This window comes from Caretta caretta, chromosome 5 (assembly GCF_965140235.1).
Source record: "Caretta caretta isolate rCarCar2 chromosome 5, rCarCar1.hap1, whole genome shotgun sequence".
Lineage (NCBI taxonomy): Eukaryota > Metazoa > Chordata > Testudines > Cheloniidae > Caretta > Caretta caretta.
Window position 1 is genome coordinate 36213816 of NC_134210.1, and position 139902 is coordinate 36353717.

The window sequence follows — 139902 nt, forward strand, 5'->3', positions numbered from 1 at the left end:
AAGCCATGTCGTCAGTCACCCTTCCCTCTGTCAGGGCAATGGCAGTCAATCGTTCCGCGCCTTTTTACTGCGCAGACGCCATACCACGGCAAGCATGGAGCCTGCTCAGATCACTTTGGCAATTAGGAGCACATTAAACACCACGTGCATTATCCAGCAGTATATGCAGCACCAGAACCTGGCAAAGTGATACCGGGAGAGTAGGCGAGGTCAGCGTGGTGACGTGAGTGATCAGGACATGGACACAGACTTCTCTCAAAGCATGGGCCCTGGCAACTTGGGCATCATAGTGCTAATGGGGTAGGTTCATGAGGTGGAACACCGATTCTGGGCTCGGGAAACAAACACAGACTGGTGGGACCGCATAGTGTTGCAGGTCTGGGACGATTCTCAGTGGTTGCGAAACTTTCGCATGCGTAAGGGCACTTTCATGAAACTTTGTGGCTTGCTTTCCCCTGCCCTGAAGCGCAAGAATACCAAGATGAGAGCAGCCCTCACAGTTGAGAAGCAAGTGGCAATAGCCCTGCGGAAGCTTGCAACGCCAGACAGCTACCGGTCAGTCGGGAATCAATTTGGAGTGGGCAAATCTACCGTGGGGGCTGCTGTGATGCAATCAAAGATCTGCTGATATCAAGGGTAGTGACCCTGGGAAATGTGCAGGTCATAGTGGAAGTCTTTGCTGCAATGGGATTTTCTAACTGTGGTGGGGCCATAGACGGAACCCATATCCCTATCTTGGCACCGGAGCACCAAGCCGCCGAGTACATAAACCGCAAGGGGTACTTTTCAATAGTGCTGTAAGCACTGGTGGATCACAAGGGACGTTTCACCAACATCAACGTGGGATGGCCGGGAAAGGTACATTACACTCGCATCTTCAGGAACTCTGGTCTGTTTCAAAAGCTACAAGAAGGGACTTTATTCCCAGACCAGAAAATAACCGTTGGGCATGTTGAAATGCCTATAGTTATCCTTGGGGACCCACCCTACCCCTTAATGCCATGGCTCATGAACCGTACACAGGCAGCCTGGACAGTAGTCAGGAGCTGTTCAACTAAAGGCTGAGCAAGTGCAGAATGATGGTAGAATGTGCATTTGGACATTTAAAAGCATGCTGGTGCAGTTTACTGACTCAGTTAGACTTCAGCGAAACCAATATTCCCACTGTTATTATTGCTCGCTGTGTGCTCCACAATACCTGTGAGAGTAAGGGGGAGACGTTTATGGCGGGGTGGGAGGTTGAGGCAAATTGCCTGGCTACTGGTTTCACACAGCCAGACACCAGGGCGGTTAGAAGAGCACAGGAGAGCACGGTACGCATCAGAGAAGCTTTGAAAACGAGTTTCATGACTGGCCAGGCTACGGTGTGAAAGTTCTGTTTGTTTCTCCTTGATGAAACCCCCTGCCCCTTAGTTCACTCTACTTCCCTGTAAGCTAACTACCCTCCTCTCCTCCCTTCGATCACCGCTTGCAGAGGCAATAGAGTCATTGTTGCTTCACATTCATGCATTCTTTATTAATTCATCACACAAATGGGGGATAACTGCCAAGGTAGCCCAGGAGGGGTGGTGGAGGAGGGAAGGACAAGGCTACACAGCACTTTAAAAGTTTAAAAGTTTAAAACTTATTGAATGCCAGCCTTCTGTTGCTTGGGCAATCCTCTGGGGTGGAGTGGCCGAGTGGCCGGAGGCCCCCCACCGCGTTCTTGGGCGTCTGGTGAGGAGGATATGGAACTTGGGGAGGAGGGCGGTTGGTTACACAGGGGCTGTAGCGGCGGTCTGTGCTCTTGCTGCGTTTCCTGCAGCTCAACCATACGCTGGAGCATATTGGTTTGATCCTCCAGCTGCCTCAGCATTGAATCCTGCCTCCTCTCATCACGCTGCCACCACCTTTCAGCTTCAGCCCTCTCTTCAGCCCGCCACTTACTCTCTTCAGCCCACCACCTCTCCTCCTGGTCATTTTGTGCTTTCCTGCACTCTGACATTGTCTGCCTCCACGTATTTGTCTGTGCTGTGTCAGTGTGGGAGGACAGCATGAGCTCAGAGAACATTTCATCATGAGTGCATTTTTTTCGCCTTCTAATCTTCATTAGCCTCTGGGAAGGAGAAGATCCTTGAAACAAATGCAGCTGGTGGAGAAAAAAAAAAGAGGTAGTGGTATTTAAAAAGACACATTTTATACAACAATGGGTATACTCTTTCACGGTTAACCTTGCTGTTAACATTACATACACAGCAAATGTGCTTTCGTTCCAAGGTCGCATTTTGCCTCTCCCCAGCACCTGGCTAGCCCCTCTCCCCTCCCCATAGCTAACAGTGGGGAACATTTCTGTTCAGACACAGGCAAACAGCCCAGCAGGAACGGGCACCTCTGAATGTCCCCTTAAGAAAAGCACCCTATTTCAACCAGGTGACCAGAGAGATAAAGAACGGATGTTGTTTGAATGCCAGCAAACATACACTGCAATGCTTTGTTCTACAGTGATTCCCAAGTACGTGCTACTGACCTGGTGTGGTAAAGTGTCCAACCATGGTGGACGGAATAAGGCTGCCCTCCCCAGAAACCTTTTGCAAAGGCTTTGGGAGTACATCCAGGAGAGCCGCAAATGCCAGGGCAAATTAATCATTAAACATGCTTGGTTTTAAACCATGTATAGTATTTTAAAAGGTACACTCGCCTGAAGTCCCTTCTCCGCCTGGCGGGTCTGGAAGGCAGCCTTGGGTGGGTTCGGGGGGTACTGCCTCCAGGTCCAGGGTGAGAAACAGTTCCTGGATGTCAGGAAAACCGGTTTCTCCGCTTGCTTGCTGTGAGCTATCTACAACTTCATCATCATCATCTTTCTCATCCCCCAAAACCTGCTTCCATGTTGCCTCCATCTCCATTGAAGGAGTCAAACAACATGGCTGGGGTAGTGGTGGCTGAACCCCTAAAATGGCATGCAGCTCATCATAGAAGCAGCATGTTTTGGGCTCTGACCCGGCGCGGCCGTTTGCCTCTCTGGTTTTCTGGTAGGCTTGCCTCAGCTCCTTAAGTTTCATGCGGCATTGCTTCGGGTCCCTGTTATGGCCTCTGTCCTTCATGCCCTGGGAGATTTTGACAAATGTTTTGGCATTTCGAAAACTGGAACGGAGTTCTGATAGCACGGATTCCTCTCCCCATACAGCGATCAGATCCCGTACCTCCCGTTCGGTCCATGCTGGAGCTCTTTTGCGATTCTGGGGCTCCATCATGGTCACCTCTGCTGATGAGCTCTGGCCAGTGTGACAAGCTGCAGGTGATCACGCAAACAGGAAATTGAAATTCAAAAGTTCGTGGGCCTTTTCCCGTCTACCTGGCCAGTGCATCTAAGTTGAGAGTGCTGTCCAGAGCAGTCACAATAGAGCACTCTGGGATAGCTCCCGGAGGCCAATACCATCTAATTGCGTCCACAGTACCCCATATTCGACCTGGCAAGGCCGATTTAAGCACTAATCCACTTGTCAGGGGTGGAGTAAGGAAATCGATTTTAAGAGCCCTTTAAGTTGAAAAAAAGGGCTTCATCATGTGGACGGGTGCAGGTTTACACGATTTAACACTGCTAAATTCAACCTAAACTCCTAGTGTAGACCAGAGCTTAGAGCACCAAATGGGAGCCAGAGACTCCAGGTCATTTTCTTCTTTAAGTTTCATCTCATGGAGATTCAGTCCTGCCTGAAATATCATGTGAGCTGGAGGCTTCTGCCTCAGGCTGCTCTCCCAGCCGGCAGCACCACGCAGTCGCACCTCCCCCAGCCTACCCCTTGCTCTGATGGCTCCTGAAGCCTAGACAGTAGAAAGGAACAGTTCATCTATAGGCTGAGCAAGTGCGGAATGGTGGCAGAATGTGCCTTTGGATGTTTAAAAGCTCGCTGGAGCAGTTTACTGACTAGGTCAGACCTCAGCGCAACCAACGTTCCCATTGTTATTGTTGCTTGCTGTGTGCTCCATAATATCTGTGAGAATAAGGGGGAGATGTTTATGGCGGGGTGGGAGGTTGAGACAAATCGCCTGGCTGCTGATTTTGAGCAGCCAGACACCAGGGCGATTAGAAGAGCACAGCTAGGCATGCTGCGCATCAGGGAGGCTTTGAAAACCAGTTTCGTGACTGGCCAGGCTTCAGTTTGACAGTTGTGTGTGTTTCTTCTTGATGCAAACCCACCCCCTTTGTTGATTTTAATTCCCTGTAAGCCAACCACCCTCCTCCCTTCGAAATAATGTAACTATTGTTTTGAAACCATGCATTCTTTCTTTCTTAATTAAAAAAAAATGAGATAATGGACAAGATAGCCCGGGTGGAATGGGGGAGGAGGGAAGGACAAGGCCACATTGCTTATTGTAGCCACACTAAAAATCAAACTGTTTGAATGACAGCTGTCTGTTGCTTGGGCCATCCTCTGGAGTGGAATGGCTGGGTGCCCAGAGCCCTCCCCCCTCATTCTTGGGCGTCTGGGTGAGGAGGCTACATGGGGAGAAGGGTAGGTGGTTATACAGTGGATGCAGCAGGGGGTCTGTGCTCTTATTGGCTTTTCTGCTGCCCCAACAGACGCTTCATGTCCATTTGCTCCCCCAACGGACGTTTCAACATGTCAGTTTTCTCCCCAGTTAGCCTCAGCATTGCGTCCTGCCTCCATTCTTCATGCTCACTTAATTCTTTCCTGGCCTCTGCCACTGAATGCCTCCTTGTATTAAGCTGTGCCCTATCAGTGTGGGAGGACTGCATGAACTCGGAAAACATGTCATCGCGAGTGTGGTTTTTTTCACCTTCTAATCTGCAGTAACCTCAGGGAAGGAGATGATAGGGGGAGCGTAGAAACATTCTACGCTCTAAGATTCTGGGGGGACTGCATGGTCACCTGTGATGCTGAGTTCGCCATGCTGACCAAACAGGAAATGAAATTCAAAAGTTCCCGGGGCTTTTCCTGTGTACCTGGTTAGTGCACAATGGATCACTCTGGGATAGCTCCTGGAGGCCAATACCGTTGATTTGTGTCCACACTACCCCAAATTCAACCCAACAAGGTCGCTTTTAGCGCTACTCCACTCATCAGGGAGGAGTACAGAAGTCGATTTTAAGAGCCCTTTAAGTTGACGGAATGGGATTGGTTGTGTGGGTGCAGTCATTTTTAAATCGTCCTAACGCGACTAAATTCGACCTAACCCCGTAGTGTAGACCAGGCCTAAGAGTCTCAACTGGCATGACGTTCATTGGGTGTCATTGTACCTGTCTCCTTGTTAGATCTTCTGCTTCAAGATTCAGCATCAGGAGTCACAAGTTAGTTATTGAAACAGGCGTTCAGTTCTTAACCCTTTCTGGGTATTTAATTTGGGTCATTGTGCCCTATTACACATTTTGTGAACAACAAGAGTATTTCACTTCCTGCTCATATCCATTTACCTAACATACATTACTACAAATAATCCATGAAGGAGTACAGAGGGCCCTGGCTTCTGATAAGTGTTTGAAGTATGATCCTACCTCTACATTTATATTTCAATAACAGTGAATTTTAGGTTTCTTAATGACTATCCATTGTCTAGTTCTTATTTTTCAAGTAAGAACAGTTGCAGAATCAAATGCATTCCTGTAGTAATGAGATTTGAGTATTCCCAACTTTGCTATTGTGATGTAGCCTACAGCAGGCTTCAAACTTCTTTTTCCCTGGGGACCCAATTGAAGAAAATTGTTGATGCCCACAACCCAACGGAGCTGGGGATAAGGGATTTGGGAGGGGTTCAGGGTTGGGGCAGAGGATTGGGGTGAGGGCTGCAGGGTGGGGCCAGGAATGAGGGGTTCAGGTGTGGGAGGGCGCTCTGGGCTGGGGATGAGTGATTTGGGGTGCAGGAGGGGCTCAAAGTTGAGGTGTGTGTGTGTGTGTGTGTTTGTGTAATTGCTGCACAGACATCCAGCAGCTGACACATTTTAGAGTGAGAGGGAGAGTCCTTACATTCACGCAAAAGCTGCAGAATGAAGGTTATTTAGTGATGCCACTCCCACAGGCTTGTCAAGAGAAGTATGGGGTCCTGATACATCATGTTTGCTGGGACAGTACCCATCTTTATTTACATAGATGGTGTATGTTTTGGGGAGCCCCCTGAGCTCAGGGTCTTATTACAATTGTTTCTCCTCCCCAGCTGTCCCCACCCCATCAGTCCTGGACCAGTTGTCATGAGTTCCCTATTGTTGAAGTTTTTCGATCTGAAGTCTCTACTGGTTCTAGTCATTTTCTGGCTGCAATTCAGGACACTGATTGCGATAGTGAATTTTGAGTGATGGTTGAGTTTCAGGGCATGGTGTATGGCCCATCTATTTTCTCAGCCTTATGTCTGACTTAAGTGAAGGGAAAATATGTTAACTGAACTCAGGGACTTTTTGTTCATTTATTTGTTGGTGTGTTTTGCATTGTTTTTGTAACCTGGCACATGCCCTAACAGTTCTGAGCCAGGGCAAATTTAAAATTTCATGATACATAAATAAAAGTTATTGCACAAAGAATGCAAGCTGGCCACTAGCATTAACATTTCCTTATAATTAATGGAACCACCACCACCTTACTAGCCTCTGTAACAGTCTCCATGCTTGAGCTAGGGCTTCTGCTCTCCTTTCCTCCTGTCCTGACTTTGATTTACTACTAGTTACTATCAGATCTCTACCCTTCTGTGCAATTGCAGAGGAGATTGTTTTGGCTGGAATTAGACAGGCCCAGATGGCAGTATAATGCTCAACACCTGCTGCAAATCCTTTAGTTCTTATTATCTCTGCAACAGCTTTATGTATGTCTTTTAGCAGTTTATTCAGTGGAGGATGGAAAGAGAGGAAGATTCCCTGCCCAGCTCCAAGTGAATACAAGGTTGGGCTATTTTTCCTGTGCTTCACAGACACTATATTCAGCTCAGTAAATCAGACCTGATTGGAAACCATAGGCCTGTTGTACCTCCATTGACTCCCACTGAGTTACTACTTTTATATACTCGTGTAAGCAAGATCAGAGTCGTGCCCATGGTCCCACCAGAAATATTACACTCAGCTCCTTATCTTCCAAAGTCTAAAATGTATTTAGATGAGTTATTTTTCCTTTCTTCCTCCATTGCTAAGACTAGTAGAGCTCATGTGAATAGTTATCCCTCAGTTTTCTAAAATAAAATACCACCACCCAGGTAAATTAGCTTAAATAATAAAAAATACTTCCCTGACATCCTTCCTAGAACAGTTTTTGGTTCTTAGGGCTCAGTTTGGCCTGAACTGTTCTTTTCCACTAGCTGCCATGAACACAATCGATTCTGCTATGTCTCAGACAGAGGTGAACTGAAATGTCTGCCAGGCGGCCATGTTGGGATGTCAGACACAGATCAGCTAAGTATGCCAGCTCCTCCAGGGCTGATACAGACTTATCGTCAAAACAAATAGAACTCAAAATGTCTGCTTTGCCCAAGGTCCCCAGACACAGCGGGTTTGGTGGCACTTGGAGTTTGCTGGAATGATTCTGTTTCAAGGACATAGATAAGATTCCTTCTTACCAAAAATATATATTGAGCAGGTCAGATCCTCAGCTGGTGTAAATCAGCATAGCTCCACTGAAGTCAATTGTGCAGTAAAGCAATTTACACCAAACGAAAATCTGGCCCAGCACGTCTAGACACCTAAAGTTTTATGCAAAATAATTGTGCAAGACACATCTGGACTGAATAACTAGCCCAAAAGGAACAGGCTGTCTCCCATCCATTTCAACTTCATTCTCTACACATTTGCCGATTGCTGGCCTTCTGCTAATTTAGAAACAAATTCACGTTACTAACTAGCAAAAGAAAGGGGCACAAGGTTAGGAGAGCAGGACGTGCTTTCAGGGCATCTGTTACATTTTCAGTACACACTATCTGATCCCTGGCTAGCTGATCCAAATGTCTAATTGCTGGAGACAGCACGAACAAGTTTTTAATCAATAAATACAGGAAAGCATTCACATGACCTTTGGCACAGACAGAACTCCAATTCCATCAGAAGATAGTTATTGTCTAGATTGTGCTTCCCACCACATAAAATACTGTGTGAAATGGTGGAAAACCTTGTACATTTGGAGTGATGATGATACATTGACTAAGAAACACCAAAATAAGCTGGAGGTAAGTTATTGACCATGAATTTATTATTTTTGATAAGGTTACAAATCTTTTCTGGGAAAAATGTATTCTCTCTCTCTATTGTACTTTTGATAACATCTATTACATATAACAGAATATTAATCTGAGTGTATATTTATAAATAGTGCAATGCTATCGCAGGTGCCATGTAGGTGGCGCTATTAAATATAGTCTTCCCAGTTCTCAGTGTGCAAGCAAATGTTCAGACATGCTGTGTTGTTCTTTTTCGTTATGGAAATGTCTGTGCTGAGACAGTGGTGTTGCCCTTGAAGAGGGAGCTGTGCAAGCAGCAGGACAGTATGCTGCCTGTGGTGGTCTGTGACTGGAGAACGTTCTTAAAGCAGTTCTGCTTTCTGGGAACTGGACACCAGTTAGGCTGAAATTCCCAATTGCCCTGCGTGCTCTCTGCTCCAGGATGGGTGTGTGTGTTTGTGTGTGTGTGTAAATAAAACATGTTATACTCAGAATGTACATCCCTGATTTCTCCTCCATTTAGAAGCCAACCAGCAAAGCCTCAAACATCTGCTAGTGCTTATTAGATGAGTGACACTGGTATAAGCAAGTGGGGAACCATGCTACAACACTGCCCATTTTGCTGATATTTTGATGTGATACAGTGTGCTATATTTTAAGTTAGTTTAGTTAAGGGTGCTGGAGCAATACTTTAGATAGAATTATAGCGTGACAAACAGGCACGTATTTATTTTACATGAGTCCTATGTGAAATCAAACCAGATCCTACTGCAATTTTACCATTAAAATACATACAGGACTGTAATGGTCCCTCCCTCTCGGGTCTGGAGGGAGTAGTATTGCCACCTGTCCACTTTTTAGCCAGACAGTCTGGTTTTTGGCTTCTGTGTCCAGGTGCCATTTAGGGTTTCCAGTGGTGCCTGATTTTTAGGGACCTACCAACCTTAAATGGCACCCTAACCAAAAGTCTGGTTACTGCAGGGTGGGGGAAGCGCTGGGTCATTGACCAGCACCAGCCCCTGCTCATCCAGGGCCACCTCCTACCTGCAGGCAGGCTTCTTGAGACAATCCAGCAAGCAACAGGAGGAAAAGGGAGAGAGGGGGAGTGACAGGGGCTGAGCTTTGGGGGGTAGGGGAGAGACAGAGCAGTGGCAGGGCCTCAGGGGAAGGGCCTCAGTGGTCATTACCAGCAATTAGAAAGGTGGCAACACTAGGAGGGAGGCCACTCTGCCGCACTATGGCTGGTACCAATAACCTGGGCTTGGGCTCCTCTGGGCAGGGCAGAGCAACAGTCTATAGCCCACAGCCTGCTGGCTGGGGCAGACAACAATCAAGCAAGTCCTGCCCTTCTGGCCTAGGGTGAGTGTGCAGCAAATCCCAGGTGTGGGGGTGGCAGCAGAGGGTAGGGGGACCCGGTGCCCACTCTACTGCACTGGGTCCCAGACCAGGGTCCTGTTAGTGGTGGGTGGTCCCACCACTGGGTCAGCGGGTAAATACAAAGGCACTGCCTTGCTTCCTGGCAGCGCAACTGGACCAAAGTCTGGCTCCTAGGGTCTACTTCCTACTCAAATGTACCTGCACTGCTCTTTTGGCCCCAGGCTCTGTCTCGCCACTTTGCAGTTGGGCAGCATCCTCTCCAGCAACTCCTTGGAGCCTTGCGGCTTCCCAGTCAGTAAGGCGCTGGTTTGGGATCAGCCAGAGGGGTTGGCTCCCTAAAGGAAATGTCCACCTCCTTCCCTGGTCCAGCCCCAACTGAATTACAGAGCCCTCCCTTTACCTGCTGTCCCACCTTGATATGTCCGGTAAGTGGGGCAGGGCATGTTCGGCTCTGTCGACTGGGGAGGTGTAATGGTCCCTCCCTCTCAGGTCTGCACGGAGGCCACTCTGCCTCATTACAAGGATTCCAGAAAGGGTCCATTCATTACTAATGCCAGTTATGATGTCGGAGAATGCTTACTTACTGTGGGAGTGAGCCAAAGTTACTGTGGACTTCAATGGGAGTTTGCTTGAGCCAGGACCTAGTAAAGACTGAATACATACTCATTGTGGATATTAAATTTTTACCACTCTAAAGGTGCAGTCCAGCTCTAAAGGCATGATCCAGCTCCAGTGAAGTCAATGGAAAGACCCCCATACACAGATCCAACTCATTAAATCAAAGTGATCAATAAAAAAATTGAAAAAGCAACAACCTTGGAACTGAAGCCTAAGCTCATTCTAGTGATTGTTAAATGCTCTAGTGACACTAGGGAATTCTCTCCACATTGCATCATGCTAGTGACTTTCCTCTCGTGACTGGTTGCCATTTTCAGGCACTTCTGCTTACATGCATTTTAATCTATTGGTGCTATTGTTTCAGTCTGACGAAAGGCTCCATGAGGACTTGTCTTGATGGGCTAAATCATGTTAGCTGAATGAATTTATGGCTTAACAACTGAAAACCCAGTGAACTGTTGCAGGCTGACAGCTTTGAAGCTTGTTAGTGCACCATATTAAGACAGGTTTCAGAGTAGCAGCTGTGTTAGTCTGTATCTGCAAAAAGAAAAGGAGGACTTGTGGCACCTTAGAGAATAACAAATTTATTTGAGCATAAGCTTTCATGAGCTACAGCTCACTTCGTTGGATGCATTCAGTGGAAAATACAGTGGGGAGATTTATATACATAGAGAACATGAAACAATGGGTGTTACCATACACACTGTAACGAGAGCGATCAGGTAAGGTGAGCGATTACCAACAGGAGAGCTGGGGGGGTAGGGGGTTGGGGACTTTTGTAGTGATAATCAAGATGGGTCAGTTCCAGCGGTTGACAAGAACATCTGAGGAACAGTGGTGGGGAGGGAGGGGAATAGTTTTACTTTGTGTAATGACCCATCCACTCCCAGTCTCTATTCAAGACTAAATTAATTGTATCCAGTTTGCAAATTAATTCCAATTCAGCAGTCTCTCGTTGGAGTCTGTTTTTGAAGTTTTTTTTGTGGAAGAATTGCCACTTTTAGGTCTGTAATCGAGTGACCAAAGAGATTGAAGTGTTCTCTGACTGGTTTTTGAATGTTATACTTCTTGACATCTGATTTGTGTCCATTTATTCTTTTACGTAGAGACTGTCCAGTTTGACCAATATACATGGCAGAGGGGCATTGCTGGCACATGATGGCATATATCACATTGGTAGATGTGCAGGTGAACGAGCCTCTGATAGTGTGGCTGTTGTGATTAGGCCCTATGATGGTGTCCCCTGAATAGATATGTGGACACAGTTGGCAACGGGCTTTGTTGCAAGGAGAGGTTCCTGGGTTAGTGTTTTTGTTGTGTGGTTGCTGGTGAGTATTTGCTTCAGGTTGGGGGGGCTGTCTGTAAGCAAGGACTGGCCTGTCTCCCAAGATCTGTGAGAGTGGTGGGTCATCCTTCAGGATAGGCTGTAGATCTTTGACGATACGTTGGAGAGGTTTTAGTTGGGGGCTGAAGATGATCGCTAGTGGCCTTCTGTTATTTTCTTTGTTGGGCCTGTCCTGTAGTAGGTAACTTCTGGGTACTCTTCTGGCTCTGTTAATCTGTTTCTTCACTTCAGCAGGTGGGTATTGTAGTTGTAAGAATGCTTGATAGAGATCTTGTAGGTGTTTGTCTCTGTGTGAGGGGTTGGAGCAAATGCGGTTGTACTGAAGAGCTTGGCTGTAGACAATGGATCGCGTGGTGTGGTCTGGATGAAAGCTGGAGGTATGTAGGTAGGCATAGCGGTCAGTAGGTTTCTGGTATAGGGTGGTGACAGTCCACTGGAAGGGTACTGGTGACTTTCCAGAACAGTTTGTAAAGAGTTACTTCGCATTTAGCAAGGTCCCGACCACATGGTCAAAACTAAGCCAGCCCAGACCGTATGGAGGATTGTTTTTTCTAACCACCAACACACAAACTTGTCTACACTTGCAGAGTTTTTGCACTTGCCAAGAAAACAGGAAGGGGAGTTTCAAAGTTCCCAGGGCTTTACAGGGGGAGGCGGGTGTCTGTCTACCTGGTGTCAGAGCAGCAGAGCTGCTGGCCAGAGTGGTCACCTAGGCACTGTGGGATATCGTCCGGATGCTAAAAGCTGTGTAAACAGGAAGAACGTGTCTTCACTCACCACAAAACTATCACCAGTTAGCACTGTACGCCTCTTGTGGGGGTGGTTTTCTGTTTGCGGTGAAACCTCCAGACAGACCCTGTAGCCTGACTTGTGCCTGACCCACCCTGAAAGCCAACTGTTTCTTAAGGTTCAGAAGAAAATGACATTTAGCTGCCATTGGGCTCGGCACCCCAGATTAGATTAGAAAGAGAGAAAGAAACAGTTTGCCATAGTCATTATCTTGGGCTTCTGCTTCGTGGAACTTGTATGCAGTACATACAAAGAGGGGCAGAGTTAGTTAACAGCGGATTCTTGATGTAGCCTGATGTGTTCTAGTCACTCACTATAGTACTAACATACATCAGAAATGTCTGGTTTTAATTAGTTTAAGTTGAGGTCCTTTAGGTGAAAGGACAATACAACATACATAGTCTGGTAGCTGAATAGATAAAGAAAAAAAGCCACTAAAATGTTTTTTGCGGGGGTGTGGGCGGCGAAGGAAATGTGTAGCCAGTGCGCATAGTGATTACAAATATTTCTCTCTCTCATGCAGTTGCTAAATTGGTAACACCATGAATGTGTTCTTGTAGATCACAAAAAAGCACTACCACAAGGCCATAAGCACTAAGGCTCCTACTACTACAAGCTGAAATCACTGAACACAATGTTAAGTAGTGGGGAGCCTGAAGATCTATTGCAAAGCGGAGCAGTTCGCGGGACGGCTGGACTGGCTTGTGGACTGGCTGACAGAGCAGTTCGTGGGACGGCGGGAGCTGCTTGTGGAGCGGTTTGTGGGACGGCTGGAGGAGAAGAGTAGCTCGTGGGGTGGATCGGAGTGAAGCCCTATGGAGCTGCAGGGCAGTCAGCTTCAGATTATGTAAGGTGCCCCTTACCTCTTCCCCCTGCCACACACACACACATTTTCACCCAGACTGGGGAGTAACACTCTGCAAATTAACTTTTGAACTCTGGGGCTGGACTTTTGGGTTGTTGGACTTTGGGTGATTTTTGGGTTGCTGGACTCAAGAGACGTTTGGGTTGTTGGACTCAAGAACCCAAGGGAAAGGACATGGCCCAATTTGCTGGGGTGGGTCTTTACTCATGGTTTGGTTGATGAACCCTAGCTGTGGTGTTTTCCCAATTTAATGCTGATGTCGTTTACCTCATGTTTTTAAAGAGACTCTGTGCTTGCGAGAGGGGAAGTATTGCCTCTTTTAGGCGCCCAGGGGTGTGTGTAAGATTTTCCCAGGTCACTGGGTGGGGGCTTGAGCCAGTTTTGCATTTGCTTTGATGAGAGGGAACCCCTGTATACTGAACCCAGCCCTTGCTGCTATCAACTTGACCTGGCAGAAGGGTTACATTATTATATGCACACTATTCACAGAACTTGGCTGATACTTAGGTGCTTCTTTCCAGCTCAGGATCTATCCTCTTCAGCTTAAAGAGCTATTACAACTCTGTTTGTTTAAAAAAATAGAGTAATGGTACCCCTCCTGTTTTCTCACAGACACACTTCATTCTGTCTAGTGTGAGTCATTAAAAGTGCTGGCCTAGTTGCCCTAGCTGCAAGATCAAAGATGTAAAATTATTCACGTTTGACATAAACCAGCTGCCACATTTTAGCCAAAGGTCCATTTGATATAGTTTTTTTTTTTCAGTCGACATAGCTATACTGATAAAAATACAGAATGCAGCAGATAAGAGAAAAATCAAAAGGCTGTGATTTTTGTCCAAGCACTACTCTGCTCTGGTTTGTTACAACAAGAAAACAGCAGTAGAGACACAGGAAGAAACACTGTGGTTCCCAGCTGGCTATTAGACTGCTTTTCATCTTCTGTCAATTACAGTGGATTAAATATAAGCATATCACTTATGACAGTGGTTTGTAACTTCCTTTCTGCCACCACTACACATGGAGACAGCCTCCCACCTCTGTGTGCCAAACATTCTCCTTCCCCTCCCCTTCAAATACCTACTTAAAAACACATTTCATTCAGGAAGCTCAACAATGGGCTCATTTCAGTGGGCCATTTGTCTGCTTTGCACTAGCTGGTAGTACAGAGAAAGTGCTAAGTGTGTGCATGTTGGGCTAAAACTGCCCCTTCATGGTGGGTGTGAATGAGTCCTGGGGCAGGGGTTCTCAAACTTTTTTGGCTGGGCCTCCCTTTGAAAATATTTCAGGCTGCGATCACCCCCTACCCCCTAAAAAGTGATGACCCTCCCATATCATGTCACCCTTACTTCTGCACTGCTGCTGGAGGCGGTGCTGTCTTCAGAGCTGGGTGCCTGGCCAGCAGCCACTGCTCTCCAGCCACCCAGCTCTGAGGGCAGTGCAGAGGTAAGGGTAAAAATACTGGCCCCCAGCACAATAGTCTTGTGACTCCCTTTTGGGTCAGGACCCCTAGGGAAATGGGGGCTTACAGGACAGGATTAGGGGGTTTGGACTAGATGACTTCCTGAAGTCCCTTCCAACCCTGATATTTTATGATTGAGGCCTGTTGGTTGGGCTGTGTGAGAAAGCTTGCGTTGGGCTGTCCCTCCAACCCCTTTCATCAACACCCATGTTTTTAAAAATTCAAAAGAAACCAGTTTACCAGCATGTCTACTATCAGCATTTCTTTATTCATCTGACTTTTTTTTTTTTTAAATCTACAGTACTGAACCTGCTTTTGGCATGCCTAAACTACAGGGGTAGGAACGGAACCTAAAGATTAACTCTTTTAATGTTCTCCATGTGCCTGTGGGTCATACATTGCCCTAGATCTATGTCTAACTCCCTTTGACCTGATGCAAAGGTCAAGGGTAGAGTTTAGCCAACAATGTAGACAAGCAGCACCCGCAGGCCCTGAGGTATATACTATATTAGTCTGAGTTTGTGTTCAGGTGGCCACCCTGTGCATCACAGGGGTTATGTTATTTTATCCTGTTCCACCTGCCTGAAGAAAATGCAATAGATGAGACCCTTCATATATATGAAATATATTCTAAATATGCATTTCAGAAAGAATATATATTTAATTTGAGATGGGATAGACCCTAAAGAGGATCCAAGCATTAATGGGGAAGGGGGAGGGGAATGGGTTGACATCTGTATCCAAATATTGCAGCTGCCTCTGAATTCTGTGATAAGGCAAACAGACACCCCTGCTCTTAACACTGTTAGTCTTAAAAGATATCCTAAATCCAGAACCAGTGTTTGACTCTGGGGTATTAGTTCAGGCCCTCATGTAGTACTGTACATAATGTACCTCCTAGAAGCCAAAACTCATTCTGCTGTGAGGAGTAGAGATATGGTAAAAACCACGCTGAAAGGTCGCTTTTGTTCTGCATCACTATGGGCAGGCTTGGACAGATTCGATCTTTATTGGCAAGTGTCAGTACACAATGTGTGCATATGGTGACTTCACTGCACACATACACAAACCTATGAAAAAAAATATTTCCAGATAGGGAGAGTACAAAAATTTTGCTTGAGAACTTTGATTTAAGGATATTTACTTTGTATATTTTGTCTGGTGATGTTGATAAATTTGTGTTTTAACAGTTATAGACCTTTAAATTTCTGAACCTCAACATTTACTGTCATTAAACAATTATTGTCTGACACCCATAATTTCCCTCAACTGTGAAAGTTAAAAAAAAAAACAGAAAAATTTTTAAAGGTTGAAAATAAACTGATATCTGTTGAAATTATAAAATAAAAATGGAATTTCACCAAGTCTAACTTTGGGCTAGCCAGACACTTGATTACATGCCTGTGCAAAGGAACAAGAGGGAGTGAGAATTCCCCCCACATGCAGACACCCTCTTGTATACTTTATGAGCTACCAGATCTTGCATCCAGGTGCACAGGAGTAAATGGGGCTACTTGACTGATAACTCTGCCAGGAGCAAGTAGATGGGGAATGGGTAGAGCCTGGCTCCATTTCCCTCATACTCACTTGCCAGAGTAGCTAAGGCAGCACAAAGGAGGTGGGTTGTAAGTTACTGTTAGTATCGGCAAGCTGTAATCAGGGTTGTCAATAGGTGGACTGTGGGCCAAATCCAGACCACCAGACTCTTTTGAACAGACCCTGAAATCTTTTTACTTATCATCGTTATCTTTGGAGTCTGGACCTTGACTATACCTTGACCAAGAAATTTGGACCTTGACAAAAAATAATTTACTACCATTGCAGTAAATGAATACTTTCTGTGAGCACGGAGGAAGTAGGGGAGGAAATGAGACCCAGGATGTGTTTTGTCAGACACAGTGCTTCACAATGCTGTTTATGAGGAGATGCACTTTATGTGCCACCCTTGCTCAGTGCTTTGCCTAGAATCACAATCTGCCCTCTATGATTTAAAACCATTATGATTTCCATTGCAAACATATCAGGTTCTGCACATTAACAGCATGAACCATACTGCTATAGTATGATGGGGTTGAAAATAAATTATTTCAGCAAAAGGCATGATCCAGAAGGAGACCAAGCACCTGCAGATCCTATTAAAAAGTTACATATCGGCCTTTATAGGGCAGTATCAATTAATAAAATTGGATCTTGACAGGGAAACTGGAAGAAATACAGTAAAGAAGATATACTGATCTTCATTCACTTTCTTGGGATTCCCATATGTCTGATTTTAATGTGCTGTTTTGGTGCCACAGAAGAATGTCTCTTACCTGCAAGTTGTTAGAATTTTACGGCTGTTACTCTGAAACCTCTTCTCAACCTCATCCACAGTGTGTCAGGCATATGTAAACCCCTGAAGTGAGGCTTCCTGGCAGGCACACTCCCATGGGCTATGATGATTTGCACACAAAGACTAATCTACAAGTAAGATAATCCAAGGTCTTCACAACAAGGATGTCAGAGAGACTCACCAATTCTCCTCCACTTGCTACTGGCCAACTCCTTTTTGCTCTCTATCTTTTGTTTGGATCTCTTCAATTTGGATTCAGGCCTGATTTAAGCAGTTTTTGACAGATTCCTTACATATGATGTTTTGTAGCTCTTCCACAACTGTCCCATGTGGCAAAATAATGAATGCTCCATATATTTATGGTCTCATAAAATGCTTTGCTTATTTTTAAAACATTTGAAACTATGCAATATATTTCAGATTCAGTAATTTACGACTATTTAGAATATAAGCAGGGCCAGGGGTGAAACCTCCTTGCAAGTTTGTCCCTGTTAAATACTACTTTTTAAAAAGGCCAACTGCCTTCAGTCTGTGTGAACATAATTTCTTGACACTGACAAGAGCTCTGCTATGGATCAAAGACTGTGTTGTTCATAATTTTCTTAGACAGACAGTTATTAGTTCATAGACTTCAAGGCCAGACGGGACCATCATGATCACCTAGCCTGATCTCCTGCATATCGCCCCAGACTGTGGCCACAGAACCTCACCTACTCACCCCTGTAATAGGCCCCTGAACCTCTGGCTGAATTACTGAATTCCTCAAATCATGATTTAAAGTCTTCAAGTCACAGAGAATCCACCATTTACTCTAGTTTAAACCTGCAAGTGACCTGTGCCGCAGGCTGTAGATGAAAGCAAACCCCCCTCATTGTCTCAGTCAATCTGACCAGATGGAGAATTCCTTTCCAACACCAAATATGGCAATCAGTTGGACCCTAAGCATGTTGGCAAGACCCACTAGCCAGACACCTGGGAAAGAATTCTCTGTAGTAATTCAGAGCCCTCCCTATCTAGTGTCCAGCCTCTAGCCATTGGGGATATTTGCACTATAAGGTGGGTAGAAAGCTGGCTAGATTGTCGGGCTCAACGGGTAGTGATCAATGGCTCCATGTCTAGTTGGCAGCCGGTATCAAGTGGAGTGCCCCAAGGGTCGGTCCTGGGGCCGGTTTTGTTCAATATCTTCATAAATGATCTGGAGGATGGTGTGGATTGCACTCTCAGCAAATTTGCGGATGATACTAAACTGGGAGGAGTGGTAGATACGCTGGAGGGGAGGGATAGGATACAGAAGGACCTAGACAAATTGGAGGATTGGGCCAAAAGAAATCTGATGAGGTTCAATAAGGATAAGTGCAGGGTCCTGCACTTAGGACGGAAGAACCCAATGCACCGCTACAGACTAGGGACCGAATGGCTAGGCAGCAGTTCTGCGGAAAAGGACCTAGGGGTGACAGTGGACGAGAAGCTGGATATAAGTCAGCAGTGTGCCCTTGTTGCCAAGAAGGCCAATGGCATTTTGGGATGTATAAGTAGGGGCATAGCGAGCAGATCGAGGGACGTGATCGTTCCCCTCTATTCGACATTGGTGAGGCCTCATCTGGAGTACTGTGTCCAGTTTTGGGCCCCACACTACAAGAAGGATGTGGATAAATTGGAGAGAGTCCAGCGAAGGGCAACAAAAATGATTAGGGGTCTAGAACACATGACTTATGAGGAGAGGCTGAGGGAACTGGGATTGTTTAGCCTGCAGAAGAGAAGAATGAGGGGGGATTTGATAGCTGCTTTCAACTACCTGAAAGGGGGTTCCAAAGAGGATGGCTCTAGACTGTTCTCAATGGTAGCAGATGACAGAACGAGGAGTAATGGTCTCAAGTTGCAGTGGGGGAGGTTTAGATTGGATATTAGGAAAAACTTTTTCACTAAGAGGGTGGTGAAACACTGGAATGCGTTACCTAGGGAGGTGGTAGAATCTCCTTCCTTAGAGGTTTTTAAGGTCAGGCTTGACAAAGCCCTGGCTGGGATGATTTAACTGGGAATTGGTCCTGCTTCGAGCAGGGGGTTGGACTAGATGACCTTCTGGGGTCCCTTCCAACCCTGATATTCTATGATTCTATGATTGATTTGCTACTAGCAGTCGCAGATGAGCCCCAGGCAGCTTCAACAGACCATTCCCTCTATAAACTTATCAAGCTCAGTCTTGAAGCCAGTTAGGTTTTTTTTGCCCCCACTGCTCTCCTTGAAAGGTCATTCCAGAACTTCACTCCTTAACTACTTTCTTTTTCAAAATTTGTTCCAAGACCTTGCATAAAATTGAGTTCAAACTAATAGGCCAGTAGTTTCCCAGATCACCTTTCCTCCTCCTTTTCTTAAAAATAGGTACTATATTAGCAATTCTCCAGTCATAGAGTATGACCCCAGGGTTTATGTATTCATTAAAAATCCTTGCTATGTAGCTTGCAATTTCATGTGCCAGTTCCTTTAATATGCTTGGATAGAGATTATCTAGGCCCCTGATTTAGTCCCATTAAGCTGTTTGAGTTTGACTTCCACCTCAGATGTGGTACTTTTATTTTCCAATAACCATTCTGCCACTACACCTAAGTTCTTCACTACTCTTATTAAAAAGTGAGGCAAAACATTCATTTAGGTGTAGGGCCAGACCTAGATTATCTTGAATCTCCTCTCCATCCTCAGTGTTTAGCAGTCCCTTTTTTTTTTTCTTTCCTTGGTTTTGTTTTTATTTATATGGCTATAGAACCTTTTACTCCTGGTTTTAATTTCCTTTGTAAGGTCCAACTCCGCTTGGCTTTGGGAGGCTGTCATTTTTCCCCCCTACACTTTCTGATCCTTCCCATCTTCCATTCCTTGTAGGCTTTCTTTCTCTTAATAACCTGTTTGAGATGCTTGCTCATCCAGTTTGGTTTAAAACCCTACACATTTTCTGCCCCTTTTTGGGTGGAAGCTTCAGATAGCTTCTGCAACTTTGACTTTAATTTAAAGCCTCCTCCACCTTCAAATCCTTGATTCCTCAGTCCAGCCCACTTCCCTCACTAATTCCCTTAATTTTTTAAGGTTTGCCCTTTTGAAATCAAGGGCCCTAGCTGCAGATCTATTTTTGTTTATCCTTCCATTTAGTTTAAACTGAATTAGCTCATGATAACTTGGACCAAGGTTGTCCCCTACAACCAATTCTTCTGAGGTCATCAATACTAAATCGAAAATGGCATCACCTCTTGTTGGGTTGGTAACTATTTGGTGAAGAAATCTCTCAGCTATCAAATCCAGGAAGGTCTAGGTCCTACAATTCTTAGTAACACATGTCCTCCAATCTATAGCTGGGAAATTAAAGTTTCCCATAATCTCACAATTCCCAGTAGTATTTGTTTCATTCAAAATATTAAAAAGGTCTCTATCCATACAGGGTAGCTCTGGTCTGGTCTTTCATAGCACACCCAATCTACCTGAAACAAAGCAGTACTGGGAAATCCTTACTCTGTGGAACATCCACAGAAAGAGGTTGCCAGCTCTTGAATAAGGCCTTTTTGTCTCCGTGTCAGATTGCCCTGATTGTGCCAACATTGGGTTGGTGATTAAGCCTTACCAGAAAAATTGCTTCAGAGGTGGTTAAGATCACAGCATGGAATACATATGAACTTTGCGGTATAAAATAAAAAATAGATTAGGAACACCTCCACTTTCCTCATATCCATTGGCTTAAGTGAACTTTGGATCAGACCCTGTATCTTTCATTTGCTGTCTGCATGGTGTTTTTGCTCTTTCTTAACACATACACTGTTGTATCTGTATTGTGTGTCTGTACATTTTCACTGGCTGAATCACATAATACTTTGATGATAGCTGCTACACAGTGAGAATAGTTTGATGTCAGTGGAAGAGAAATTCCAATTTGCAAACAGTACATGCTCCCCCCCTCCAATTTTTTTTAATTAAAAAGGATGGGGTTGAGTCCTAAAAACATGAATTAAATCTTCCCACAGTGCCCTTATCTCAGTCTACATTAAATAACGTATCCTCCTCCTTTCTCCAGGATGCCCAACAGGGCTCCCAAGATGCCTGTACTTGAATGTATGCAGAAGAGTAGATCAGCACAACACTTCAAAAATATCCACATGCTTCACTGGAAAATACAGACACCTAAAACAACATCAGTGAAAAGGACCATGATTTACAGTAAGATGAAGTACATCTCTCCTATCTGAGGGCTTGTCTTCATTACCGGGGAGATCAAAGTTGCTGCAGTAGATGCAGCTGGTGTCGATTTAGCGGGTCTAGTGAAGACCCGCTAAATCAGGGGTAATCAATTATTTTTTGTCAAGATCCAAATTTCTTGGTCAAGGTATAGTTAAGGTCCAGACTCCAGAGTAACATCTTTTCACACCGCAATAACAGTGATGATAAGTAAATAAAAAGATTTCACAGTCCATTCAAAAAAAGTGTCTGGCAGTCTGGATTTGGCCAGTGGTCCGCCTATTGACTAACCCTGCGCTAAATTGATGGCAGAGCGCTCTCTGGTCGACCCTGGTACTCCAGCTCCCTGAGAAGAGTAAGACAAGTTGACCGCAGAGTGTCTCCCATTGATGCAGTTGCAGTGAAGACACCGTGGTAAGTCAACCTGAGCTAAATCGACTCCAGCTACATTATTCACGGAGCTGGAGTAGCATAATTTAGGTCAACTTACCTGGGTAGCATAGACAAGGCCTGAGTCCAAGAAGGGCACTGGTAAAAGTGAAAGAAAACGCATTTACCTTAGAAATCTTCAGTTTACAGGGCAGTGGACATAGAAAAAAAAATGGGAAGGAAACTCCCAGCTGAATGTAGATCATTGGGATGAAGAAAAGTTGACTGTAAACATGCAGTTAAACTCACACCTTTAAAAGTTCAAGAGATACTAGCATGGGTGACAAGTGTTGGATGGATAGCCAGAAGAGGGCCTGAAGCCAGTGTTTATCTGCTAGAACAGAGGCGGGCAAACTATGGCCCACAGGATCGTCCTGCCCGGGGAGGTTAGCCCCCGGCCCCTCCCCCGCTGTTCCTCCTCCCCTGCAGTCACACCGCCGCGCAGGAGAGCAGCTTGCGCCCGCCCATCTCCCAGGCTTTCCAATAAGCCTGTCCTGCCGTTCTGAGTGGCCTGGTAAGGGGGTTGGATAAGGGGCAGGAGGTCCCGGGGGCAGTCAGGAGACAGGGAGCAGGGGGGATTGGATAGGGGGTGGGGTCCTGGGGGGGCAGTTAGGGATGGGGGTCTTGGGAGGGGGCAGTCAGGGGACAAGGAATGGGTGGGGGGTTGGATGGGTCGGAGGTTCCAGGGGGCCTGTCAGGGGGCAGGGGTGTGGATAGAGGTCAGGGCAGTCAGGGGACAGAGAGCATGGATAGGGGTCGGGGCAGTCAGGGGACAGGGAGGTTGGATAGGGGGTGGGGTCCCTGGGCGGCAGTTAGGGGACAAGGAACAGGGGGGGTTGGATGGGTCAGGGGTTCTGAGGGGGGCAGTCAGGGGGTGGGGGCCAGGCTGTTTGGGGAGGCACAGCCTTCCCTACCTGGCCCTCTATACTGTTTTGCAACCTTGATGTGGCCCTTGGGCCAAAAAGTTTGTCCACCCCTGTGCTAGAACGATTCTGCATTCAAGTATTCACAGGTGGTCACTGTCATAAATATAAAGGGAAGGGTAAACCCCTTTGAAATCCCTCCTGGCCAGAGGAAAGCTCCTCTCACCTGTAAAGGGTTAAGAAGCTAAAGGTAACCTCGCTGGCACCTGACCAAAATGACCAATGAGGAGACAAGATACTTTCAAAAGCTGGGAGGAGGGAGAGAAACAAAGGGTCTGTGGGTCTGTCTATAGTCGGTCTTTGTCGGGGATAGACCAGGAATGGAGTCTTAGAACTTTTAGTAAGTAATCTAGCTAGGTATGTGTTAGATTATGATTTCTTTAAATGGCTGAGAAAAGAATTGTGCTGAATAGAATAACTATTTCTGTCTGTGTATCTTTTTTGTAACTTAAGGTTTTGCCTAGAGGGGTTCTCTATGTTTTTGAATCTAATTACCCTGTAAGATATCTACCATCCTGATTTTACAGGGGGGATTTCTTTATTTCTATTTACTTCTATTTTTATTAAAAGTCTTCTTGTAAGAAAACTGAATGCTTTTTCATCGTTCTCAGATCCAAGGGTTTGGGTCTGTGGTCACCTATGCAAATTGGTGAGGCTTTTTATCCAACATTTCCCAGGAAAGGGGGTTGCAAGTGTTGGGAGGATTGTTCATTGTTCTTAAGATCCAAGGGTCTGGGTCTGTAGTCACCTAGGCAAATTGGTGAGGCTTTTTACCAAACCTTGTCCAGGAAGTAGGGTGCAAGGTTTTGGGAAGTATTTTGGGGGGAAAGATGCGTCCAAACAGCTCTTCCCCAGTAACCAGTATTAGTTTGGTGGTGGTAGCGGCCAATCCAAGGACAAAGGGTGGAATATTTTGTACCTTGGGGAAGTTTTGACCTAAGCTGGTAAAGATAAGCGTAGGAGGTTTTTCATGCAGGTCCCCACATCTGTACCCTAGAGTTCAGAGTGGGGGAGGAACCTTGACAGTCACTAAGGCTATGTCTACGCTATGAGCTAGGGATGCGATCCCCTGCTCATGCACACATACTTGCGTTAGCTCTCATCAAGCTAGTGGGAGTGTAAATAGCAGTGTGGCTCCAGTAGCATGGGTAGCAGAGTCATGGGGTTGAGCTATGCCGAGTACATACCCACTGGCGTAGGTGGGTTTGTCCTCGGCATGGCTCAGCCGAGCCTCTGCTGCCGATGGCCATGCTGTACTGTTATTTATACTTGCACTAGCTTGATGAGAGCTCGCGTGGCTGGGTGCACACAAGCAAGGGGAAAAACAAAATCACATCCTTAGCTTATAGTGTGGATATAGTGTGTTTCTGCCATTTTCTTGGTGCCGGTCTTGAGACCGTGGGATGTGATTTGCAGAAGTGCTGGGTACCCACAGCTGCAACTGAAGTCAATGGGAGCTGTGCTTTGAACGTATAAAGTGTTATAAAATATGAAGTGCTCTGAAAAAAAAATCCGGTCCTAGGTGTCTCAAATAGAGCATCCAAAATTAGTGGATACATTTGACCTTAATTTCGGTGCCTCAGTTCCCCATATGCAAACTAGGGATAACAGAAGCCCCTCACCTTACAGGGCTGTTGTGAAAAAAATCAATTCATTAGTATGTGGGAAGTACTCAGGTACTATAATGAGTTTCATAGAAAAGCCTGTGAAGAAATTAATAATTCCATCCTCAGAGCAGGGTCTGAATAGCAGGCAGTAATTAAGGCATAGGGCCACACATTGAACAATGAGGAGAAAGCAGAATATTGAATAGCTTCTCCTTAACTGAGCCCCATCCATCCTGTGCACAAAAAATGAGGGAGGGTCCTGTGGAAATAATAGCCCGTTGTCATGTAATTAAAGACTATCCTAATCCATACACACAAGGGAGTTGAATTCACGTTGCACAGGCAACCTTAATTCTGGCATTTCTTAACTTTTGCATGCTTGACTTTCCAATTTAATTGTGTTCTCTTAACATCTTTGTCTGTGTGTGAGGTATTATTCTTAGCCTGTAAAAATACCACTAGAGACTTGCACAGAAAATATGGAGGCCAAGTGTTTTTCCAAGTGGAGAAATTTTTGTGGAATGTGATCTTTATTTATCCCTGCAGAGTTAGAGGGAAATGCACATCTCTCAAAGGAAAACAAGTAAATGTAAAGAAAAATGGTCAAAAGCCCCCATAAGAATTTCTAAATGCACTTTGTTTCAACTTCTCATGAGAGTCTGTGCTCTTCCTTCTATATTGCTTCCCCAACTCTGCCTATACTGTTTGTTATAAAACATAGCTGCGATAAACGATGATGATGATGATGAAGAAGAAAGATAAAGGGGTGATTTTAAAGGGTTCTACAAAGGACTGTTTATATTTCTTGTCAGATCATTTTTCAAAAGGAAAGGGACCTACATTAAGCTATAAAATGAAGTCTTGTTCACTGCTTGGTGGGGCCTGTAAGTTCAAAAAACATCAACTTGGTTTTAACCCCTTCACTTCTGAATTTAGATTTTCTTGGGAGCTCCACATTTGCGATTATTTCAATTGGATATTAAAGCTGTACCAGGTATCAGCTATGCTAGAGAAGTTTGGTTATAAACTTGCCACATCATTTTCTGTATCACATTGTGGTGTGACTTTACTATAAATAATTTAAAAGAAAAATGAATTTTGTGTCATTCTCCTACTAATACAGCTAATCCTTTCAAATAGTCTAGTTGCTCTCCCTCTAGGCCACTGGCCAAGGAACAGGGCAACTGCCCTTCATAACCAGTTAGACCTTCCCTTGTTCTTTATGTTTAAAAATCAAACACTGGCATCTTTTAAGGGCACCAGATTTGCACAGGACAAGGGGGAGAAATTATGAAACTAAGGCTCAAAACCACTCTCTCTGCTGGAGGCAATGTAGAGGGGCCATGATGCAGAAGAACTTCTCTGATGCAGTGCGATTTACTCAGGATTCCTCCTGGAGTCCCCCAGAAGCACACATTGCAATGGAAGTTCTGCCACACTTTCAATGAGTACAGAGTGCCCCATGAGCTGGACTTATTGATATGGGACCAGGGCTGTGCCCTCTGTGCACTACTTTTTGGATATGTGACAAGTTGCTACCCTCCTTTGTGGCCAGATGTGGCATGGCAGCAGCGGTGCCTCAGTTTTCCCCTCAACCCCCAGCTTTCCTCTGGCCTACTTCACCATAGGTTGTCCTGGCTCTCCAGCCAGACCAATTTACAGAGTCCTGCCCATTCTGGGGCCACAGAGTCCTTTACCAAAAGGACAACAAAAACATACACAAAACCAGACCTTCAGCCTCCTCATCATAGGCTGACCTCTGCTGCTATAAACTGTGCCTCAATCCACCCCGTGATCAAGGGTCTGGGACCCTCCTTCCCTTACTCAGGGTTCAGGTAGGCTCCAGTTCATCAAGTCCCCCCATCTCAGTCAGGCTTCCAGCTCATCCTCTGCCAAACTCCATCTAATCCTCTTCCCTTGTACCTTCTCAGCCTGCTTCCTATCTCCTCTCTTCTAGGTCTCCTACCTCCAACAGCACTCACGCAACTCTTTATGGAAAGAAGGCTGGCTCTCCCGCAACTGGGCTTTATTTCTAATTAGGCCTGGCCCACCCTCGAGGTGTGAGTAGGCAGGTTACTTGGCTTCTCAGGCCCATATTAACCCTCTCACAGCATGTTTGTGTGAGTTAAAAACCCAATCACAGAGTAGCTAATATTCTGGTTTCTCTTCATAGTAGTGTGGCTTAGTGGATAGAGCACCAGAGTAAGTCTCAAGGGACATGGGTTCTATTCCTAGCTTTGCCAGTGACCTCAGACAAGTCACTTCACACTCTGTCCCTCAGTTTCCCCATCTGTGAAATGGCAATAGTGATTCTGATCTCCTTTCTAAACTGCTCCAAGATGTACTAATGAAAAGCGATATAGGAGAACTACATGTTATATCCATGGTGCCTGCATTCTTCATGAGGATTATGCTTCACCCCTGCACAGGGTGTATGTGGTGGTGCATAAACATCTGTGGAAAGCTCCTTGCAGCTTCCCCAGCCTTTGCACCAACCCAGAGAAGACAACACTTGTTCTAGAACAGCAACAGTTGTGCTATTTGCTACTCAGATGAAATATGCTGAAAGTAAGGAGTTTCACGTACACCTTAGGATTTTGAAGAGGTTTCATCATTTTTAAGAATTATGTCCATGATGCGATCCTTGCAGCCTGAACATCAGGCTTTCCAACAGCCGATAGTAGAGAAGAAAGCTTTCCTTCTGACTCGCATTAGGTGTCTCACATTTCTCCACCACTAAGTTAGTTATTACTGAGACTGTAATGCAACCCAGAGAGTGCTCGATTCTTTCCACACACTGGCAGCTGAAGAATCTATATATTCAAAGCAGTATATATTGGCTCCTGATCTTTAGCTACCCTCAACCCTACCTATATATTGCATGCACTAGTTAGCACTCACAATGAAACACAGGTGAAAGATTGCAAGTGTTCTTGAAAATTTGTGTCTTCATCAGTATGCTCCAAAAATGTTCTGCAAACACACACTTAAGGGTTGCAGAATGATAAAACTAGGGATAGACCCCAAAGACAAACCCTGGATCTGTACACCATTGTACTTTGACATAGCCTGGATATGTTCAAGTGTTGTGGCTCTAATGAGTAGATAGCAAGATTTGGCCCCACTAAAGGATAAAATGTATGATAGATTCTTGCTTCAGAAAGAAACTGTTGCACTAAATATTGGTTGAACTGATTTTAAGCATAAATGGCAAATAAATTGCTTGTGTCAAAGAACTTACACACAAGTCTATTTGCATGGTGGTGTTCAAAGTTCATTGAAAATATGGAGGGGTGAGTGTCTGTGTGCAAGTGATCGATTAGACGCAATTCACCTATATAGGTGCAACTGGTGCCACCAGAATTTGCTGGACACTAATCAGAAAACAATTTGCCTTTTGTGGCAAGATTCTAGAGCAACTGTAACTATGAGAAATAACCTGATACAGTATAAATCCTAGGAATAGACCTATGGAATGCAGACATCTAATTAACTTAACCCATCATCGAGAATTACTTCTGCTTTGTGCAGACAGCCCAGAAAGAGCACTTGTCCTGGCAGTAAAACCCTGAGTTTTATAGAAGCACTTCGTCAACTGCCATCTTCTAGGGTTGAAGATGCTTCCCCTCCCCCCACTGGAAAAAACCCTGTGAGCTTCCAAAGAAGAAAATAATAGCCATTTAAAATGCTGTGTTTTTATTTATAATCTTTAACCATTATTGAGGAAGCCTACAAAAGATTCTCAAAGAACAAGGGTTATTTATTGCACTTGGCAAATGCCTAGGCACATACATGGTGTTTACTGATGATTATGCAGTTGCTTTGCAATGAAGGATTCCAACATCATCACACAAGAAAGGAATGTTTAATTTTTTAGGCTGGTCATAATTTGTTTTATGATCTAAAGCTTACTTGCTTGTGGTAAGTGGGTCTAAAAATGCTTTTACTCCTTTATCAATTTTCAAAGTATTTACAAAACAAAGAAATTAGCACTCTTAGCCCTGGTCTACACTAGGACTTTAGGTCGAATTTAGCAGCATTAAATCGATGTAAACCTGCACCCGTCCACACGATGAAGCCCTTTATTTCAACTTAAAGGGCTCTTAAAATCAATTTCCTTACTCCACCCCTGACAAGTGGATTAGTGCTTAAATCGGCCTTGCCGGCTCGAATTTGGGGTACTGTGGACACAATTCGATGGTATTGGCCTCCGGGAGCTATCCCAGAGTGCTCCATTGTGACCACTCTGGACAGCACTCTCAACTCAGATGCACTGGCCAGGTAGACAGGAAAAGAACCGCAAACTTTTGAATCTCATTTCCTGTTTGGGCCAGCGTGGCAAGCTGCAGGTGACCATACAGAGCTCATCAGCAGAGGTGACCATGATGGAGTCCCAGAATCGCAAAAGAGCTCCAGCATGGACTGAACGGGAGGTACGGGATCTGATCGCTGTATGGGGAGAGGAATCCGTGCTATCAGAACTCCGTTCCAGTTTTCGAAATACCAAAACCTTTGTTAAAATCTCCCAGGGCATGAAGGACAGAGGCCATAACAGGGACCCGAACCAGTGCCGCGTGAAATTTAAGGAGCTGAGGCAAGCCTACCAGAAAACCAGAGAGGCGAACGGCCGCTCCGGGTCAGAGCCCCAAACATGCCGCTTCTATGATGAGCTGCATGCCATTTTAGGGGGTTCAGCCACCACTACCCCAGCCGTGTTGTTTGACTCCTTCAATGGAGATGGAGGCAACATGGAAGCAGGTTTTGGGGATGAAGATGATGATGATGATGATGATGAGGTTGTAGATAGTTCACAGCAAGCAAGCAGAGAAACCGGTTTTCCCGACAGCCAGGAACTGTTTCTCACCCTGGACCTGGAGCCAGTACCCCCCGAACCCACCCAAGGCTGCCTCCTGGACCCGGCAGGTGGAGAAGGGACCTCCGGTGAGTGTACCTTTTAAAATACTATACATGGTTTAAAAGCAAGCATGTGAAAGGATTACTTTGCCCTGGCATTCGCGGCTCTCCTGGATGTACTCCCAAAGCCTTTGCAAAAGGTTTCTGGGGAGGGCAGCCTTATTGCGTCCTTCATGGTAGGACACTTTACCACTCCAGGTCAGTAACACGTACTCAGGAATCATTGTACAACAAAGCATTACAGTGTATGTTTGCTGGCATTCAAACAACATCCGTTCTTTATCTCTCTGTGTTATCCTCAGGAGAGTGAGAAATAATTCATGGTCACCTGGTTGAAATAGAGTGCTTTTCTTCAGGGGATACTCAGAGGAGCCCATTCCTGCTGGGCTGTTTGCCTGTGGCTAAACAGAAATGTTCCCCGCTGTTAGCCACGGGGAGGGGGGGAGGGGTTAGCCATGCGGTGGGGGGAGGCAAAATGTGACCTTGTAACGAAAGCACATGTGCTATGTATGTAATGTTAACATCAAGGTTTACCCTGAAAGAGTGTAGCCACTGTTTTATAAAATGTGTCTTTTTAAATACTGCTGTCCCTTTTTTTTTCCTCCACCAGCTGCATGTGCTTCAATGATCACAGGATCTTCTCCTTCCCAGAGGCTAGTGAAGATTAGAAAGAAAAAAAAAAAAACACTCGAGATGAAATGTTCTCCAAGCTCATGCTGTCCTCCCACACTGACAGAGCACAGACGAATGCGTGGAGGCAAATAATGTCAGAGTGCAGGAAAGTACAAAATGACCCGGAGGAGAGGTGGCGGGCTGAAAAGAGTAAGTGGCGGGCTGAAGAGAGTAAGTGGCGGGCTGAAGAGAGGGCTGAAGCTCAAATGTGGCGGCAGCGTGATGAGGAGGCAGGATTCAATGCTGAGGCTGCTGGAGGACCAAACCAGTTTGCTCCAGTGTATGGTTGAGCTTCAGCAAAGGCAGCTGGAGCACAGACTGCCACTACAGCCCCCGTGTAACCAACCGCCCTCCTCCCCAAGTTCCATAGCCTCCACACCCAGACGCCCAAGAACGCGGTGGGGGGGCCACCGGCCAACCAGCCACTCCGCCACAGAGGATTGCCCCAAAAAAAGAAGGCTGGCATTCAATAAATTTTAAAGTTGTAAACTTTTAAAGTGCTGTATGGCATTTTCCTTCCCTCCTCCACCACCCCTCCTGGGCTACCTTGGTAGTCATCCCCCTATTTGTGTGATGAATGAATAAAGAATGCATGAATGTGAAGCAACAATGACTTTATTGCCTCTGCAAGCGGTGATCGAAGGGAGGAGGGGAGGGTGGTTAGCTTACAGGGAAGTAGAGTGAACCAAAGGGCGGGGGATTTCATCAAGAAGAAACAAAGAGAACTTTCACACCGTAGCCTGGCCAGTCATGAAACTGGTTTTCAAAGCTTCTCTGATGTGTACCGCGCCCTCCTGTGCTCTTCTAACCGCCCTGGTGTCTGGCTGCGCGTAACCAGCAGCCAGGCGATTTGCCTCACCTCCCACCCCGCCATAAACGTCTCCCCCTTACTCTCACAGATATTGTGAAGCGCACAGCAAGCAGTAATAATAGTGGGAATATTGGTTTCGCTGAGGTCCAAGCGAGTCAGTAAACTGCGCCAGCGTGCCTTTAAACATCCAAATGCACATTCTACCACCATTCTGCACTTGCTCAGCCTGTAGTTGAACAGCTCCTGACTACTGTCCAGGCTGCCTGTGTATGGCTTCATGAGCCATGGCATTAAGGGGTAGGCTGGGTCCCCAAGGATACATATAGGCATTTCAACATCCCCAACAGTTATTTTCTGGTCTGGGAATAAAGTCCCTTCCTGCAGCTTTTGAAACAGACCAGAGTTCCTGAAGATGCGAGCGTCATGTACCTTTCCCGGCCATCCCACGTTGATGTTGGTGAAACGTCCCTTGTGATCCACCAGAGCTTGCAGCACTATTGAAAAGTACCCCTTGCGGTTTATGTACTCGGCGGCTTGGTGCTTCGGTGCCAAGATAGGGATATGGGTTCCGTCTATGGTCCCACCACAGTTAGGGAATGCCATTGCAGCAAAGCCATCCACCCTTGATATCAGCAGATCTTTGATTGCGTGGGCTACTTGCATCACAGCAGACTCCACAGTAGATTTGCCCACTCCAAATTGATTCCCAACTGACCGGTAGCTGTCTGGCGTTGCAAGCTTCCACAGGGCTATCGCCACTCGCTTCTCAACTGTGAGGGCTGCTCTCATCTTGGTATTCATGCGCTTCAGGGCAGGGGAAAGCAAGTCACAAAGTTCCATGAAAGTGCCCTTATGCATGCGAAAGTTTCGCAGCCACTGGGAATCGTCCCAGACCTGCAACACTATGCGGTCCCACCAGTCTGTGCTTGTTTCCCGAGCCCAGAATCGGCGTTCCACAGCATGAACCTGCCCCATTAGCACCATGATGCATGCATTGGCAGGCCCCATGCTTTCAGAGAAATCTGTGTCCATGTCCTGATCACTCACGTGACCGCGCTGACGTCGCCTCCTCGCCCGGTATCGCTTTGCCAGGTTCTGGTGCTGCATATACTGCTGGATAATGCATGTGGTGTTTAATGTGCTCCTAATTGCCAAAATGAGCTGAGCGGCCTCCATGCTTGCCTTGGTATGGCGTCCGCACAGAAAAAAGGCGCGGAACGATTGTCTGCCGTTGCTCTGACGGAGGGAGGAGCGACTGACGACACTGCTTACAGGGTTGGCTTCAGGGAGCTAAAAATCAACAAAGGGGGTGGCTTTACATCAAGGAGTATTTCAGGCAGGACTTCATGGAGGGTTCCAATAAGAAATGGTGCACCTAAGTTATTGTTCTTATTGGAACAAGGAGGTTAGTCTGGCCTCTGATTGATACATGGCTAGATTTACCTCGCTGCACCTTCTCTGTGAGTGACTACAGTGTGACCTAGAGGAATGAGTCCCCTAGACAGGGGAGGGGGGGAAGCAAATGAGTACAAAACAAATCTGGTCTATTTCTTGTTTTGATCCACTCCATCTATCTTTTACATCTTTGGCTGGCAGCAGACGGTGCAGAAGGACTTCATGCCATCCACATCTCATGGCTGCTCGGCAGAAGATGGTACAGTATGACTGCTAGCCATCCGTATCGCCTGCCTGCTCACCATAAGACGGTTCAATAGGACTGACTGCAGGACTAAAGAGAATGACCTGGTCAAGTCACTCCAAATTTAGTCCCTGAGCCCATGTCTGCCCAGGCGCTCCTAGCCGATGTGGCCAGGAGCACCTCGGACACGACGATGACTGCTACCAGTCGTATTGCACTGTCTGCTGCCAGAAGGCAATGGGTTGCTGCTACTGTGTAGCAATGCTGTACCGCGTCTGCCAGCACCCAGGAGACATACGGTGACGGTTACCTGAGCGGGCTCCATGCTTGCCGTGGTATGGCGTCTGTACAGGTAACTCAGGAAAAAAGGTGTGAAATGATTGTCTGCCCTTGCTTTCACGGAGGGAGGGAGGGAAGGAGAGCCTGACGATATGTACCCAGAACCACCCGCGACAACGTTTTAGCCCCATCAGGCATTGGGATCTCAACCCAGAATTCCAATGGGCAGCGGATAGCTACCCACAGTGCAACGCTCCGGAAGTCGACTCTAGCCTCGGTACTGTGGAAGCGCTCCGCCCCGCCGAGTTAATGCACTTAATACACTTAGAGCATTTTCTGTGGGGACAGACACACTCAAATATATAAAACTGATTTCTAAAAAACTGACTTCTATAAATTCAACCTTATTCCATAGTGTAGACATACCCTTAATATCACAATGGCGTTTGCATTATACGCTAGAGAGACAATAACTTCCACTGAGTATTCCTTTCTGCATTCATTTAGATCACAACCCCATCTCAAAAGCAGAGCTATGAATGATTTTTTGGTTGTTTAGGAAAGAAAGTGTTGCACTGAATTGCCCTAGTGGCACCTTTTAGTGGAAGCTTAGATATTCACTAGAGACTCATCATACATTGCTTCTCTTTGATATTTGTGAGTGCTCTTTTGTATTGTTCGGAACTTTCTGATTTTTGACGTGTTTATGCACAGCCCCGAGCAATTTTTCTGGGGAAGGGCAGGGATAGTTATAGTTATTAGCAGAACCATTCAAAAAATTGTTTTGTTGAAAGGTGGAGTTTTCACAAAAAAATTTTATAAAAAAAATTACGGTTTTTGTTGGCACTCCGAAAAATGTTTGGTCTTTTGGGTTCTTGGCTTTTTGATGCAAAGCTGAAGTTTTTTGCAAAAATATTAGATTAAAATGAAAAGTTCATTTTCACTGAAATTTTTCATGGGGAAAAATTAGCCAACACAGGATGTTATAATGAGTAATAATGCTATTTGATCTTTAAGGCATAGGGGCAACCAGTGAGAAGACAAAAGCAATACAAAGAGCCACCGGACTTTAAAGGGAAACCGTATTCCTTTTGTTCAGACCGGCTGAAGTTTCAAAAGATTAGAAGCCCCGCTTGGCATGAATGAACTTAGAAACACATGTGTATGTTCAATTGGCATCACATTTTGAATTTCCAGACAGCAGTGATGAGAAAAGTGGGCCATATCAGTTCAGGTTTTTTTAGGGATCTTTACATCATTGTCATTGTTTATTCAATATCTGAGAAGAGGTCCAGCCTCAACACATACAGGATGCATCCTATTTCTTTCAGTTCACTGCCACATCTACAATGCACTACACAATGCTGCAGTCCCTGTTGCTTTCTCTTAGCACAGTGCCACTTGGAGACATTAAGGGCCAACGTGTGGCATGGGTGGGGGACGAGGGTGTTCTATGATGGACTTCGACCCTGACCCCAGCCCTTTCCCCTAGCCATGTAGTGGTACTGGAGATGTTCTAGGGAAGCTGCAGTGTCCCCTATGTGCAGAGGCAGTGAGGACTGTTGCCCAACCTATGTGGTGGAATCCTGCCTTGCTGCTTTTTCTCCCCTCTCCCCCGGCCCCCCATGAAAGATTCCACCTGCTCTACTCCCTTCTTCCCTTCTGGGGGGAAAAAACCCCCTCATGCTCCCTAACTCAACTTCTGCTTGACCAAGGATCCTCTTCCTTCCATTAAATGGTGCGCCCACAGCTGGCAGACCTGGTGGAAGGTCAGCGGATGGACCCAGGTAGTTGGGGATCCCTGGCTCACTCCCATCCTACTCACAAAAGGCATAGAATTCAATGCATCTATATAGCATTAATAGAGTTAGTTATTAGACTGCAGCATGGCCCAGATTGTGCTAGATGCTTTCCACACAGAGACAGTCCTTGCCCCAAGCTTTCATATACAGTTTGCATAGGAGCATACTGCACTGTATATGTACATTGCACCTGAGCAGTGCAAAACTCAGCAGGATCACTTCTAAAGATTCAGGTGCTGAGTTTCCAAGATAACCAGACTTTATTCAATCCTCTCTGCAGCTCCTTGGTTTATAAATGTCACAGCATGCCTTCCTGTGAGGTTTCCATGACTGTCTGGTGTTAGCAGTGCTGGTAACAGTAGGCCCCCTCTCACAATATATTGCTGAAGCCACTTTTCATTCTTGCAAGAAGGTGGAAAGCTGGGAAACTTGAACTTGCTGTAACCTCAAGAGTTCTGTTTCATTAGATTTTTGGATGAAAGTTCCCTTGTATTCCTTATTTCTCAACCCTTTTGTCCCGCCCTATTTCTTGTAGGTTTTAGTGACAAAGAAGTCCATAAAGCTTCTTAATAAAAATATGCCAGGGGAGACTATGGGCCTTTTTACAGGTAGAACACAGAGGAAAATGAGGCCCTAGGAGCTTTCTGGTCTGTTATGAATGGCCAATTCCACTTGTCTGGCTCAAGCATGGTGAGATCTCTAAGGTATCTTGGTAATTATGTTCCAGGCACTCCAAGGCTCTGTAAGAGATCTCCTAAAGTTGCAGGATGAAGATGGAGGGTGACAACTCTTTATTGTAAGGACAAAGCTCTTCTGTGCGAGAGACAGAACTATCTCAGAGGTGATCTGAGATGGAGAAATGAACTCCCACAAGAACTGAGGAGCATCACAAAGTTCACCAACTTCTGCTCTAAGTGTAAGGCATATTTCTTGGACCTTGCCTTCTCCAACATGCATACATTGCAACACGCATATTAACCACCTTCCCCCAAAACAAAAAACAAAGATCCCTACCAAAACAAGAGACTCCACTAAACACACTCTCCCACTGGGGGTGGGGGAGAGGGAGGAAAGGCGGGAGAGGATGAGAGAATAAAGAATGCGGGATAGATGTTAGCCATGTTGCTTAATGCACTACTGAAAAATGCTCAGACATGACAATGATGAGTATGCTAAAAAAGAGCCTATATAGAATAGAGGGACAAGGTAGATGAGACACTCACCAACAGAAGTTGGTCTAATAAAAAAAAATATTACCTCACCCACCTTGTCTCTAAGATCCTGGGACCAATACAGTTATAACAACACTGCATATACTTGTATGAAATAGATACTTGTGCCATCCAGTACCATAGTATCTCAGAAACTCATAATGTATTTACTCTCACAACATCCTGTGAGATAGGGGAGTGCCATTATCCTAATTTTAGAGATGGGGAATGTCCAGTCACACAGCAAGTCTGATAGAGCAGGGAATCAAACCCAGGACTACACAAGTCTCAGGTTAATACCCTAGCTTCTGGGCCACCTTCCTCTCTACACTTACTTTGCTATAATACCTTATTAGCATAGTTTAGAATTTTCTACCTGACATGAGACTCTTGTAACTGGGCAGAAAGTGTTATTTCAATCTATTTTACTTACATACTATTAATTAGTACATGCATTATGTACAACAGCAAATAAAAACCATCAGATTGGGAGTATAGCAAATACAGTTGCTAATGTGACATCATAAATGTCTGAAACAATCAGAAACAATCTTCAGTGCATATCTCTTAAACAAATTTATATCATGCAAACCAATTATGAAAGGGGAGTATAGTATATAATGAAGTGCTTATGATATTGAAGGATTCTGGTCATTTCCTTGTATCAGATTGTTGAATGTTAGTTGTTTTTATATTATAAGGTTAAAGCATTTCTACTTGAACAGTTTTCTGTTTACATTCCATCTTCCAAAATATACACCTGCATCACCCTGGCAAGTAGTACATCTTTAATGGGACTATTAGGGGGCAACCCTTTGCAAAATGTTCTCGGACATGCAAAATACTTTTAGGTTCAAATCCTGGTCTCCTGGAAGTTAATGGAAGTTTTACCAGATGGTGAATGGGTTTCCCCTTCAGCTCCTGGAAGCCCTTGGCTGGTAAGCCTTCTTGGTGAATTAAGCAGCACACAGATCCACCAAAGTACCTACACCACATGTGTTTATTGTTCATCTCCTTCTTAAGCAGCAGGTACAATACAGCCATATCGCAGCAGCTATGAGGAACCCTCTCCTGCTCCTTTGGTTAGGCTTTTGTATTGCATACTTTCCTTCCTGGTGTAAGTGCTCTCTTTCTACCTTAGAACACCCAGTTAAGTGAGCAGGCTAGCAGAACCCAATTTAAAGCCATTAACAACATCCTGTCACATACCTGCCTTCTTTATGTTCCCTGCTCAGGTAGGCCCCACCCTTTCTGCTATAGCTCAGTTTTCTCTCTGAGCAAGCTCTACCTTCCTTGTGGAGGCAGCAATCCCTCACTGCCCCTGAAGTTCCCTTAGTCTGCCTTTCCGTGGGCCACCTGTGTGGGTTTCCCATCCTCCATCCACAGAACAAGGAATTTTTAGGCAGGGGTTTACCCCACAATGCAGTTTAGTCCCACAGGTCATCACACCAGGGACAACCTACAGACTGTTTCTTGGGATCTACCCCCATCCTGTGTAAGCACACTGTGGTTTCTTCCTCAGCTAACCTCTCACAGTCCAAGGGTCTCTGATCCCGTTTAGGAGTTAGGCTTTTGGAGGTCACTCTGTCCTCCAGGCCCCTCAGCTATGGCATGGCCTGCCATCCTTTCTTCAGGTTGTCCTTGTGTGGGTCACCCCTGCTCCTTTGCCCCCTTTTCCAGCTTCTCTTCTGCTCTGGTACTCTCTATCTGGGCCTCAATTTCTTGGTATTTGTCTAGAGTTCTCATTTTCCCACTTCTCCTTTGCCTGCACCTTTCCTCCCTGGTCCCCACTTTCTTGGCTTGTTGACTTCCATTTAGGGTTCTCTCATATCTCCCCCAGGAGGCTCGGAGCCCATGCTTAACCCCAAGCCCTCTTTTCCTCCATTGAGGTTCCTTCCCTCAAGGTCCATTCTTCTCCTTAAAAGGAATGGGTTCCAATCAGTCCCCATGACCACAGGATGTAGCAAGGTTCTTATTACCCCAGCCCTTTCCCACCAACACCTCCCATGTACTTCCAATGGGACTGGTGCCACTGGATAGGTTCTCCCCCACCCCTCATGTATGCATTCTCTGCCTAGAGCATTCCACTCCTGAAACCAGCTAGCATGCTCTGCACTAATGAGCACTATGCAGCTGCAGTCTGCATTCCATATATGGGCAGTCCCACTTAAAGTGACCTGCTACCTGTGAGAGGGACAAATGGTTTTATTCTGGCTGGCTGAAGTGGCTTTCACACCGTCTCACACTCACGGGCCTTACTGCTTAAGGAATCTTGCCTTTTTTCCTCCCCTTCACCCACTAGCATAGGACAAGCCACTTTCTTTAGAAAAAAAAAAAAAAAGAGCTTCTATACACTTTTTGGCCAATTTTACTGCTACATCCAGTGTCTCTGGTTGGTGTCTCCTCACGCAGACCTTAGTGGTATCTGGGAGGCTCAGCATAAACTGTTTAAGATGACAGTACTTCAACATCTTGCCCCCTTTGTCTCAGCTGTTGTTTGGTCCAATCAGTCAACTTCTGCTCAAATGCTCTGTGCCTTACCACGTGGCTGCCTACATTTCTGCCAGTATCTTTTGGCTGACAAACCTACATGGTCTAACATAGCAGCCTTTAACATATCAAAGTTCTTAGCGTGTTCCTCATACAATGCTCTGTAAGCCCCTTGGGCTTCTCCCACCAGATAAGGGACTAACTGTACAGCCCATAACCCTTTATCCCAGCCTGCATTAGTAGCAATTCTTTCAAAAGTCAGGAAGAATGCATCAGGATGATCCCCAGGGCCCATTTCACAGAGTCCCAGCCTCCCCTCCCCCATGGCAGGACTTCTCACATTTTGTATTATATGCTGCTGTACCTGGGTCTGTTCCATCATGAATTCCTGAAACACTCACTGTTGCTCCGCCCAGCAGGGATTGTCGCTCTATCTGCTGGGTCAGCTAGAACGCCTGCCAGGTCCTCTTTATCTCCTTCTGTTGTTATTCTGGCCACCACATCAGCTCCCCATGTTTTTCCAGTTCAGCCTGTCCTCACACAGGCTACCTTTCAACCTTCCTGGCTGCCAAGTGAAACCCAGAGAAGTCCCCATTCAGTTCCTGGAAACTCTTGGCTAGTTAGCCCTCTTGGTGAATTAAGCAGCACACAGATCCACCAAGGTACATTAACCACTTGTGTTTATAGTTTGTCTCCTAAAACTCCAGACACAATATAACTTTATAACAGCAGTTATGAGGGACCATCACCTGGTCCCTGGGTTTGCAATTTATACTACCTGCTTTCCTTTCTGGCTTCTCCAGCTGGTGAGCTAATTACCTCATCAGCTCATCGAGCTACCAGCAGGTGTAAGTGCTCCTGTCTACCTTAGTCACACTCACTGTGTAATGATAACATATGCCTCTACAAATGCTTTACATCCTGGGCACTCCTCTGGATTGTCTAAGTTTTCTGTTCGAGTAAATGTTTCTGTGGTTCAAAGCCAGGGGTCACTCAGAACACACCAGAATCATTTTCAGGCTAACATGCCCTTGAGTTGCTATTTCAGAAAGTAAGCTTGAACTCCCTGAAATCCTCTGTGTGTATAGAACAGGGATCGGCAACCTTCCCACAGCCCCCATTGGCCTGCAATGGTGAATCGCGGCCAGTGGCAGCTGTGATTAGCCGAACCCGCAGACGGTGCAGGTAAACAAACTGTCCCGGCCCGCCAGCAGATTTCACTGACGGGCTGCATGCCAAAGGTTGCCGATCCCTGGTATAGAACAAAATTCTGCCATGCCCTCGCCCACATGGGCTGCATTGTGAGGAGGGGCAGAAGGTGCCAGCTTCCTACAGGTACCCTGCTAGTGGGCAGGGGTGTGTGAAGAGGGAACATGTTTTGCAGTGCACTTTACTATTACTTTGACAAGGAGAAAACTTCATCCCCTCTTTGCTGCATGGGGACTACCCAAGAGATCATAACACTTCATAGCCAGGGGCCAGTGGCTGCCTTAGTTACTCCCCCTTCAGGGTGAGAATCCTGCCCTGCCTGAGGTGAATGTTCAGGGGCAGGGTGGTTTAGAGGCTCCCTGTACTTTCTTCCACATAAACGAGGCAAGATTTAACCCACAGTTGGAATGCACTGAGAAGGAGGAGGCTATTTTATTGTGAGCTCTGACCTCCCCCTGAACTAGAAATGGGTGGTTAAGGGAAAAATAACACATTCACACACAATAAGTTTCCCAAATCTTTCCCCAGAGAAGAATAAAAATCAGATAAAATCAAGAAGCATCACCTGCCAAGGAAACTTCTCACTTCATTATTTTTGCTGCTTTTCCTGCAAATTTTGAAAACTAAAGGAAAAATTCAAACTCTCTGGCAAAGTATTATCCAAATGTTCCAGGGCATCCATAATAACTGATTTACAATGCTCTGAAGACTGCAATTGCCATTAACAAATCTGCATTTGCCAATGACTGCCACACGATCCCATCTGGGTTTCCATACTTTCTTCCTGTACTTAGAATAAGGAATAACTCTTTTGGCATCTGTTCTCAAAATGTTGACTTTTTAAATGGTGATCATTTTACATTAGGCTCTGAAATCTATGGGACCTATATATACCCCTTATAACAAATAAAATAAGCAGTACAATAAACATGAATGGTGAAAAATAAATAGTAAATTATATTCCATTCAATCAGGTCTACTAAGCAGATTGCAAAATTCATGGTAATTAATTATTCCTTCTCAAATTATTCTTATGTTAAAAATTAATGAACTCACATGACAAGGAGGGCTTGTGAAAAGCTTATCAGGAATAAATATTTAGGAAGCTTTGCTATTACAGTATCATTACTGACAAGTTTATCTTAAACGCTTTTGCTTTACATGAGCTTCCAGGCCAGTATTTGGACAAAAATGGACATTCAAAGTAGTTTCATCTACAGCATATTCATGATTTCAGTATGTGTTTCTAATGTTTCCCCAGACACAACTTAGAACTATTTAGGAAATCTCCAAGGTATTTAAGAATGGTGAACAGAATGGCACCACAGCCTGGGAACTAAATAAGTTTGAAAGAGAAATGCTCGCATCATGAAATAGTTTGTGGGTGCCTTGAATTATTCTCTATTATAGTCCACACTAGAAATAACTGTTGAGTGTTACTATTCTCAGAGCACAGCAGGAATTTTGGAACATAAGCAAATTTCCAAACTCAAAAGGTAACACCCAGAACAAGACAGGAAGGGCCCTCAATTGTTCTCCTCTGCAGAAAATATTAGTTTCCTTACGTTTTTTAAAAGTTTTTCAAAAATGCTTTTTTATTAAGTCCAAACTTTTAAAATATCAAAGATCTCAATGGTTTTTATTCAAGTAAATTAATAACTTACCAGAACTCTCAAGCATTTAATCTTTATTCCTCTTATTTCAATGGGACTGCTTATGTGAGTGAACATTTCTCATCGGTGTTAGGGATGCAGGACTGGGCTTCAAATTAATATCTTTCACCTGGAAGGGAGGCAGAATTTGTTCTATATTTGTTTTCTGTAATGGATCATTATTGGCCATTCCTGGAATCGTGCTAGTTAGAAGAACACAAACATGAATGGGCACACATGAAAAAGGAGTGCTTGTTCATAAGTCAATGCAACTACGCCTTCCATTGCGTGCAATGGCAGCAAGAACATCTGGATTCAATCCGGCTAGGGGTCCTTTTTCTTAATCCCCCTTCCTGCTACTAGCTCTGTGAAATTAAATTATAACCTGTCTGGTCACCTTCGCAGATGGTTCGTTCCCACTCACAAGCATACAGGGTCCTTTGGAAAATGGAACGACAAGTATCTTTGTATTTGGGGGAAAGGGAAACAATTAAAAGAAATATGCCAACTCTTTCTGTATTTACATATAGGAAAACAAGTCACTCAAACCAGTACATCAGGAGTGTGCTCACCTCCGCAGTTTCCAACAATAAGCATCCAACTTTTTGAGAATCTTTAGTCCTACCAGAAACCCCACAGAACTGAACCACACTTACAGGTCCAGCAAGACTCAGTGGTAGTCAGGAGGTACCTCTCTTCTGCTAGTCTGCTCTACTCCATGAAGAACTACTCTACCAGTTTTTGCTCTGACATACAGCTACTTTGTTCAGGTCTGTAATGTAAGCTCTGCTTCTGCTGGCCTAGTAAGCCAGTGTACTGCAAAGTCAGTTCTGCACTATCACTACTGCTAGTCCAGTCAGGCTTCTCTAAAAGCTCAGCTCCTATAACTCATTCTACACAAGACCCAGAATTGTAAGGTGGGAAACCTAAAGCAAAACAGGATCTCTGTTTCTTGGGATACAGTTCCTGGTATCCTTTCCCCCTTCCTTGCTGAACCTGAATTTTGTTAACCAAACCAAAATCCACTACCTATACACACGTGGTGACCCACACATTCCAGGGCATATCTTGCACATTACCTGTGCCATTTTAGGAATACAGTAATGATAATAATAATCTATCAGATATACAATCTCCCATCTCCCAGTGTCCCGTTCTTACACCAGAGTTGCCCTGCTGCTGAATAGTAGAAGATATACAGAGCCCTGCAGATCGGCTTCTTAGTAGAGAAGAAATCAGTGATGTGAAACATTCTGGGTATATTGTAAGTGTAGCTTGTCATATTCACACATATATACCAGCCCTGGCACAGGTGAGTTCAAACAGCCGGGTAATCCCTTCTTTCAGGAATCTCAGCTGAACACACTTTTCCCAGGGAGCAATTCTGTCTCAAGAATTGACTACAACCAATGACCAAGACAGAGAGCAAACTCTCCTGTTGCTCACACAGCTTCTTCTTCATGGACCATTGCCTCTTCCCAGAATGTTGCATGACGTAAATCAACAACAACACAGGATATGTCTTCTTAGGACTGAACGTTTGCTCACACACTAAGAAAAAGAATGTGGAAGACTTTGTGTAACAGGGCCCCGTGATGACACCTGCCACAGCAATAGCAAATACACAAATGCTTGCTATAGACCACACAACAGAACTCCATGGTTCTAGTTCTCAAGGGTTTGTGCAAATATTTTCTTCAGTTTATAGTCACATGGCATTCATTGAGTTTCAGGTTATGAATGAACCCAAAACACCCAAAGCAAAACTCAGTTGGAATTGTCAGCTTTCACCTGGTATTGCAGTAAAACGCTGCAAAACTATTTTGTATTTAGTTTTTTCTTTTGGTTTTTATTCCAGACAATCCTTCATGGAAGGCTATGAAACAAGTTATTTTAAAAAAGAGTGCTTACATTTTGATAAGCTGTAGTATTAAGGCTCATTGCACACTGTTACAACAGATCTAGAACTTTTAGGTGGTAGGTTGGGAGAAAATACACACTATACCCTAACGGAGCAACAAGTTGTCAAGACCATGTCATCATTAATAATATTGTTAATAAAGATATATTCCCTTCCAACTTGCCCAGTCACATTCAAATGTGTATGGCCATAAATCATCATGACAGATGAAATCAGGACTGATTGTGGTCCCTGTTATTCCAGATGCCTGTTAACAACTCAGCTGTATAAGATGTAAGGTGTTATTGGTGTATGGTTATACTCTTGTTATGTATTATAATAAATGTTCCTGCAATTCAACATGGAGTCTAAAAGTTCAAGATGGCTTATGTAGTAGGAGAGGTTTGAACTCCATCTTGGTATCCTTTCTTCATGGCATTTTCCCGCCAAAACTCTGTTTCCTGCCAGAACTTGAGAGCTGGCTGGAACCGGCTGGGGGCAGTGACTGCCAGAGTGTGCCTCAGGAATTCATGCCACAGCAAGTATATAAGGAACTGTCAGCAATGACGCAGAGGCTATCCACCATCGAGGCAGCCTCGTCCAGTTTCTTTGCGCGGGCATTGGATCAAGACTTTGGCCACTAATACCTGACAAAGCCGTTGATACTTACCTGATATCTGATTCCTGTATTCCATTAAAGGATCCAGTGAAGACTTTGCTATCAGCCTAGATCTGTTGATCTCCTGCTTTGGTGGTAGAGAGCCAGATCCTCTGATGTTTCTGAGACTCTGAGATGGTCCATCAGTTGCTGGTGACCTCCATCTGCAGTGAATGAGAGACAGTAATTGTTTTTCGGGTACTTAATAGTTTAACCAAGGGACGGTTTAAGGGTCTGGGCTCTATGCCCCTTGCTGGAATCTATTCTTGGGTATTTGTAGTGATCCCCTTAGTGGAGCCTCCTCTCCCCCACCCAGTTGTAACTATCCCTAATAAATCTTCTTTCTATTTAAGGTTATATTCTCTCTATCCTTTATTTCAATGCAACACGGGTGGGAGGCACACAGATTTCTAACTCTCCCAGTTGATAGATGCTGATAGGAGTCGGACCTCTTTATTATTCTACAACAGAGATTTTGGGGTAACATTTACTGGCAACTGCAGAAGGACTCCTCAGAGATTTAGCTCTCTGATTGTGGTCCTTAGGTTGAATAGATTCCAGCTTACAGTCCATAGACTCGGGGAGGGAAGGGTTTGAAACAGTGTTGGTGATGGCGTCGACCGGTTGGTTGGACAGGTTCCCCAGGTCACTGCCTGTTCAGACATATGTTGTCTCCCCACTTGGTTGTAGTTTATGTAGAGTGAGCTAGAGGCCCACAGGCCGAGGCTCACTGCAGTGTAGGATTCTGCTTACACCAGTAGCCTGGGAAGCGGACCCAAGCAGCCTGCAGCAAGGCAGACTGTTAAGTCCTGCGTTAAGTAGACCTGGCCAGTCTCTTAATCTAAGGCAGAGGTGGAGGGTAAGGCCTTAACCGTCCATCTCGAGGACAATTGTCTGTGATCATGACTGAGCACTGCTGGGTTGGGAAGGAGGCAGCTGTGGGGTCTCGTGAGTTACTGACCATAAGCGAATAGCCACCACAAGTCTAGGAGGTGGGCTATTCAGCTTTGACATAACTACAGTCTATTTTACCTGTGGTAAGATAGAGAAGGTCTTCAGCCTAGAAGGATGGTCCCGGCAGTCTAATAAAAATAGTTTGGCTTATGCAGTGTCTGTTTTGGGGAAATCTCAAAACCCTTGGAAGGAAGGGGCTTTTCAGGGAGATGAGGCACTACAAAAATTACAAATATTGTGGGGATGATATTTGGCAAGCAAGCCGGTTCCCAAGAAAAAAATTACAGAAGCGAGCATTGATTTATGGTCTCGCCCTGGTGTGCAGGAAACTGGATGGTAGGGTCAGACACCTAAAAGCCCTAGCCAACCAGGCAAAAGATCAGGAAAAAACAAATGGGTTGGAACTGGAGAAGGCAGTGGCACAACATCAGATGGATACTGCCCAAATGAAAAAAGCTAGGCAAACCATGCAGCTAGAAGAACAGCTGCAGGAGGCCAATTCATGCAGGGCAGAGGCAGAAAGGGAAAATCAAACCCTGTCCACAAAATTAGAAGAGGCCCCAGCTACTATCAGGCAGCTCCTGAGGGAGGCCAAGTAGGCTCAAGGGTCAGAAGTAATAAATCATTCAGACTGCTTGAACAAGATTCAGAGGCTGCAGCAGCAGCTAAAGATGTCTAGGGGTATGATTAGCATGATGGAAACTAACCTGCTAGGCGAGTTCACTTTTGGGGAAGGTTCAGACGTAGAGTCTGAGGAACACAGGAATGATCCACCATGTTACTCTACCGCAGAGAAAGGCCTTATTTCATCAGCGCCATTTAATTTGGATGAAGGCCCAAGGGTGACAGGACAAAGTAATCCACCGATTGCCCCGATCACTACTATAGTCACACAGTATGGCGCTGAACGGCCTACTGAGATGCGCTATGAAACAAAGGTGTTATCGGCAGAACAAGCAAAAGCTTTAGGAAAGCAGCTGGGCCAGCTTGATCGGAACAATGCTTTGAATTTGCTAGCATGCTTAAGCTGCTTACCTAACTTTAGCAAAGAAGATTCCCTTATGCTAGTCAGGGAATGTCTGAGTATAGAGGATTTCAATGCCTTACCAGATGGATTGTCTATGGGACATGTCACTGAATTTGTAGATATACATATATATGCGTGTGAATAAAATGTTTTTTCCATACGATAACCTTATTGGGAAAGTGTATTCAGAGAAACAGGAAGCTACAAAGTGTCCAGAGACCTATATAGCAAGGAAAAGGTTCTTGTATTGGTTAGCTGGTATAGCACCAATAGACCGTAATGGTAATGTGCAGTATAATGTGCCAGCATTTTGTGAATTCGTACTACAAGGGCTTACATCTGCCCTGAGGTTAGCTATAGGACCAGTAAATCCAGCAACCATAGGGCTCCAGCAATTGGAATCAAGAGTGAGAGAGGCCTATGAGCTAACTAAGGATGCAACCAAATTAACTGGTACAATCTGTAAAAAGAAGGTATCAGCGGTAAAAGGGTCTCTGAGTTCACAAAATGGAAATTTGGCCATAAGCCTGGTAACAATAATAATAAGCAGAGCAACGGGTTTAAGGAAGAAACAGCAACTTGGTTGCAAGGTACCACTGAAGAGCTAAAGGCTTTCAGGAATGTATTGTGGAAAAGACTTTTAAAATATGAAACCAGAAAGTAATTAGATCGAGTTCCTACCACTGAACTCTTTAAAAGACTGCTTAAATATGAGGGAGAGAAGCAGCAGGCAGAGGGAAATACACAATGGTGTTCTCCCTGCCTGGAGCCCCAGTGAAGAGGCCCAGCTTTCACTCCCCCAGATTTTCTGGCTCCCATCATAAATGATGAGTGGGGGAGACCAACGGTTAACATCATGTTGGAAGGAAAGTTTGGATCATTCTGTCATCAAAAGGTGTTGATGGATACGGGGGTGTCAGCCAGCATCTTGTGCACTGATGGTTCACCACATGCTAAATTGCTGCCTATTAAGTGTGTAAAGACTCTTGAAAGTTACAATTGTAAGACCAGTATTGTACCCTTTTCTTAGGACATAAAAAGTGCTTTAGGACATTTATCAGTATTAGTTTCTTGGGGATTACAATCCTTAGGGGGCTGTGGAATATTAGGAATTGATTTACTGAAACAGCTGAGAACTATTGTGGACATTCCTAACCAATCCCTTAGCGAATCCTTGGAACAAAACCACGGTACAGTAATATCTGTTCACAGACTATGTGCTTTAAAGGCACCTGCAGATTTTGTTCTTCCCACATGGGAGAGTGACATACAGATGGCTATAAAGAGTTATCTACTGGTTTTTGCTAAAAACAAACTCAGCTGTGGAAAGGTGGTAGCAGTGGTTAAAGTCATAGGACCTGACCCTAAGCCTATTCAGCTGAGGCCAAAGAGGGTATAAAAAAAGAAACTATAGTAGAATTACTAGATCAGGCTGTGCTAGTTGAATGCAAAAGCCCATGCAATGCACCAGTGTCGCTGGTTTTAAAGCCGACAGCAAAACGTGGCATCTCACAATAGATTATCGAGCATTGAATAAGGTAACACCAAAGCACTGGAAGTGGGGTGGCAAGGAGGCAGAAGCTATATACCAATTGAAGCAGGCATTAACTGAAGCATCTGCCTTGGCATACCCACAGCCTGACAAATATTTTTACTTACTCAGAGAGCCATTAGTGCAGTGTTACTCCAACATTAAGGCACCACTCTACAACTAGTGGCTTATGGCTCAAGAACTTTATCAGAAATAGAGTCCAGGTTTTCTAGTTGTGAAAAAGAAGTCTTAACATCGGTATGGGCCTTACAACACTGGGCTTATATTATAGGTATGTCTCATATAATACTAAAAACAGCACACACTCCTGTACAGTACATCTAGTCAGGAAAAGCGAATTCAGGGAAGGTCAGCAATCCAAGGCTGGTAATGTGGACTTTAACCCTTTTAAATATGGATATAGAACTGCAAAAGGTTCCACACTTGGCTGCTGTACCTTATGCTTTGATGACTGCGGGAGAAGCTCATGAATGCCTATTACCTGAAATGCATGCACCAGCATTTAAGACTCCCTTTTTCCTTGAAGTTAAAGATGAGGATGCTAAAGAACACTCTTGGGAAATCTGGATGGTGGATGGATCCAGTTATCACCATAATGGATCCCCTTTCACTGGTTTTGCAGTATGCAGCCTTTTTCAGGGAAGGCAGTGCAAGACACCATCTGTCATCACTCAGTGCAAGCAGCTGAAATCGCAGCAGTGATAGCTGCTTTAAGATCAGCAGATCCACAGAAGAATATCATGGTGTGTACAGATTCAGACTAGGTCCTGGGGGCATTCATCGATTAGATGGCAGTTTGGTTGGAGAGGAACATGTGCTCGGTGGATCAATGCCAATAGCTCATGCTTCGTATTTAATGTATACTTGGAAGCTGGCAAAAGAAAGACAAGGAAAAACTTTCCTATTCAAGGTCAAAACCCATAGGAAAAATCAGTCAGAGATATCCACCTTGAATAGTGCTGTGGATAAACTGGCAAAACAGGCTGCCTTATTGAGCATGGAAGCTGAATGGAACGTACCAACGGATGTTGTGAATGCTGTCCATCCCACCAAAACCCTGCAACATCAGGATTGAAAGCAACTTCAGCAGGACACCAGTAGACAGTAATTGCTTTTTAGGCACTTAACAGTTTAACCAAGGGACGGTTTAAGGGTCTGGACTCTATGCCCCTTGCTGGAATCTATTCTTGGGTATTTGTAAGTGATCCCCTTAGTGGATCCTTCACACACACCACCTCCCCCGTTATAACTTTCTGTTTAAGGTTATATTCTCTCTATCCTTTATTTAAATGCAACACGGGCAGGAGGCACACAGATTTTTATCTCTCCCAATTGATAAATGCTGGTGGGCATTGAACCTGTTATTATATGTCACCTCATTATTCTACAACAAAGATTTTGGGGTAACAAGGTGCAGTGGTGCTAAGACCAGGAGGGGAGTCAAACAGACCACAGTTGAAGCGCTAAGCTTGATATTAATATTTAACAAATAAATATTAAATGGGAAGAGCTTCTGCAGTTTTTGCTGAAACTCTAAGACCTGAAGCAATGATAATAGAAAGGAATACCTGAGGAAGGAATGTGAGCTCAGGCTGAACATGCACATATGAAAGAAGAAAAGATCAGGGCCTTGTCTAGACTAGTAAACATGTTATCTGACAGGTGTTAAATAAGTATGCAGTGTAGGTGTAGCCATGTCGGTCCCAGAAAAATAGAGAGACAAGATCTCTCTAACATATTAAGTAACAAATTTTTAAACACCACTTGGAACACAGGATACTCCCTAAGTTGACCACAATCAGCTGACAAGATTTTGAATACCACTGTTCTTGTCTGTGCTAGGGATAATATTTTCAAAAATGCCTTAGGAACATAAGTCTCCATTTGCGAAAAGCGATTTGGGCCATGTCTACACTACAAACTTACGTCACCCTAACTTACGTCAGCATGCAGCCACTGCAGTCATTAAATCGCTTGTGTATGTGGACGCTTGGCTTCTTGTGTTGGTGGTGCATGTCCTCAACAGGAGCACTTGTACTGATTGTATTGTCAGTATGGGGAATTGTGGGCTGGCTCCTGAAGGCCAGTAACAGTTGACGTAAGCAATGCAGTGTCTACACTGACACTGTCAACCTAATTACATTGACTGTGACTCTGCACCGCTTGGGGAGGTGGTGTTACTAATTGACACAAAGAGGCACTTATATCAGTTTCAGAGTAGCAGCTGTGTTAGTCTGTATTCGCAAAAAGAAAAGGAGGACTTGTGGCACCTTAGCGACAAACAAATTTATTTGAGCATAAGCTTTCGTGAGCTACAGCTCACTTCATTGGTTGCATTCAGTGGAAAATACAGTGGGGAGATTTATATACATAGAGAACATGAAACAACGGGTGTTACCATACACACTGTAACGAGAGTGATCAGATAAGGTGAGCTATTACCAGCAGGAGAGTGGGGAGGGAGGGGGCGGGAATCTTTTGTAGTGATAATCAAGGTGGGCCATTTCCAGCAGTTGACAAGAACATCTGAGGAACAGTGGCAGGGAGGGAGGGGAATAAACATGGGTAAATAGTTTTACTTTGTGTAATGATCCATCCACTCCCAGTCTCTATTCAAGCCTAAGTTAATTGTATCCAGTTTGCAAATTAATTCCAATTCAGCAGTCTCTCGTTGGAGTCTGTTTTTGAAGTTTTTTTGTTGAAGAATTGCAACTTTTAGGTCTGTAATCGAGTGACCAGTTCTCGGACTGGTTTTTGAGTGGGAGCCAAATTTAAGTGAAAACATTTTCACAGCTAGGTCGGCACAAGGCATCTTAGGTTGATCTAACCCTGTAGTGTACACCAGGCCTTAGGCACTTAGAAGCCTACGTGTTAATGAAAGTCAATGGGACTTATGCTCCTAAGGGCTAGATTCACAAATGGACTTAGGCTGCTGCTTTAGGCACTTAAGTCCAACATTTAGGCACCACTGGCATTCACAGAACCCCTGCTCAGCTGCTGCCTAACCCTGCAGGTGCATAAAATTCCTAGGTGCCTAAATTCCCACTGATAAAATCGCATAGGCAGCTAAAAATCTGTTACTGAGCATGTGCACAGTTGCTTAGTCCTGACCCCCATGCTCCTAGCTAAACACTGGTGGAATCCTCAAACAAGCTATTTCCCACCTATTGCGCCTGCAGGGCCCAAACCGGTAGGCATGCTCTGAGCACTGCAGAATCCACACAAAACAGCTGGAGCAGGCAGTGAGGCCACACTTGATAACTTTTAACCCAGTGGTTAGAGCACTCCCTCAGGAAACCCAGGTTCAACTACCTCCTCTGCCTGATGTCGAGAAGGGAGTTGAAGTTGGGTGTCCCCACTCACAGGAAGGGCCCTACCACTAAGCTATAGGGTTATCTGGAGCAGGTGTCTCTCAGTCTCTGCTGTCAAAGCTATTCCACTATGTATAAAATACTTAAATATGCATTGGAGCCGGGGAACTGGCACCTCTGTCTCCCACCTCCCAGCTGAGTGACCTAACCACTGGGCTACAGAGTCATTCACACTCTCTTTCTGGCCCAATAGATATTTAATTATTCATGCACAGTGGAATAGCTTCAACAGGAGTGACTGAGAGAGCCCTGCAAGAAATGGCTTAGATGCCCAACTCCCGCATCCCTCTCCTGGGCATTTCCTACTGGCTAACTTAGGCAGCTCCCTGCTCAGCATGCTGGCTTTTTTGGATCCCATTCTTAGGTGCCTAACTCTCCCCACACATTGTAAAAGGAGCCTGGGCACCTAACTCAGGGCTGTGAATTCCACTGGTGGGCAGGGCACCTAAAAGTTAGCTGCTGCAAAGCTCAGTGATGCTTTAGGTCACTTTAGACTCCTATGTCACTTAAGGTATGTCTACACTACAATAAAAAAACCCTGTGGCTGGCCCAGGTCAGCTGACTTCTGGTCTAGGGGCCCAGGCTGTGGGGGCCATAGAATCATAGAAGTATGGGACTGGAAGGGTCCTTGAGAGGTCATCTACTCCAGTCCCCTGCACTCAAGGCAGGACTATGTAATAACTAGATCATCTCTGACAGGTGTTTGTCTAACCTGCTCTTAAAAACCTCCAATGATGGAGATTCCACAACCTCCCTAGGCAATTTGTTCCAGTGCTTAACAACCCTGACAGGATTTTTTTTCCTAATGTCCAACCTAGCCTCCCTTGCTGCAATTTAAGCCCATTGCTTCTTGTCCTACCTCAGAGGTTAACAAGAACAATATTTCACCCTCCTCCTTGTAACAACCTTTTATGTACTTGCAAAATTGCAGTGTAGACAATTGGGTTTGGGGTGTAGCTATGATGGGAGAAGGTCTAAGACCCACGCTCCAGCCCAAGCCCAAATGTCTACAGTGCAATTTTATATCCCTGCAGCCTGAGCCTCACAAGCCTGAGTCAGCTGACTCAAGCCCGCCATGGCTGTGCCCCAGGTCTTTTATCACAGAGTAGACATACCCTTAGGCATTTCTGAAAAAGTTTCCCTAAGTGATAAGTGTTAATTAACACATTAGGCATCATGTTTGCTAAACACACTTCATTTTCCTAGGCCAGATCTACACTAGAAACATCTAGTGTAGATGCACTTATACTGGCAAAAAAATACTTTTTTGCAGGTATAATCTCACACTAAGAGGGTCTGCTGCTATAGCTATACTGGCAAAGCTTTTCTAGAGTTCACCTGGCTATAGCCTAGACAGGGCTATAGTGGCTGGGAAAAATGGTTTATTTTTGACAACCGTGCACTAAAATGCACAGCAAGAACATGAACACTTTCCAGAATATGGATAAAGTTCTAAAGACTGGACAGCATAGTGTGGGAAGATGTAGCATTTTCATCACATGCAGATACAAGGAATCAGACAACAAGGAAAGTGAGCAAACCCAGCCGAAGCACATTTTGAAGATGAGGACAAAGCTAAAGTGCTAATGTCACAAGAAACCAGTTGCTTTTGCATAACTTATTTGGTCACATTTAGCCCAAAGAAGAGACAACTGGCAGTGTCATGGGTAGGTCTTTATCTTGAATGAAATCTAGATGATGACCGAGGATAGCATAATGTAAAACACTATTGGGGTGGCAATTTAAAGAAACATTGCAGACATAAAAGAAAGGTATAAAGCAAATCAGAATGGTCAACAAAAGACTTGCACTAAGAGTCAGTAGTTACCCAGCACTTGCTGTGTTTGTATTTTAAAGGCAGTTATAATGTGCAGTTTCTCCTGTTACAATCGACAGTTATGCTCACCCAAAGCATTAGTGATGTACTGTACTGTATGTCATAGTATTCTGCTGTTGAAAAAAAGTTCTAGCAACAGCAACAGCCCATTTCTATTGTTTGTTCCAGAATAAATACTGGTCCATTTACCACTCAGTCTTTCCATTGTGGTAGAGGGGCATGCTTCCATGTGACTTCTGACCTTTGTCACCTTGACTTGTGGAAACTTTTGTAGATAAGATTTTTTTATTAAAGCACTCTGCTCACTGCTACAAAGGATATGTGTCTGGACCCATTTGCTTGTTTGTATTCCTCACTAGCGTTTGTGACTATCAGGAAGAGAGAAGGAGAGAGAGAAAAAGGGTAGTAGAAAGTGAAGAGTGATTCAGAAATGTGTCTGTTCTTTCCATTCAAGCCACTGTACAGAAACTGTGCCTCTATTGTGGGACAAAGACCTTTGAGCAGAGTGAGATGTGTTTATGCTGCTCCTATCAAAGAGCCTTTCATCTCCACAAAGCAAATTATTAACACATTCCATTGAAGATGTGGGGGTGGAGGGCAGGCCTTGGGAAAAAGCTGGCCAAAAATGAACATTTTTTTATAAACACTTTTAATGATAGTGAATGGCTCCTTGCCAAGGCTCTTATGCCCAGTGAAGCACTGCAGGCTGATTGTTTGTCTGGAGAAGTCCCGTGGGCTGAGCCTTTTGTGCCGAGGAATTTCCAATTTGAAAGCCAGTGGTGTGGGAGGTGTAGGCCTTTCCAGGTTCAGTGAGTTAAGGCATGTGTTGGCAGTTGCCTTAAACCTGTACCAGAGATGAATTTTTGTTGGATGAATGACCATCAGCCACTGTTCCAGATAGTAAATCTTTGCCTTTTGAGACAAGTTAAAAACAGGGGGAGAAACCTACACAAAATATGTAGAGTAGTGTTCTGGCTTTGTTAATGGATTACTCCTCATGGCAGACATCCTTTGCAGATGTCTGGTTACCTAGCAAGTCTTTTCTAAGCAAGAACTTAGATTTTTTTAAAAATGAGATATCTTATAAGCTTTGTTCCCAAATGGAGCTGTGCTATATTTCCTTAGAATAAGGTTGCTAAAAAAGCTGAGGTCTCAATTGAATTTATTTATAGCTGCTGTAAAAATCCAAGTTTAATAGCTCTGATATTTTGGTTTCTCTTCTGCCATGTCTTCTGTTGCCACATAATGCCAACTCAGTGGTGCCCATGTGAAAGTCACTTTTTAACATCACTCGTTTCAGAGTAGCAGCCGTGTTAGTCTGTATCCGCAAAAAGAAAAGGAAATTTATTTTGTTAGTCTCTAAGGTGCCACAAGTACTCCTTTTCTTTTAACATCACTGTGATTGACATTATAGCGAACATGTGAATGGATTCAAAAATCACCTCTCAAGTTCCTCTGCAATTCAATGGCCGGCCTTTGGAAGAAGAGGTACTCACACTGAGCGTTTAGGTGAATCCAGAAGGTGATGGCTGGTTTCCTTTTGGTCAACTTTCCACCTCCTCTTGTAAATAGGAGGAGATGTGTAAATCATTTTTTCTCCAGCAGTACAGATTTTGGAAACACGACTTTCCCACTTAGAAGTCAACAGGGCAGAGAAAAACAGCATCTCTCAACTGGTGGCTTCCAGCCTGCAAGTAGGGAAGGCAGCTGTTGCCAGGGGTGGGTCAAAGACAGGTTTACAACAAACCCCCTCTGATGGCCAGCCAAGAAAAACCCCAGGCTCAGCAGAGAGGTGAAGGAGCTGGAGAATGGGACAGAAAGCGGAGTCTACAGCCAAAGAATAGAAGTTAGGCAGGTCTGTTCCTGGACCTGCCTAACTTTACTGAAGTACTGACTTCAGAGATCATCATCATAAATGGTAGCATCACTGACAGATGTCTTCTTTGTTGTGTTTTCAGTCACAAGATAAACGAGGCACCATTTAATGAACCATAGGTGTATCCTAGCATGATGGCTTCCTGTATTTCACATTTTATTGGTTCCCCTATAAAACTTTGCAAGCTATTCTCATAGCTATGACTTTATATTAAATCTGGTTTAGCCCACGGGGTATTTTTCCTTTCCTGAGGAGCCACATTAAGATTTCTGATTCATTATTCTGAAGATCAATGTCTTGTATGTACCCTGGGAACTTCCCCAGTTGTGTTAAGCATTGCTGTCTCTATTCAGCATGTTTTCTCTTTGACCCTTAAATGCTGTTATTGTCAATCATTTGTACTTTTTTGTATGTGACCCAGGTGCTTAACTTCAGCAGACAGTTTTCAAGAATGTGTTTTCCTTTGACCCGGTGCTCCACGCAGTTGGAAACACTTAAGTGATAACACACAGGCGGGTATAAAATCCAGGATTTCCCTCCACCTTTGAGCTGTTTAAGTTTGAAAGTTCTACATGAGTAGAGTGGAAAAGACATAAACAGTTGAAATGCTGAGGTACAGTCCTTAAAATAAGAAAGGATAATAATCTTCTGACCTGGCCCTCTGTCTCAATCTGCTTTCATTCATTTTTATCATGAAACTGGTATAGGAAAGCCCAACACTTAAAAGTAGATGACTGACAATCCACCCCCAGAGCTCTGGGGACAGACAGCAAGGGTGTAATAGCAGACTGAGTAAATCCTGCAATGGGACAGTGAAGGGGTGGCAGGATACAGATCATTCCCTATTTCCAGTAACTGCATGCCCTGCTTCCTCGCACTCCCAGTCCCACTCACGCTCTCCTCTCTGCGGTCCAGGAACAGACCTGCCTAACTTCCATTCTTTGGCGGTAGACTCTGCTTTCTGTCCCATTCTCCAGCTCCTTCACCTCTCTGCTGAGCCTGGGGTTTTTCTTGGCTGGCCATCATAGGGCGTTTGTTGTAAACCTGCCTTTGACCCATCCCTGGCAGCAGCTGCCTTCCCTGCTTGCAGGCTGGAAGCCACCAGTTGAGAGATGCTGTTTTTCTCTGCCCTGTTGACTTCTCAGTGGGAAAGTAGTGTGCTGAGGCAGAGAATTGCTGAGGGAAGTGAGCATGTTGAGGGATCAGCTAGGAAAGGAGGAGAGGGAATTCCTGCTAGTCCACCAGCAGCACCAGGTCTCAGTGGTGTTGGAATAGTTTTCATAGTGGGGGTGCCAAGAGCCATTGAACAAAACTATAAACCTTGTATATGATGGAAACCATTTCAAGCCAGGGGGTGCTGCAACACCCCCAATACCCCTAGTTCCAGCACTCCTGCCAAGTCTTCTCCATCCCTTGCAGAGTTAAGATCTTGGGGAGGAGGGATAGGGAGAGGGATAGGGATGAGAAGAACGGCTGAGGGAAAAACATTAAGCAGTGGAGCAAGACCTGGAGGGGCAAAATCCTGTATGGGCGAGAGAAACTGAGGGAAAACTGGGGAGGAGTGACCTTGGTAAAGAGGGAATAGGGAGACTTAGTGAGGGAGATAGAGCAAGAAGGTTAGAACACTATGGGGAGAAGAGAGGTGGGGTGGGGAACTTCTGAGGAAAAAAGGTCTCCAGCCCCCTGGGAGAAGAGAGGTGCTGCCCTTGAGATCACTGTGGTGGGGAATGAGCTTGCTGTCTGTTCACTGAGAGCACCACCTACTGAAGGTTTGTGAGAGTTAAAAAGGCTTCATTTTCTGAAGGCTGTTCATAAATGTATGGAATTTTTATCTGCATTTATGCAAATTTTATACAAATATGGACTTTGAGCTCTTTTGATAGCCTCAACTTGGCATGTTTGCTCAGGGATGAAGAGGGAGAGTTCCAGATTTAAAGAGTTATAGTACACAGCCAGGCTGACCCTCGTTCTTCGTCTCTGGTGCTTTTCACTAACAGCATACAAAACCTACCATACCGTAACCTGAACTGCAGTTTGCAAAGGTTACAAAATTTAAACAAACTATAAAAATTGATGCTTGAAAAAAGGAGAGGCAGACAGCTTGGAGGGTGAGCCCCCAGCATCACTTCCTAGACCACATAGACTCTGTGGTTGTTTGGACAAAAAGGTCTTCTGCAGGAACAGAATCTAGGGCCTTCAGCTGTAAAAAGCATGCCCCTTCTCACATGAGGTAAAGAAGCATCTCCAATAGCTGCAGCATTAGTAGGTTATATCCTCTGGGGATTGCAGCCACTAGAGGGTGGCATGTTAACATACACTGTGAATATCTGACATTGCAACCATTAGAACAAAGTGGGGCACACACGACCAGTCTATTACAACACCGCGCATATATACTAATCTAGTTCTTACATATAACTCAGTAACACAGATCTGTAGCATTTCAACTGATCTTTAGAGAAAAGTATCAATTAGATGACAAAGGATTTTGTTGCTTATAACCATTTCAGGAATAAATTCAACTTTTGTTAAAGACGAGCAAGTGCTGGGGAAAATCTGCCAACTGAACATGCTCACTTCATTGATATTCTTTAAAAAAAAATTACTGCAGAGATAACCTCAAATAAATAGAGTCCTGAAAATCTGCGGATATCTGCTTTATATCTGCAGATATCCACGGACCATTTTTGTGGATTGGATGCGAATACAACTGCGCAGAACTCTACTCACTGGTGGTGTTGCCTGGTCAATGGCGTCCAGCTCAGGCAGCCCGGGAGACGCAGCACGGTTGAGGCCGGCAGCAGCAGCCAGTAGTTGGGGCTGGGCGGCAGGTCAGAGTCGGGGCGGTCCTGCAGCCACTTGCAGCGCTGCTTCCTGTCCAGCAGCTTGGGCCTTTTGGGCAGCGCCAGTGTCTCCACCATGGCCTGGCCCAGCAGCACTGGCCATGCTCCTAGTCCTGGGCCCAGCCCTCCAGCTCGTGGGCAGTAGGCCTGCCCCCTGGCCATCGGGCTTAGAGCAGGGGGGACCCTGGCACCCCATCCCTCCGCCCCACTGTGATGCAACACGCACTGCTGCTGCCGTGTGCCATTGCTCGTGAGCCCCCGGGAGCAGCACGCAATGCGACACTCCTTCTCCCCAGCCCCCATCCCCGTCCCCACACGGCCCCTTACCCCCATGTCCCTGCCCTTGCGCTCTGCCTCTTCCCTTCAAGACACACACACACACACTGTCGCTAGCCCTTATGAGACAGCTTGCTGCTGCGGGTGCAGATACTGGTAAAAGATGGCTAGGAGATCGCGGGTCGGATTGTGGGTTGATCCTAGTGGATGCAGATCAGATGTGGATCCACATTTTTGTATCCACGCAGGGCTCTACAAATAAAGCCAATAAATACAAAAATAGTAAGCATTAAAAGAACTCTTTTATAGCATCTGCATTTATTATTTTGGTTTATAGGTAATTTTAGATCTGTTGTATTATTCATAAGGATTCATCAGAACACGTAGTTGATAATCAGCTAAATTGTTTTTAGTCTATATTCTATGGAGTTCAGACTGAGCCAGTTAGTTACCAGGAATTGCTCAGCACTTCCCAATCTACAATGCAGCAACCCCAAGTGCTGAGAAGCCTGAGGAGTGCAAGGGACAAAAGTTCAGGGTCACAGTTTTCTTTAGGGCCTCTCTTCCTCATTGGTATCATAATGATTGCATGGAAACTGGGGCTACCAGGTAAATGGTAGAAAACTTGCTCCTGAGAGTGGGCAACAACCATGGCTCTGGGGAAGACTTTGCACTGCTTTCTCCCAATCCCAGAGTGGATACGCTAGAAAGCATTTAGATGCAAGGCACTGCACATTATTTTGCACTAACAAAACCAGCTCTTAAAAGGTACTAAAATAGTGCTACTCTCTGCAGTGACCCTGTTAACCAAGAATATTTGAAAACACAAGCTGCTTCTTCTTTGGCATTCATCCATCATGTTGTATCTGAAAACTAGGTCAGAGAAGACTGACTTTTTGACACTCACTCTCGCATCATCACTCTTCATTTTGAACTGCAAGGTCACCCTGATTCAGTGGCCTGAGGAGGGGCGTAGCTGCCAGAGCAGCTGAGAGCTCCTATTCATGGCAGATTACATGTTATGAATGAACTGTGACAAAAAAGCCTACCTGTCAGCTCTGTGGCAGGCTGATTAGGTTAATTAAATCCTTGTCTACAAGTACAATCATTAGAACTGACAATTGTTTAAATGAAAATAAAAGAAAGGTAACATTCTAGGAGCAGCAGCAGAGTTCAGAAATACTAGTCAGATAGGAAAGGAATCTGTAACAGACAGTGACTAATACTTCCCCTTAGGCAGTCTCACTTATGAATAATGTGTGGTGCGGAGGGGGGTAGGGGGTGGGGGAATCATGGTCAGTTGGGTTTGTTTTGTTTTGCACTTATAATAATGAAGATCAAAATGGACAATGAATTTTTAATCAGTTTTATGGGCTACAAACATAATGGTAGCCTCGAGGTAACCTTGGGAAAACCTAACTCTCTGTTCATGAGAAAGGTCTGCTCTACAAACATATTCGCCTTTATTTTTTGAATTCTTCTAGACAAGGTGTAAGAGTCTCTCTCATGTAATCCTGAAGGGCTCGATTCTTCAGTAAAGGCCTTGGGCCTAAGTGATCAGGAGGATGGTAGCACTGTCAACGGGAGGAAAAAATGTGGTACGAGACTATGGTTTGGGAGTAAAGAGAAGGAACTCCATTTTGGGCATATTAAATGGAAGTGACCAGGGAGGTATGCAACAGGAGATGTCAGCGAGAGCAGTTAAATGAAATACAGTGGTGGATGGAGAGAGAAAAATCACAAGCAGAAAGGCAGGTTTGTGAATCGTTAGCTTAGATAGCAGTTGCAGCCAGGAGTGGATAAAATCATTCAAAGAAAGGGTGTAGAAGTAGAAGATGAGGGGACCCAGGACTAGCCCTATGGGTTCCTCACAGAGAGTAGATGCTGTAGGAACAGATGGAGAGGGAAGGAACCTGAAGAGGACAGCTTTCCGAAAGACAAGACAGGATGAGATTTTGTAGAGTATGATTGACAGTGGCAAAAATGGCAGAGAGGTGAAGGAAGAGGGGGATGGAGTAGACACCTGGGACATTTGGTTAGGAAGAGGTCACTAGAGACCTTGCCATGTGAACCCTGATGTTCACAATTCTTCACACTATTTTTAACTGTGTGGCCTTAATAGTGCATTTGCATAGATTTTTGCATTTCATTTCCTAATATTTTTTACAAAAGAGTAAGAAAAAAGGAAAAGTCTGTGCTTAATGTTTGTAAACACACACACATCAAAAAAGAAATAACGTGAATCAAACATTAATGAAAAAACCCTTCCATAAAACATTAACTACTCTTCTCCTTATTGGTCTGTCACATAAGGACTGGTGTACTTTCTAAATCAGGGGTTCTCAAACTTCATTGCACTGCGACCCCCTTCTGACAACAAAAATTAGTACATAACCCAGGAGGGTGGACCACAGCCCAAACCCATCTGAGCCCCACTGCCCTGGGTGGGGGGCCCAAAGCCCAAGTCCCACCACCCTGGGTGAGGGGGCCAAAGCAGAAGGCCAAGGGCCTCAGTCCCAGGCTGGCAGGGTGTAACCTCAGCCCTGCTGCCCAGGGTTGAAGACCTCGGGCTTTGGCGCCAGGCCCCAGCAAGTCTAAGCCAGCCCTGGTGACCCCATTAAAATATGGTCACAATGCACTTTGGGGTTCCCCGACCCACAGTTTGAGAACCGCTGTTCTAAATCAAATTGAGTCATTCTAAATCAAATTGAGCCTCAGTTTCATCCATCTTGAGTGCCATATTCAGTTGTTGTCATTGTAATCACAACCACAAATCTCCTTAGCTCCTGTTGCTGAATACATAGTGACAATACCCCCACTTGCAGAAGCCACTGCACTATAACTAAAGATGCCCAAGTAATTAAAATATCGATGAACACAGTTGATAGCACTGAGAGTCACGCTAGTGCCTTAAACCAAGACAGAATCAGAGCATGGCTATTTACTATCTTTAAAGGACCAAACTTGATGGAGAATCTGGGCTATTGTCTTGAGAATAATAAGCATTGGAACTTTGTTTCTGTCTGTGTTTTTGTACAGCCTTATTTACTTATAATACCACAAATAAAAATATAATCTTAGTAACTCCCCTACTTACACAGAAATTTATAACCAAAATGTAGGAAGTGTTTTGCTAGTATTTATTGATGAAACAATACACACAACAAAAAATCACTGTGCAATAATTTTGTGACATTTTGTATGAACTAAATCACACCCTTCTCACCTTTATAGATTTACAGTGAAATTTTCAAAAATGCTCAGCATTGCCCTAACTCTGTTCCCACTGAAGTCCATGGTAAAATGCTCATTAAATTCAATGAGAGCAGTTAAGCCAACATTGAGTACTACTGAAAATCTCACCCTTACAGCCGAAGCTCTGGGATAGGAACCATGAATTTGAGTTCTAAACCCTCTCTGCCCTGGCCTTGCTGTGTGGCTTTGACCAAGTGGCTTAACCTCTTTGCAACTTAGTCTTAGGTCTTCTACACAAAAAAGTTGTATACCTCCCTAGTGTGGACACAGTTATAAAAGTATAAAAATTCCTGGTGTACACTTAAAAGTTATATCAGCATAGCTCCTTTGGTCAGGGGTGTGAAAAACTACAACCCTGACCGACACAGCTATGACAACAACCCCTCCCCTCACCCCACCCCAGTGTAGATGCAACTCCCATGCCGATGGAAGAGTGGTTCTGTCAACATAGCTAACATCATAAGAACATAAGAACGGCCAACTGGGTCAGATCAATGGTCCATCTAGCCCAATATCCTGTCTTCCGACAGCGGCCAATGCCAGGTGCTTCAGAGGAAATGAACAGAACAGGTAATCACCAAGTGATCCACCCCATCGCCCATTCCCAGCTTCTGGCAGTTGGAGCTTCAGGGACACCCAGAGCATGGGGTTGTGTCCCTGACCGCCTTCGCTAATAGCCATTGATGGACCTATCTTCCGTGAACTTTTCTAATTCTTTTTTGAACCCAATTATATTTTTGGCCTTCACAGCATCCCACGGCAATGAATTATACAGATTAACTGTGCACTGTGTGAAGAAGTACTTCCTTTCATTTGTTTTAAACTTGCTGACTATTAATTTCATTGAGTGACCGCTAGTTCTTGTGTTATGTGAAGAAGTAAATAACACTTCCTATTCACTTTCTCCACACCAGTCATGATTTTATAGACCTCTATCATATCCCCCCTTAGGCGTCTCTTTATTAGGCAGAATAGTCCCAGTCTTTTTAACCTCTCCATATCTCTAAACATGTTTGTTGCTCTTCTCTGCTCTGTTTTCCAATTCTAATATTATAATTTTATTTTTTTTTTAGAAGGGGCAACCAGACCTGCGCACAGTATTCAAGGTGTGGACATACCATGGATTTATACAGTGGCATTATGATATTTTCTGTTTTATTATCTATCCCTTTCCTAATGGTTCCTAAAATTCTGTTAGATTTTTTGACTACTGTTGCTGCACACCGAGCGGATAATTTCAGAGAACTGTCCACGATGACTCCATAATCTCTTTCTTGAACGGTAACAGCTAATTTAGATCCCCATCATTTTGTAAATTTAGTTGAGATTATGTTTTTCCAATGTGCATTGCTTTCCACTTATCAGCATTGAATTTCATCTGCTATTTTGTTGCCCAGTCACTCAGTTTTGTGAGATACCTTTGTAACTCCTCAAAATCTACTTTGCACTTAACTATCTTGAGTAATTTTTTTATCATCTGCTAATTTTGCCACCACTTGGTTCACTCCCATTTCCAGATAATTTATGAGTATGTTGAACAACACACGTCCAAGTACAGATCCTTGGGGGACCCCACTATTTACCTGTCTCCATTGTTAAAACTGACCATTTATTCCTTTCCTTTGTTTCCTATCTTTTAACCAGTTACTAATCCACGAGAGGACCTTCCCTTTTAAACAAAGTAAGTCACCCTTGGATAAGAGCCTTTGCTGAGGGGCCTTGTCAAAGGGTTCCTGAAAGTCCAAATACACTAAATTGATTGGCTCACCCTGAGTGAATGCTTGTTGATTCCTTCAAAAAATTCTAATAGATTGGTGAGGCATGATTTTTCTTTTCCAAAAGTTTTGTTGACTCTTCCCCAACATATTGTGCTTATCTATGTGTCTGATAATTTTGTTCTTCACTATATTTGGAACCAATTTGCCTGGTACTGAAGTTAGGCTTAACAGACTGCAGTTGCCAGGATGTCTCTGGAACCCTTTTTAAAATAGGTATTACATTAGCTATCACGCAGTCATCTGGTACCGAGGCTGATTTATGTGATAGGTTACATGCCACTGTTTAGTAGTTGTGTGTCTACATTGTTTGAGGAGGTGGTGTTCCTACACAGACAGAAAGACTCCTTTTCTCAGTGTACACTGTGTCTACACTAGGGTGCTATGCTGCCATAGCTATGCTGACATATGCTCCGTAGCGTAGACTAGCCTCAGCATACCTTATTTCTGTAGGGGAAGAGGAACAAGCTATAGCAGTTTAAGACAACTTTATACCATTTTAGGGGGATCACACTTGGGGTTGTACCAATATAACTGTGTTGGTAAAAAAAACCATACCCCTAACTGTCACAATTATATTGGTACAAAATTATGTGTTCACCAGGCCTTGTATAATGGGAAAATTTAATATTTACTCTTATTTGCAATAAGGGTAATGTGAAGATGATGGGCGGCAGGTTTGTATAATTTTTGGTGGTGCCCAGAATGGGTCCAAGTCCTGCCCCCCCACACACACACACCTGCCTAAGGCTCCGGGAGGGTGTGTGGGTGTGGGAGGAGGTTTGGGGTGCAGGCTCTGGGAGGAAGTTTGGGTGCAGGAGGAATGTGGGCTCTGGGACGGAGTTTGTGTGCAGGAGGAGGTTTGGGGTGCAGGGTCTGGGAAAGAGTTTGGGTGCAGGAGGGGTGTGGGCTCTGGGAGGGAGTTTGGGTGCTGGGTGCAGGCTCTGGACTGGGACGGAGATTGGGATGCAGGAGGGGTGGAGAGGGGGTGTTGGGGTGTTGGGTGTGGGAGGGGGTTTGGATGCTGGCTCGGGGTGGGTGGGTTGGGTGCAGGGATGAGCAGTTTGGGGTGCAGCAGGCAGGCTTCCCCAGGGCTGGGGCAGGGGATGAGAGAGGAGGACTCTCCCCAGCCCCCCTGGCATGACCTCACCCAAGCACCCCCCCCCCGAGGTCCAGCCAGGATAAGCTCCCCCACGGAGTTGCCTGCCAGGGAGGGCTGCCATGTGCCTCCTCCCCTCCTCCCTCCACAGGTGCAGCAGCTGCCTCAGCCTGCCCCTGGTGCCGCTCCCTTGTAGCCAGCTGCGGCAGTAGCTGGTGAGGGAGCGCAGCGCGGAGCTGCCGGGGACACTCGGTGAGGTGCGCGGGGGCAGCACGAGGGGCCTAAATATTAACACAAGAATATAACTTCGCACCCCCACTTTTTAAAGTTATTGCCATAAAATGTGAAGTATATTATTAATACAGTCAATTCAGATAAGCATCCAGAGTATCCAAGTATGCTTACCACTAGCTTAGCCAAATGAATCTGAGCCCACCTTCCATCCAGTGAACCCCCTTATCATGACAGATTATTGTAGGGCAATGGTTAGCTGTATCCTATGGGTATGTCCATCCCAGAACATCTCTACTATTCTCACTGAACAGTGAGTGAGTTTTGTTTCCCACTTTGTGCAAAGGAGCAACCTTCCCCTGATGAGGTTGGCCCAATGTTCAACTGGCTAACAATGATGTCTTCTAGGACATATAAGCATATGTATCCTGTTTCTCATGTAGTAAATGCTATATGCAGATTAGATGAACACCAGAGACATGGTTAGCTGCAGGCTGACTAGTATAAAAACAGAGCAAGCAAACATTAAAACAGGGATAACAGTTATAGGCTTTAGCTGCAAAATTTGTAACTGGATCCAGATTTTAACCTTTCCAAAATTAGAGGATGTTTGGATTTGGAGTTTTATTTTGAGCCCATCTCCATCTATAACTAACAAAAAAGTTCTTCATACAACGTGCCAATTTGTGCAGATGGATGAAAGGAGCTTTGGATTCTTAATCAGTGCTCCTCCGACCCCCGCAATACTACATCTGTTTTGGATAATGAAGGAACACAATTTAATAAGATCTTTAGTATGCTCTTCTAGTTTCATATGTTTCCATAATTATTTCAGATTGTTATATTAGACAAATTAAAAACTACTAAACAAAAAGAAATACATATTAATAGCGACAGGACTCGGATCTGAGCAATGATATAAACCAGAGAAGCACACGACTTGTGGGAATGTCCTGGTCAGCACACTAATAAAATTTTCTTTTCTTCCCTCTTGACAAAGGCTACATTTTACAGAGCAGTCTCCTTCTGACAGCTGTATTAATACAGTTAGATGTTGTTGCTGAGAAACTAATGAGAGAAATGTCTAGAAATAGACTAGATCCTCTCATTGATTTAAAAACAGCACAGAGTTTGAAACAAAACCATTTAAAAATAGATTCAATTTCTTAGCTGATATTGTGAATAACTCCAAACTTGGCGGTAAACTAAAATGTCACAATAACGCTACAGTTTAAAAAGATTGCAAAAAAAAATGTTGTCCATTTTGACTGATAACACAAATATCCTCATAACTGTTTTATATTTGATTTAACTTCATTGTTTGGAAAGATCTAGAGAAAAATAAATTAGGGGTAGACACTCAACTGCTGTAAATTGGTGAAGCTCCATTGGCTTTATTGGAGCAACATCAATTTATGCCTGCTGGGGATCTGGTAGTTTCTAGCCTTGCATCATTGTACATACAATATGACATATGTACATACAACTGACAATATGACAACGTGGTTATCTTCTCTGTCTTTGTAAGTGATAGAGCTAAAAGACCACGAATACATGCATTTAATCACATCTAAGGTGATCCTTCTCTCCAACCCCTCCAGGTAAGAGAGTTTAGTGTGAAGAGGGTGCTGGAAAAAAGAATAGATGGTGTAGATTATCTGTGAACGTTAGAGCAGCATTGAATGGCTAAAAATGAACTCCTATCCTGCTGTCCCAGACAGTCTTTCTGCAATTTGGCACGGAGAACATTTTGTCGTTGTGCCCATTCCTATATAATAGTGTTTTAGTGCCCATCACTATCCATTCTCTGCTTTTCACTGAATTATAGAAGCCTTTTGTAATACAAATTGCCAGAGAAGGTGACACGGAACTTGGATCCACCCTTATCAAATTTCAGATCCATACAACAAACGCTTACTGAGAAGACACAATTGTAAATAGCTTCTCCACAGGCTTTCGGAAACGAGCACTGTTTCTCACTGTGCAAAGCAAATTCTCTTTCTGATTCATTAATTTCACCGGGCAGCCTGTAATCATCGCAATCCTCCCTCCTGACCGGGTCGTTGTCAGAATTCGGGAGGCTGTGGGTGGAGTAATGAAAGGAACACTACGGAAGTGCCAAGGAAGTGTAAGGAAGTGCTGTAATTCATACAACCTTACCCTGGTGCCTTACAAACACATTTGGCACATAGCTACGGTACAGCTGCTCTTTGCATCATCGTGCAATTAAAAATACAGTGTTTGGTTTAGATATGGGTTAGATTTGGTTAGGTAAGTTCAGGTATCTCTTTAGACAAAGTTTCCACTTAACTGCTGATATCTTGCAAGCTCCCCTTCTTTAATATGACTGGGTGATTACCTTGCACTGCTTCCTTCGATTTAATAATAATAATTAAAGAACTTCTTGGAATAAGTGAGGCAATTAATACATACAAGTGTCGTGAACAAAACTAAACCTTAACAATAATGAGAAACAGAATTAACAGAATGATAGAGTTGCAAATTCAAGCACTCAAAAGTTAAGACATACCAGATTTCACACTTTGGCAGTCCTGGGCTCTCCACATCTAGTCCCAATCTCCACCAACCCATCCTGGGCACCTCTTCAGATCTCAATTCCCCCTCCCCTTAGCTCTGTCTAACCGTAGCTGGGCAAGCCCTACCCTTTCTAACCCTACCGTAGCTCAAGAACTTATCCTCTGTAACCCTAACCCTAGCCCTGGGAGTCCTAGTCACTGGAACCCTAACCTTAATGTGGGGCGCCCTGCCTCTGTAATCTTAACCCTAACACACAGAACTCTACTTCTTTTAACTCTAACCCTAGCCCAGGCAGCCCTACCCTCTTTAATTATACCCGTAGCCCACGAGCCCTACCCCCTGTATAACTAACCGTAGAAGAGAGAGCCCTACCTTCTCTAACCCTAACCCTAGCCCAGGGAATCGTACTCTCTGTATCCATAACCCGGGGAGCCGCAGTCTGTATAACCCTAACCCCAGCCTGGGGAGCCCTACCCCCTGTATAACTAACTATAGTCCAGGGAGCCCTACCCTCTGGGGCTTTAACTAACTCTAAACCTAGGCCTGGGATCACTACACTCTGTAACCCTAACACTATCTTAGACAGTCCTACCATTGTAATTCTAACCCTAGCCCAGGGAGGCCTATCCTCTGTAATCCTAACCCAAGCATGCTGAGCCCAACTCTCTGTAAACCTAACTCTAAACTGGAGTGCTCGACCCTTGTTTAACCCTAACTCTAGGTCGGGGAGTCCTAGCCTCGGTATCCCTAACACAAGCCCAGCTAGCCTACCACTGTAACACTATCCTTAGGCTGGGAGGCCTTATCCTGTGTAACTTTAACCCTAGCCCAGGGAGCCCTATGTGCCGTAACTCTAACCCTAGCCCAGGCAGCCCTACTCTTTGTATCCATAATCATAGCCCAGGTTACCCTACCCTCTGTAACCTGAACCCTAGCCCAGGGAGCCCCACCCTCTGTATAATAGGCTGGGGAGCCCTATCCTCTGTATTTCTAACCCAAGGCCAGATAGCCCTGCACAGGGAGCCTACACTCTGTAACCCTAACCATAGCCTGGCTAGTCCTACCCTCTGTAACCTTAATCCTTAATCCTTAATCTGTAACCTTGGGTGAGCCCTATCCTCCGTAACCTTAACTATACTCCAGGGAACCATATCCTCTTTAACCAGGATCCCTACCCTCTGTAACCCTAACATTCCACTGGGGAGCCCTGCTTTCTGTAACCCTAACCCTGGGCTGGGCAGCCCTACCCTCTCTGTAACACTAATCCTAGACCAGGAACCCCGACATTCTGTCTCCCCAGCCATAGCTCGGAGACCCCAACTCTTTTTAAACATAACTCTAATCTGGAGAGGCTTACCCTCTGTATCCTTAACTCTAGGCCAGGGAGCCTTACCCGCTGTAACCCTAACCCTAAACTGGAGAGCCCTACCTTCTGTAACCCTAACCCTATATGAGCAAGCGCTACCCTCTGTAACCCAAACATTATCCAGGGAGCCCTGTCCTCTAGAACCCTAACTTTGAGAGCCTTAACTTCTACTATCCTATCACTAACCCGGTGGGCCCCATCTTTTCTAACCATAACTGTAGCCTGGGGAGCTTCACCCTCTGTAACCCTAAGAATAACTCGGAGAGCCCTACTCTCTGTAACCCAAACCAAAAGAGTCTGATCCTCTGTAACCCTCTGTAACCCTAACCCTAGGCCAGGAAGCCCTATCCCTCTGTATCCCTCAACCTAGTCTGGGGAGCCCTACCCTCTAGAAACCGAACCCTAGCCCCAGCAGCTCTACCCTGTGCGTTCCTATCCCTGGGAGATCTAATCTTTGTAGCCTTAACCCTAGCCTGGGGACCCTGTCTCCTGTGACCTTAACCTGGCCCTTGTCCCCTCTGCATTCCAGTAAAGCTGCTTCCTCTTTCTCTTCTATGCTTCCTAGGCACAATGCTGGGAGGCACTGAGAGTGCAGGAGAGACTGACCTGCCTCCTTTCAATTCTGGTACCACAGCTGTCCCAGCAGCTGAGACGAGCAATTGCAAGGAAACTCCTGCTCATCCCCTGAAGCCCTGGGATGGTCCTTGCTCTGTGGCCATTGTGCATGGCGAGACTGGTTGGCATATAGGAGCTTTCGGGATAAAGTTCCATTTTTACGATTAGTCACCTCACCCTCTAAATCGCTGTTTTGTTCCTGTTGTAATTTGTTTAGCTCCTTAAAGATATGATCAGCTTCTATACACAATGAGATGTGTCATAAAATACATAACCCCCGTTTTAGTTGTAAAAATAAAGATTTTTAATTCGACACCCACCCTCCCCAAATTTATGTTGTATTTTCAACATGAATTTAACAACCACAACCCACATGAAGATCAGATGGCCTGTGTATAATGGTATCCTTTTACCATGGTTTCTTTTGGTCTTTATAGGGAAAATAGTGCAGATACTCTGGATTGGTTTAGCTGTACTTGACCCAAGCTCAGAAGTAGAAGAAAGTGGGATTCTGGTGGTGGTGTGAGATAGACCAGATTGATGGTTGCTCCATCTGATGCCAACATCCTCCAGGGGCCATTACTACAGCTTGGCACTAGGTGAATGAAACAGCATTCTGGCCAAGCCCCCTTCTGCATGTATGATGGGATAGTGGTGGAGGACCCACTGCAAGTGAATGATCCTCTCACTAGTTAAAAAGTGGCTTTAAGCCTTCATGAGGCTCAGGATCTAGCCAATAGCTTGGGAGAACTGCATGTGCAATATACAGTATGGGGAGGGAACACTTAGGGATCAATTTGGATAAGAAATAAACAAATACTGATAAGTCAGGAGGTAAAATCCTTGTTACTTGAGGCCACTAAAAAATTAGGAATGTTTACCCTAGTGCGTGTGCCTAATTCTCAGTTGGGTAAACTGTTATGCTTACTTGAAAATGCCAATTGTACTTTTAGTTGGATAAGATAGTCTTCACTTCCTATTCTTGTGCTGTTAAACAGTTGCTGTATTCCACTCCAAATGTGACTACACTTCTCCTGCATGCGATTTAGGATCCTTGGGGAAAAAGTTAGTTGCTAATATAACTATATGGGTTATCATCCATCCATCCATCCCTCTCTCTCTCACACACATACACCCTTGTATCAAAAAGAGCATGATGTAATGTTTGGTTTGGCTTACATGTGTGACCAACCAGGTAAATGTATAAATTAAAAACACAGAATAATAATAATAGGGAAGGTGCTTGTTTTAATCTAAAATGGACTCCTTTTTCAGAATCCAGGTTATGATCTGGTTTTGAATCTATTTATTTTTTTTAGCTTCTGAAAGGACAATTTGGGAACAGAAGTCATTTACGGAAACCTTGTAAGATATAGTCTTTGGAAGCTAATACACTTTCATTGCTCCAGTATCTGCTGCTGTAGAGCATTAACTGCTCAATAATGAAGTCTTTCAAATCAACCACTCCTGTCACAATGATGCACTTGAATCTACTGACTTGGCTGAGCACAAGATAGGGATAATTTCCATTAGTCTTTTGTCCAATATAGTATCTTTGCTCTCTGAATATGAGCCATTTTCATTACAGTTCAGTTATATTAGATATTAATTCAGTGCATAAGACTCATGTATTTTTGGCGGTTTGCTCAGTCTGTTGCATGTTCCTGAAGTGTAAAAGGGACTGCTTCCCTTAAAAGAGTCTTCTATGGTAAGAAAGGTTGGGACAAAGCTGTCTTTCTTCTGTTTTTCTAAACGGAAATAACCTTCATTTTTATAATTAATGCACATTTTTATAATTAATCTGATAAATCCACTAGTATAATCTACCAGAATTAAAAAACAAACAAGAAAGTATCTTGTTATGCAGCCTTAACTAAAATTCAAGGACATTTGCTTCAACGTGTCCAGTGGAGAAGGAATGTGAGGAAATTATATGCTCAAATCTAAGAAGTCTCTACTGAGCATAGACGTATAGAGTTTAAGGCCAGAAGGGACCATCAGGACCATCTAGTCTGACCTCTTGCACACTGCAGGTCATAGAACTTCACCCACCCACTCCTGCAGTAGGTCCATAATCTACCTATCTATTACACACTGTATGCCTAACCTCCAGCTCAATTAGATCTCCTGCATTTCCTTTGTCTTGATTTAAAGCTTTCAAGTTACAAAGAAGCCACCATTTACTCTAATTCAGACCAGCAAGTGACCAGACCATGCCCCATGCTGCAAAGGAAGGCGAAAAATCCACAGGATCTCTGCCAATCTGACTTGGGGGAAATTCCTTCCTGACCCCAAATACGGCAATGGGCAAGACCCAGCAGCCAGACACCTGGAAAAGAATTATGTGAAGTAACTCAGAGCCCTCCAATGGCCCTTCTCCGGTCATTGGAGATATTTGTTGATGGGGCATATGCCAGTGTAGGCAATCTCATCATACCATCTCCTCCATAAATTTATCACGATGCATCTTAAAACAAGTTAAGTTTTGTGCCCCCACTACTCCCCTGGGAAGGCTGTTCCAGAACTTCACTCCTCTGTTGGTTAGAAACTTTTCTCTCATTTCAAGCCTAAACTTGGTGGCTAGTTTGTATTATTTGTTCTTGTGCCAACATTGGCATTGGTCTGGGGTTGGGAATACAGAGTATAAGACTCCCTGGGCTACAGATAGGGAAATGGATAGTAGGGTTTCCCATGCTAGGGCTAGGGATACAGAGGGTTGGGCTCCCTGGCCTAGGGTTCTGGTTACAGAAGTTAGGGTTTCCCAGGCAACCTTTAGAGTAGGGTTAAGGTTAGTGTTACATAGTGTAGTGCTGCCCAGGCTAGGGTTAGAAATACAGTGAGTAGGGCTTCCTTGGTCTATAGTTAGGATTACAAAGGGTACGGGTCCCCAGGCAACTTTAGAATTTACAAGAGTAGGGCATCCCATGTAAGGATTAGGGATACAGAGTGGACGAAAGAAATCAAGTTAGAACAATCTACCTGTAAGCAGAGTCAGGATGAGCTCCACCCTGACATCTGGTGGTGAGGTGTGGCAAGTTGCGGAAAAGAACTTCAGGGGCTGATCTTATTTGCATAGGCACACCCATCCCACCTAGCATGAGCCCATAGCTGCCCAAATGGTCACTTTGGCTGCTGTGAGACCCCAGTTTCCCTGTTATTGGGGCAGGAGGAATAATTTATTATCCTGATTTTGTGAATCAAGGACAGTGGAACTGTACTTGGCCTTTTGTTATGATGGAGGGACTCGCCATCAACGAAGTAGCACTTGCTAGGCAAGGGACATGGGTTCCAAAACTCAGTGAATTGAGAGAGGCTGGGAATAGGTAGCAGTATTTGGGGCATGGGCCCAGGCCTTACATGCTAATTACACTGCCTTCTCTCTTCACTGTGGAATATCAGAGCTAATCTTGATTCCATTAGGAGTCTAGTTACAGGCTGTTGAGCTGAATTCACTTTGGGCCAATGGTGCACCAGTGCTGAGGCTCCCCTACTACAAGCTGAAATCACAAAAGAGCTAAACTTATTAAGAGCTGAAATCACTGAGTGTTGTGTTAAGCAGTGGGGGGCCTGAAGATATATTGCGGAGCAGTTTGTGGGGATGGCTAGCAGAGCAGAGCGGCTCATTACGGCAGCTGGCAGAGCGGAGCAATTCGTGGGATGGTTGGCGGAGCGGAGCTGAGCCCCATGGAGAGGTGGGGCAATCGGCTTAACCCCTGAACCCCCCCCCCATCTTCACCCAGGTTGGGAGGTAAAACTGCAGATAAACTTTCGAACTCTGGCACTGCACTGACCAGGGACAGAGACTTTTGGGTTGTTGGACTTTTGGGACTTTGGGTTGCTGGACTCAAGAACCAAAGGGAAAGGACACGGCCCAATTTGCTTGGGGTGGGTTTTTGCTCATGGGTTGTGTTATGAATCCTGTTGGTGGTGTTTCCCCAACATAATGCCACATTGTTTCTCTCTGTTATTAAAAGGCTTTTGCTACACTCAGACTCGGTGCTTGCGAGAGGGGAAGGCGCCCAGCGGGGGTGGCATATATTTGTCCCAGGTCACTGGGTGGGGGCTTGAGCCAGTTTTGCATTGTGTTATTGGAATAGAACCCCTAGATACTGAACCCGGCCCTTGTTGCAGCCAACTCTGATGGGCAGAAGGGTTACATACCTATTGTACAAACACATTGTATTTTTTCTCAGTTACCATTTACCTCCATGTCTTTAATTATTCTCTCTTTCAAAATTTGTTCTAAGACCTTGCATATAACTGAGGTCAAACTAATGAACCACTAGTTTCCCGGATCAGTTTTTCCCCCTTTTCTTAAATATAGGTACTATATTTACAATTTTCTGGTAATAGGGTATGAGCGCTGAGTTTTTGGATTAATTAAAAATCGTTGCTATTGGGCTTGTAAAAGTTCCTTTAATATTCTTATATGGAGATTATCTGGACCCCCCAGTTTGGTCCCATTAAGCTGTTTGAGTTTGGCTTCCACCATGGATAAGGTCATTTCTACTTCCATATCCTAGATACCCTGCTACTTCCCCCAAGCTTCTCGTTACCCTTATTAAAAACTGAGGCAAAGTATTCACTTAGGTGTTGGGCCATAACTAGATTATCTTTACACTTTACCCCATCCTCAGGGCTTAGCAGCCCCACTTCTTCTTTCCTTGTTTTTTTCTTTTTATATGGCTAAAGAATTTGTTACTATTAGTTTTCATTTCCTTTGCAAGATCAAGCTCTGCTTGGCTTTTCACGGTTCTCACATTTCCCTGTAATTTCTGATCTCCAAGAGATAGCCTGCAAGGAGTGGAAGAAGGGATGGATCAGCAAGGAAAGCTGTCTGCTTTCTCTTAAACAAACATCAAACTGCAGACCAACCCTTCCCTACAATTTTTTTCGTCCTCACTTGTGATGTAGGCTTCAGATAGTTTCTGCAACTTTGACAACGTAATTCCAAGCCTGCTCCACATTCAAATCCTTGAGTTCTTCAGTCCAGTCCCCTTCCCTAATTAATTCCCTTAATTTTCAAAGTTTGCTCTTTTGAAATCAAGGACCATAGTGTCACAGTTCTCAGGCTGCTGATGGATGACTCCCACTGTACAGACACGGAAAAGTCCTTAAGACACCCCCACCAGTCTAAGTAGGGGTCCCTATGATACAAACTTAGTTAAATAATTCTGTTTGAAGGGGATGGGGCTCTTGGTTCCTACTCCCCTAGTCCCTTTGGTATGGTCTCAAACTCCCTAACCCTGAAAGGGGTAGAGAGTAGTGGTACCAACTGCCTAATGGCATGCCTTGGAGCTTGCTGAACCTGTCCTGCCCATCCAGTTTGCCAGAGCCACTGTCTCCTTTTAGGCGGGGGGAGACAAAGGGGAGAGGGGGCTGGTAAATGGCTTCCTGAAAGCTTCCAGGGGTCTCCCTTGGGAGCTTTAGAGCTGCCATTTTCTCTCACAGAGCTGCCCAACTTCCTGTTTTTAAGCCCTTAGTCCACTCTTGACAGAGGGAAGGGGCCAGCCTTGCCCACAGCAGCTCTTTAACCCCTCCATCACTGGTATGGGGTTTATACATCCCAACACACTTACTTGTAGACCTATTTTTGTTTCTCTCTCCATTTAGTTTAAACTGACTCAACTCATGATCACTCGAACCAAGTTTGTCCTCTGCAACCAGTTCTTCTCTGAGATCCCCACTACTTACCAATGCTAAATCTAAACTGGCATCACCTCTTGTTGGTTTGGTGACTGTTCAGCTATCACATCCAGGAATATTTGGACCCTACCATTATCTTGTCCTCCAGTCTATATCTGGGAAATTAAAGTCTCCCATAATCACACAATTCCCAGTCCTATTTATTTAATTAAAAATATTAAAGAGGTCTCTATCCATATCCAAATTGGATCTGTGGGGTCTGTAGCAGACCCCAAGCACTACCTCAGTGGAGCACTTACCTTTCTTCCCCAAAGTGATTTTGACCCAAACGGTTTTATCCATTCCATCACTTCTAATTTTTACACTCTACCTCATCACTAATATACACTATCCACCATCTTTACCTTTCTTTCTGTCTTTTCTGAACAGCACATTCCTTTCAATAACTATTCCAGTTATGACGACTATTCCACCCTGTTTCTGTTATCCCTATACGTTGGGATTCCCTCCAAGACCTTTTCCACTCAGCTTATCCAGAACAACTAGTCCAGTTCTAGAAGAACACTTCATCCAGTTCTCGGGGATCCAAAACACGCAGTTCGACTCTGGATTTCCTCACTCAGATTCCTTTATTTGGCATACAGAAAAGCTACGCTGAGTTGATCAAACTCAAGTGTAAGGGGTGGGTATAAGGTGTACCACATATCCAAAGTTACATGGACAACCTCTTCCTTCATATACATGTACACATTACATTGCATTTGCTATATATCAGGGGTTTTCAACCTTTTTCTTTCTGAGCCCCCCCCCACCCCCCCGCAACATGCTATAAAAAGTCCATAGCCCACTTTTGGAACAACAACTCTTTTTCTGCATATAAAAGCCAGGCCCGGTTTTAGGGGCTAGCAAGCAGGGCAATTGCCTGGGGCCCCACACCACAGGGGTCACTGTGAAGCTAAGTTGCTCAGGCTTCGGCTTCAGCCCTAGGTGGCAGGGCTCAGGGCCCTAGCCTTCAACCCTGCACAGTGCGGTTTCGGCTTTCTTCCTTGGGCCCCAGCAAGACTAACACTAGCCCTGCTTGGCGGACCCCCTGAAACCTGCTTGCGGCCCCCCCAGGGAGCCCCAGATGCCTGGTTGAGAACCACTGCTATACGTTAAATCACATATTTTTGGATTGGCTTGGTTACTTTGCTGGAACCAATCCCTATACAGAATGCTCTGTCCGTGTACTGTTCACGTGGAACTTGATCTTTACATTCCAGGTTTATCTTGTCCATAGTCCCTAGTATTAGGGTGTTGCTGCTTATCTTAGCTAGCACAGATATCCTGACTCCAACATACTGTTTGTCAGGCCCCTATTTACAACTCAACCTTTCATTCACCTTCCCAATTATGCCCACTAAGAAATGAGGCAAGTTCCTTATGTCAAGCCAGGCCTACGTTATATCTGGTTTCACTTAGAATCATAGAATCATAGAATCATAGAATATCAGGGTTGGAAGGGACCCCAGAAGGTCATCTAGTCCAACCCCCTGCTTGAAGCAGGACCAATTCCCAGTTAAATCATCCCAGCCAGGGCTTTTTACTTCCCACACCAGTAGTTCTAGTTCCTCCATTTTGTTACCCAGGCACCTTGCACTGGTGTACAGACATCTTAGTTGTTTCTGCCTGGCTTTACCCAGACTCCTCGCCTGATTAGGTACAGTCATTTTACTGCCAGTATCACCTACATGACTTTTCCTGTAAGTAGCATTGGCACTATCTTTCCTCTTTCTATCCATTCTCCTGCCCTCTGTTGTTCCTTTCTCCATTGCTATGTCCTCTTGAGCATGCATTAATTGTGATTTTTCAAAGGCTTCTGACTTGGGTTGATCTTCATGGGGATGGTAAAAGACACACCCCTGACACAGAGGACACCTCCCTGCCAAATTTTGAGTTCTTAGTCCAAAGCATGGGAGAACTAGAGCTTTTCAGAGATTTCAGATTTTTTTTTTAACATGGGCAAAACAATGTATTTTTTCCTATTCTCATTCTCAGAAACAGAAGACTGTTTTCCCAAAATCTTCAAAAAAATTCATCCTGAGGCAGACACCTGACTTGGAAAATTTCAGCCCAAATGTTTGAGTTATAAGTAAGTGAAAACAGGCTCTTAAAATGGGAAGTGTTGGGTAACTTTAATAATAGGCAGTGCTACCAGCCCCACCTATAACAAAAGCTTACATTTATACAGGAACTATGATTCTAAAGTATTTCAGACTTAAGCTGATATACAACATATATCTCTGGGTTGCTTCATCCATCATGGAAATGTAGCCACTTCTAGAATGAATTGTAGCAACTCTTTAACAGCAACACTTCACAACAGTTTAGGACAAGAAGTGAACGAAACTTATCTGGCTGAGACAGCAGGGAGGATTTAGATAGGCAACAGGAATTTGGTCAAAACACCTTTTCTTTTCTTTTTCAGAAATGCTATGGGATTTTTATTGTCCACATAAGATCAGGGCCTCACAGTTTTACCTCTCATCTGAAAACTGGCACTGGTTGTAGCTTGCTTCCCATTTGCACCATATTGGGGTAACAGGTTCTGTAAAGACTCGGAGGAAAGCCTGGCACCTACTAAACCAATAAGGGAACTTCCCGCAACAAGATGAAAGTAGGAGATCTCAGAGCCAAAATGCTTACTTGATGCTACTTACTCTGGGAAATCACAGCACATGTGGGTATGGCTGCAGGGAACACACACAAAATCATGTTTGGGAACCTGGTTATTGTCTGAGACAGGATTATTTTTATTACTTGCATTACAATAGTGCTTAGAGACTTCAACTGAGATTGGGTCCCATTGTTCTAGACACTGTACAAACACACAATAAGAGACAATCCCATCACTTGCAGTTTTTAAATCTAGACTGGATTTCTGTCTAAAAGAGATTGTCTAGCTCAACCACAAGTTATTAAGCTTGATGCAGGAATCACTAGGTGGAGTTCCATATCCTGTATTATGCAAGAGATCAGACTGGATGATTATCATGCTCCCTTATTATCTTAAATCTGTCGATCTATACAAGATTGACATCTGTTTCTATTTGCTAGGAGTCTAGAGAGTTTCTGAACTCTACTAGGGAGCCAACAATATTTACAGAATTTTCACTGTAAATATATTTTCATGGGTCAAAGGCAGAGTATTAAAATCCCAGAATAGTTTTATTGTGAAGCTGTCCAGTCCTGCAGGTCTTCTTCAGTAATACCCTTTGCTTTAAGAAGGGTTCCGTGTACTTTCTACCTTCAGGGCCTAATTCTAAAGATGCAGAAGTCAACAGAAATTTTGCTATTGTCTTCAGTGAGAATGGGATCAGGACCTTATATTATACTAACTCTCTGAGAGGGTTTCCAGACCTCCTGGGCATCAGGACAAGCTGACCATGTATGCAGAGAAAACCTACATACCCAGAGGGACTCAGGAAAGAGAAACTGACTGACTGCCTGCCGCACCTGACCTAGTGAACTCTGGTGCAATAGTCTGCCTAGACATAGGGGGTGCTATTGCATTGATACGTCAGCCCACACACTGCAGTTATCATCTGCTTGGCACACATAGGTACTACCATGGCACACATAGGTAGGTCCCTATGAGTCATCAGATTCTTCATGCTGCTTCAGAAGTTCTGTACATTCCTCATCTGAGCAGGCAAGTCTTTTGGTAGCCATGTGGGATGGATTTAGTGGCAGCTTTGCAGATTGCTTTTGAGAAGCAAGTGTAAGTGTTTCTACTGAAATATTATGTGGTATGCATACTATATACTCATCTGTCAACTCTGAGTACTTTTTCAGTCTATTCTTCTTTAGTTCCACTGCAATCTACAGTCGTTATAACGGGGATCATCACTCCTGTCCAAGTACGAATGGAATGGAGCTGGGTGCAAGGATGGTGTCACCAGGAGGGCTTCGGCCTCCTTGACCATAGGATGATGTTCCAGGAAGAAGGACTGCTAGACAGAGATGGGGTCCAGCTACAGAGGAAGGGGAAAAGCATATTTGTCTTCAGACAGGTTAACCTAGTGAGGAGGGCTTTAAACTAGGTTCAGTGGGGGTAGGTGACCAAAGCTCACAGGTAAGTCAAAAACATGGAGACCTGGGAGAAGGGTTGGAATTTTGGGGGGGGGGCATTGACTGTTATAGCAGAAATAAGGGAGAGACAAGACAGAACTGGGAGGGGGGAAATCAAATCAGTGTCTTAGATGTCTGTATACTAATGTGAGAAGTATGGGGAATAAGCAGGAAGAACTCGAAATGCTAGTAAATAAACACAACTATGACCTAGTTGGCTTCACAGAGACTTGGGGGGATAATACGCATGACTGGAATATTGGTATAGAAGGGTACAGCTTGCTCAGGAAGGACAGGCAGGGAAAAAAGGGAGGAGATGTTGCCTTATATATTAAAAATGTATACACTTGGACTGAGGTTGAGATAGAAATAAGAGACAGACTTGTTGAAAGTCTCTGGGTAAGGATAAAAGGGGTAAAAAACAAGGATAATGTCATGGTAGGGGTCTATTAAAGACTACTAAACCAGGAAGAATAAGTAGATGAGGTTTTTTTAAACAACTAACAAAATCATCCAAAGCACAGGACTTGGTGGTGATGGGGGACTTCAACTACCCAGACATCTGTTGGGAAAATAACACAGTAGGGCACAGATTATCCAACCAGTTCTTGGAATGTACTGGAGACAATTTTTTATTTCAGAAGGTGGAGAAAGCTACTAGAGGGGAGGCTGTTCTAGATTTGATTTTGACAAATAGGGAAGAACTGGTTGAGAATTTGAAAGTGGAAGGCAACTTGGGTGAAAGTGATCATGAAATGGTAGAGTTCACAATTCTAAGGAATGGTAGGAGGGAGAACAGCACAATAAAGACAATAGATTTCAAGAAGGCAGACTTTAGCAAACTCAGGGAGTTGTAGGTAAAATCCCCTGGGAAGGATTTCTAAGGGGAAAAACAACTGAAGACAGTTGGCAGTTTTTCAAAGAGACATTATTAAGGGCACAAGAGCAAACTATCCCACTGCATAGGAAAGATAGGATGTATGGCAAGAGACCATCCTGGCTTAACCAGGAGATCTTCAATGATCTAAAATTCAAAAAAAGAGTCCTACAAAAACTGGAAACTCGGTCAAACTACAAAGGATGAATATAAACAAACAACACAAGTATGTAAGGACAAAATTAGAAAAGCCAAGGCACAACAAGAAAACATTCTACAAATACACTAGAAGCAAGAGGAAGACCAAGGACAGAGTAGGCCAGTTACTCAATGAGGGGGGAAAGACAATAACAGAAAATGTGGAAATGGCAGAGGTGCGTAATGACTTCTTTGTTTCGGTTTTCACCAAGAAGGTTGGTGACAATGGGACATCTAAAATAGTGAATGCCAGTGAAAATGAGGTAGGATCAGGAGTCTAAAATAGGGAAAGAATAAGTCAAAAATTACTTATACAAGTTAGATGTCTTTAAATCACCAGCGCCTGATGAAGTGCATCCTAGAATACTCAAGGAGCTGACTGAGGAGATATCTGAGCCATTAGCAATTATCTTTGAAAAGTCATGGAAGATGGGAGACATTCCAGAAGACTGGAAAAGGGCAAATATAGGGCCCATCTATAAAAAGAGAAATAAGGACAACCCGGGGAATTACAGATCAGTCAGCTTAACTTCTGTACCCGGAAAGATAATGAAGCAAATAATTAAGCAATCAATTTGCAAACACCTAGAAGATAATAAGGTGATAAATAATCGTCAGCATGGATTTGTCAAGAAAAACTGTGTCAGACCAACCTGATAGATTTCTTTGACAGGGTAACAAGACTTGTGGATAAGGGAGAAGTGGTAGATGTGGTATACCTTGACTTTAGTAAGGCTTTTGATACGGTCTTGCATGACCTTCTCATAAACAAACTAGGGAAATACAACCTAGATGGAGCTACTATAAGGCGGGTGCATAACTGGTTGGAAAATTGTTCCCAGAGAGTAGTTATCAGTGGTTCACAGTCATGCTGGAAGGGCATAACGAGTGGGGTCCCGCAGGGATCAGTTCTGGGTCCGGTTCTGTTCATTATCTTCATCAATGATTTAGATAATGGCATAGAGAGTACATTTATAACATTTGCAGACGATACCAAGCTGGGAGGGGTTGCAAGTGCTTTGAAAGATATGATTAATATTCAAAATGATCTGGACAACCTGGAGAAATGGTCTGAAGTAAACAGGATGGAATTCAATAAGGACAAATGCAAAGTATTCTACTTAGGAAGGAACAATCAGTTGCACACATACAAAATGGAAAATGACTGCCTAGGAAGGAGTACTGCAGAAAGGGATCTGGGGATCATAGTGGATCACAAGCTAAATATGAATCAACAGTGTAAGGCTATTGCAAAAAAGGCAAACATCATTCTGGGATGTATTAGCAGGAGTATTGTAAGCAAGATACGAGAAGTAATTCTTCCGCTCTACTCTGCACTGATTAGGCCTCAGCTGGAATATTGTGTCCAGTTCTGGGCGCCACATTTCAGGAAAGATGTGGACAAATTGAAGAAAGTCCAGAGAAGAGCAACAAAAATGACTAAAGGTCTAGAAAACATGACCTATGAGGGAAGATTGAAAAAAATTGGGTTTGTTTAGTCTGGAGAAGAGAAGACTGAGAGGGGACATGATAACAGTTTTCAAGTACATAAAAGGTTGTTACAAGGAGGAGGGAGAAAAATTGTTCTTCTTAACCTCTGAGGATAGGACAAGAAGCAATGGGCTTAAATTGCAGCAAGGGCGGTTTAGGTTGGACATTAGGAAAAACTTCCTAACTGTCAGAGTGGTTAAGCACTGGAATATATTGCCAAGGGAGGTGGTGGAATCTCCACCATTGGAGATTTTTAAGAGCAGGTTGGACAAACACCTGTCAGGGATGGTCTAGATAATACTTAGTCCTGCCTTGAGTGCAGGGGACTGCATTAGATGACCTCTCGAGGTCCCTTCCAGTTCTATGATTCTGTGAAATACTGAGCCCGACTCTGTGCTAACATATGCTGGCATATATGAAATAATTGATATCAGTGGAGTTGTTAGTGTAAAACCAGGGTGAGTGGAGAATCAGCCCATATTTTTACACTAGTACAGATGGTGAAGCCTTTTCTAACATGAAACTAATTTAAATTTGGTTTCTATGATGAATTTCCCCTTATTGCAAAACCTCTAAGAGCACACGTTATGGTTATTAATGGATACATTCTACCCTCCAGGAGTCACACAGTGCATCTGTTGACTTCAGCAGGAGCTGCACTAGTGTCTCAGAATGAAGAGCTGGCCTCACAGTATTTCAGTTGAAAATGTTGTTTTTTAATGCACCTGTTCAGTTAGAAAAAATTGCAGAGCTCAGCTTACTCAGACAAAGTAAAACCAACAGGTTTTAGAGTCAAATTTTGAATATCAGAGCCGCTGTGGTTTTGATAGGACACATCACTCTATCTAGGTCAGCCACTGCTAACTGCAGGGCACCGTGCATTTGAATTTCTTTAGATGTCACTCACTCATATATAATGATCTACATTGATTTCTTTTTGAGGAGTTGATCTGCAGTATTGGCCCTTCTCATTCTGTCCAGACTTAAAAACAATCAGTACCTGAAAACTATGGAAAGTAAAAGCATAACCATATTTAGCCAAACAGGACATTACAAAGAAATCACATGATGCTTGCCCTGTGAGACATGAGCTCTGAGCTCTGCTAAGCTGCACTTATGGATACAGCTACAAGCAAACCCTCCTGTCATGCATTTATGCACAAACATCCCACATTGCCTCTTGTAACAACAGTCACATTATGCTTCCTTGCACAAAACCAGCTTTCAGTTTAGATTTCCTTAATCCTGTCAGATTCCAACTCAGCCAGCTAACAACTATTATCTATGGGAAAACCTTCCATGAAATAAAGCAATGTCCTTACTGAAATGACATGTCATAAAAATTAGCTAATGCACCAATCTTATGAAATATTTAGTTTATATCTGTAAATTACAGACTCTTGGTTGCCCAAACTTTTGTGCTATAAATCTCAGAAGCACAGCAATATACAAACAGCACACACAAAATCCGAATCCTGATTCCCATATTCACACATCATACATTTCACTTTTAAACAATGCATTATACACATATAGATACCTACACATTATATATACACACATATAGGCACATGAGTGTTCTATTAAAAGTATGAATGTTTTGTAGGATATTCATATGTCGATATTCATTTAAATCTACGTCCTTAAGGGCAGATCCTCAGCTGCTGTTAATGTTATAGCTCCAATGAAGTCAACAGAGCTATGACAATTTATACCAGCTGAGGATCTAGCCCTTGTAGAGAAACAAAGACAGTTCTAAACATGGTGACACAGCAATCTGCCGCTAACAGTGAAAGAGCTAAAGGTAAGCCTCACTAAAGGGTTAACTTAGAAGAGTACCCTAATCATTTCCTGAAAGCTGTAGTATGAAACTGCATGGGAAAGAGAGGAGAAACCCAGTGCAAGGTGCACATCACAGAATTGGTTTCCTCCTATAATAAGGGTGTGATTCATAGGACTGTTGGTAAGAGGTTAATCTTTATGTCAAGGTCCCACTCACAGGATATGGGTCAGAGTATCTGTTAGCAAATGCCATCTTGGAATCAAGAAAGTGGGTTGAATCACCTCATGGTGGCACAAATTCAGTATTGTCGCTTCTCAGGGTGTTGATTGGGGGAAGCAGCAAAATTAGTTTTCTATTTTTTGTTTCTCACTTATATGCGTCAAATGGCAGCATTATTAAGCATTCAAAAATCATGAGTCAGTTTCCAAAATATGCCATTAGAGTATCTTAAAAATCATGAGATTTTAAAATAAATAAATAAATAAATAAATAATCAGGGGGTTGGCCCGCAGGGAGCAAAGGAAACTAAGGAGGCAGTTTATTAAAACCTGAATCTATTGAAGATAGTTCAATCCCCTTTATAAATAAAGCTGTACTATATTTGAGATACGATTGGCTGGTCTCTGGTCTTAGTGCCTTAACGTCAGTAGAATCCATGGCTCCTATGCTACAGCCATCGTGTAAGAAACACAAATCAGAATATGTACATCCTGGCCTAGGAGTGTATATTACAGCTTTTAATGTTGACCTTTTTTTTTTTTATAATAAAGGGAAAATATTAGCTGGCATTTTTTCTGGTTTATGGGTTAAAAGCTATTTTATAAGCTTGACTTCTTACAATTGACTTTTTCAAACTAAACTGGTACTTCTTTGCTAATGGCTATTTCTAACATAATTGTTTTAGTGCTGTCAAGTTCAACTAGTTGGTGGTGGTGGGAAAACATTGAGTCATCTCTACCTAAGCTTCTAAGCAATCAAGCTAATAAGAACACTGTCTCAGGGTTGGCTGGCTTTCTACAGAGCATCAGGGTTACAGCTGAGCATTTCACATCATGTGTAATGGCACTGCACATTTGATGTAAAAAGGTAAAACACATAGTGCATGAGAATTTTTTTTATAGGACCATATTTCCAATGTGATTTTATAAGTCAATATTAAATCAGTCTGAGCTTCTAATTGTATTTCTGGAAACAAAAAAAAACAAAAAACAACCCATCCCAAAATGTACCATGTCTGAAGAGAACGAAAGCAATAAAAGGATAATCTTGCAGTTAAAGGACTAGATGGGTATGGATGAGAACTGCGTGCAATTCTTGGTTGTATGACAAACTTCCTGTCTGACTGTAGGCAAGTCACTTAATCTCTCCGTGCCTCAGTTTCCTCACCTGTCAAGAGGGGTAATAATATTTCCTTTCTTTCACCCTTTGTCTATCGTGTCTATTTAGATTGTAAAAATTCTAGACAGAGACCCTCTCCCACTAAGTGTTTGTTCAGTGTCTGGCACAATGGGGCCCTGATCTCAGTTGAAGCGTATATGTGCTATTGAAATAAAATAATCACAATGATAAGAAAAACATAAAATATTTAAAACAAAACCAAAAATAAATATGGACAGGCAAGACCACTTTAGTCAACACCCAGCAAAGTGATCAATGGCTCCATGTCTAGTTGGTAGCTAGTATCAAGCGGAGTGCCCCAAGGGTCGGTCCTGGGGCCAGTTTTGTTTAATATCTTCATTAATGATCTGGAGGATGGCGTGGATTGCACCCTCAGCAAGTTTGCAGATGACGCTAAACTGGGAGGAGTGGTAGATACACTGGAGGGTAGGGATAGGATACAGAGGGACCTAGACAAATTGGAGAATTGGGCCAAAAGAAATCTGATGAGGTTCAACAAGGACAAGTGCAGAGTCCTGCACTTAGGATGGATGAATCCCATGCACTGCTACAGACTAGGGACTGAGTGGCTAGGCAGCAGTTCTGCAGAAAAGGACCTAGGGATTACAGTGGATGAGAAGCTGGATATGAGTCAACAGTGTGCCCTTGTTGCCAAGAAGGCTAACGATATTTTGGGCTGTATAAGTAGGAGCATTGCCAGCAGATCGAGGGACGTGATCATTCTCTTCTATTCAGCATTGGTGAGGCCACATCTGGAGTACTGTGTCCAGTTTTGGGCCCCACACTACAAGAAGGATGTGGAAAAATTGGAAAGAGTCCAGCAGAGGGCAACAAAAATGATTTCGGGGCTGGAGCACACAATTTATGAGGAGAGGCTGAGGGAACTGGGATTATTTAGTCTGCAGAAGAGAAGAATGAGGGGGGATTTGATAGCTGCTTTCAAATACCTGAAAGGGGGTTCCAAAGAAGATGGATCTAGACTGTTCTCAGTGGTACCAGATGACAGAACAAGGAATAATGGTCTAAAGTTGCAGTGGGGGTAGTTTAGGTTGGATATTAGGAAAAACCTTTTCACTAGGAGGGTGGTGAAACACTGGAATGCGTTACCTAGGGAGGTGGTGGAATCTCCTTCCTTAGAGGTTTTTAAGTTCAGGCTTGACAAAGCGCTGGCTGGGATGATTTAGTTGGGGATTGATCCTGCTTTGAGCAGGGTGTTGGACTAGATGACCTCCTGAGGTCCCTTCCAACCTTGATATTCTATGATTCTATGATTCCATGATTTTAAGTGATCCCAACTTTCATCCTGGCTTACTAGTGATCTCTAGGGAAAAAGCCATGTAATCTGACTGAGTTTTTCAAAGCAGTTCAGGGACATTGCGTAAATCCTGGCACTCACCAAATCAGTAGGAGTTTAGTTATTGACTTCAGTGGGGCCAGGATTTCACTCATTAGTTTCAATTGAAGATATGTATCTAAATCAGTTAGATTGTTTGGAAAATTTCAACCTACACATATATTTTACACCCCAAAAAACTACATTACAATTATTCAGGTTGCAAAGTCTGGCTCTCAAAAGTTAGGAAATGCCAGAATTAAGATTGCCTGTGCATCCTTAATTCAGCCACCTTGTGTATATGTATTAAGATACAGTATTTAATTACATGATCACATCCTATTCTTCCATAGCACCCCTCCCTTATTCTGTGCCCAGGATGTACAGTGCTCAGGGAATGAGTCAGAGCTGGGTAGTAAAAGAGACTTATAGGAGCCATGACTCATTTGTTGAAGAAGTTGAGAAGGTGTGTAGTGAACGTGGCAATGGATTGCAGCCCATTATCCACGTATAGTTCAACTCAGGATCAGCACCAGATCATAGCACTTAGATATATTTATAGAGAAGAGAAGCATACATTTATTACCAAAGATTCAAGATTCAAATGATAAGGATAATGGAAACAAAAGGTTCCATATAAAACAAAATCATCACATGGATTTTGGAGACTAAATTTAACAGGCTAACCTCCTGTCTAAAGAAGTTTCTCTCATCCATCAGTGCCCTCTGCAGTGTTTCAACCAAGGCTGGTTGTGATCCCGTTTTCATGAAAGTAAACGTACTGTCTGTTTACTTTCTAGATGTAGGATAAAAGGGTGTGTTCTTTGCTGACTACTCATATCCCCAAAGTTCATTGTCTGTAGTCAGTGTAAGCTGTTATTCATGTATGGTTATATCTTTGTTATGTATTATAATTAATGTTGCTGCAATTCAAAATGGCGCATGTGGTAGCAAGGGTTTGAACTCCATCTTGGTACCCTTTCATGACATTTTCCTGCCAAAACTCTGTTTCCCGCCAGAACTTGAGCGACTGAGAGCTGGTTGGAACCGGTTGGGGGAAGTTTCTGCCAGAGTGTGCCTCAGGAATTCGCACCATAGAAAGCATATAAGGCAGCCACGTTCAGCTTCTTTGCGCGGTCATTGGATCAAGACTTCGGCTACTAACATTGGATCAAGACTTTGGCTACTAACACCTGCCAAGGACTTTGATACTTACCTGATTCCTGTGTTCCACCAAAGGATCCAGTGAAGTCCAGATCTCTTGATCTCCTGCTTCGGCGGTAGAGAGCCAGATCCTCCGATGTTCCTGAGATTCTGAGATGGATTATCAGTTGCCGGTGACCTCCATCTGCAGTAGAAGAGAGACAGTAATTGTTTTTCAAGCACTTCATAATTTAACCCAGGGACAGTTTATGCCCCTTACTGGAATCTATTCTTGGGTATTTGTAAGGGATCCCTTTAGTGAATCTTCCCCCAGCTGTAACATTCCCTTAATAAATCTTTCTGTTTAAGGTTATATTCTCTCTATCCTTTATTTCAATGCAACACAGGTAGGAGGCACACAGATTTCTAACTCTCCCAGTTGATAGATGCTGGTAGGAGTTGAACCTGTTATTTATGTCACCTTATTATTCTATAATAGAGATTTTGGGGTAACATCAGAGTTAGCATAACCATTCAGGGCTTATTTTTCCTGTTTGCTACTTCTCTGTTGATTTCACATCTCTGTGTTGATTTCAAATATAAATGGGAATACTCTGTGTTAATGTACAATGCTTAATTTACACCTCAGAGAGACAGATGAAGAAACATCTTTTGTCTGACAAAAAAAACAGTTGCCAACTCTGTCTTGATACAGACTTTAAAACATTATTTATGTGTGTGTGTATATATATATATACATATACATACACATACACACACAACTCCTTATATAGTATCTGTACATATATTTCTCAGTGATATTAATGACCAGTGTGAGCCTGGCTTTCATTTAAGACCTCACATGACATTCTTTGGAGAACCAGAATATATATTACACACACCAGAATCAGTTGGCATTAGGGGCTTCTTGGGTCACAGCCACATGCTGAACAATGAAGAGAAAATACAATATTGAATAGTTGCTCATTTAGTGAGCAGCATCCATCCTGTGCACTGAATGAGGCACTATGGAAAAAATAGAGCGTGAGCGTGTATTTAAAGACTGTATCATAAGGCATACACACGAGGGGCCAAATTAAGGTTGCACAATTAATTCTGACATTTCCTAACTTTTGAGGGATTGACTTTGCAACTGTAACGTTCTTTTAATGTAGTTTTTTTGTATGTAACACCAGATATACATTGTACTGCAAATTCATCCTCCCATATCAGTATAATGGGAAATTTCAACACGATTTTGGGAGGGGAGGGGGGGAGACACTGAACTTGTGATGGCTCCAGGCCCAATTTACTATTAAGAGGCCACTGTGGTCCAGCATACTGGGCACTGGACGGAAGTCTGGAGAAATGGGATTTTGGTCCTGGCTCTACTACTGACCTACCGTGTGTGGCCGTGGCTAGAGCACCTCACCTGCCTGTACATCCATCTTCCCATCTGTAAAATGTGGATGATGATCCTTACCTTTCTTTTGAGAACTTTGGATGAAAACTGCAACACAAATGTCATGTATTGTTAAACTAATCCATCCCTGGCCATGCAGAGGTGAACTTGGCCAGGACCAATTTATTATTACAGGACCAGCTGTAAAAAAGCTGAATGACCTGCATGAGGAACCTCCCAGATTCAGCATTTTCGAGGCCTCCTGAAGTGTAAGGATGGCCTCTGCGTGCAACAATTACTGCCCTTTCTGTGGGAACAGCAAGCAGACTTCCCACACCATCTGTGCAAAGGTGCTGGTAGCTCACACAGCTCAAATCACAAAGGACTAGAAATCTCATAAGAAAGCTGCTCTCACCAGACTTCCAGAGCTTATGTGAAACTCCTTGGGCTTAAAAAGCATAGAAATGAGATTCCAAACCTTTTAAAGTTCACCAGTAGTAATGAGGCAGTTCACTTTTATGCCACTATTCTGCTTTTGCTGAGGGAAACTCGTTTAACTATTGGATGTGGCCACAGAACACTGGCTATGTGGCTAGTCTTTTTTTTTTTTTCCTCTGAGGATTATATGGGAGTGTGCCCTTGACTTTCCTTGATAGAACCTTGGTTACCCCATAATATGCGTGCACACCTCAGCTATACTCTCAACTCCCATTGAAGGGGGCTCAACTCAGTCAGCAGGATCTGAAGGCGTTCGGCACATTGCATGACTGAGCCCATGATGTGCAGAAATATACAAGAGTTGCAAGCAAAGAAGAAGTTGAATAATATTTCACACAAACATTTCCTGTACAGGCTTCCGATATTTCTCCCTCACCAGGACTGAGTGACCGACCTTGTGTATGCATTTCTCTGAAAATATTGCACATAGATTCAACTGTAATTTTCCCCTTCTTCATTTACAGTATATAGCTGCTATTTTGAAATCCTAAAACCATCTGGAAAGTTGTATGAGTAAGACAACTTGAATGAAGCCTCTGGGGTTTTGCTGTCTAACAAATATGGACCCAGCAGGTCTTTTGTGAATTTTGTAAATTTTAGCCAGAACAAGAATTTTCACATCATTTAATTAACTTCATGAAAATTTTAACATAAATTACTAGAGTTTGGATTTTGTGAACTTTGCAGCATCAACACATGTAAAGAAATATGAGGAATTTTTCAGATTTCACTGAAGCAAAAGGCGAGCAGTCAGTGGGGAATAAGGTTCTTGTGTTTTGCTTTATAATGCTATAGCAAGGGAAAGGAAAGCAGTGTTCTCTTCAAATCAAAGGAGATTGCATAGCAGCTAGAAGCCAAGCTAGACAGCCTCCTTCTTGGTCTTAGTTAGACATGGCCCCAAACCACAAAGTTCACATCAGGATCCAAACTTCCCTCAGTTCAGAGGTTTCCAGATCTTTGTTTTGGATTGGACCCATCTCTAAATTAGAGCTAATTACATCAGACCGGGTTTAAAAATCTGTAGTGTTGCTATGTAAAATATCACACAAATAAAATACTTTCCATAAGATTTTGCCAATGGAAGCATTTTGTACTCCGACCTCACTCAGCTCCAGAAAACTATGGGCCATCTTCTGCATCATGATTTCTGCACAACTTCCTATTGATTCCAATGAGGAATCCTACATGAAAACTGATGGCTGGATTGGACCCATCTCTAAATTAGAGCTAATTACATGTGGCGAGAAAACATTTACACAACCCCAATTTGTGTAAAACTAGAGATTTGCATCGCAGACTGCTCAACAATCCTGAAATTCTCCATTGGCACCACCACAAGGAGAATGAGAGGGACACATTCCCTTGTCTTTTTACCATCCTGTTGCTGTTGCCCTCAGTGTGGCTGCAGGTTTCATGCAGTTGGACTCCTGTTCCTCTCAGCAAACTTTTATTTAATATTGTTGGCCTGGATTTCCTAGATTTCTAGCTTTGGAGTCTCTTCTTAGCTGCTGCAGGACAATCTAGCAATTGGTGTTTATCTACCTGCCTGAAGCTTAAAGAGACAGCTAAGCCCCAGTTGCATCAGTTAAGTTTTCCTGCTCTTTCCCTGGCTTGTTTTACACAGTACTTCTCTCTGCAGAGCTAGTGTCTATCTCCACAAGCACATCACTGTGTCAGCAGCTGCGAAGGGGAGGGGCGGAGAGAGAACAAGGTGGCAGAAGCCATGGTGGGGCCTGTCTGGAAGGGGGGGTGGAGTCCCTGTCTATGAAAAGAGAGGCTGAGGGAGCACATGTGGGGAAAAGAGACATAAGGTATCTGTGTGGAGAAAGAGGTACAGAAAGTCCTAAGAGGAACACAAAAATAAAAGCAATGGAAAATTATGTAAAGAAGGTCAAAAATAAGAAACAAGAGAAAACAAACAGGAAAGAGCTCACTAAGAGAGATGGTGTAAAACAGGAATTTCACAGGCTGAGTCAAATGAGCTTTGAAAAACATGGTGAAGAAAATGTTAGAGAAAACAGAAGAAAACACCGGACCCAATGAGTTATTTATCAATACAGCTCGTGAAAGAGACGTGCTTTATGTGCATTGAAAAACTAGTTAGCATGTTAGCATCTAAGGGATGACTGCCATTAGTGTATGCAAACAAGCTCTCCTCTCACTAACAGCAGTGCAGCTCCCTGGAAATTGATTTGCCGTGAGAAGATCTTTTCTTTTTAGAAGAACTTTTCTTTTAAAAAAAGAAGCGATAATCCCCGCTAGTATAAATAAAGTGCCTCAGATGCAAAGATGTAACAAAATCTGTGCTATAGCAGCACAATGTAAACTCACCCAAGCATGTCATCACCTGTAGGTGACTTAAACACATGCCCTTCACTTAATGGGCGTGGTCTTAGTGTGTATTGAAAGTCAAAATATGAGAAAGGCAATGTTTGCCTAAATGCAGTAAGAGCATCTACCTTTACAGCTCCTGGAGACCAAACAGGCAGCAGATTACACACGAGCACAGCAGTCAGCTGTGGTGCAAGCGATTGCTCTTATGCTGTACATACAGCAATAGCACAAGGCAGCAGATACGAAAAGCATAAAGTGAGAACAGGTGTAGAGGGAAAATTAGGGAGAGTAAAGTATTATGTCTGTACTGTGATCAGTACTGGGCACACCTACAGAATATTACTGTACTCATTGTGTGTTAGAAGGCATTGCCAATACAAATCAGCTCCCACTACCACCTAGTGAACTCATGTCACTTCTGAATATAGTACGAGTCCCTGATGTTGCTCTTTTTTCTCATGTGACATATTACAGTGTCTCAAGGGCAGAACAAGTCAGGAGATCGGGGCATCTTGACTTGAGTCTGAAATGTAACAGATAGACTTGCACTTGTATTGTGCAGCCCGCAAGTGGTTGTTTGCTATCAGTTGTCACAAGCAAAAGCTGAGGAACAGAAACCATATTTGCAGCAGGCTCATGGTGTTTCCTGTTATGGGAAGGATTAGTCACAGGCACAGTATGCCAGTGTTCACTAACTCAACCCCAAACCCCACCCAGCACATATCCAAAAGCAAGCAAACCTCAAAATAAATGCAATTGTCAGTGCAACTGACACTGGCCAACTCTGCAAATGTAAAATGATCCTCACAGAAAACTGATCCCATAGGGAAACACTAACAGCTTAGTGCTGATTTACACAGGCGAAAAATGAACACTGTATTGCCCCCTTGGCCAGCTTTACATTGTGAACCCCTTACTCACCTCTTTTTACGTTGCTAGTCTAGAGGGCTATGTATGAAAGCTCTGAGGCTGACCATGCCCACTTTTGGAAGGCTGTGACCACTTTCCTTCTCTAAAAGAGAGACACAGAAAGGACAGGATAAGTAGGAAGCCCAGAGGAGGAATAACTTGGAATTTGTTTGGATGTTTTGTTTTGATGTTCCTCAAATTTAGGAACCTATCATATCTATACAATAATGATTCCATTCTTAAGAAAGTTCATACACTCATAGATAACAATGCCAGAAGTGTTCACTGTGATCACTTAGTCTGGCCTCCTGCATAACACAGGCCATAGGACTTCCCTGTTTGAACTAGCACATATCTTTTGGAAAAAGCATTCAATTTCGATTTTAAAAATTGCCACGTTGGAGAATCCACCACAGCCCTTGGGAATTTGTTCCAGTAGTTAATAACTTCACTGTTAAAAAAAATTGTACCTTATTTCTACTCTGAATTTGTCTAGCTTCAACTTCCAGACATGGGATCTTGTAATATCTTTGTCTCCTAGCCCATTATCAAATTTCTGTATATTGTAATCAAGTCACCTCTTAACCTTCTCTTTGTTAAACAAAAGAGATGGAGCTCCTTGAGTTTATCACTAGAAAGGAATGCTTTCCAGTCCTTTAATCATTCTTGTGACTCTTCTCTGAAGCCGCTCCAATTTATCAACATCCTTCTTGAAGTGCAGACACCCAGACTGGACACAGTTTCCAGCAGTGGTCACACCAGTGTCAAATACAGAGGTAACATAACCTCTCTTTCTCAATATTCTCCTGTTTAAGCATCTAAAGATTGCAGCTCTTTTGACCATATGATTGTTCTGGGAGCTCATGTACAGCTGATTATCCACCATGACCCCCAAATCTTTTTTCAGAGTCTCTGCTTCCAGAATAGAGTCACCTATGCTGTAAGTAAGGCCTACTTTCTTTATTCCTAAATGCATAACTTTGCATTTGGCTGTATTAAAACACATACTGTTTGCTTGTGCCCAGTTTAACAGGGAATCCAGATCACTCTGTTTCAGTGACCTGTCCTCTTCAGTATTTGCCACTCCCCCAATCTTTGAGACATCTGCAAATTTTATCAGTGATTTTATATTTTCTTCCAGGTCATTGATAAAAATGTTAAATAATGTAGTGAAAGAAAGTATTTATTAAGGTGATGAAGATGGTGATAACGTTGTGACAGAATACACCCCGTATTCACACCCTACACACTACTGTATTAATCTTTGTACGCCTTGTAAGGTATTATTTGAAAACTCAATTTGCTGGTCAGTATAGTCCTGATAAAATACATATAGCAACATTCTATGTGAAGTTATATGATTCCCCTGTATGATGTGTGACAGACCCAGATCAGTGGGGTACAGGAGTCTGGTCGAAGGCAAATATACTGACCCCTGGATGAACAGTTTTCTGTTCCCTGAGTGACCAGAGGAGGGGCTGCACTAGAGCAATCAAGAATCGGCTAAAACCAATTAAGACAGGCAAGCTAATTAAGACACTGGAGCCAATTAAGCACATACTAGAATTAATTATGGCAGGCAGACTAATCAGGACACCTGGCTTAAAAAGGACCTCCCATTAGTTAGGGGTGCGTGCGCAAGGAGCGAGAAGGTGTGCTGTTGGAGGACTGAGGAGTACAAGTGTGATCAGGAGGAAGATCCTGTGGTAAGGGTAAAGAAGGTGTTGGGAGGAGGCCAGGGGGAAGTAGCCCAGGGAGTTGTAGCTGTCATGCAGCTGTTACAAGAGACACTGTAGACAGTTGTAATCTACAGGGCCCTGGGCTAGAACCCGGAGCAGAGGGTGGGCCTGGGTTCCCCCCATCCCCCTCAACTCCCTATTTGAGACAAGAGGAGGTGACCTGGACTGTGGGTCCCACCAGAAGGGAAGGTCCCTGGCCTATCCTCCGACCCACAAGGTGGATCAGCAGAGACTGTGGGGATTGTTCTCCTCCCTTTCCCCACGCTGGCCAGTGATGAGGTTAGCTGAGTGAACAGCAGGTTTGAGCCACTACCAAAAGTGGCCAAACTGTGGGCGGCCATGAATCTCTGAGGCAAGCAAATTTGTCAATAAGCGCAGAACCCACCAAGGCAGAGGAGGAACTTTATCACAGATGTTATTAACACATGTTCCAAACCCCACAGCCCTGCCCAAGCAGAAGTTGACAAACAGGTCTGTCCTAAACAGAGGAATGTGTGCTTGCCCTAATTTGCATTTAAGCAGTAAACAGAGTTGTCATGCAGGAAGGGAAAACAAAAGAAATTCAAACAGGTAAAAAAAAAAACCCAGCAGGTTTGTGTGTCTCCTGGTCTCAGCTGGAAATGTTTTTTTAAGAGGGAGACTGAAACTATAAAAGGAAGGGACCAACACTGCAAGGCACCCCACTACCCCCCCTTCCCACTTAATTCTTCACACCTGAGAAGACAAAAGGAAACAGCCATTGGACTCTGGGGGAGGGCTCCTAACCTGAAAGTTTGGTCAGTAATCTGCAGAAGCATATGGTGAGAAAGTTTGCTTTGCAACTAAGATAGTTTCTTACATAGATACCAGTAAGAGTTTTATCTTTATTTTTTTTAGCCATTTCTGACTTTTATGCCTCATTACTTATACTCACTTAAAATCTCTCTCTTTGTAAACAAACATGTTTTACCTAATTCAGTGTGTTTAAATTAAAGTTTCTGGGTAACTCTATTTAAGATAATAAGCTGGTGTATATGACCATAGTCACTGGAGGGGCTATACTAAGACTGGTCAATCAGGGCAAACTGCAAAGAATAGGGCAGATGATCCCCAAAACTGGTGGTTTATTTTATAAATAGATTTACCAAGCCAGTAACTAAACAACTCCTTACTGGTTACCAAGAAGTTTAAAATATAGTTTCCTTTAAGCAATCCAGCCTTTGACTCCCACCCAGACAGCCAAGTCTATATAGTGAGGGTTATTTAAAACCTTATTCACCATATATAAAGTTCTACCAATCTCACAAGATGGGACACATTATCCACCAGGTCAATGAATATTTCAGATCTTACCCAAATACATGCTTACAGCCAATTCTTATTAACTAAATCTAAGATTTTTTTAAAAGGAAAAGAAAGTTAGTGGTTGAAAGATTATACATACTGATATGAATAAAGTTCTTAGGTCAGTTTCATAGCAGAGATAGTGTGGCTGCTGATTTGTAAAAGTCCTTCCAGAATCAGTTCAATAGTTTATAGTCCAATAGGCAGTCCATGTTCAGAGTTTGTTCAAATTCCTCCATGAGAAATTGCAGGGCTAATCCAAAGTAGACCTGGAGATCTGAGTCTTGCGGCTTGAACTTCCCCTGACAAAGTTTAAGCAGATGGGAGATAGTAAGGATAAAGGCCCCAAAGTGCCTTTACAGCTGAAGTTCAGCTGACATACTTGAAGGTCTGTATCCTTGAAGGCCCGTAACACACACACACACACCCTTTTACAGAGGTTACGCCATCTCGGACATCATGGAGTCCCTTACCTTATGCGTTCCATGGGCTGAGTCTGATCATAGCAGTTGTTGAGGACTGTGCCTTTGGGATAGCACCACTCCAACTGCCAAGTTGGAAGCATCTGCTTTGATGATGAAAGCATACAAGGTGTCAGGGTGGACCACTATGGGACTGGTGGTAAATAAGTTTTAATTGCTCGAATGCCTGCTATGCTTCAGGAGACCGGAGGAACCTGGTGTTTTTGTGGTGTGAGGGGGCAAACTGCTTGGAGAACTTTCTTCCCATTGCTTGCATAGATGATTGTCAATACAAACACAAGATCTGTGAAGACATCCAGAGCTGCTGGGGTCTCAACTTGGGCCAATTCATCCTTAATCTCGTCCCGCAAGTCCCACTGAAACAGACATAACTGGGCTGACTCATTCCATTCCGTGTCCAGTACGAGACAGCAGAAGTGAGCAACTTAGGACGCGGTTATTGATAACCCCTGCTGGAGTTTCTGCAGGGTGGCCTCAGTGGAGTGGGAATGATTGTGGTTGTCAAAGATGGTTGACAGGGCCATCCTTCAGCATATGCAGCATGCACGGCTGCTTAGGGCACCACTAAATTTGGGGCATCACCGCCGGGATGGGACAGCAAGCGGGTAAGAGCGAGCTTGGGTCGTAGAGCCGAATGCGCCGGCGTGGCGCATTCTGAGGGTGGGTACCACTGGGGTCTCTGGGAAGGGATACGGGAACTAACCTGTGTGATTCTCTCACCGCCGCTGTGAGGTGAGGTGGGCCAGGTAGTGCTGGCTCCAGCGGTATCCTTTTGCTGCTGGCATAACATGTTTTTCTTCTCCCTTCCCCCACCCCCGCAAAGTGGAACCCAGCCCCCAACAATGCCTGGAGTCCCGTCCCCCCAGGGCTGAGTGAAGCCCCCACCTCTGGTGAAGTGGCCATCCCTGCCCCCAATGGGACTAGGTGGGATGCAGGTGCTTGGGCTGGCTGGCTGCATGCTGAGGAAGTGAGTCACTTCCTCGGCAGCCAGCCCGAGCACCTCCGCTCCAAGTGACTTCATGGACTCGAATGCGCACAGCTGGTTGGGCTGGGAAGCGCGTTTCTTGCCTGGTGGCAGCCTGGTAGCAATCCATCCAATCCGGGAGGAGCTGCGTGGGGCAGGAGGAGCTGCCACAGCCCCATGGGTCCCCCACCCCTGAGATGCTGCACTTCACCATAGTGCCAGCCGCGGTGGTGGACAAGCAGCGGGGGGACTACGACACAGCCTGGAAGGGGTAAGCAGAGGTAGACTACAGCAAGCTGGGCGGGGCACCCCATGGACCCCTATGACACGGCCAGCTCCGAAGGTGAGTCAGGCAAAGTTCCCCCAACTTCTCTGGCTGGCCTCTCCCCTCCCCTGGGGGCAAGAATCGCCACTCGGCTCCAGGGACATCAGCAATTGGTGGTGGGGGGGAGGCTTCTGGTGGTCCACAGGTGGGGGTGGTGACTGTGCTCCCTCGACACACTGCGGTCAGTTGGGCACCAGTTGAATAATACTGCGTAGGGCCCCATAAATCCTAAGGACGGCCCTGATGGTTGATATCGCCTTCTGGAAGACATCCCAATTGGACAGAACTGGACTGTTGGCTTCCAGCAAGGGAGAGGCCCAGTCCAATGCCTCCCCAGTCAGCAGGCTGACTACATCTGCAGTCAAAGTAAGAACAAGAGGCAGCACTGACTCATTGGGGGGAGGGATAGCTCAGTGGTTTGAGCATTGGCCTGCTAAACCCAGGGTTGTGAGTTCAATCCTTGAGGGGGCCATTTAGGGATCTGGGGCAAAAATTGGGGATTGGTCCTGCTTCAAGCAGGGGGTTGGACTAGATGACTTCCTGAGGTCCCTTCCAACCCTGATATTCTATGATTAAGCCTCGGAATTTGGGGCAGGTCCCATTGAAGCTCTTGAGCAGAGGGATAGCAGGTCCCAGCTCAAGTGACTGCACATCTGGACGGGCCCAGAGCACAGTGTTTTCTGTGTGGAGTTAATGAACTTGCTTCTGCAATGCCTAATTCTCAGTGGCCAGCTGTGCGTTCTGTGCCTGCAGTGCTTAGTGGTCTGCCTGGAGGCAGACTGCCTGCTTATGCAGTACAGTTACCCCTTCAGGGAATTCCACTGGTTCCATCCTTGGCTGGATCCACTTAGAGAAGTTAATAGCATCCAAATAAGCCGTAGGGACTTGAGTGTGGATGGTCAGGCCTAATGATTAGAGTCAGGGGCCTGGAAATGGAGCTAGAGCCAGAATCAGAGTCAGGTTCCACGCTGAAGGTCAGAGTCAGAGAGAAAGTCAGGAGTCAAACCAAGGGTCCAAGCTGGAGTCAGCATCAGGGCAGGGCACAGGAGCAGGGACCTGGCGTGAGGCAGGAAGGCAGTAATCGGGAACAGATGGGGGTCTGGGATAAGGACAAGAACAGGCTGGGAGGCAGGAACCAGGATCAGGCTGGGAGATAGAGCAAGAAAACAGGGTCCATAATAGCAGCCAGCCAAGGATTCCTCTAGTTTCTCAGACAACTTCCTGTGCCTCTTTCTGGTTTAAGTAGAGCTTCCCAGCAAGCCAATCAGTGGAGCTGGCTGTCTCCCCCAGTCACAAGCTTTGTGGGTAGGGCCCTTTGTGAGCTAGAGCTTTGCTGGCTCGCTTCTCCAGTCATTCAGGTGAGCTGCTGTGTGGTGGCCATCATCTAAGCACTGCCTAGGGATCCCCCGTTCCAGGTTTGAGACCTGAGAGCTCTCACACTCCTCCCAGCTTGGGGTCATCTGCAAATTTTATAGGAGTACTCCTCACTCCATTCCCCAAGTCATTAATGAAAGTATTGACTGGTGACAGACCCCTGTGGGACCACCAATATTTATTTTCTCACAGTTTGACAGCGAACCATTGATAACTACTCTTTGAGTATGTTTTTTTCAACAAACTGTGTACCCACTTTATAGTAATTTCATCCAGTTTGCTATGATGTCATATGACAGAGTCAAAACCTTTACTAGAAATCTAGATATATCGCATCTATTGCTTTTCCTCACTCCCTCCCCCGTGCACTAGCTAGTAACACTGTCAAAGAATGAAACAGGCCGGGGCTCCATTGTGCTAAGCCCTATACAAACACATTACAAAGAGACTATTCCTGCCCCCAAAGAGTTTACTATACTGCTTAAAGGGAGCATGAAAATAAATATATATTTTAAAATCACTCTAGTTAATGTTTCCCAGGTTATCTAGGTGCAAATGTTTGCTGCATCCATAAATTATGCTCAGGTACTATGGTGAAAGTGTTCAGATTCTATTGTGATGAGTGCAGTATAAATACAGAGAGAGAGAGAGAAGATCTCAAGTATGTATTGGAGATTACTAAACTATTACAAAATCTTTAATCAGCTTTAAGAATTGATCATTGCTTTGTGGCTTGCTATTGTGGGCAAATAAATCGCCGGAAGAAAAAAGTTAAACTATTGGGAATTAAACATTAAAATATTTTGTACTGGCAGAAGTAATCAAAATGCCAGGTTTAGTTTAGTGTCTTGACGCTGCATATATATAATGTGCAAGAGTTGCTCCATCCTATTTATAAGAGGAGAGAATTTGGCCATAGAATAACATTGCACTCCATCTAGAAGAAATCCAGGATTTTCAGCAGTCAAAATGTTTTAAGCATTCATTTACAAATCTCCAGCTTCTAAGTAAATGCTGAAGAGTTATGTAACAAACAGTGACCCTTCAATGGACAATATGCCTTTCCCTGAAAGAATGAGTATCTTATACAATGATGCTAAAAAATGGATGGTTTTAGCTTGTGGCTAAATATATGCCCACTAATGGTTGGATGCAATCACAATTACTCCTTCTTCTGTTCAGAACAAAATAATAGAAACACACAATGCAGTTTGTCTAACATCATCTAAAGCACTTAATCTCAGGCAAAAATCCAAGAGGCTATTTAGGGAAGGACAAGCAAATCAAGTTCACATTACAGCTCTTTGATGTGGTACAAATACATGGATGAGTGGTGTATTTTAAATTTCTCAACAGAGTGATGGATTTTTTTTTTTAAAAAGGAAGAATGTTGGAACCTGGAGGACATTCAGTATTAGATTAGAACCAATATTTAGATACCATATGTCAGCTTTGGGGCATAAACTCTCAGACTGTCCGGCATACAACAAACTCTGGATAGCAAAATACTAAAATACTATCTGGTTAGACAATGGTTTCAAATGTGCAGGACTACAATCTACGCTTAGATACATTCAAGGAACTCCCATTGACTTTATTGCGAGTTCTGCATGTGTATGTATCTGAGGGCAGAATCTGAGCCCGACTACACAAAGGAATATTCCAAGAAAGGCAAAATCTCCCTGATAAAATGTTATGCCTAATTTGCCTAAAATTGAAAAAACAACATTTACTATTGTTTTGAATAACATAAAATCTCTTGTGTTTAAAAGGAAAGTCATTAATCAGGACAAGTATTTCAGCTTTTTCTAAAGGGTTGGTGATTAAAGTTGGCTAGTCATCAGTAGTACAAAGTTGTATACAAGATAGATACTCATTTAATTGCTACTGCCTCTAATCATCATATGGATTCATAACATAATTACTTACATGGCCCATGCATTAGTATGGCAGAGGAAAAGGAACCAAATTCTTCCCTGACACACTGCACAATTTAACTGGAGAGAATGGGGTTTCACTGTGGGTAAACCAAGGTTTAACATGGCCCAGGGGTTTTGTCCATTTTTGTTTCTAAGGGTATGTCTACACTAAAACATAAACCCATGCTTGAGCCTGGGCTCAAGTCCAGCCCCCCGTTGCGTTTACACTGCAATTGCGTGAATCCAAGACTCGGCCCCAGGGCTCCAGGACCCTGCAGAGTGGGAGGGTCCAAACTCAATTTAAGCTGGGACCCAGGGTCTGAGCCCTATTGCTTTGAAGTGTAGGTGCAGCCCTGCTTGAGTCAGGTCTCGGGAGTCAGCTGGGAGTATCCCACAATTCCATGGGACAATTTCCTTAGTCCTCTCTATCAATTCCATGGGCCAACAATCTGCAGTCGACTCTACTGAAAACTGAAGCCACCCCTACTTTGCAAATGGTAGCAGCGCAGGTTAGTGTTAACCCATTCTCTTCCATCACCGACCTGCAAGCACACTATCAGAGAGCCTCCTGGGTTTGCACTGGAGAGCAAACCAATCAAGTCTTTTGCAAAGCAAGGTGCTTCCTGGTAAAGTGCAGGGCAGGTAGTAAAGTTTTCTCACAGTGCACCACAGTCCAAGGGCTTGAGCAGCCACATTTTGGGGTGGTGCTGGAGAGGGGGCGGCAGAGACTCTGGGATATGGTTACTTTGACTTGAGTACTTGTGGCACCTTAGAGACTAACCAATTTATTTGAGCATAAGCTTTCGTGAGCTACAGCTCACTTCATCGGATGCATACTGTATGCATCCGATGAAGTGAGCTGTAGCTCACAAAAGCTTATGCTCAAATAAATTGGTTAGTCTCTAAGGTGCCACAAGTACTCCTTTTCTTTTTGTGAATACAGACTAACACGGCTGTTACTCTGAACTTTGACTTGAGTCTGCACACTGCAGTGGACACCTTGAGTCCTCGGTTCAAGCACAGTTTAAGCTTGGGTTAAAATACAATGTAAAGGCTGAAGTCCAGGGTTCCCTAATACAGGTCAGCTGACTCCTGTCCCACTAACCTTGGGCTTATGTTGCAGTGTAGACATGCCCTAAAAGCGCTACATTCACATGGAAGAAGTTGCAATTCCTTAACTGGTAAGAAGGTGGCATGCAACTAAACTGGAGGAAAATTAAACTGCAGAACATTTACTTAGAAGAGTAAGCTCAGCATAGGCTTGCTAACAACTGCTTTGTATACAGAAATATTAGAAGTAATCAACCTATCCTCTTTATATGACTTATTATTTGTGTTATCATAGTGCCTATGAGTCGCAGTCACAGACCAGGACTGTTAGGATATAGATATTCAGGCCTGTCTGTAAAGGCCTATACTCTAAGCATTTAGGTATATTCTTATCACTTGGCTAGTTATAGAGGTATAAAAGAAAGAATCAAAATCACTGTCTGCTGGTGTAAGGTCCTTCTCTTACTGTGACAGTCTGAGGCCCTGTTCTTAGGCTAAGGCCTTTGGCTAAGCAGCAGAGGCAGCCATAAGCTAGGAAGCGACCGGTCACGTCCTCACATTCCAAACTAGTCACACTGAAAGAAGGTGCTATTGGGCTGTTAGGAATACACTCCTGTCCTGATAATGCCTATCACCTCCAGAGAAAGGGAAGTGCCTAGAAGATGTAAAAGGAAACTTAGTTTGATAGCATCCTGTCTGGCAAGAACTCACTTATCAATAGCTGGGATGTGAAATCCTCACTTCTGTATTGTTTTGTCATTATAGTTCCCATTTTGCTATTGTTTGTCTGCATAATCTCTGTCTGGTTCTGTGATTGTTCCTGTCTGCTGTATAATTAATTTTGCTGGGTGTAAACTAATTAAGGTGGTGGGATATAATTGGTTACATAATCATGTTACAATATGTTAGGATTGGTTAGTTAAATTTCAGGAAAATGATTGGTTAAGGTATAGCTAAGCAGAACTCAAGTTTTACTATATAGTCTGCAGTCAATCAGGAAGTGAGTAAGTGAGTGGGTGGGTGGCTGGGTGGGAAATGGGAACAGGGAATGGGGGTGGGGAAATTGGAATCATGTTTGGCTAAGGGCAGGAATGGGAACAGGGACACAGGTGTAAGGCTCTGTGGTGTCAGAGCTGGGAAGGGGGACACTAAGGAAGGAAACTGGAATCATGCTTGCTGGAAGTTCACCCCAATAAACATCGAATTTTTGCACCTTTGGACTTCGGGTATTGTTGCTCTCTGTTCATGTGAGAAGGACCAGGGAAGTAAGTGGGTGAAGGAATAAGCCCCCTAACAAGGACCCCACTGTGCTATATGCTACTCAAACAAAGAACAAAAGGATAATCCTTGCCCCAAAGAGCTTACATCGAACCCAAACCCTTGGGCGCCATATATGTGATAGCCAAAAATTAGTAGAAAGGAATAGTTCTCCAGTTCCTAGTGTAAGAGAGTTGACCAAGGGGTTATACAATATGAAGAGCAGGGTTTTTTTTAATGGAAAAGTATATTCAGATCACTCTGATACACCCGTTTAAGTGTTCATATATCGATAATCACACTTGTATGGCAACAGTGGAGCACTATCAATTTTTTTTGATGATTCAGACTTTAATCAACCTCCTAAAAAAAAGGCAGGTCTGAGCCAGTGTTGATTCAAATAATCAGCACTTTGAGAACAATATATATTTGATAAAAAGAAAGCTAAGATTTATGCACCTAACAGATGTGAACACAGCATCTTGCCTTGGTCTGTGATTCTACGGCACCAGGAGACAGATAGTAAGGAGACTGGAATGACAACAAGCACTGTGATCAACGGAAATAGCTGCTGCCAGTTACAAAAGTAAAGCAGAAAACCCATCCTGTTCCCCTTGTTTCTCAGAAATAATCTATTTTTAAACTGGGGTTAGTTGCTGACCAGCGAGAAAAGCAGTCACCAAAATGCAGTAATAACTGAAATGATAAAATCATAGAGTTTTAAGGGCAGAAGGCACCACCAGATCATCCACTCTGACCTTCTGTAAATCACAGGCCACCAACACCACCCAGCACCTGCGCACTAAACTGAACAACTGAAAACAGACGAAAGCTTTACAGCCCACAAATACACCAGACTAGGCTATTACTCAAATTCAGTGGACATGGTGTAAAACAATATCTATACAACAGAAAAAAATAGTGTATTTTGCCAGAATCCCAGATTTCTACCATTTATTTTCCTGATTTAGGCCTTTCTTCTCTGGCTTCACTGGCAACATCTATGCTGTGATACATCCTCCCCCTTTTCTGAGAAATAAACTGGACCTTAGACTTCAAAACCTGAATATCATGAGTGTGGGACTTGGGAAGCTGGCTGACTTTATAGGTGGGTAAGAAGACCAATGGGTCCTCCCTGTCTTCCATATTTTGTCAGAACAGCAGCAGTGGCAGGCAAGCAGTTTGGAAGTACCAGCCTCTGCTTAGCAGGAGGAAGTACTATGTTGAATCTAGACATGTTTGTCATGTTTAAACATGTGCTTCCAACATGCCTCCCAGCAAGTGTCTCCCGTTTGGTACCTAGGACCAAATAAACTGCTGCAATTACCTACTTTAGAGTGGCTGGTTGATAAGGAGATTATTGCTCGTTCCCTCATGGAATAGCATTTAAAAAACTCACACATAATGAGTATCATATCCCGCTATGACTAAGAGGGTGCGGTCAAGCCAGTTATCTGCTCGGGCCATGTATGCACTTTGTTCGATCCATCTCCTAGGTCTGATAGTTTATCATCATGTCATATGAAATTCCAGAAGGGCCCAATATTGCAGCTGTAGCAGTAAATTAGGATAATCAGTGGGAGATCAGTTCTCTGTTGCACAGTACTGTATCACTGTATCATGCTGAATAAGCCTCTTGAAAGACTGTGTGTGGTATTTTTTCCCCTAAAGGAAAAACATACCTTTTGTTTATCTGACTGTGACAGGTTGAATCACAGAACCCCCCCTGGGAGCTGCCACCTGATATGCCAAGACTACTTCTGCCCCTGCTTTCCTGCCCTGGCACCTTAGAACTTCAGTGCCCTGCCTGGTTTGAGCCAGACCCGCTAGCCTGCTGCAAACCAGACCTGGGTCTGAACCACGTCCCCTAACAGCTGTAGGCTTAACTGAAAGCAGCTTACAGAAGTGTTCCTGTCTTTGACACTCAGATGCCCAACTCCCAATGGGGTCCAAACCCTGAATAAATCCATTTTACCCTGTATAAAGCTTATACAGGGTAAACTCATAAATTGTTTGCCTTCTATAACACTGAGAGAGAGGTATGCACACCTGTTTGCCCCCCCCCCGGTATTAATACATCCTCTGGGTTAATTAAAAAGTAAGAAGTGATTTTATTAAATACAGAAAATAGGATTTAAGTGGTTCCAAGTAGTAACAGACAGAACAAAGTGAATTACCAAGCAAAATAAAATAAAACACGCAAGTCTAAGTCTAGTACAGTAATAACTGAATACAGATAAAATCTCTCCCTCAGAGATGTTTCAATAAGTTTCTTTCACAGACCAGACACCTTTCTAGTCTGGGCACAATCCTTTCCCCTTGTTCCAGCTCAGGTGGTAAGTAGGGGATTTCTCATGATGGCTGCCCTCTTTGTTCTGTTCCACCCCCTTATATGGCTTTGGCACAACGTGGGAAACCGTTGTCTCTCTGGGTCCCCCCACACAAATGGAAAAGCACCAGGTTTAAGATGGATTTCACTACCAGGTGACATGATCACATGTCCTGTGAGATTCCAAGCCTTCATTCCTCACAGCCTGCAAACAGAGCCATCCACAGTCAGTTGTCCTGGCTGATGGGAGTCATCAAGATTCCTAACCACCATTAATGGCCCACACTTTGCATAATTACAATAGGCCCTCAGAGTTATATTTCATATTTCTAGTTTCAGATACAAGAGTGATACATTTATACAAATAGGATGACCACACTCAGTAGATTATAAACTTCGTAATGATACCTTACAAGAGACCTTCTGCATGAAGCATATTCCAGTTACAGTATATTCACACTCATTAGCATATTTTTATAAAATCATATAGAGTGCATCACACTGACTATTCCTGTTTATGGAGATTTACTATGGGCTTGGTATCAAATGTATGTGCACTGCTCCTCTTGCAAGGCTCAGAGGGAATAATGACTACCTTCTTTTGGATCAACTTGCCCTGAGATCTTGTTTGCTGGGCCTGGTCTCTGGACGGCGTTCCCTCCACTAATTCAAACTGAAGTCACCTCCTGAGCTGACCACCCTATCCAGACTGCTGTCATTGTCAGAAAAAATCATTTGTTTTTTTTTAGTTTCTGCCAACTAGTAAGTAAACACTTTGTCTCCCAAGCCGAGGTGAGGTCATAGAGATACTGAGCGGAGCTGGGAGTCTGAATGAGCCAGTTAATAACTTCACTTTTGTTATTTATTTGCCATTCATCCAGAAGAATCCCAAAGTGCTTCACCCACTTTACTAACTCTCTCTAACGGGATCACTTCACACACCACTGAAATCTAGTCACCTCCAGGAAAGAGTGCAGCAGCTGTTGACAGTACACAGGAACACTTCAGGACAGGAGGTAAAGAATACTTTACCCAGTTGAAACTACGAGGACATTTAATGTAATCGCCTTGTAGTAAGTTGGAATTTGGCTAGGATACCAGGACTAACCACCCCTATTCTGCAAAAAGTACCATGGGATCTTTAATGAACTGTGAGGTCAGGGCTATCTTCTCTAGCAACACAGAGCCCTCTAGCACTGTGTTAAGTCATTGATTCATTACTGAGTCAAAGAGAAGAATGCCACCTACAGTGGAGTTTTCTAAGACCCAAGGTATTTCTCAAGGTTATTGAAGGTTGCTTTTTATTAACTAACCTTACAGTCACCTATTGGTTATCACCCCTCAGTATAGCCCCAGCTAAATAAAGCATACTTCATGCTCATCATGGTAAACAGTTATAGCTAATATTACTTCTGTAAATTAGAATCAAAGCAGCATAGTCTAGTAGACTGAGCCTGGAGTTGGAAGTCAAGAATTTCCCGTTTCAATCTCGGTTCTGAAACTCACTTCCTCTGTGGCATGTTACTGAGGCCCTTAAACCGTAGGAATTTAAGCACATGCTAAAAGTTAAGTATGCTTTGATACTTTGCTGGCTAGAAATGGGATTACTCATGTGCTTAAAATTAAGCACACTTGAGTGCTTTGTTGAATTGGGGTCATAATCTCTCTATGTCTCACTTCCTTCATCTGTTAAATAGGGATAATAATGTTGACTTACCTACAACATAAAGATTTTGTTAGGATTAATTCAATTTATGTTTATACAGTTCTTTGAAACTATAAAGCCCTATAAAAGTACTAATACAGAACAGAATAGTTTATGCTCCCGAATGTTTTTATGCTCTGCTACTTAATGAAGTATTGAAGCTACATGCGTGCACAGTACAAATATCCACCACTTGCTATTAAAACTGAGTGAATAAATCACAGTAAATAATTTATTCTACAGATTCTGGCTTTTCCTCTTCTTTAAAATTGTCTACTATCATCAAAACACAATATATTCAAATACATTTGTGGATCAAAAGAAAAAAAAATCACACTTTGCTTCAGGAAACAATGCTTGGCTTGAAGATCGTTTGCAAACATAAAGCCAGTTTGCACTGTCAATTAGTTATATGTATCATGTAGTTTTATTTCTTTAACTTGGTTGGATGATTTATTTAATGAAACAACAGTGCAGACTTCAAATATAAACTGAAGTTTGCAGTGTTGATTAGTTACCCAAGACACATACTATTGTTTTATCCATGAATTGAGTGCTCAAATATTTGTGAAAAGAGAAAATAAAGTGTCATGAACATTGTACTGCATATTTGTGCTTGAATATGGCGTGAAAGTCAGAGGCTGCTGAGATGTCCAGTAAATACCCAAAGAGGTACAAAATGGGAGCCCAAGAAATAGAAATAGATTCTTTTCATAACTACTGCCTCCTGGGAGAGAGAGACAAGGTGGGTGAGGTAGTATCTTTTATTGGTTGGTAGCGTTGGTGTAATCTCAAAAGCTTGTCTCTCTCACCAATACAAGTTGGTCCAATACAAAATATTACAGACACAAGGTGGGTGAGGTAATATCCTGGGACTGACACAGCTACAACAAACACTGCATACAACCCTGGGAGAGAGTCTATTTACTGTGCCAGCTGATAATATTCTCATCAAATTCACTGATGCTTGATGAAGTACAATTAGCCTAACTCTTTTGTCTTTTCTTCTCTTTGTATTGTGATGTTAGCACTCAGGAAAGCACAATTCACTTTTCCAAAGGTTAATGTCATACTATCTTGTAGGGGACAATGCAAATGCCTAGCAGAATCCTGGGTGCTCATTAATAATAATAGTCCTGCACTGGCAGAGGGAAAAGCTAGTTGGCCTAACTGAGCTATTTCCTCTCTAATTGCTACGGGCCATTTCATTCCCTGTATTTTAAAGCCTGGAGGGGATTACAGGAGTAGAAAGGGGCATCTTTCAACCCTGTTCAATTAATAGGAAGTGCCAGTTGCAATTAAAGCGGATATTGTTAGTATTAATTCTAGAGCTGGTTAAAAAGAAAAATAAAAAAATAAAAAGCAAGCATGTGCTGTAAGTGGGTGGGGGCAGAAAATTGAATCCCAAAACCCAAAATATTCTGCTTTAGAAATTCCTGCAACAGTACCTCCTGGGAGTTGTTGTTTAGATGCCTTATGATCTCATTCTCACCTATACACTGTGCTCCCTGGTCAGACTACATTTTCATGATGCACCCTAGTCTCCCCTCTTGGAGCCAGCAGGTAGTTCATCATGGGCTTCTCCAACCATGGTGTATCATGGAAGATGTAGCCTGCACTTTTTGTGAAAAATTTCATTTTGTCAAAAATGCAATTTTTCATCAAAAAGAGTTTCAACAGAAAATTTTCAACCAGCTCTAATTAATTCTCAGATTCCTACTCCTATTCCTGAAAGTTGTGGGTGTGAGGCCAGGTGGGGGTTGAGATGCATTGACAGTACAACTCTCCCTGGGGTTAGCCAGTATTTGGGGCCTTTCAGGGTTGTTTTCATTAGGAGGAGAAATTGAAGATGAAAGTCAGGTATATCCATTGGTGCAATCCTGTTCATTTACAAAGAATGTACATAAAGTCCTTCCCCTGAATATAGTAGGAATAAACAGCATCAGGCAGTTTCCTTGCTTAAAAAATCCCCCACCCTGCCTCTCCAGTGAGTTCTGTGCCCAAGAAATTCCATCTCTCTGCTTCCATTCAGGGACACGCTCACCACTGCTTCTCTCACTTTCTGCCTCTAATACCACAGCCTGCAAACCCAAGCTCCTTGGCTATGTCTACTCTACAGCTTATGTTGGCATAACTGTTCCTTCTCTTCTTCATTAGCTTTTCAAGACTGGGTTTTAAAACCACATGTGAAACCCACTCGTTCAGTATTACTTACTGGCTGCAAGTGTAATAATCTGCACACTGTCATGTGTCCTGAAACAGATCAAGGCAGGCTGTCTGCGGAACTGTGATGGATGCAGGTAGGTGTTTTGGATAAAGAGCCTATGCCAGCCTCATGCTGTAGGAGGCTGCTGCACTGTGATACATATAATAGTATTACTGCCTGAGGAATGTACAAAAAGACCGAAAAAAAACAAACCCAACCCAATAACCCCCACCTTACCTTTAATATCTCTAAGATGCCTTTCTGTGCTGGAGGCCACCTGTGCATATCCATTATCAAACAATCTGCTTTTGATGGTGCCCTCAAAGGCTGCCTTTCGCTGCACTGATTGTAATATGTTAAAAGATTACTTTGATTTTTTAATAAACGGAGAGGTCCATTAGAAATGCTTTCTTCAAACAGCTCCAGCAACCAACCTTGCAGACTTGGCAGATTTCCCCTTCCAGCTCGCTAAGCCTCATATTAGCTGCAGTACGGATACAGCTTCCACTTTCAAACTATCTTCATTTAGCCTTCTTTAAAACACTGCCAAGCCGCACAGACCTGCTACTGAAAGATTGATTGTCATTTTGTGATCACTCCCCAAATGTCCCCAAGAACAATGAATAAATCACCCATTTTCATTAACTAATTTTTTAAAAAGAAAAATCAGTTTTTTCTTTGTAAATTACAGTAGAAGCATTATTTGCCAATGAAAAGTATAACTGGATTAAAAAAAGAATTTGGTAAGTTCATGGAGAATAGGCCCACATATGGCCATCAGCCAAGATGGTCAGGGACGTAACCCTATCCTCCCGGTGTCTCTAAACCTCTAACCGCCAGAAGCTGGGACTGGACAACAGGGGATGGATCACTCAAAACTGGCCTGTTCTGTACATTCCCTCTGAAGCCTCTGACACTGGCCATTGTCAGAGACAGGACACTGGGCTAGATGGACCATTGGTCTGACCCAGTATGGACATTCTTATGAATTCAGTAATAAACCCCAATGCAAACGTTTTTAAATTCTGCTTTATCCCTTATATAACCCATTCTACTTATTAAAGTCAGCAAAATAAGTCACACAATAGATGCTGACTTTGTTTTGAGAGAGGGAGCAGGAGATCTATTCATTGCACAGCACTAATCCCTGCTTTCATTCTGGATTGTGGTTTACCCAATGAAACATACCAACTGTGGATTATTTATGATCACATATTCCCTTCATTCAAATATTCAATCTGTGATGTGCTTGCTTTTCTGCATTCCAAATATTTTCCAACTGAATTTCTCTCAGCAAGAAAAGTAGAGGCTGTGAAATTGACATGAGCGAGTTAATAAGATGTAAAGAACAGAATCATTTGACAACCTGATATAAAAGGCCAAATTCTGCTCACATTTACTCCTGAAAGACCACAAATTAATGGGCCACACAGATAAGGAAACAAAGCAGAACACAGATAGCAAGCCAGAGTGTCCATCTTATTATATATGGTATCATGACTGGCAGACATTGGCAAAGGACTTAAATTCAGTTTACTTGGGATTTTTCTGCTCCATTGAAGTTGATCTCTGCTGGATGCACCAATAAAGGATAAAACCAAACCAAACCATTGCTCTCATTTGATTAGATAATGGTGTTGGTTAATAATAATACAATGGCTTTTTACCTTGAACATCTGGATTCAGATGTAGTATAGATCATAAATGAAATGGGATTGTTGGTCTCAACCTAGTTCCTACCTGAGATTGGTCCACTTTACAAAAATTACTACTTGATATGTCCCAGTTCATCATAACTGGAAGCCTCAGTTTCAAGGGAGGCTCAGATCTAGTGTAATAGAGATGATACAGATAAAGCCTGCAGTGCTGTGCTGGACTGCAGGGGGAAACTTGCACACTAACTGCCTGTGTTCTGGTCTATATTAAGAAGCCTTTCACCATCATGGCTTGTAAAGGTCCATGTTACTAGTTCCAATATATTGAAAATATGAATTATTACTCTAGTATAATGAAAACAAGCACCAGCTCTCCAATATGTCAGACATATAGCAATACAAGAAAAATGAGCCATAAAGATTGAAACTCTGCAAAACCTATTTTAATGCCAGAATGAAGACAATTCCATCTCTATTGCAAACTTACACAGAAAAAACATAACATTTTACCAGATACTGGTTTGTCATCATATCAAAAATGAATAGGTTTTAGTGGCATTTAAAAATTAGTGATAGTGTTTTGTTACTCACATGCAGAAGTTGCCACAAAGATCCATATTCTGCTCCCATTGAAATCAAAGACCATATTTCCCACTGACTTCAAAAGGATCAATGGACCAGGCCTCAAGATTTCAAATAGAAGAGGCCTTTGCTCTACACACATTATCCATGCAGCTATGTATGCACTTTTGCACACATATTTTGCCTCTTTTCAACTCTTGGGCCAAATTTTGCTAAGATAAGAGCATATTAAATTAGACCTTTTAAAGGATGGATCCAAAGCCCATTGAAGTCAATGCGAAGATTTGGGATCAGGCCTTTTTGTTGTTGGACACTGTTGCTATTGGGAAAAGAGTAACTTGATTACCTTTCCAAGTTAATTTTCTTTACAAAAATCATATTATTAGAAATAAATATACAAATAAATACTAGGCCAAAAGGGGTTGATTTTGGTTTTGAAAAAAACCACCACAAAAAAACACACAACCACCCTCAATTCCCTCCCCTCCAAAAAACAAACAAACCCCAAAACCCTAAAAGGGTGCTTTAGGCCTTTATGCTTTATCCAAATCCTTAAGATTGTGGAGGATAGGTGGTTTCTGTAATTGGTTTGGAGTTGAATACATCTAAAAATTGGGAATCATTTTTGCTTTGCAAAATCTTGTCATCTAGAGTTTTGTTTTTCAAATGAGTAAATAGCTACATCAATAATACAGTACTTTTCACTTCCAGCGTGCCTTTTATCTGAGGCTGTCAAATCATTTTACCACCATTAATGATTCCTCAACACTCAAGAGTAAGAACATATTATCATCATCTCCATGTCAGAAGCAATTAAAATGTAGACATAGGGAAGTAAAGTGGCTTGCCCAAGCTAGTGGCATAGATGGAAAAAGAATCCAGACTCCTAGTCCAGTGCTAAAACTACTACTAGACAATGTTCCCAAAACCAGCCCTGGGTCATCTTCAGGCTTTCATCTAAACGCCAGTGTTGACATGGGTGGTAATGTATTTGCCCCACCTGTACTAATATAACATAATAGAAAAAAAAGTCATGGGTATGGCATGAAGTAGTTTACAGGGGGTGCAAATACAATTTTAAAAAGGGATATCGTTTCCTTTACGCAGTCTCTCACAGAGCTTTACAACGAGGGATAAAACAACAAAGCAAATGACTCACCAAAAAACTCATCTAAATTCCCAGCCGAAAAATTGATCATCCTAATTTGGAAATGAAAGGCTTCCGTGTTCCTGGAAGGTTGAAGGGGCCCCATTTTCTCTCTCTCTCTCCCCTTCTCCAGGGAGCTACCAGAGTATTTAGGCTCTCTCTATCCTAGGAGTTTTGTACTGGTGAAACCAGGGTTTTGATGCAGTTTCATCAATCCAAAGCTTGAGTGTAGACACACTGCACCAGCATAAACTGTGATTAGCTCTGTTGTGGTTTCTCTCTGTTTCAAACCATGACAGGCTGAACCAGTCTCCACTAGGGATTTGCACTGGTGCAGCTTGTTCAGTGTAGCTCTCCTGATGCAAACAACCCCTTTGTAGACAAAGGCTCTACGCATAAAAGTGCAATGTACAGCAACAGGGTGTGTGGCTAGGCTTGAGGGAAAAGGTCAGGGGATACAGTGCTTTGCATGTTATGTTCCCTCAAGAAACTGTCTTAAAGACAGCCATGTGAACACAGCTTAGTAAAGGGCCGCTCTGAGCAACTTCATTGACTTGGCCATCCTCTGTGCTGCTCACCAGCATACAGCAGCAGTACGCAACCCTGTGGCAGCTCAGCGCCTGGATTAACTTGGTGACCACCGCTGGGAGAGCACATGAGTGGAGATTTGCTCTTTGTTCAGGCTACACTGCTTTCCTCCCTACAGTGCTGCTGGTTCTGAGGTGCAGGAGACCATGAGACTAAACTGTAGCCTTTTCAAACCTGCAGCATCACTGCATTCTTTTCTGTACCTTGGTGTGTTTTTGACCTCGAGGCTCGGGGTGGGAGAAGTGGAACATGGAGCTCGGAAATACTCAGTGGTTTTGATATTCAAAAAAATGGATAAGAAACTCACCCCAATTTCATCAAAGGAAAAACATCCACTGCCAATAATCGTCCTAATGTCACTGGGCTGCTTTTGGATTTTCTACTGCAATGGCAATTCTCTCAGTGAGACAGCAGCCTCCTCACTCCCATCTGTGCTCTGCACCAAAACAAAGAGGAAACGGGTGTCTGCTTGTTTTATGCAGCTTGACCCCCAGCCTGCAATTTTTATGATTTGTGTGCCAGTGAAAGGCAAAGAAAGGGGAAAAAAGCAAGAGCACAAGACAAACAAGGGAAAAGAAGCTACATTTTTCCTAAGCTGCTCCAGGACTGACCGCAGCTTAGCTAGGGCTGATTTGTAGCCATCCAGTAAGCGAACACAAAAGCGTCAGGGAAAAGGCACAAAAGGCTCTACTTAGAGATTGACAGCTTGTTAAGGACTATTATTAATACAAGTTCAGCTTAACTGACAGGGTCACCTATATGCTGCTGTTTGGGCTGCTTGCCTTGGTCTCATAGCATCTTGTAACATTTTTCTTCAGAAAGTTTCATCTGACAAACCAGTTATCCAGACTTTGGTCCTCAGTCATCTGAGTATATAGTTTCTGTTCTCATTCATCACTGACTTAAAAGACACCACACACCAGTTTCACCACGTCCTCTGTGAATGGAGAATTAACTTGGTAAAGAGAGCTGTTATGTGTTTGAACCTTAAAAATGACATTTCACTAGGAAAATCAGCTAATTACGTCCCTTGTGTCAAGGCATTACATGTAAACAATGACACAGATATTATTTAAAGGTATATTATAGACTGGGACTTGCCCTGAATGCCTTACAATCCAAGACCACAATCTGGCCATCTGCAAACACAAGTGGACTGCCATGTCTGTGCAGAACGGGACTTCATTGGTCTCTGTGTGGGTGCAGCAGTCTGCCAGGCCTTGTAAACTGCAGGATCATGGCCCAGCTGGACAACACACTTACAAAGAAGTTATTGAAAAGAATGAACAATTTTGTTTCCATCCTTTCCAATTCTAATTATTTCTTCTCAAACCCCAGATTAACCAACCTGACTTATTTCCCCTGAATTGGAAAATGCTTTACAAAGGTGACTCAAAACAAGGAGCTCAAAATTAATGTCACATTAAAAATGCTGACATGTTACAAATACACTAAAATGCGATTTGATGAGCATCCCGGATTTAGAAAAGATAAGGAAATAATAGGGGATCTGTTTCTGGTACAGCATAATCAATGACACCAGCCAATGACATTCCTGTTATTTAGTGACCAGAAAGTTGAATATTCAAAGCTCTTGCTAGCGGGTCAGATGTTGCTCATCTCCTTCCCCAAAAGCAGCTGAACCGATACAGTTTCAGTGTATGGAGGATGGAGTAAGGGGGATACCTTCTGTGTACCAGGAAACTCTGTTCCAAGGTGCCTCCAGCAGCATGGTGGTTGTGGGTGTGGACAGTTATAGGAGCAGTGGGACCCCACAGGTCTAAATCCCATGAGAAGGGATTACACAAGGTCCGTAGCCAGCATGATTACTAGTGGCAGTGGAGTGGTTTGCCCAGCACACTAGCATGAGACCGTGTGTACACGTATTTTTGGGTGGAGTAGAATACTTCCCTGCAGTCTTTTAAAGCCAAACCTTTGCACAGGGCTGGTGGGGCACTACAGTCCACCCTACTGTACTGAGCTGTGTATGTGTATTTCAGAAAATCGATACCACTGTTAATAGATAGGAACAGTTTTAGGGGAAAAAGCATAAAAGGCCAAACCCTCAGCTGATGTGAATCAGCACAGTTCCATTGACTTCAAAAGAGCTATGCCAATCTATGCTGGCTGAGCATCTGGTCCATAGTCACAAAAGTTGTGATTTTTTAAAAAAAACTTGGAGTCTTATTCATAACAATGTTTTTTACGACAGCCAGGAGTCCTACTCTCCTGTCTGTGTTGTAATTGCAGTACAACCAACCATCATCATAACCCAGGAATTTCTGTGTGACATACAGGAGGTGAGCATGCAGCACCCTATCAGCAGGCAGAGTCGGGAGGGGGCACTGGCAGCCAGTAACATTCCAGTGATGTCTGGGCATTAATAGAAAATGTAGGAAACTGGGACAATTTGGTTAAAAAGAAGGTTGTGAGAGTTCAAAGCTGCTCAAGGGCAATCTTAATTTATGTGCCAATAAGTTACACAAATATTTTCTCTACTATTCAATTAAGAACAAGTAGTTACCTTGGCAACTGCCACATTACATGGAACTTATCCTAGCTCCGAGTTCCAACAGAGTACTTTCCCTAAGAAAGGGTCACGCTCATCTATCATGTAAATGTCTAATTTGTACAAGGTTTTAAGGCGGGGGAAGGGGGGAATTGACTTTTCAATGACTGAACACTAACCTTCTCTCCTGCCACAGGCAGACTTGGGCTTTCTTTCTTTTTTTCTTTATATGTTGATTTTATCTTTAGGATCATATTAAGATTTTAAAAAAGTAAACGACTAAGATTACAAAATATTTGCGTTATAAGATGGAAAGGGAAGTGCTGTGGGTGAAAGGAGGGGGTGTTCAGGAGACAGTTTTCTTCCATTCAGATTTTGTTACTGTTTGCAATTGTACTTTATATGGGTCAACTATGATATTGGGGATGAGCCCTTCTATGGGCAAAAAAGCAGACTCTACATGTGAATGCACATCAGATTATTATTCCCTTCTCAACGATCACCTTACTGAGTGCTACTATTACACTGCCACATAAATCTTTGAAGGGTTTCTGCCTTCTAGCATGTAGGTCCAGGTCTAGACATGTGCCAAGTGTGTGGCTGCAGAGGATCCTGTGGTTTTTGTGACAGGTTTCAGAAGGGTAGCTGTGTTAGTCTGTATCAGTAAAAACAACGAGGAGTCCTTGTGGCACCTTAGAGACTAACAAATTTATTTGGGCACAAGCTTTCGTGGGATATAAGCCACTTCATCAGATGCATGGAGTGGAAAATACAGTAAGCAGATATAAATATACAGCACATGAAAAGATGGGAGTTGCCTTACGAAGTAGGGGGTCAGTGCTAAGAAGGCCAATTCAATCAGGGTGGATGTAGCCCATTCCCAACTGTTGACAAGGAGGGGTGAGTATCAACAAAGGGAAAATTATTTTTTGTAGTGACCCAGCCACTCCCAGTCTTTATTCAGGCCTAATTTGATGGTGTCAAGTTTGCAAATTAATTCCAGTTCTGCAGTTTCTTGTTGAAGTCTGTTTTTGAAGTTTTTTTGTTGAAGAGTTGCCATTTTTAAGTCTGTTATTGAGTGTCCAGGGAGACTAGCAACTACACACCACACAGCAGAAACACTAACCCGAGAACCAACCCCTGCAACAAACCCTGTTGCCAACTCTGTCCGCATGTCTATTCAAGGGACACCATCATAGGACCCAACCACATCAGCCACACCATAAAGGGCTCGTTCACCTGCACATCTACCAATGTGATATATGCCATCATGTGCCCATGTGCCAACATTGCCCCTCTGCTACGTACATTGGCCAAACCGGACAGTCTCTACGCAAAAGAATAAATGGACACAAATCAGACATCAAGAATTGTAACATTCAAAAACCAGTAGGAAAGCACTTCAATCTTCCTGGACACTCAATTACAGACTTAAAAGTCACCATTCTTTAACAAAAAAACACAAAATTATATCACTCTTTTCCTATTGCACTACATATTGTTCTCAAGAAACAGCAATTCTAAGGCCTTTAGCAAAAAAATTCTACTGTCAGTAAATAGACTAATTGATGGTTCTCATTTTACAATGCCTCTTAAAAGAAAATATTTAGATACCAAAAATCAAGAGAACAGAAAACAATACATAACTTGCCCACCCCCCACAAACAGTTCAAGGATTAGCGTTAAGGTATGATTGTGATGAACTATGCGTTTCTTTATACACACCCAGTATGTTCATGATCAAAATAATGTGCTTTGGTTATCATGTGGTCAGTGTAAAATTTACAATGCCCTTCACTATTTTCTTTTCAATGCTTGAGTGTTGTAAATGATGTGACAGGTAAATTCACTGTTATAATATAGCAACCTTATCTGATTTTTGTTTCTGCTCACCCCCACAATTAATTGCATGCTTTCTGAATTCAATCCCACCTCCCTCTTAATTGCACGTTGTAATGCATAAGTCTCTCTCGCTGGCTATTCTTCATGTGGGATTTTAAATATTGTGTCTGATGGATTGGGTGGGATAGGAAACACAGCATTGCCAGTTAGTGTGTGTGACGGGTATGCCCTTAATGTGTTTTTCTTCTATCTGGTGAGAGCTGGAACATTTTTGCTAATCCTGGGTTTCTTCTCCTTGACACTAGATGCTCCCTCTAGCTGGACTGCTGTCGTGAACAGGGTCTTCCTGCAGCTGGGGAGATGATGTGAATCCTGACCCTAGGCTCATGGGGTTCTTGCAAACATAGTTCAGTAGCTAAGTGACAATCTGGTAGCCTGCATACTTGCTTGTGATTGGGTAAATACACGAATACAGGTTCAGGCCTGATTTTTATTTATTTATTTATTTATTTAAGGATGGTGCTGAGTCACCTGACTTGCCCAATCCAATGGCCCACAGTGATTCTCTGGCTTGAAAGACAGTACCTAAGACCTGCATCCAGGCAGAAGTCAAGCACTGCCCTTCCAGTTGCTTTACTTGATTAAATCCCTGTGAATGCCTCAAAAACCTGATCTCCCTCCCTTAGTTCCTAAAATTCACCCACATCTTCCTACGGGCCGCTGACCCATACAGCCACAGCATCCTCCTACACCCAGATATACTATATTGATTATCAAAGTCTCCCTGAGGCACAATCCAATTTACTTTTCCCAGGGCCCTGTGAAAAACTGTGGGCCAGTCAAGCTGGTAGTTCCTTGAGCCTTCCCATGCTCCCGACCTCCTTCCCATTTAAATTAATAAAGCACCACACCCACCCTGGAAAGAAAAGGACATAGCTGTACTTATGCAATGCAGAAGGATGTAACAATAACCACATCACTCATAATCACTTTCCCAAGTCAGCATGCATAGTACCAACAAAAAACAAAAATAAAATACTGCTGGTCAGGAAACTTTTCATTCTAGAGGCAAGTGGAAATCTTTTTTAAAGCATAAAGAAAAGAATGTGACTTTGTTACACACATTCAGCGCTCAGGAGCCTGATATCCAAGGGGCATAAGCCAAACAGGGCTGCATCAGTTGTAACAGCACAGAATCTGCACTTTCAGGTCCCATACTGCCACTGGCCAGATCACCACCTTGCAAATTAAGAGGCTCCAGCTGTGTTCAGATACCGTGGGTAGCATCTGCGCCCTTGATAAGATCCAGACCACCATAAGTGTGATCCATAATCCTTCATTTGGACATGCCCCACACAGCAGTAATCCAACACTAAAGCACTAAACCCTACTAAAAACCCAGTTAAGTAACCACTCACTCCTCCGTGAACATCACTAAATTATAGTACTTCATGTGAATAATAACAGTTATCTCTTTCCAGCTCATTTTGCATTCCCAACACATCATGAGCTGGTAAACCTCAATGTGTGTGAAGCAATCTGGGTATTATCTGACCCATTTTATTCTGTACATCTCTTGCATAACTAGCGTCATGTGGTCATTTCCGCAATTAGCCACAGTATGTCCAGGTATGTTTTGCAGTTGCTGGAGAATGGCATATTATTTCCTAAAAGTCTTGTGATCACAGATCCATGCTAGAGAGGAGCATGAACCAAAATCCCCAATCTGAATGCCTGTGAAGATTGGCTCTAGATCCTTCTCACTATAATGGACTGATCCAAAAACTTGGATCCAGACATCCACAAACTTTGAAGCAGTGGATCCAGATTCATGGTTCAGGTCCATTTGCTAGGGAAAGGAAAGAAAGTGTAAATGACCATGCTCTTGTCCCTACCCTATTGTTCTGTCCTTGGTTCATTATGAACCCCGCCTACCAGTTTTCCTAATCCTATGATATTATGAGGCCTAATAGCATGTCTTGAAATAGTCCCTCCAATAATCCTAATGAAACATGCATCATGACCAGCAGGAATTAATGACAGTAATTGTTTTCATTCTGGCTCATGATGACTTTCCCTTTGGAAGTCTGAGATTAGGAAGAATGTAAAGAATGACAGAATGTAAGGTAAAAATGTAAAGTTGTGGGTTACTTGTGAAAGGATCACTCAGAAGCTGGATACCAGGCATTTAGAGCCTGAGCCAAACTCCACTGCCATCAACGGGAGTCTTTCCATTCCCGTCAATGCACTTTGGACTGAGCCTTTGGTGCAACCACTGATGCCTTCAGCAATGCAAATTATTTTAATATATTGTTTTAATTTATATATATTGTTTTTTTAATATATTTTAATATATTGTTGCTCACATAGTGCCTGCTCCTATGTCCATCACAGTTCGGTGCTGCCTCAGCATAGCTATTTACTTTTAAACATGAGTAATCCCATCCCTTTTCAGCAAAGCCTCTCCCAGCTCCCTCAGTTTTAAGCACATGCTTAAGTGTTTTGCAAAAATGGGGACTTAATGAGAAACTTCCAATTATTAACACCAATGGCTGTAGAAATAGGTGCTTAAGGGCCAGACCAAAAGTCCTTGCATGGCGATTTGTCTGCGTATGGCCTAAGAAAAGTCCACAGAATCAGCTCCTTTTCCTATACAAACTGAAGTCTAATTACCTGGTAAGGTTGTCCTCTTAGCTCCAATGCTGGATATGCATCTCTAGGGGCTTCCCAGTTTACCTTTAAAAAAAAAACAAAAACAAAAACAAACCCACCCAAACCCTGAAATTAATCATCTAATTCACCCTATAGTAATTTTTCTTAGAAATGTGGCCAAATTAATTTTCTTTTTAATTTACTAAATTAAAAAATATTTCAGTTACTTAATTTCCATAGATTTTGTCATAAGCACAAAAATGGTGTCTCATTACTTCCTTTTTAACAGATTTATTTTGTACTGATTCAAGTTAAATACATGACTTAACATTCTTGTTCTGTATGCATTCGTTATTTAGCTGTATAATACAATTTGTATTTCTATCTTAAAGATATCTTACTGTGCCAGTTGGTTTTTATGTAGTCTTCATGAGCAGAGAAAGCCCATACAACCACCCAAAATTTGAAATAGTAGCTGTAAATGGAAACTTTTTGAATAATTTCCATCAATGTTACAGTGGCTTCATTTATTACATTGTTGTCCAAAGGAAATTTTGTTCTTTTATGTTTCTAGAAATAATGTGAAAATGAAGTGTAGGTAAAGAGACACATATAGAGGTACAGACACATCCTAGGTGTTTGAAAGGGGGACACAACTATTTCCTTCACACATCTAATAAGCCAAAAGCGTCTCTCAGTTACACTGGTACCACCCTATTAATTTTTTCAGTGAGGTGGCAATGATATTGTCAAGGTTCCTTCCCCACTCTGAACTTTAGGGTACAGATGTGGGGACCTGCATGAAAGACCCCCTAAGCTTATTCTTACCAACTTAGGTTAAAACTTCCTCAAGGTACAAACTTTGCCTTGTCCTTGAACCCTATGCTGCCACCACCAAGCGTGTTAAAGAACAGGGAAAGAGCTCACTTGGAGACTTCTTCCCCCCAAGCCCTACACCCCCTTCCCTGGGGAAGGCTTGATAAAAATCCTCACCAATTTGCATAGGTGAACACAGACCCAAACCCTTGGATCTTCAGAACAATGAAAAAACAATCAGGATCTTAAAAGAAGAATTTTAATTAAAGAAAAAGTACAAGAATCACCTCTGTAAAATCAGGATGGTAACTACCTTAGAGGCTAATCAGATTCAAAACATAGAGAATCCCTCTAGGCAAAACCTTAAGTTACAAAAAGACACAAAAACAGGAATATAAATTCCATTCAGCACAGCTATTTTACCAGCCATTAAACAAAAGAAAATCTAATGCATTTCTAGCTAGATTACTTACTAGTTTAACAGAAGTTCTGAAGAGCATGCCTGACCTGGTCCCGGCAAAAGCATCACACAGACAGACAGACCCTTTGTTCCTCTCCCCCCCCCAGCTTTGAAAGTATCTTGTTTCCTCATTGGTCATTTTGGTCAGGTGCCAGCGAGGTTATCTTAGCTTCTTAACCCTTTACAGGTGAAAGGGTTTTTCCTCTGGCCAGGAGGGATTTTATAGCACTGTGGACAGAAAGGTGGTTACCCTTCCCTTTATATTTATGACAGATATAATAAAGCTGAGTTTGGCACAATGTGTTTTGATCAGCCATCTGTCAAATATAATAATAAATTGATCGGGATCTTTTAAGCTGGATTTGGACTTCAGCATATGGTTAAATGGAGGTGGAACAAACCTTAAATAATGGGCTCTTCAACTTAGCAGTAACAGGTATAACATGATTCAGTGGCTAGAAGCTGATGCTAGACAAATTCAGACTGGAAAGAAGATGTACGTTTTTAACCATGAGGTTAATTAACCATTGGAACAATTTACCAAGGATTGTGTGGATTCTCCATGACTCACAATTTTTAAAGCAAGACTGGATGTTTTTCAAAAAGACATACTTTAGAAATTGCTTTGGGGAAGTACTGAGGCCCATGTTAAACAGGAAGTTCAGACTAGATGATCACAGTGGTCCCTTCTGGCCTTGGAACCCACGCGGTGTTTACATTTTGCACTAGGCATGCTTCTGGGTAAAGATCAGATTCGCTTGGTTGGTTGAAGTCACGATATTTCCTGTCAGTGGCACCATGATAACAGATAGTTAACATAAAATAATGCTGAAACAGACGAACAGCTAACTTTGATTCTGATGGAAATAAGCCAAGTTCTTTGTGTCTTATTCCTACACAGGTGTATGGAAATAATATTAAACTTCATTAGAATGTTCCATCTGGTCTCTATTGATTTCTACTATCCCTATGGGTATTTCTACATTTCCAGCTGGGAGTGTGATTCCCAGCTCAAGGAGACATGCTCTTGCTAGCTCTTTTCAAGCTAGCATGCTTAAAAATAGGGGGTATAGCTGTGGGGGCAGGAGCAGCTGGTGGGCTAGCTGCCCCAAATGTGTACGGGTCCAAGACACTAGGCATGTACTCTGTAAAGCTAGCCAGTTCAGGGGCTCATGCTGCTGTGACTACATTCTATTTTTAGCACGCTAGCTGGATGAAGGCTAGCATGGGTACGTCTCCTTGAACTGGGAGTCCCACCCCCAGCTCCAAACATAGTCAGACCTCATCAGTTTGAGCTAGCCTATGTTGATTTCCTTGGAGGACTATTTGCCCTAGAAACTAGCAGACCGTGGCAAGCTCTGTCTGTCCGTTTAAAAAGCTAGCTAGCCCTCTGGAACCAGTAGCAACAAATTTATCTTACTGGAATTTCCACTAGGGATAGGAAATCCATGAATTTCAGAGCGGAAGTGGTGCTGCTGCTACCAACACCTCTTTGGAACAGAGGCAGTGGCCTAGGACCACCAACTTTTCCCATATCCTGACTCACCCCAGAACTTCCACCCTCATCTAGTCAGGCCTACCAGGACTGATCACCTATTTAGCAATAAGGGAAAGACAGGCTGGATGAGATGCCATCATGACCTATTAGGTTGAGAACCCTGGACACAGAGGAAGAGAAGATCATGTAACATTATTATTATTATTTATATTAGGATAGCACCTGGAGGCCTCAGTTGAGATTGGGGCCCCATTTTGTTAGATACTATAGTAACACATAGTACGAGGCACGACACTGAAGAGCTTACTGGCTAAATAGGCGAGACGAACAAAGGGTGGGAGAAAGGAACAACTATAATTCCAATTTTCCAGACGGGAAGTTGAGGCACAGAGAGATCAGGTGACCTGCCCAAGGTTACACAGGAAGTCTGTGGTGGAGCCAGCAACCTAACTCAGATCTCCCAAGTTCCAGTCTAGTGTCAAAACCAGCAGACCATCTTTGCCCCTTCCATAACACTATCACCACTTTCCACACCCTGGTATGGAGGTTCAGAATGGGTACTGCCACTGAGCATATTGAATGGGGTACTAGACTCAGACTGCAGGTATGATTTGTTTAGCAGCACAGAGGTTTAGGGTGCTGCACTAAAGGGGTTGAGAGCTGATATTATGCTGCGATGATTTGACAGAGTGGTGATCATTGAGCTTCATGGTTAATTACATTGATGCAGAACGTGAGCACAAGCTGAAACGCTGTCACACAACACTGCTTGTTTTCAGTTATGCAGCCAGTATGATTGGGCCTTTTGTTGCTTATTACTGCTGCTGTGTTGTTGAGCTGTACTAGCTGCAGCTGCTACTGCTGGTTGCTATTTTTCCTCCTCGTCCCTCATCTTGTCAATAGCAGGACAAAGAAACTTCAGAACTGATTGGTTAGGTTTTAGTGTTTTTATTTCCCAACGAAGTGGAAACAATAACATTGTGGGGTGCTTCTTTCCTTTTCTACGTGATGCTCTTGGCATAGCCTTCTCTTCTGAAAGGACAGAAGTCTGAGCAGTGCAGCTGCGCCTATCACTTTCCCCCTTAGTGTAAATACAGGGAATGGCAAAAGGATATTATAGCACTTCCTCCCTAACATCATTGCCAATGGCACAAGTAGTAATGTAGAAACAGGGTAGTTGCAGGAGTGGTATCAGTAGAAGTAATAGGCAAAGTCAAACAAACAGATTCAACATTGATTAGGTGAGGATGGTCTGATATTCTCAGGTGCTGAGCTGGCTCTGAAGAAAGAGTGACCTTAACACTGCTTGCAGAGACTGGAGCAGGAGATAAGCATCCACACTTAGTCCTGAGTCTAGAAGCGTATGGTAGCCGCATTCTGACTGTGTGGTGTTTTCTATTACGTTACTGTGGTAGCTATACTAAGCAACCAAACATTGTACTAATATAAAATATAGAACTACTGTGAGAAAGTTAGTTATTTCTGAAGCAAAACAAGATGAAACCCAGATGGCCCCTGTTATATTAAGAGTTTAACTGATGGAGATTCAATATTAAAGCCAGCAGCCAACAACTGTTGCCCTGAGGTGGCTCTTGTAAGAGGGAAGAGAAACCCACTAACACTGAATGGAGTGCAAAGTCAGGGCCTGCTCATATTACATTTACAAACATGATTTTGTAAGTTGTTACAGTCAATCCAACCAGTTTCAATCCAGCACAGTTCAATCTGGGCCCTCACAACAGATATTCTGTCATCAAAGACATGTTTTCATGTCCACACCTACCCTGTTACCTAACTATGTTTGTATTTGGGCAGCTTATCCCACACTGCCCCCATATAGACTGGGGAGTATCTCCCGGAGCATATGCATGCAGAGCAGCACCAGCAAGTGGGGCAAATGCTCTCTGGGATGTTGTACCACACAGAGAGTTGGAAGAAAAAAGAACCAGCCAAACCATTTACACAGGTATGATCAGGGGTCCTGCCCACATGGAAAAAACAAGATTGTGTTGAACCAGTTACAAGAAGACAACTGTATGTCAGCTCAGGCCTCTAGCGGGGGTGAAACTTAGCTGTCATGGTTACTAACAGAGTTTTAACCATACAGAGTGAGGGCACAGAATACATTTAGAGCCAGTTATGTTACTAATTCTTTACAAACTCACTTAGAATTGCAGGGCCTCACAAACCTATATTTGAAGTACATCATTAGCTATGATCTATGTACGTGCCTTTCCCTTGCTACAGCCACTTCTATCTATCACTAGTGGTGCAAGCAGAAATCATTTCTTGCCGGTACTGCACTCATGGGAGAGACACAAGGGAGGACACGTGACCTCCCCACGTGACCCTCCATGTGACTCCTCCCTGCCCCCAGCCCAGGGCCCCCATGCTCTTCCTGTCCCCTTCAACACCCCCCCCCCCTTACCTATCTAAAATTTTACAACTGCATCTGTTAAACAGATACAGTTGTAAATGATGCTTTGGGCCCCTGGTGCCACCTGTACTTCCAGGCGTCCTTGAGGATCCAGCAGCACCCCAAATTGAAACTTCTTAAGTGAAAAAAGAATAGGAAGGACAATCACCCCACCTTCCCTTAACACACTATCAGTGCCTCCCTTATGTCCAAGCTAAGCTCTGCCAGCTTGCCTTTATCTAAGTATTGCTCTCTGCCAGGCACTAGGAAAGCAAAGATGCTGCACCATCTGGGTTTGATGGGAAAGAGGCATAGAACTGTGTGTGCCATGTGCATCTTGATAGAACTACAGCCCAGATTGTTTTATTATTTTCCTCAGCGTGACACATAGGCGGGGCAATCAAAATCAGCCCGGCAGAACCAGCATGAGAACTGTCTCTGGACAGGCAAGCAACTGATCAAAATCACATTCTTTGATCTCTTGGGGCCAAATCCTGTTCCCATTGAGATCAAAAGGAGTTTTGCTATGGAGTTCAATGGGAACAGGCTTTGACATTTGGAGAGAAAAGAAAAGCTCAAGCAAGGGCTATGTTGCTTATAGCACAGGTATCAAAGGCTGCTGACTTACATGAGAAAGTCAGCAGACATCTGATCTTTGTCCATTGCAAGGGAGAAATCAGCAGTCAATGAGGCTAGAACAGTCTCTGTACCATATCTAACTCATAAATCCATCTGCAAAGGACCAAGGAAATATGAAGGCTCCAGATTACCTTAAAGTCCTCAGTCCCTTGGTTAGACTGCTCCCATTAGTATATGTTCATAGTCCAGAGGCTGGAGCAGGAAAGAGGCCAGAACAGGAAAGAGGCAAAATAGATGTGTTTCCAGGCCAAAGCCTTTAGCTTGTGCCAAGTAAAGGGAAATCTGTTCCTACTGTGAAAGATGGTGTTTGGAGTCACATGGGCAAGTTACATGGCCATCACCCCCACCCATATTCTAGTTAGAACATTCACAAAAAGTCCATTTAGTGTAGACAGGCGTTTTCCAGGGTCCATTGTGAGCTAAGTGTTCCTTAATGGGCCATTCAACTTGACTTGTCCCTTCATGTGCTGGCTAAATACCTTGTGGGCAGTACCACAGGAGCAAACATGTAGTAAACGTAGCTAATATTCAGAACTTCAGATACCAAGATGAATATACATGCATAGAAATAGCATAATCATAAGTACCAGCTATTTCACCTACATGACTATTCCGAAAAGAGATTCTGAAAAAATCACACCACGTACCTGAGACCCTATGTGCCAGCACCATGCCCCACTGGAGTTTTGTTATCTGTTATGTAACATCAGAGATGGGACCAGTGATATGACTCCGTTTAGCGTAAAAGGGCAAGGTTAATTTTTAGCTGTTCATGTGTGACTGCACCTTTAGTCAGTGAGGGCACACTGGCTGGCACACATTCAGGTTAATGGGCTTCAGTGTTCCTTTGCAGTTCACTTTTTTATGTTCATAAACCTGGTATATGCTGAGGTAGTTTAAAGCATAATACAGGTTTTTAGGATTGCAAATCTGTGAACTTCTGCCTTTTTGAGATTTTACTATTAATTATTATTATTTATTTTGCTAGTCATAATGTGGGAGGGTATCCACTCCGCCCTCTGCTTATGAGGTTATGTATGTGTCTTGTAGCACTCTTCTGAATACCAGTTGGAAGGAATTTTTTTTTCAGTAAGTGTGGGCTGATTCTTTTCTCTTAGAAGGCATGTAATTTTTTCAGGTTCACACTGATTAACACAGAAAACAATTGGGGCTGTTAAACTTTCTTCGAATTCCATAGAAAATTAAGTTCAGCTATATTTTCCAGTACAGTGATGAAATGGATGTTTGTATATATAAACATCAGCATGCTTAACTCACTTTCCCCCAAAATATGTAGTATTTTAGTCTGTTTATATGGAATATGAGTTGGGTGAGGAGCCATTTCAGCATAAGTATTACTTATTAAAAGACAAATTTTAAGTGGAACTGTATCCTAAACTGCATTATGGTATTGTACCCAAACATTGCATTTCAATGGGAGATTCAACTTCCTCTATAGGAACAGAACAGACTCCTGAAACTCTTACCACAAAAGTGGTCCATAGACCTGCAAATAGTCCCATTGTCTTCAATGGGATTGATCAAATGATAAGGGTTTATAGGATTAGGTTCCAAATTTGTAAATCATTCTAGATGAAACTGACAATGCCTGAGCTGTCAGATCAGAAGAAGCATCATTCGAATAAAGGTGGACAGATGTGTGATAAGTCTTAGCTCCGTTGCTAAAATGAGGAACATATTTTCAGCAAAGTTCTTGGCAGAATCCTGAGGCAGCTGGTGTAAGGTCGTCAGTGTCCAGCATTATAATCTTCACTTATAGTTCTCTCACCCACAAAGCTGGAAAATTAAGCATTTGTTTTCTTTGTTTTGCTGCTCCAGTTCCAGTTAGCAAAATGTATGTTAGACTAGTTTGGCTGCAAAGAAGAATTCTATGTACACTGGGGAAAACACCTGATACCTGTCAGGTTGCAGAACAGGCTGACGTCAGAATCCAAACAGCCTCTGGTCAGTGCAAGCAGAGGCATTACGCTAATGATTTGGACTTGATATGATGCAGTATGAATGTCATGGATAATTCAGACCAAGGGGGAGAAACAGAATCAAAAACACTGTTTAAACACCTCCCATCACCCCCCCCAAACACACACACACACCCCTCCCCTCTTGAGGACTCCTGACCAATTTAACAGCACAATATTTATGCTAACAAACTTAAACAAAGCCTTTATTTAAGTTCGTTAGCATATGAATTGTGCTGTGAAAGTCTAGCCCCAAGTCTTTCCGGTACCCCGTACCTCCTAAAAATCTCTTGCCGGTACTGCGTACTGCAGAGTACCACCCTACTTGCACTTCTGTCTATCACACTTATTGGCCCCATTACCACAGTGTTGGAGTGCTTCACAAACATCTAATGCATTCACCATAAACTCCCCTCTGGGGTATTATTATCCCCAGTTTGCAGAGGGGAAACTGAGATACAGAGAGACTATGTGATTTGCCCATGGTCACACAGGAAGTCTGTAGTGGAACAGGGAATTGAACACATGTCTAGTCCTACTGCCCTAATCGCTTGGCCATCCTTCCACTCATTTCTGTGCCAAACACCAAGCTAAATGATGGTATATATTAAGAGCAACTTTGTGATTTTTTTTGGATAGATGTTTTTCTTTTCTTAGTTTCCCCTAAGAAGCACTGAATGATGAGCAGCAAACTGCTTGTATCCAGCACCCAAAATGAATGAAGAATAGCTACAAAATTATGGTTGCACAACAGAGTCTAAATCCAACCACTGACTGGCTGGAATGTTCTTGTGAGATTCAGAAATCTCTCATAGCCCATTTTAACAAGTACACTCCGAACATCTGCAGTTAGATATTGTCCATTTGATATCGTGTCCACAAACTTTAGCTTCACCACATAGGCCCAATGCTTATCTTATTCAGCACAGTTAATTTTCAGGTCACACATTCCTTACTGCCATGAACTGGATGTAACTACCTCCCGAGCTTGTCAAATAAAATCCTTTCCGGAGATGCAGAGTACTATAGGCATTGCAATCCGAGCCCCAGGAAGAGGATGCATTATCTTTTTGGCATTTCAGATCTCCTGCCCACATGGCTGTGTTAAAGCTGATAATAAGTATCATATAAAATACTTTAATTTGGAGTATTAATTTTCTTTAAAAATAAATGTTTATACCATCTATTCCACTAGAGCTCACCTGTATGGAGGTACGTCAAGGGAGGTACTTGAAAAGCATATAGGGAGCCAGTAAAATTGTAACATTTACAACTTTTAAATCCTCCAAACCTGCACCACAGTGAATTTGGACTAATAAGTGGCATACTGTGTCGATCTAGGACTGTTGATGCATTTGATATGAAACACAATTGCAAAACAACAAGCATCACGTTTAGTTAATTGAGAAATGTATGGTACATTGTATAATTATACTAGCCTTTCACATGTGAAGGCTTGTGCTCAGTTACTAGATTGGATAATCTTTGCCCTCAACACAAACCCAACGCATAGTTTAACACTCCTGTTTAAGTAGTACCCAGCCCTGCAATTTCTGAAGTTATTTGCTGGCTAAAATTGCCAATTGCCAGACCCATGTGAAAAAGTTACATAGCTACCTATATCCTGTCGAACACTCAAGTGCAGATCAAATCAGCTGCATGTTATTAAAACTAACTACATTTCCAGTAAGAGGCAGTAAAGTGGTCACTCATCCGATAGTCCAAACAGCATGTGGACAGCATCTTGAATTTTACTTAAAATTTTAGACGCAGTTTTACACATTTGTAACATGGTTTACAAAATACTCAATGTTTTTGAATCCATACATTTTTAAATAGTTCATTTGGTAAGTAAGTTCGTTCATGAATATTCTATTTGCTAAGCTTTATACTTGATTTCATTCTTTGATGAGATGACATGTTTAGTGGATTAAGGTAACTGCATAGATGAAATACACTCAGACTGTTGTGAGGCCTTTGACTTCGTACCCTATGAACTTCTGATTACAAAATTAACATTATATAATATCACACTGTAACAGGATAGCTGGTCCCTTAAATGAAATCCTGTTCCAAACCAGGTTTGCCCTAGTTTGATGTAATGAGGAGAGGGGGCTGCCAATAGGTGTTATAAATGAATGGCAGCACAAAGGCAAGAGTGAATTCAGAAGTCACAGTCCAGAGAGGGAGAGAGAAGAGCTGAGAGTATCTAGAGAAGTAGAAAAAGCTCAGGAAAAGAGCAGAGCTGGGTTGAGAGCTTTAGCGAGTGGATGCCCCTGAAGGAGGGAGTGGTGAGAGTTCCTGGTTGAGCAGGGGAGCCAGATAAAAAAGCAGGGAAGCAATCAGGGGGTCCCCTACAAATGTCCCGAGGCCAGAGAGGGCTGAAGCCTGAGAGCAGCAGAGAAACATGCCTGCTCTCTGAGTCAGAGAGCTGAAGTTAGAGTGCCAGAGAGGGCTCAAGGCTGGGAAATTGAGGGTTGAGCCCACTGATGTCTCCAGGCAAGAGCTAGAGCCCAACAGGGCAGAGAAGCAGCCCAGTGAGAAGGGCTCAGGTGAGGTGTGATGAAAGGTGCTGGAGCCATATGTGAGGGGCGGATTGCTGGATGACGGGATGGATTGCACCCTCAGCAAGTTCACAGATGACATTAAGCTGGGGGGGGGGGAGGTAGATATGCTGGAGTGTAGCGATAGGGTCCAGAGTGACCTAGACAAATTGGAGGATTGGGCCAAAAGAAACCTGATGAGGTTCAACAAGGCCAAGTGCAGAGTCCTGCTCTTAGGATGGAAGAATCCCATGCACTGCTACTGGCTGGGGATCGACTGGGCTAAGCGGCCGTTCTGCAGAAAAGGAAAAGGGAAGTGCAGCCTGGAAAGCAACGACTCTGCAACAGCTCTAGGGGTCATAGCAGACAAACAACTCATGGGCTAAGCGGCCGTTCTGCAGAAAAGGAAAAGGGAAGTGCAGCCTGGAAAGCAACGACTCTGCAACAGCTCTAGGGGTCATAGCAGACAAACAACTCAACATGAGCTCCCAATGTGATGCGGTAGCAATAAGGGCCAATGTGATCCCTGAATGTATAAACAGGGGAGTAGTGAGTAGGGAGGTGACTTTTTCCTCACCCATATGGCATGGGTGAAACTGATGCCAGAATGCTCTGTATTACTATAATATCAACGTTTTCAAAAGGATGTTGAAAAAATTGGAGGGATGGTGCAGAAAACAGTCCCAAAAATGATTCAGGACCGAAGAAAATGCCTCACTGTGAGAGACTTAGCGTACATTTACAGCTGGGAATGTGCTTCCCAGTGCGGGTAGACAGACACTCGGTAGCTCAGCTCGAGCTAGTGCATTAAAAATAGCAGAGTGGCCACAGTGGCTTGGGCTAGCGGCCTGAGTACATACACAGGGGGGTTGGGCAGGATCATACTTGGGTGGCTAGCCTGAGTCTGTGCCTGTGCTGTGATGGCCAGGCTGCTATGTTTAGTGCACTAGCTTGAGCAGCTGCAAGGCAGACAGACCCTTAAAAAACATAGTATGTTTAGCTTATCAAAAAGAAGAAGATTGAGAGGTGACTTGATTACAGTGTGTAAGTATCTTCATGGGGAGAAAATACTGGGTACGAAAAGGTTCTTTAACGTAGCTGAGAAAGGCATCACGAGAATCAGTGGCTGGAAGCTGAAGCCAGAGAAATTCAAATTAGAAATAAGGCACACGTTTTTAAACAGTGAGGGAGTTTAACCACTAGAACAAGCTACCTCGGGGAAAAGTGCATTCGCCATCTCATGAAGTCTTCAGCCCAAGACTGGATGCTTTTCTGGACGATATGCTTTAGTCAAACGCAAGTCACGGGGCTTAATACAGGGATAACTGGGTGAAAAATGTAAGGACCCATGACATACAGAAGGTCAGACTATAATATAATCTAAAGCTCCCTTTTGCCTTAAAGTCTATAAATACCAACAATCTTATCTGATAAATAAGAATAATTGAGAATAGCATGTTTCAAATGCTGGTTATTAAAATCTTAGATTCTACTTAGAATAATACCCCAACTGTACAACTCTCCCATGTCTGAGGAAGCTTTTGCCCTTCAGTTATTAAAGTATTGTAATAGGGTTTGGAGTCACGGGACCATTGAAGTCCCTGGAAATTTTGCCATTGACTTCAATGAGATCAGGACTTGACCCATAATTCTTAAAGTCTGGGCCACATTATTCAGACTATTACTCCTGGGGGAATTCTGCACCACTGCGTGTGCACAGAATTCATGTCCCCACAGATTTCTTTGCTTCCCAGCATAAAAATTACTTTCTGACAGGGAAGCTGCAAGAGCTGTCAAGCACCACTCCCTAGTTGCGCAGGTACATTGTTTCAGGCACCTGGAGCAGCAGGCGGAGAGATAAATCACCGCAGGGTTGGGAACACCCCAGCCAGTGGCTCCTACCCTGAGCCAGGATCAGCTGCTAATCCCAGCTGGGTAGGAGAGGACGGAACTTCATCTTCTCCTACAAGGAGTGACTGGGGCTGTGTCAAACCCACCCCCAAAAACCTCCCCCAGCTGCAGGAAGTTCAGCATACTCCCCTACTTCCTGCCCTCACCGCTCCTCAGCTGTGGGGGGAGGGGTCATTGTACAGGGAGCTGCTCCCCCATCTGCCCAACCCTCGTGCATCTGGACCTCCCATACCCAGACACCCCTGCCAAGCCTCACCCAGTACATCCAGAACCCCCCTTGCCCTCCATACCCAAACCCCACCCCACTGAATCTCAACCCCTGCATCTGGAGCCCCCCTGCACCCAGACCACCCCCCACTGAGCTTTCTGCACTCAAACGCCCAGCCTGACAAGCCCTACCCCTGAGTCCCCAAACCCAGACCCCCACACCACCGACCCCCAACTAGCTGCACCCAGACCACCACCGCAACAAGCCCCACTCCCCCAGCACCCAGACCCCCTTTCTGAGACCCCCACACCCAGACCCCTCCACTGAGCCCCAACCATTTTCACCTGGAAGCCCCTGCAGAGTCCCCTTGTCCCAGCATCTGGAACCCCCCAATGAGCCTCTGTGCATCCAGATCCCCTCACATCTAGACCCCTCACTGAGCTGCCTGCACCCAGACTGTCCCACACAGAATCCTCTCACCCCACCCCTGGATCCCCCCACACTGAGCCCCTCCACACTTGGATCCTGCCTGGTTGAGCCTGCCTGCCCCACACCAGGTGTGCCTGGCACAGAGGGTCAGGGCCCCAATGTGTTTCTGGGGCAGGCCCAGGCCTTGTGGTGTCTCAGGGTCAGGTGCAGGCTCTGAATCTGCATCCCAGGGAAGGTAGAGAGGCTGCAGGGCAATCTCCCACCTTCATATAGCCAGTGGCCTGTGCGCCCCACTGCCATACTGGAGCCTCTGCATTTATTTATTGACAACAACCTTGCAGAATTTTAAAATACTGTGGGCAGAATTTTTTGGCACAAAATGCTCTCAGGAGTACAACTATGGAACAGACTATACAGGCTAAAAGTAATCAGCTGAGTAACTTTATATATAGGAAATAATTAATCCATTGTAAAAAATATTAATATCAGTAAGAAAACATGAAACCTTTTGTGCTGTTCTAATCTATCTTACTAAGACGTACTCCTGGGATAGGTAAGAGTCTCCAAGATTAGTGGTACAATAGATATGATGAGTGGCTTCAAAGAAGATAATATCAATGAGTCCCATGTTATAAAAAAACCCTACTATATAAACTGTGTACTTGTGAAGTGACTATAGTGTATGTACTAAATTGCCTTAAAAGAAAATAGTTAATGTGTAATCACAACATTTAAAAACCTGAATATTTCAGCAAACGTCGTTTAATTTTAAACTCAGATATTCTGATGAACTCTGACAACATGCAAACTCACATATTCTACACAAACCTGGTTTAGGGTAAAGGGTGCACAAAGCAGCATCTGAACCCAGAGGACTTACCTTTGTTCCCCCTCTTATAACTTAAGTCAACCAAATCAACTGGAACAAAACTTTCTCCCGAAGTTTCAGCCTGGAGAATATTCCTACCAGCAACAAATAAATTGAGAAATATGATTCATAATAGAAACGTTTCAAAGGCACTTGTGGCAGCTTCCCGAGGGAAAGAAGGATTATGTGTGTGTAGCAGGATGGTCCAACGACCAGCTGTCCTAGTAGTCAGGTCATGGCTTTATAGCTTCTACCAGCCTACCCATTCCAGAGGGGGGCCCAGCTGTGGCCTCAATCACTCCTGCATTCTCCCACGGCTCCCCCAGAAGTTCTGTCACTAGAGAGAAGCAGGGTGGGAGCAAGATAGGGGCACCCAGGCCCACCCACTCCACCAGGACCCTAGGGGTTTAATCAGAAGGTCTAGCCCAGTTATTGCTATCCCAAATCATGTTTTCCCCAGGGTCACTTCCTACCAGTCTGGAGCGCTTCAGTTTGGGGTGTGCTCACTGTTTAGAAGCATCTCATCGGTCTCTTGGGGTTGTGTTCAATCCATCTCTTGTAGGGCTTTCAGCTCCCAAAGGATGGTGCGGGAACAGGAATCCAAATCCCCGCTGCTAGAGCAGGCTTCACAAAGCTGTGGCCATGCCTGATAACTCTCAACATCAGCCTTACTTTCTGGTAAGGCATACAACTCCTTTCCACGGCTACCAGTGTCCTTCTAAACTGTTCTTCCCCTGGGAACATGCTCTGCACCTGTTGAAAGCTGGGGCCTGTCTAGCTCAGTAGTGTGGTATTCTCAGCCCTGATTCAGCACTTGGCCTGTAGATCCCAGCACAGTGTGGTTTGGGATCAGGAGAGCTGGGTTCTGTTCTCACCTCTGCCATGGAATTCCTGTGTCAGTTTGGGATTTTCTCTGTGCCTCAGTTTTCCCATCTTCAAAACAGGGATAATAATAGTTCCCTGCCTCACTGGGAAGCCGCGAAACTCAGATATTTAGGGTGGAACTTTCAAAAGTGCTTAGAGGAGTGAGATGCTCTATTCCTGCTGACAGCAATGGAACTCCCTTAGGGGCTTTTGAAAACCCCGCCCATGATGTTTGTAAAGTGCTTTCAGAGCTCAAATGGAAGGCACTATGAGCGCGTGTGAGTTCAATATGAGGCTGCTTTGCAAATGTATAGGGCCAGATTCTGCCCCATGAATAGTACCTTGAATCTGCCCATGGATTTCAGAGGTCTTCTCTGGGTCGTAAGGAAGAACTCACAGCTTGTGGCTAAGGGTGACAGAATCTGGCCCATAATTAGCCATGTAAATTAAGTCAGTTGTATATTTCCTGCTGCTTGGGTCCAATGCTACATTTTCCTCTTAGTTTTTGGTCAGAAACGAGTGACTTTGAAGTTCAAAGGTGCTCATATAACTATGTGGGGGACACCAAGTGCTGCAAATTAACTCTTTGCCCCATACACATGTTGAGAAAGGGAGTCACTGACTGTAACCTTACGAAGTTTCTGGGGAAGTCACGTATCGCCTCACAGCCTCATGTTTCTGCTAGGCCCCTTGGTAGCTCTTTATATTGTTCCCAGTCAAAAACCAAGATGTTTGAATCTTGAGGATATGTTAATGTGCTTCTAAGCAGTCTCGGTGCACAAATAAATTGTGTAGGTGCTTTGTGATCTGAATAATCTCACATGATCAGTCATACATTGTTCTCTTGTCAGCAACAGCCATCTAGGACCAGCCTGGTGTCCTGGATGGAGTCCAGAGTAAACAAGCACCCAAATGGAAATGCTCCATAAACACCCAGAATCTGCAGACATTCTTCACTTGCAGAATGCCAAGTTTTGGAAAGAAAAAAGCTATTATATTCAACATGCAATCAGTTTAGTGGATGAAAGATTTGGATATGGAAAATTCCAAGCAAATTAATTTACAAAGAAATGACCCTTTGGAAATACTGTTCAGACATTTGCAGCCTTCCCCTGTGGCACATTTTAAAAATACTTGCTGTGGTCCGCTTAGGGCCAAATTCCTTGCTGGTGTAAATGGGTGACATTACACTGACGTTAATGGAGCTGCACCCATTTACACCAGCAGAGAATTTGTCCCTCCGAACGTACAACCCTATTCAGAGAATTATGGCAATAATGAACCCTACTTATAATAATGAACATTTTTCCCACACCAATTTTTAGTTTCTCATTTTGGACAGATGAAGGTCCCTGGTAACATAGGAGCTGACTCCATAGGTGCTCAAGCACCTACAGAAAAAAAAATAGCGGGTGCTCAGCTGCTCTCGGCCCTCCCCCAAGCACCCACCAGCCCCAACTATTTGGCAGGGCCGCCAATGTCGGCTGGGGAAGTGCTTGGGGGAGGGCAGAGAGCAGCTGAGCAGTGGGCAGGTGGCAGCCTCAGGGGACGGGTTGGAGCGGGGGTAGCAAGAGGTGGAGTGAGGGCCGGGCTTTGGAGGATGGGGCGGAGCAGGGGCAGGAAGAGGTGGAGTGATGGCAGGGCCTCGGGGGAAGGGGCAGAGTGGGGTTGGAGCACCCCTGGGGAAAACTAGAAGTCAGCACCTATGCCTGGTAAGGTTGGATTCTACAGCGCCTGTGCCATACAACCAAACCCGCACGCCCTTTTTCATTTCAGATAGGTAAAAGCAGAGATTCATGTTGAATTTGTTCTTCACCAAAATACCGCTTGTACATGGTAGGTTGCAGGGCTGCCACTAGCTGGTTAGGCTCGTCTATCAGAGGACTAGCTACAGAGCTTCCTTCCCAGCAAGATACATCAGATGTGTTCATTATAAGATCATTTCATACACTGTCAGGTGTACCTGTTGTATACTCAGATAAGGTACGTTACACACAGCACCACCCCAACGGCTGAACAGTGTAATACAGTTTAGCATTGCATTACACCTGTAAAGATGAAAAGGTATCAACAAATTGCAATTTCAGTAACCAGTACTAGACAGTATGCATCCGATGAAGGGAGCTGTAGCTCACGAAAGCTCATGCTCAAATAAATTGGTTAGTCTCTAAGGTGCCACAAGTACTCCTTTTCTTTTTGCCAGTACTAGACTAGATTCACATCTGATTTATTCTAGCCTCTGCAACATGAACAAGAGCACAGTGTCCCCCAGTGAAGGAAATACTGCTGCTGTGGCGGCGGTGGTAGACGCCAGCCCCAAAGGTAAGCGAATTAATTGTGCACATTCTCACAGTGAATATTTTCTTAGGTGCAGTTCTGGGGGTTTGGGAAGTTAACTTAGCTGCGAACTTAGGAGTCCCAGATATGCCCGTCAATTTTCACTCTTACGCCACGTTATTTATTTAATATGCAGCACGCTGAGGAAGTAAGGTTCACGGTGTATTTTTCACATAACAATTTCATGGTAAACACAGAGTGCTACGCATCACTGCAAGATGCTATACATGCCAGCTGTGTTGATAGCAAAATTATATGACATTAATACTGTTTCATTTGAGAAATGGCATCTGATCATGTAATTAAAAATCAAACGAGGGGGTGGGGCAGAGTTATATCTTAGAATGTTGAACTGTGCACCATTAGGACCAAAGTCTGCTATCACGTGAAAGCCCCATGTGAAGCTGTGCCCATGCACCTGAGAAGTTAGCCCTTAACATTCCTCTTAACGTAATTCTAAGCGTGGACTTCTATATAGCTCCTTCCTCTCCATTTTACAAACTACCAGTCGGAAGCCATAGAGAGCGCTAGTGTTTAATTGTACAATGAGATATCTAACAAAGGGATCCCAAACTACTGTAAAGGACTATCCCATGTAGGGAAATTGCTGCTTCTTCACAAAATCAGTAGGGAGAAGACTTCCTGTGAGAAAAACACTTCCATCCTCAGACTGCCCGAGGGAGGAATTAAAGAGCAAAGTCTATACAACACAACAGGATATACTCTAGTGTGTTATTGCTATTTCAGATTGTCAGGCTTCACCATTATTCTTGCCTTGTCAGTCCCAGTGCAATACCATTCAGAGGTGTTTTCATACTTTCTCCACAGTATGGAAAGTGGCAAGTGGGTGGTAAGACAAACAATTTGATTAAAGATGGTAAACGTTGGGTTTAGGCACTTAATACACAACTTCATCACATCTTTATCTTATCATAAGACCAAAAAAACCCCATCCTACTGCCATCATGTTTAGTAATTATACCCACAAGCACCTGGCAAACTTATGGAAATTATACTTAAATACATTCAATAACACTAAAAAGTTGACAATGTAAAAAAAAGCCACTTGACAATGGCTAGACTGCTTGTGTGCTGAGACCACTGCTTATTGTGCTGACCAATATTGTCTCGTTGTTTCCTTGTGCTCACCCATTTGTCTGTATGCGTCTGGGGCCTCTTGCCTTATAATTAATAAGCACTGTGGGGCTGGGAATATCTTTTTTGCTCTGTGATCATACAGTGCCTAGCTGGTCCATGACAGAGGGAAGCCATAGTTCCTACCACAATACAAATAATTCCAACCAGTTCTACTATTATTTATTTTTCTCATAGAAACTTTCCTTTCAACAATTTTTTTTTACCAAAATGACTATTTTTGTGGGAAATCACTCTGAAAAAGGAAGACATTAGTGTGGTAGGGTACTGCTGGAGAAGCCCTTAATCAGCTCCTGCCACCTCAGCCCCAATAAGGGAGAATAGATTGGGGCTGGGTGAACTTCCCTATGTTTGCCTGGTAATTGACCACACCTGACAGCCTCATTAGCAGGAGCCATAAGGCTGGAAGGAAGTGAGAGAAAGGGGAGGGGAGACTAAGAGTGGGAGGCCAGGCTCAGAGGTGGCAGCCGCTGCCACCTCCCCTCCCCCTAGTCTGTTGCTGGCAATGCTTGTGGCACACCAAGCAGTGGTAAAGCCTGTATATAGTTGGAAACTGGTGGTGAGGAACTGATCACGAATAAAGAACATGGGTGTTGCACCAGACTGAAGTGTCCCTGATTTATGGAGGAGGGGGCCAAATTTGGAGGGAGGCAGGGTGTACCCTGTTACAATTAGGAACAAGGTGTGAGACTATGCCCCATATTCTTCATAGAGATATGGTTATCATATGATTATGGCATAACTAAGACGTATTTTATGCAAGATGGGTCATGTGAGATATCATTGGAAAGGTTATGATTTACTGAATATGATTATCCTATTTGTATGCATGTATCATTTCTGTATCTGAAGTTAGGAATATTGTCTCAGCATCTATTACAAATGCGCTTACACCTGGAGAACGCCTACTAGACAGAATGCAATCAGCCTGGATGGCTGGTTGGGAAGGGCCATTAGGGGAAAAAATAGGTCTTTGAAGATGCTAATCTCCCACCAGGAAGTCTTCCTGGGGATGCTACAAACAGCCTCTGAATTATGGCTGGAGGGTCATGTGACCAAGTCACCTGGTACTGGACTCCATGGTAATACTGGTATTTTTCCACTAACTGGGGGTGGGAACCACACTGGGAGACAAAGGATTCCTGCCATATGCAAAAACTCTTTAAAGTAGGGGAGTGACATCATAGAGGTTTGCTCTTCATTGACTCCCTGCCCAGGAAAGAGGACTACTGGAAACACCGGAGAACAAAAAGACTGGACTAGGGGAGAAGGGCTGAGCCCAGGCAAGAAGCTTTTCTCGCCTGTGAAAGGAATATCTGGAATTTTAAGCTGCAAGTGTGGCTTGCCTTCAAGAATCTCTGCAATCTGCATAAAACAACAGTTAGGGTGAGAGTTTGCTACTTATAACCAATTTCTTTAGTATATTAAGCTTAGATTGCGTGTTTGTTTCATTTGCTAGGTAATCTGCTTTGATCTGTTTGCTATCCTGTCTAATTACTTAAAATCTATCTTTTGTAGCCAATAAACTTGCTTTGTTTTGTCTAAAACCCAGTATGTGGAATTCATAACTGCGGGGCAAAAAGCTGTTGCATATCTTCCTACACATTGAGGGAGGGGGTGAATTTCATGAGCTTATGCTGTACAATTCTCTGTGCAGCGCAAGACGGTATAATTTTGGGTTTACCCTCTAGAGGGGGGTGTGCACTTGAGTACTGGGCAGTTCCCTAGTTGAGCCTTCCCATGCAGAGCTGATCTCAGCATCTGTGTGTATAGCTGCAGCTGGGTGTGTCCCTACCTGTATGACTGCCGGTAAAGTACAGCCTGAAGCCTGGGAAAGGGCTTGGCAGGCTTGCCTCAGCAGTATAGTTTGAAAGGGAACCCAGGCTGGTGGATCAGGTGCACTCAGTGGTAACCCAGTTCCAAGCGGCACCGGGGGGGGGAACCCATCACACAAGGAGTGACCAATACGGTCACGGCAAAAAAAATGTGAAGGTTAAAAAAGAACCAGAGAGTTAATCCATCCAGCCTGGCTTCTCTCAGTTGCATCTGAACACTTATGAATGGAAAAGTGAGGAGGGAGGGAAAAAAACAAGGTTTGTTGGTCAGATACAGCTAGAGGAGCATTAATGTGCTCCATACTCGGTGGTGTGGCCCATGCAAGTAACAATGAAATGGAAGAACTGAGCATTTGATCAGTTGATGTCAGCTGACTGGGCATCACCAGTGTTTTATGTGTACAGAAAATTAAGTACACGACTTCCTGATCTCTAGGGTGGTGGGTGCTTCAGTTAATGTTAGATCCTGTTTCACTGAACAGCACATTAGTTAGATTTGAAAATTATACTACCATAGGAGGTGCTGTGAGGAGCAGCAGAGATGACAGAGCAATAATACAAATAAACGTGGAGAGATTAGTGGTAACCCAATGCGAGTGGATCACCCACAATAAATCATCTTGGGGGAAAAACAATCCAAACTACATATATTTCCTCCCTATATGTACTTGGCAGGAGTAACACTGCATGAGATGTAGTGGTCATGGTACGTAACGTAACAAATTATGTATGAGTTGGAAGTGTAATATGGTGGTACCTATTCCCCATGGGACATCTTTTAAAAGGTATTTAGGCACCTACAGATGCAGATAGGCACCTAATGGGATTTTCAATAGTGCTCAGGATGTCCAGCTCCTATAAATCAGTGGGAGTTAGGCATCCAGATGCTTTTGAAAATCCTACTATCTATCCGTGTTTTCAGGCACCTAAATACCTTTAAAAATCTGGCCTCATGTGGTGTTAGGCTATGTAGGCAGAGGCATAATGATACAGACCATATCAAGTTTTCTATGACTCTGGTGAGACCTCCCCGGAATACATGCACTAAGTTCTGAACCACTCAATACCAGAAGGACGCCTACAAATCAGAGGGAGTTCAGAGAAAAACAAAAACGATTCAGGGGCTAGAAGGAAGGATTCATGAGTGGAGATAAAGAGACCTCAAAACCCATACTGATAGCTTGGCTAAACAGGGACCCAGGGCCTGATCTGAAGCCCATTGAAGTCAGTGGATGTCTT

General features: G+C 43.7%; 1 protein-coding gene across 12 annotated transcripts; it reads right to left on the minus strand.

Moving 5' to 3' along the window:
* Positions 1-1532: 1532 nt before the first annotated feature.
* Positions 1533-120065, minus strand: LOC142072119 (uncharacterized). Of its 12 annotated transcripts, none has more exons than XR_012668406.1 (9): positions 119995-120043; positions 94220-94421; positions 91070-91160; positions 85988-86119; positions 57108-57308; positions 43333-43484; positions 40775-40892; positions 38266-38466; positions 1533-2128 (listed from the first exon to the last, which is right to left on the minus strand). XR_012668406.1 is itself a non-coding variant. In XM_075128476.1 (3 exons), the coding sequence occupies exons 1-3, from the start codon at positions 56940-56942 to the stop codon at positions 2079-2081; spliced, it is 477 nt and encodes a 158-aa protein (XP_074984577.1). In that variant the 5' UTR covers positions 56943-57064; the 3' UTR covers positions 1533-2078. The 12 variants fall into 12 exon arrangements, 2 of the variants coding, with proteins under 2 accessions (XP_074984577.1, XP_074984576.1); XR_012668403.1 differs by lacking the exon at positions 119995-120043 and adding an exon at positions 94593-95383; XR_012668404.1 differs by lacking the exons at positions 1533-2128; positions 119995-120043 and adding exons at positions 31334-31770; positions 94593-95383.
* Between the last annotated feature and the right edge of the window lie 19837 nt (positions 120066-139902).

What these genes read in the sequence shown, in the direction of transcription:
- LOC142072119 (XM_075128475.1), bottom strand. Translation starts at nt 56,942, where the DNA reads ATGGCCAGGGGGCAGGCCTACTGCCCACGAGCTGGAGGGCTGGGCCCA. An exon ending in TTGACCAGGCAACACCACCA is followed by an intron (nt 43,485 to 56,667) that starts GTGAGTAGAGTT and finishes CATTCACTGCAG; the next exon opens with ATGGAGGTCACCAGCAACTG. An exon ending in ATACAGGAATCAGATATCAG is followed by an intron (nt 42,314 to 43,332) that starts GTAAGTATCAAC and finishes TCTTTTTCTTAG; the next exon opens with TGTGTGAGCAAACGTTCAGT.